The 144,179-nt window shown below is 40.5% G+C and overlaps 4 protein-coding genes across 4 annotated transcripts; 2 read left to right on the plus strand and 2 right to left on the minus strand.

Moving 5' to 3' along the window:
* Positions 1–3,407: 3,407 nt before the first annotated feature.
* On the minus strand, positions 3,408–6,617 carry si:ch211-184m13.4 (uncharacterized protein LOC798560 homolog). Its single transcript, XM_038720983.1, has 4 exons — positions 6,565–6,617; positions 6,091–6,444; positions 5,307–5,821; positions 3,408–5,228 (listed from the first exon to the last, which is right to left on the minus strand). Exons 2-4 carry the CDS (start codon positions 6,437–6,439, stop codon positions 5,067–5,069), a joined length of 1,026 nt encoding a protein of 341 aa, XP_038576911.1. The 5' UTR covers positions 6,440–6,444; positions 6,565–6,617; the 3' UTR covers positions 3,408–5,066.
* A 14,510-nt stretch (positions 6,618–21,127) lies between these two features.
* On the plus strand, positions 21,128–81,674 carry clybl (citrate lyase beta like). Its single transcript, XM_038720984.1, has 8 exons — positions 21,128–21,206; positions 54,291–54,504; positions 67,209–67,397; positions 72,077–72,178; positions 73,579–73,672; positions 74,584–74,751; positions 78,168–78,292; positions 79,679–81,674. Exons 1-8 carry the CDS (start codon positions 21,163–21,165, stop codon positions 79,772–79,774), a joined length of 1,032 nt encoding a protein of 343 aa, XP_038576912.1. The 5' UTR covers positions 21,128–21,162; the 3' UTR covers positions 79,775–81,674.
* Positions 81,675–95,583: 13,909 nt separating this feature from the next.
* Positions 95,584–98,682, minus strand: zic5 (zic family member 5 (odd-paired homolog, Drosophila)). The gene is made up of 2 exons (XM_038720985.1): positions 97,480–98,682; positions 95,584–96,150 (listed from the first exon to the last, which is right to left on the minus strand). Exons 1-2 carry the CDS (start codon positions 98,519–98,521, stop codon positions 95,711–95,713), a joined length of 1,482 nt encoding a protein of 493 aa, XP_038576913.1. The 5' UTR covers positions 98,522–98,682; the 3' UTR covers positions 95,584–95,710.
* A 5,192-nt stretch (positions 98,683–103,874) lies between these two features.
* On the plus strand, positions 103,875–107,364 carry zic2a (zic family member 2 (odd-paired homolog, Drosophila), a). The gene is made up of 3 exons (XM_038720986.1): positions 103,875–104,847; positions 105,975–106,138; positions 106,340–107,364. Exons 1-3 carry the CDS (start codon positions 103,875–103,877, stop codon positions 106,532–106,534), a joined length of 1,332 nt encoding a protein of 443 aa, XP_038576914.1. The 3' UTR covers positions 106,535–107,364.
* The last annotated feature ends 36,815 nt before the right edge of the window (positions 107,365–144,179 follow it).

Here is a 144,179-nt window from a genome sequence, read left to right on the forward strand (position 1 = left end):
GAAGTAAAGTAACTGACAAGAGAGGATAGGTGAGGATTACAAAATAAAATGGGAACTAACTAAACTAAATTCCTAAATCGTGTCTCTAGCATGCCTCTCATTGAAGAGTAGAAGAGCAATGGTTTGGCAGGCAATGCAACGACTACCAGTGAGAAAAGCTGGTAGTGGATGACAGAATGAGAAGCCATAAACTGACACTATCCAGGGTAAGGAAGTGGAAATGTTGCAATCCCTCACAAACAACCAAGAATGGGTGTGCATCAATAACCAGTTGACTCATACCAAACGGCAAAGTGAGGTAAGTTTTATATATTTGTAAAACACAATGTGCTTTGTCGTTCCATGGTCTGGAAATGTTTTGCAGAAAAAAGGCAATCCAGGAGACATTGTTTATATGAATGGAGAAAAAAAGTGTACTGTCCAGGATGCACCAAGGCTCTTAACCTGTGTGGAGACAGGTATGGTGGCTTCAGCAGTGGGGAGTGTCCAGATATTGATTTTTGAGATTCCAATGAGGAGGCTGAAAAAATTTAAATGTAATTTGTAACAAGTGAGTGGAATAATTTTGTCTTTTCAAAATGCTTTCTCCATGATTTATAAAACATAAAAACAGGACTAGGTCAAAACCTGGCTGGACCATGTATGATACCCACTGATGACAACAACAACCCTCCCCTCTTCAGCTCTGTGTGAGAGACTGTTCTCATCTGCAGGAATAATATTCCATCCACACAGGAGGCGATTAACAACAGAAATATTTGAAAATTGAGTTGTTCTTAAAGGCAACTAAAGAGGCTACTGATTGAAGTGGCTGCTATGTCTTTGAAGTGGACAGAGAGCAGGTGTCTACATACCGTGGGGAAGACCGGGGATGCTTGTAACACGGGCCAGTTGTAACACGTCCAATTTCTCTAATAAGGAACAAGTCACAAATCATCTGATTCCCTTTGCACATGCTTAATTTAGTCCTTATTCCACATGGGGAAAAGGAGCGCCATGTGACAGGCACAGCCAATTTTAGAGGGATTTTTTTTTTTTGTTTGAAGTAAGAAAGTATTTTTACTTAATTTATTTTTGTTATAGCTTGGCTATAAACTGATCAAACTTAAATCATGTTGATTGTGTGTCTATGTAGATATATTTGATGAAGTTGTTAGTGCTAATGTTTTAGCTGTAAGGTAAGCTAGTTCATGGCTAAAAGAGTTGGGGTTAGTTGTAACAGCAATGAAAAGGTTTTGTTGTATTTATATGTTTGAAGTAATGTTTACATGTTTTATTATTATGTTCAAATGTTAATGTAAGACCTGTAGGCTTCTCTGTGGGCCCGTGAGGCCTGCACTCCAGGAGTGCATTGTGTCCACTGTGCAATACAAAAAAGCACAAACACACAGAGTTGCAGAGATAACAGTTACAACATTTAATAGCAGACACATGTAACTAGTTTGTGTCACATTCTTGAAAGACCTCTGAGATACAGACATACATGTCAAAAATGTTAAAACCATCCTTCGTCTTCCCTACAATGCTATTTTCAGTATTTTTGTTGTTTTTACAGTTCTGCTAAGTTACAGTGGCACTCAAGGTCATGTTCTTCCTTCCAGTAGGGTTCATACTCATCGTCTCTGATGACAACAATACTAATAATATTAACAATATTAACCATTCACCTTTTTTAAAAGAAATAAGAGACTGAGCACATCTGAGGACCTCAGGGAGGTTAGCATCCAGCATCTAGGAGTATAAAAACTAAAGGCAGCTTCGATTTGACTCTCAGTAAAGCAAGAATATTAGAACGCATGGTTCACAATCTCATAATCTCATTAAGCAGAATGTTTCTGGTGGGAACCTTGCTGCACCAAAGTCTGGTCTCTCTAAAAAGCAAAACTGGTTTGTGGGTGCTTGTCTATTTGTTTTATCTGATGCTTCTTGAAGTTAGGGTTGTTTTGCACGACATGTGCAATTTCCCATACGGCTAGGCGTTTTGTTGATATGGAAATGGACCATTCTGAACTGCCCCACCACCTCTAGTTCAGAGATCTGGTCTCAATCAGTTTCATATACTGTTAGATAATACTGGTAGGTGTGAAGCTGTGGAAACCTTCTTGCTCGACTAGAATGTTGTCATAAGGCAATTCCGCAAATCCCTGAACTACTTTCAATGACCAGATCTTTTTAATGTTCATTGCCACTGTTTTTTTTAAATTCTTTTTTGTACAATAAAGCACATTGCAACTACAGTATAGTTAAGGAGAGAAAGAGAAAGAGAAAGATTCTGGTTATGACATGTAAACAGTGGTGGACAGTACTGTACTTAAGTACAAATTAGAGATATTTGTACTTTATGTCATACTACTTTATAATTCTACTCCATTACAAATTGTCCTTTTTACTAATTACATTTATCTGATCAGTTATTAGTTACTTTACAAATTAAGACACAAAACACAGGAAGAGTTTAAAAAATATGATGTTTTGTTATAAATGAAATAAGTACAGCTGAATCAATGGCAACTATTTTGATGGTCGTTTTTAAAGTCAGTTTGTCATGTCAGCAATCTCTGACTTAAGCATAGCTGTATTAATAGTACTTTTTTACTTTTGATCCTTGAGTATTTTAAAAGCAGGTGCTTTTGTACTTTGACTCAAGTAGAAATATAAATTGAAGACTTTAACTACTACTTTTAGTGGAGTAATATTTAGTAAGCGTATCTGTACTTTTACTCCAGTACAACGTTTTTTATATTTCGACCACTACTCCACATAAACTATTGTTAAGGCATGAATATGGGAGACTGTCTTCACGAGAAAAACAACAATAAAGGTTGTTTGTACAAGTCGTTATTATGAACCATATTTATGTTTATTGTGGCAGGGACTTCTAGTAGCCATGCAACGGTAGCAAAGGAATTGTTACTGACTTCTGTCACTTTACTTTTGTTATTGACTTCTGTGACTTCTGACACATGACTTATGTGATTTACTTACTTAAATCCAAACACAGGCTTTCCTAAACCTAACCAAGTAGTTTTGTTGCCTAAACCTAACCAAACTGTGACCATTTTAGAACGGTAATCACATGTTTAAAGTCATGTGGTACAGGTCACGTGACTTACATAACATAGATAATCCCGTAGTATAATGAAGGGACTAAGCCAATGGTTAATACTCATATGTGTCATTTTGGGAGGCAGTGATAAAGGATCTATGTTGTTGGTTTGGTTGGATGACTTGTTGGGTTAATGTCATTCACAAACATGTATTGAGAACCTTAACACTATTTAAAGGAAACACAACTGTTGTTGTTGTGGCCTAATGAAATGCTGTTTGAACGATGAATGAATGAATGAATAGCATGTTTGGGCACCTCAACAATGGAGTGACAAAACATGTTCCGATTCTGATTTCACACCAGTTCAGTTCATTTATTATTATCCCAAGTGGGAAACTTTACTTCCAGTCACACAATAAAACATTCAAGAATCAGATAAACAACACAAGTACAAAAAAACAAACAAAAATACAAAAATGTGGAGGTCGTTTTTTGCACAATAATATTTTAAACAAAAGGTGTACAGTTTTCCAGAAAGTAACCTAGGGCAGCTTCATACAGGTACTGCAGTCAAGTGTAAGTGAAACTGAATAATACAGGTAGTTAGCCACAACATGATTGCTAATGGTGCTGTGATTACTGTGAATATCAACAACTGCTCCCTTTTTATTAAAGTTTGCAAGCCTGATTTACATTAGCGACCTACTGAGAAGCAATTACAGAACGTAAACACACTGAATGCCAATTGCTTTAAAAAAATACCTGTCAAAATAGCAATAAAAAAATATTATTGAGCTGGAGCTACTTTTACATCCTACTTTTGCAATTGTTTTGGTAGATCTCTCATCTTTTCATCATTTAATTCATTAGATTAATTCACTCTCTTGCTCCTTTGATCTGAGACAAAATTTATCAAACCTCTCTAGAAGAAACCATATACGTTTTGTCTCAAAAATACTTAATTGTGCAACCCAACCTAGTATTAATTCTCACCAAAGGTGAGGAGGTTAAATCAATTACAAAATAAAATCAAAACACATCAATAATCATTCAAATCAGTGTAACACTTCTTCTATGTACAGCTTACTTTATATGCAAATCATAGTGCAGCTTTTCCAAAAACCCAGGAAATGTTTTAGGTTAAATTTAGACATGGGACTTTGCACTATAAACAGACAACGTGCACCTATTTAAATTTGAATACACACATACACACACACGCCAACCCCAATACAAGATGTGGGACCCAGCAGGAATGAGGCCTGTGAGGGGGAGCAGGAAAGGTGGGTGAGGAAGTGGTGAGGGTATTCATCTACGCACTCCTACACAGAACTCAGATGTGGATGTGAAAGAGATATGTGTGACATGTTCTCATTTTGCCATACCAAAAAGTCTTGCATATTGTAAAATATGAAATACTGTGACCATAGGAATGATGTTTTTGATAGTAGGAGAGCAAACATTACGTAATGTGTCCATTAATAAATGAATTACATCCACTCACACACTTTGCAAGATTCAAATTTTTTGCCACTTGACCTGATTCACAAATGTGTTTCTCTATCCAAAGGAAGTGAAAGTTGCTGTTGTGCAATAATGACCCCACTAATTTTTACATTGTTGGAAAAAAAGCTTAGCTATTTTATCTAAGACATTTCTTCAGACTGTATACATACAGGATCAAACAAAGAGCCCTCTAGTATAGAAACTTCTGATTACCCCAAGTTAATTTTGACACTAATGTATGCAACTACTGAAACTATGGCACACGCATGTTAATAAGAAAAGCAACAAGAATGAGACATACCATCATTTAAAAAGAAAAGTGTACATATCTACTGCATATGAACATGCACAGTTGTCACAGCATCTTAACTGAAAGACTTGTTTATCATCTCCAAATAGACCATTAACACAAGAGACTAAAATAGGCCTTTTTGAGTTTAACAGAGTAAACTAGGTCTTCTCTGTGAAACGGGTTTGGGTATACCTCCTGTAAGCACAGCTGTGGTTTCTCTCAGGTGTTGCTGCTGCTGTTCTCAGCTGTCATTTTGGAGGAGGCACCGGATGTATACAGATCTTTAAACAGGCTCAGCACCTGCTTCTTGTAGGTCTTAATGGCAAAGAAGTAGATGACTGGGTCCAAGCAGCAGTTGAAGTTCATTAGTGAAACTGTAATCTGCAGGTAGAAGACAGAATATGAAAAGAACAATTGATGGGGAATGTTTGAAAATAAATGAACAAGCACAGTTCCTACCTGTAAGGACACCTTAAAGGCTCTCAGTTCCTCGCAGGTTGGCTGGTGGTGTATCTTTCTGGACATAAACTGCATAACATTGATGTGGTAAGGGCTGAAGCATATGATGAAGGTGAGGAGGATGAGGAGAATAATGGTGTTGGCCTGGTGATTCCTCCTTGATCGACCAGTTACAGAGTTCTGCTTGGCTGCAGCTCTTAGCTTCAGGTTGATCTTGGCATAGCAACCCATTATGATGATGAGCGGACAGCAGAAGGAGATGGCACAGGCCAGAAGTAGGAAGTAAGGGATGGAGCGGGAGCCTTCAAAGTTGAAGTACTCCATACAGGTTTGTCTTTCCTGGTGCTCACGCAGCATGCTGCGGAACAGCAGTGGAGCTGTCTGCAAAGATACCAGAGCCCACACCAGGCAAGAGACCCTGCGAACCACCCCAACACTCCGTAAACACTGCAGCCGGTGTGGATGCACCATGGCTAGGTATCGGTCCAGACTGATACAGGTCATAAAGCCAATACCTGGTGTAAAAATAATGAAGATGCATTTCTGTTTATACTGAAAACACAGAGCAGAATGGGAAAATGAACTGATCTTGAATTTCGCCCAAATTGGTTTTTCGGCATCTCATTTCTATTCTGATAAATTTTGGTCAACAGGATTGTTTGATGCAAGTTCACTCTTAAGCTCACACTGTTTTGTTGTCCCATGTTGACGTATTTCACATATAGTTTAGAATGGAAAAATAAAGTTACATGAAGTGTATTGGCAACAGAAGCATTAATATTACCTGCATAGGTATTTGCAAAGAAGAGAAGTGTGGTCATTCTGCAGAGAATGTCACCAAAGGGCCAGTCAAAGTGACGGATGTAGTAAGTTATTCTTCCAGGCAGCGTCAGTGTGAACAAGGTATCAGATAGTGCTAAGTTGACCAGATAGATTGAGGTGGAGTTGAACTTCTGCTTCTTCTGGCAGATCACATAGAGTACCAAGCTGTTGCCGCATGCACTGATGATGAAAACCACAGAGTAGAAAATAGGGAAGAGGACGACTGCAGCTCTTTGGTAGACAAACACATCACAGCTGCTCTGGTTTGGAAAGTTTTCGGCTGAGTCCAGGGTGATATTTTTAACATCCATCCCACCTGTCATTTTGAGAAAAGGATCACAAATCATAAATCATTACAGGAGTGAAGTGTGTATAAGCAAAGGGACAAGAAACACCTCAGCCATTGATAAAGGCAATCATAGAATAGGGTACTTACAAGAGACAGGGTTCCAAAGAGTTCCCAATTTACTGTTAAGACTCCTGAGTCTGTTGGTTGTGATTGTAAATTCAGTTGCGATACTCTTTATCTATATCTAAGAAAGGGTTGTATGCAGTGTTCAAATCCCACCTCTCCTTTTTGACATCACATGTCAGTCAAACATTTTCATCCTGTAAGCCCCAGTAGTTGGTTGACAACATTTCATTGACAGTTTTGAAACAAATGTGATTTATAGTCCCCTCAACTTTAAAAGTTTGAAGTATGTTAATTAAATAAGCATAGAAAATACACATTTTAGAAAACACCGTCTTGCATTGTTTTAATGTCTTTGTGCTATTTTATTACATATAATATATATATATATATATATATATATATATATATATATATATATATATATATATATATATATATATATATATATATATATATCATGTTTTTTGTCTTTTTCTTCATGAAGCATTTGCTTCCTTTTGGCTCTGACTAATTATTAACTTGTCACCTGCAAAGGATTTTTGATTGCACTAACCACTGTGAAAGCTCCTATATTTAAATTTATTACATGCACCTTTGTGGTAGTGTGGTGGTGCAGTGGTTAGCACTGCTGCCTCCCAGTAAGAAGGTTGTGGGTTTGAACCCCAGTTGTCCTGACCTTTCTGTGTGGAGTTTGCATGTTCTAGTTTCTGTGGGTTTGCTCTTGTGTACCCTGCCTTTTGCCTGATGTCAGCTGGGATTGGCTCCAGCGACCCTGTACGCAAGATGAACATGTACATTTGCATGTTGTCACATTTGATGCTGTAGCTGACACCATTTTTCATAATAAGCACTGGCTAACATGTAAACCAACACATAGCCATGTAATCCTCTTACTAGCCACAACTCTGCACTAACCAGAAGCCAGCTCTTAACACTAAATATTAACTTTGTGGGGGGGGTTTTCCAAATACATTTTCATTACATTTATTAATTTAGCTGACACCTTAATCCAAAGCAACTTACAATTTCTATACATGTCAGAGGTCACACACCTCTGGAGCAACTAGGGCTTAAGTGTCTTGCTCAGGGACACAATGGTGGACGTCTCACAGTGGGAATCGAACCCAGGTCTCCCACAACAAAGGTAAGCATCGAAGAAGATGAATCCCCATAATGTGGTTAATACTAATGGTCTGTACTTGTATGTCACCGTTCTAGTCTTTCTGACCACTCAAAGCACTGTTACACTACGTCACATTCACCCTTTCACACACATTGAGACTAACTGCTCAGAACAGAAACTACCATTCACACACATATGGAAGATGGAAAAGCCATCGGAGCAATTTGGGGTTCAGTATCTTGCCCAAGGACACTTCGACATGCAGACTGGAAGAGCTGGGTGATCAAACCACCAATCTTCCTAATAATGGGCAAACTGCTCTACCTTCTGAGCCACAGCTGCCCAGGAGAGCTACAAAGTGCTTGTGTGTGTGAGAGAGAAATAGGTACAGAGAGAGAGAGAGCAATAGTGATACTGATTGTATTAATTGCTTCTCTGCATGCATGAAGTATCCATTTCAACGTGTTTGCTGTGTAAAATGTGCACACACATATGGTTATACCTAACTCTTGCTCCCATAGAGGTTAAATGCACAAACTGTATGTCACTTTGGACAAAAGCATCTGTAGTGTGACATGTGATATGTGTGGCTACAGTTTAATTGAACAGTGCATGTATTTGCACTACTACTTGCAGTGGGTGCAGCATGTTTTTGAGAAAGGTTAGATGTGTGAAGTGATAGAGTGTGAGGTTTTATAATTCGTTCCTGCCTCTTGAGGTTTCTCAAGTTTGTGCTCTGTGTAGCTGAGGTGAAGGCAGGCAGGCCTGAGGTGGAGCTGATGGGAGATAGAGAAGGAAGCTCAAGTATTGCTGGTGCTTGTAAAAAACTGTCACAATCCTGTGATGTGTGGATGAATCACTAACAGTTTGAAGAATGTCACATCTACATATATCTCAACCACCAACCCCCCAAAAAGATTAAAAACAAGTGAACAATGTAAACTGAAAAAAAACATGGTGTTAGATTCTGAGAATACTTATGCTGGTATAAATGTGGCAATGTAAGCTTGCTTCAGCAAAGGACAATGCAGCAACTTCACTTCAGCAAACAAAACCGACTCAGTTTGCAAATTCTCACAACTTATAGTAGACAGTGATAGCCACTAACTTAGCCACTAACAGACAAAGAAAAAACTCATCAGCTGATATTTTAAAGAAAAGATTGTTTGCTCAGCACAGTTCACACTGGCATGACCCTTCAAAGTAAAAAAAAAAAAGGCACAACATAATGACCTCAATCGAAATGCAAATATGATACAACACACGTTCAAGTACAGTACAATGACCAAGCTAACAATACAAGTACAGTAGAAGCACACAGGCTACAATATCTCATCTTGCTCACCCACCAAAGCTTTCCAGGTTGGTGTAATTGAAATGGATGGCTACTGGATAGGCAAAAGGTCACTAATTGTCACCAGTCAAATGCGGTTATAATACAGCTCACTTAGGTCACAATAAGCGCTTCATGTAGACAACGTCACCTGCAGGTTAGGAGCCTGCTGCACTTCAGGCCTACATTTCATGCTCCATTAATTTTGTGAGCAGAGTTAAACATCTCGTACCATCTGAACAGTGTGCTGGAAAGGGAAAGGACAGTCGTTTGTTGAGCACTCACTAGGTGTCCTAGGGGTCTCTCACTGTTAAATACTGAAGGAGCACAGGAGGGCATGGAAAGAAGGAGATGATCGCTTCTGCTCATGCATTCCCTTTGCGTTTTCACTGCCCAAAATAGTCAATGTAAACCCATGTCGAGATTTCAACTATAAATATTAAAAAAGAACCGCATCAACAACTTTTACTTCTCTATTCACCTCAAACATATTACATATTGTATTGTATATCTGGTGATCTGATGGTGTTGAAATAAAGCCAAAAGCTGCAGCTGCAACAATGTCAATGTCTTTTTTGGAGTAATTCAACACACTGACATAAATACCTAAACGTAGTCAAATCATAGGGACTGCTTATATATCACAATATATCACATAACAGTATTCTAATATATACATCACCATCACCATGAAAATGGTGCACATAGTAGCGTGTAGTAGTGTGTTTGCCATTTTCTGGGTTGATGGGTGTGTGACATGAAAGGTCTTAGGAAATTGAAAGTGACGACCCAGCATGGAACATGCATGGAAGTCACTTCTCAGAAATGTGACCTTTTTCTGGTTGTTAAGTCAGGGGTGGGCTAAAGAAAGGGGGAGGAAGGGGGAACAAACTGATTCGAAGAGAATTATACAATAGTCAATGGTGCAACCACAGCCCATAAAAGAACACCCCAGAAGGCATATCGTTTTAAAGGCACCCTCATGGTGGAGGGGGACCAGTGGTGTGTTGGTGAGGCAAACTGGGAATGACTTCTGGTGTCCACAGCATGTGTGGAATAGCCAGCATGGTTCCACAAACGGTGCCTAACCAAATTTGGGATGTTTTTTCCTGCCAAAATGAATTGTGTATAAAACTTCCCCCACACGGTTTGGATTTAAGTCTGGTTTATCCAACAAACTTCACTGTACTGCTGTCTACCCATTCAGCAGCCAAACAAAAGAAATATTAGTGTGTAGTAATGGTTATTTTTTACACACAAAACACTGTACATGCGTGTATACAGTTGCAATGCAGGCTTCCAGTGATAACTGCTTTAAAACACAACACCACTAGAGGGGGTGATATCATTACATATCAGAAAAAATAATGGGCGCCATTGACAGTGAAAAAAAAATGAGCAAAAATGTTTCAGATTTTATAAATGTTTTCCTTTTCATTTTACATGTATGTGTTACAATTTTTTATTTAATATTCTTATTATACAAAGTCAGCGTAGTAGTGTTAAAATTGCGTGCTTATGTGCATGCGTGCATTTCTGCATCTGTGTGTGTGTGTGTGTGTGTGTGCGTGCATAAGTCGACTGCTGGACATACCGCAGGGGACTCCTGCATTGTCAGGGGGCCTCATGTGGCTCGTGTCTGTTCTCATCATCACCATCTCCCCGCATGCATCAGCCGCCGCCTGCCCTGCTCAGGCCCTGTCCCCTGCTCCACTATACTCGTGTGAAGACTCTACGTTCACACTTTGCTTCATACTTGTCACCTTTACCATTGATGAGATTTTTGTTGTTGTTTTTTTCAGCCAACACTTTTAAACCCTTTGCTTTACAGAGATCAGTATACTACTCCATTTTACATACCTTATTTGTTGTGAGAGACCAAACTGGCCGCTACCAATACAATGAAGAGAAAAGTGTTCTTGCACTGAATGAGGCCTTGTGAATGTGTGAAGGACCATACTTACATGCTGTCACAGGTGGACATGCATCTTAAAGAATGTCTACAATCCCTTTCATTCAAAGTGAGTCTTAATCTAACATGTCACAGTGTTGACATTAGTGTAGCTGGTTGTAAATAGCACACACCAGCTCATTGTACTCTGTGTTCTTTTGAACTGCTCATGACTTCACACCCACGAACATGCTGTGAATTCCACCTTTCTCCCACATTTAGGAAAGTCTCATGGTACATAAACTCATTAGCTTAATGGGCTCATCACACACATACACCACTCACAAGAGCGCACACAGATGGTAAGCTCTGATTGGCCCATACACATTGAGGGATTCAGTGTTTTCTTGATTGTTAAGAGTTTAAAAAGGATCGAGTTCAATGACTTTTAGTGGTCTGATCATTGGTGCCAGAGGCATCATTTTTAGTACCTCAGAAGTTGCTCCTGGGTTTTGGGCATTTAATCAAAAACATTGTAACAGAAAAAGCTTTGTTGTAGCTTCAGACAAAAAAAAACAACAAACAAAATGTAGCGCAATGAAACACATCAAGATTTGAAGTCCTAGCGCTGAAAAGATAGCATTTAAGGTTACACCACTGCTGGAAACCAAGACATTTTATTATTGTTATTCAATGATGTTGGACTGCAGTATAAAAAATAGATTTAGCAGTGTATAGCAAAAATAGTTATTTCCTAAAGCCTTAAAAGTTTTTTGTACTAATCATGTTGCTTACTTTCTAAGTGCAAGGGCCATAAAATATCACTTTGCTTTTTATCTCTAAGGAAAGATCAACCAGACTCTTATTAACTAATATTCAAAAACACCACTCTTGAATTGACAAATCCCTAAGAGTAGCTTCTATACTCACACTATTTTAAGTGAAGTTATATACTGAGCACTTTTACTTGGTTTACGCAACATAGAGCTACAGTAGCTTGGAATAATTAATGTGAAACGAAAATGTTGATATGGCAAAACAAAATAATTAGAATCCTACATGCACAGTTCATTTACAATATTAAGCAATCAAATGAACAAATGCAGTGTGAACACATGCATATGCAATGGAGTATTTTGAGATGATGAATCCTGAATGAATACAGGGCTGAAATTGTAGTCAACACAAACAAGTCCTGATCTAATCACACTGACAACAAACACTTATGGCAGATGCGGACACATGACATTTTGTAATTTGACTTAATGAGTTTTACATTACTTTTGTATTAAAAATAAGACGATGTATTATTGATCTATATGCCAATTAGCCCACTCCTCTCCATAGGTGAATCAGTCAGCTACAGTACAGCAACCTTGTGGCTGGTAGGGATTTAGATACTTGATATGGGAGTTTTAAGTAGCATGGGTACTTTTCAATACAGTTTGTTTTTGAGTTTACACTTCTTCTAAAATCATTTTTTAAAACCCCAATAAGATGAGAAATGTGGCTGAGCAGCACCATCTTCAGGATCTGATGTAAAACAATCCTTCAAGCTTAAAGCTCTGACCTTTGGCTTCTGCTTTTTCCGCGTCTACCGGTGTTTTTTTTATGTATTTGTTCATTTGTATTGTATTTCATTTTTGTTCATGTTAAATATTTAGGTTTCAGTGTACATATAACTGACCTGGGTTTTGTTGTGTTTTTCTGCCATCTCTGATTTGATTCGGTGTTCAAGGTAATCTTTAAATCTTTCAAAAATTATATGGTAAATATTTAACTTAACTTCAATGTGTGCGATGTGCATGGATCAAAACTCATGAACATAAGGTCAAACAAAAGATGTTCCAACAACTGGTGTATTTTTCACTGATTAGTTACCCTTAACATGTACATACTGTACAACACTTAAACAAAACTTGTATTCATCTGTGGCCAGTGACTCAGGCTGCATTTGTAGATGTGGCCTTGTTCCACAATCCGTGTCTTGGCTGGTTTTCAGGTCATCTGAGGCGATGTGCATATTTTGGATGTCATCTCGGCTGTTGTATTATTGTTTTATTCACAGGGCATGGACTAATTATTTCAACAGCTCTCTTCATCGGGGAGCAGACTGACAGTTGCCGTCATTGGAGTGATCAGTCTGTTTCTTGGGCTCGGCTGAGGCTATTTGATGTATATTAACAATAATTGGTGCCACCGCCACAATGATGTTTAGTAAACCTTTGTGCTATTTTCCAGGAGAATGCCCATGAGGAATTTATGAGTAGCTGCTCGGCCTAAGAAGACGCCTTCAGAGTCAGGACAGATGGGAGGACTGCTGTCCTCTGCAGCTCAGAGACACCATGACCTAATCATCATCATCACATACAGGACATCCAGTCTTTCTCATTGTCTTGTTGTCTCTTCTGATCAACAGAAAAGCTAATATCTACCACATACACTCCATTTCCGTTACTGTAACATTTCATCTACTGAATCATATAGAGTGAGTCAAAACAATGTGGCATGTGTTATCATAAACAAATGTAAGATACCTATGGGCTACCATTTGAGTGAGAATGTACCTGTCATATAATTGTGATATGTGAGAAAGTCATGCTCATGAACAAATTAGGTTGGATGTGGACCATAAAAAAAAAATTTATTAAGAAAATAAATGTGTGTGAAGAAATAGTTTGATTTTGTTGTTTGCAATTTCAAGCAAACACCAAAAAGGCCAGTAATTACAAGTAGAATGTGTCTGCCGAATATAATAGTCATAGCAGTTTGACTTTCACCAGAAGCTAACCAAGACGAACAATATCATGTTGTCATTGTTACAATTGCATATTTAGATAGAAGTGCTGTTCTCCTTTTACTGCTTGTCAACTTTTCTTGTCATGCTTTGTCATTCATGGTGGATGACAAGGCATGACTCAAGCTTTGTCTATGTTGTTGTGTTTGATTCTGTACAAGTTATTTTGTTCTGTACAAGATATTTGTTCCTTTTAATCTGGCAACCAGGTCTGATGCAGTGAGGTGGCTCTGTCTCAAGTTCCAGCATCTAGCAGTGACTCCAGCAGGTTTTGAGTCTGCCAGATTCTACAAGTGAATGAGAGGCAGATGTGTGGTGACAGCACTACGCTCATTAGGCCGAATCAGTGTCACACTGTGACAACTGGCCAACTTGAGGCTTCTCTCGTCACTCGGTACTTACTCCATTCAGCCAAGATCAGTGCGGACTCTCCTAGACCTCATTTCAAACCATCAACTGTTCTGGCTTCTCCCTTTTGCCTAAAACAGAACATTTTAGTTTTGGTTAGGTGTCTGATATGTTGATTAACTAATTTTCTTGTCATCCGTTGAATATAACATCACACCACACTTATCTTTGAGCCCAGTGGTATTCCTGCCTCTGACCACTGGTCTACCCCAACTCCCCAATCCCAGCTGTGTGGTCAGCTATGGCCCCTGAGGGCCTCCGTCCCTGGGCTGAAGTTGTGATATCTATTTCAGTCCACTAGAGACCAGACAGCCGCCACTGTGGCTCCAGAGAATTCCCTGTCCAGCGATTACTGATGGTTGCACTCCGCTCATATGCTTTAGCATCTCCTGTGTCCAAACTGCTTAGCATCTGATGGGTCGCTCTAAGCCATTATGGCCAGTTTGCAATTATAGATGTGTGGCTGCTGGACACAGAAACAGATGTGCTTTGATCTATTTACGGTAGAGTGGACAGGGGGGTCACAACAGCTTACTTCCATGCGTGGGTCAGCTCACGCACCTCTGACATCCCTTGTCTTTCAGTTCACTTGACATGCACTTGTGTTTTTAAATCAGCAAAAAGTTCAGTGATGAATGGGTATTTAGAGAGAAAACAGCGATAGTAGCAGCTTTATGTGTGTGTGTGTGTGTGTGTGTGTGTGTGTCAGCACATGTACATAATCAAGCATGTGTGAATGTACAGCATGAGTGTTTATGCGTTTAATCTGCATGTGCCAAACATAACCAAGCATGTGTGGAGGTGAGAGCTTGTTGAATGGAAATTCGGACAATCCTGTTGCACTAAATAAAAGGGAACCAATTCAAGCCCCATCTGTTTAAGTAGCAAAATTCACCAAGGGGCAAAATAGTTAGTGTTGTGGTACATTTTTAACGCCTTGTCTCCTTTTTCCCCCCTCAGCTTGAAGTGCTTTGGGTGGTGAAAAATGGAAAACAAATGTTCTGTTGACAGCTTTCCTATGCCCAGGGTGTGGGAGTATTTATATCATAAAGGTGCCAACACATCCTGGTTTTACAGGCTGACCATCGCTGGGGGGAGAAAAGAGGGGGACAAAGGGGGGTTATCCTGTAGCTCATTCTGGTAATTACTAGATCAGTGATGAACAGGCCTTGATAAGCCTGTGACAAATTAGCTTACAACTAAGTCTGCTGTGGTGTGAAATTGTTATTCATTTTAAAAGAGTTTAGCTTTATAATCAAAGTAGGACATCTACAAATGGAACCTTCTGATTACATGTTGGGTCTTGGTGTGACTACTGTATACTCTGGACCTGGACTGCATTAAGATTGAGGGCATGGCTGAATGACTGAATGTACTGTTGCGCCTCTACTGCTCAGGGCTCAGTAATAACAAGACTTGGCCCTGAGTTTTTAGCAGAGCATGCCTCAGTAATATTCAGTTCCACAGTAATTTTTCTTTCCTTGTCACTTGTCTTATTGTCACCACTTTGCTTGTATTAAAAATTCACGGGTCACTTGTATGGCATTTAGTGATTGTCTCTGGTGTACTGCATGCCCGTGCTAACTAGTCAATTGTGACCACTTTTCACAGCAGCAGCAACGCCTTGGGTGAACTGTGATTTCATAATGTTTATGGTGTCAGTGGCAAGCCTGACGAGAAAATGGTAATAACTCCACTACCAGTATGAATAATGAATGACCTCATATCATTTCATAAATCAGACAGGATGTACAACATATGGAGATAAGCAGTCATATTTTTGCCACTGCACATCACTGTTAAAAAAAGCACCACATTTAGACTGCTTTTATTGCTGTATCTTGGATATAGCTTGCAGCATGCTATGGGAACACTACTACTGTACCATCACGGAGGTGCACAGGGGGACTCCAACATTGACATTGTGCTGTAAGCAGGTCTGTCCTGAGGTGAACCATGTGTACACAGCTTTAGGTCCTCTCTGATGTAGGTGTTTCTCAGTCCGCCTGTGTCCTGTTGCGATCCCACTGTGTTTGTTCCACGTCAGTGTGCTTAGAGGAGTACTATGGGAACATTCATTCATAAGTTCCCATCTAGCAAATCACTGGCCACAATAGAAGTCATAGATATTAAAAAAGAAAAGCAGCAGTGTTGAAATTTCCATCTTCATCCTAAACGTTCTTACAGCTTATATTTTATCCACTGAAGTCTTTGAAAGTGACATCCATGTAAAGGCAACCACAGTACACATGTTTATTTATTGTAAAATTATGCCCGTAATCACTAAGCAACAAAAACCCAATCCCTCAACAAAATAACGGGTGCCTGAGAAGTTAATATTCTGAGGTCTGGCTGGACCTGCTCATTAATTCAGTTAAATGAAGTGAGAGAGGAGGAATCAGAGTCAACCGAACGAGAAAAAAGCCCTTAAAACCCATTTCCTGTGATTTGGGTAACGTGCAGAAAAGTCAGAGGCACAGTATTTGTCTTTGCCTCTCTTGTTCTCTGCCTTTTCTTTTAATGTGAATTTGTACTCATCTTATTTTCTCAGTTTGGTTTTCCCCAACTTTTTTCCTTCATTTATAGTAGTGCTGCTTCCCTCTCTCTTTCTCTCTTGATTGCTGCGTCAGTAACTAGGCGGTGGATTGGGTCAGGGGGCGCAGTCTGGTTTTGTCCACCAGCTTGGGGCTGTGAAGGCTAATGCCTCTTGACACTCTTAGCTCCATCAGTCCCGGCCGCATCATTCTAGTAATGCAGAAGTTATCAGGGCCTGGGATTGCGTGAGGGCTCTCATCTGGAAACCCAAACAACCTTAACCTCATTGAGTTCCTGTTGAAGAATGCAAAAATTAATGAATGGATTAAGTTGCTTCTTTGTCTCATTGGATTACACCACGTTGTTTGGGATTGATGTGCTTTTGGAGAAAAATCTCTAAAATATTCCCATGTAGTGATATGGTATTGCAAGGAGAGATAAGGAACATTTAAATATTTGCACCATAAACATACACTACTGAAAGTGTAGAGGGGATCTTGTAATTTATGTTCAAAGGCCAAAGTTTAACCCGGATTGTGTGGCCTCTTTAGCTGGTGTGCTGGTCTTTTCCAACCATACTCCACTTCCTTTACAGGCACTCAACTGAATTGTTGCTTAACCTGCGCAGTGACCCTGCCACTTGCTATCTGCACCCTTCTATCCCAGATCCACCACTACACTATTCCCCTTGTGGGCAAGGGTTTTGCTATGTGTCAACCAGAGCCACAGACTCGCAAAGGGAAATCCATAAAGCCTGTGTTAGGGCACAGAAAAAAAGTCAGCACCAGTGCTTACTCATCTGTTAAAAACGGAGTGATCTGCAAAGTTTGTATGAGAGGGTTTTTGACGGTGCCCTGCTGCTTTGTCAGTGCAGCACATGCTGCAGGCACTGGCATCCCCTATTGCCTTCCAGGTCATTGGCCAGGCTCAGCAGGAGGTGGGCTTCTAGCCCCATGACACATCCCTGATTCACAGCTGGATCCGTAACAAGGTATCATAGCAAATGAGTCGGTAAAACATCACTGGTTTGAAGAGCGTGAAAAATTGTCATGATATCATTTGTAATTCCTGATCTGGACTGCCGTTGGTAGGAGAAAGAGAAAGTGAGAGATCTGGTAATGATGGGGTTTTATTCCTCTTCACCATGTCCACCAGTTTCAGCGCACTCTCTTCCCCACCACCCCATAGCCTGACCCCCAAACTGATGCCTGGGGGAGGAGATCCAAGCTAATGTAAGGAGGCAATAATTAAACATCTCGTGCTTCTCAGCCAAGAGTCTTTTAGGTGTCGCACTCTTAACATGAGAGCTTTATGACACATTGTCCTGTTCTTGAATGTGGCTTTTGCTCCTCATTACACATGACTCATGAGCGGTCATGATGTGTCAGATTAGGCCTGCCCTGGTGTGTTGTGGTGATAGGGGTGTTTGCGGAGGTTGTACAGGGTAAGTTAGGAGTTTGGATGGTCTCAAAAATATTGGTGCTGAGCATGCAATTCAGTGCATAATGCATTTTATAAAATAAAATTGCTAAAGTGTTAAAATCTCAGCGTACAGTATAGTGTTAATTGTAATTTCATTTTAAAATTTTACATTTTACATCAAACATAAAAAAAAAAAGATATAAAATGTCAGTTACAAAAAAATCTATTATATTTTGTGTAGTAACATTCACGAAGGAAAACAATGTACCGTCATCAAAATTATATAAAACACACCATGTATTATGCAATAAAATTAGATACATAAACCCTTATGATGTTTAACCTTTCTGTGTTTAGAGTACAGTTGGCTGTGAGGCGATGTGCGGGTTTGATGGATGCAAAGAATGGACAAACATCAGCTCCCTCTAAAACCACAATGGAGACCTTGGATCTAAATGTCATGGTTTCATAAAGGATACACTGACATTTGTGTGATGGGATTTAGCCATGGGTTAATATAGCCATTGCTGGCACACTGCATTGATGTCCATCTCACCCGGGCTGTGAAGTCTATCTCACCATTTTTTTTGGTGCCCTCACAGAAGTTTCTTTCAAAGGGATGAATTGGATTCTATGCTGGTTAAAGCCAATTATTTTATCAGGAAAAAACTGTTTGATATGTAGGTTTGTTTTATATGATGTTAATGTGCCTCAGGAGCTGTTCAGATCATTCTTTTTTGGTGAGTGTTGGGCTGGGGGTGGGGCTGTTGGGGAAGGCAGGCGATCAGCATTGAAATCAGAGCCATGTAAATCTAATCAATTATACAGTTTTTCAGATAAAATGTTGGTAAATCAAAACACATTTTCCAAAAGTCACAGTATAATGAGAAATTTAAATTGGAAACAGAAACCATTTGTTTATTATAAATGCCAGGGTGAGGTGGTGACTTGCCATCCATAAATTTTGTTATCCTTTCATATTCCTTTTATCTATGACTACAGCTTTGGCACTCATTCAAGATTTTAATGAACCCAGACTTCTGAGGCATCAAGGCCTAGTGATGCATTGTCCATTTGGATCAGGGAGTACAGAGGGGGGACAAAGGCAAAAAGCTTGTGCCTTTGACATAATATTTTATATTCTATTGCCTTACAGGGGGGTCATTAGGTGATTGCAACATTTAACAGCATAACAGATTGACAAGAATAAACACATATTCAGCACATATCTTGAATTAACAACCAGACTGATGATCTTGTGTGTGTGTGTGTGTGTGTGCACATGGCAAGGGGTGACTTGAATCAAAAAATAATTTTCGGTGTTTTATGAGGATGCAGAGAACCCCCCTGCTCTGGCGCGACCTGGTGTCGGCTGCTTTCTTGGGCTCAGAGGTTCCTAGGGGAGACCAGAATGGAAGTTGAGCATCTTGCTGTGATCCAAAGAAAGTGTGCCAAATGCTATCAAAACTGGATTAGTAGACAACAATTGTGTTCGATGAATGGAAGGGGGAGGAAAAGAGGTAGTTTCCAAGTAACCCATGGATGGAATTTTCCAACTCCATTGCATTTTTATCCCATGTAGGAATGGATGCGCACATAAGCCCCCTTTGTTTAGGGATAAAAGCTGTATAAAATACTCCAAGTTTTTTTATACCTGATCATGGATGCAAGAAGCAGCAACCACACTGTATTTCTGATTTACTGGGGGAAAAAAAACAATGATCTATGTGTAGGGAATCTGAGATGTTTTGAGCTGGGGGATAACTAATTTTATTTGTATTGAAATGTCTTTCATATGATATCAGCCTTTGGGAGAGAGGGAAAAGCATCTATTGAGAATATCACTTATTGTTGGATAAGTGATATTTTATGCTTCTCCATGAAATGACCTGGATAGTAAATAATGGCAAACAGTCACATCATATCAATGGTTTCCAACATTTTCAAAATGTTTTGGCTTGTGACTGTTAAAAGTGAAGCAGTGTCTACTATTTGCAGGTGACAATATGTCTATGAGTTGCGAGCAGTTCCAAAGACCGATATTTACTTCTCTGAATGTTTAAATTGAATAATTTAAGAGAGAGGCCTCTTAACAATAATTTAAAATAGACAGCATGAAGTAGAGAAATGTCAGAAAGAAAATAAAACGGTTGTGTGTGTGTATATACACACACACAACTGTGGTTTTTTTTTTGTATATACACACACACACACACACACACATACACACACGTAACGTTATATATATATAGTCTGTATAAGAATTCTTTTGCAGGAAATTTCCTACTGAAGAAAGACCATGAAGAAAGACTATGAAATGGGTCATCATGGACTTTTCCTCTTTTTCTACAGAAAGCCAGCCACCAAAAATTACATTTGTCTCTGCAGCCCTCATAAAGTAAAGTTCAGCAGTTTCACATTTAAATACACCCCCAGTCCAATGGCTGTCATCTGAACACTGACATTTGGAGCAAATCCCCTGCTGACTTAATCATGGGAAATATTGCGTGTCATTTGTGCACCACACTTGGACCTGGCTGATGGTAGTGGTAGTAATTCACCACTGCTGTGAGAGAGAACTCATGGGGTGACGTGCCTTGTGCTCAAACCTCTCTTTATTTTCTATCCCTCCCCTGTTTCTGTCTGTCGCAAGCTTCAACCTGTCTCTGTCCCTTCTGTCTCACAGAGCAGAAGGACACCTGAGTTATTGTAGACAGAGACCATCTGTGAGGAAAAGACATCTAGATTGAAGAGAGGTGAGGAGTTAACTAAGCAACCACACAGAATATCACTGATTTACTGTTTACTCTGTTGACTGATGGTATTTTAAGTAATTCCTACTATTTCTTTTGAGTCATCTTGTAAAACAAATCAAATTTTATCTTAACTGTTGCAGTATTTTCCCTCGCATAAAAATGTCTGGTCCTGTGCCGTTCCTCCCTTCTCAGCACCACCCCGCTGCTTGTTCGCTGTTTACCTTCCCATGTGCTAGGAGTCCTCGAGAGCCCGCCCTCTCCTAGCTGTGGCCAATCACACACCTCGGGCTCCAAGAGGTAACCACTTCTGTAGCCAATTGCTGCTCACTGTTTTAGCGCGTCATCGAAAGCAACATGGCGGCGCACATTACCAGAGCTGTGAAAGGACTTGTTCCACAGTAAGTCAGTTTATGTGTGTTATTTATCCTTCTAAATGTACTCTGTCTCTCACCTTAAAACAATTTACGGCGCTACGTTTGACTGACAAGGGTTTCTCCATATCACGGTAGCAGCTGTTGGTCAAATATCGCTTGTTTTGTAGGCTGGGGAGGGGTAAGTTAGGTATACAGCAGTTGGCAACAGTGTTTCCAATGTTATGTTCGTTTGTCATGTGAGCCAAAATGACTATGTGTTAGACTTGCTTGTAGCTACTGGTTTGTTACTTCTTGAATGAGCTGAAACGCTGGAAATGTGCAAAGACCTTGTTTTGAAGACCTCTGCCTCAGAACATAAATACGGCTGTGCCCTGTGCTCCACTGAGCTCCAGTGGCTCTTTGAATGAAGATAATATGCTTAATGTTATTGATACACAAAACACACCGAAGGCAGGTAGCTGTAAGAGCAAAGTACAGGTCTGGCTGCTGGGATAGGTTCCAGTGTAAGAGTTTGGCAGTCTAACAGAGTGTAATAGTTTGCTTTTCTTTCTGGGGGTGTCACCTTGTAGGGTGCAGATTTTGTGGTGACTGTGTTGCTGTTGCTGTCCAGCCAGTGTTTTTGTTACCTCTAGTCCAGTTGTGCAACAATATATCAGTTAAGTAGAAAAGTTAAAACAGTGGCTGCACAGCAACATTTATCTGACGCTTTTATCCAAAGCGGCTTACAATTCCTGCATGTCAGAGGTCGCACACCTCTGGAGCAACTAGGGGTTAAGTGTCTTGCTCAGGGACACAATGGTGTCTCACAGTGGATTTGAACCCAGGTCTCTCACACCAAAGGCATGTGTCTTATCCACTGCTCCATCACCGCCCCCTTTAGTGGTGATAGCAACACAGTCGCCACCGAATCTGCACCCTACAAGGCTTTTCTACTCTTGTGTAGTGTGATGTTAAGGTAGGTGTTTAATTTTGAATTCTGTTGTGTTTCTATCTCACTTTCAGTATAATTGTATTTCACCATGGACCATGTTGCATTTGTCTTTTCAAGTGTCAAATATTACTGATTTGCTAGTGTAAGGCAGCCTGTACTAAACAGGCCTGTGCCTGTGGTAGCAAAGTCAACGCACCACAACTTAAAGGAATAGTTGGAACGTTGTGCATTCTCTCCAAGAGTTAGATGAGATGAACAATCACACTGTCGTGTGTGTCTCTGTTAGGTGGTTAGCCTAGGTTTACCATAAAGACTGGGAGATGGGAGAAACAGCTAGTCTTACTCTCCAGAGCTAAGAAATACCCCACCAGCGCCTCTAAAGCTCAAACTAGATACAACGTATTTTTGTGTTTATACCATACACAGAAAATGGGGGGGACTTCTGTAACTATTTATTTTCCATGAGCCTAGTACCTCTGTGTCTTCAGCTGTAGTGCTGGTTGTCTAGCAATCTCACTGTGATGACAATACTCCAGGAAGTCACTGCACTTGGCTGTTCTTTTTTTCTGACTGCTGATTACGAGTGTTTTCATCAATTGTTAGTATCCACCAGGAACTTATTGCATAGTTAAGTTATACTTATTCAAATTATAAAATCGATATTGATAGGATCCTTAGATTAACATGTTACTTACAGATAAATATACAGTGGTTTGTATCATCATATTTGTTTTTGTGTTTCGTTGCTCTTTCACTGTAGAGCTTTTCTAATTCACTGTGCGCAACCCACAAATTTCCTGCCATCTAAACTGGAAACATGTGATCTCACTCTTTCATATCAAGTGTTTAGGTAACTGCGGCTCCTAAGTGAATGTTTTGTTTCTGTATCAGTTCATTTGACAACACTATTAATAATATAATTATCATAATGAAGGTTATTGGTATTGCTTATATGTGTAACTTTAAGCCAAAGCCAAGATTAAACCAATTTAACAGTGGCCAATTACATGGATTAAATCTGTAACTTGAAGCAAAGGGCAGTGGAGTACTTAAATCATAGGCTGTAGATCATGTGGTTCCACATTATTTTTATATATATATATATATATATATATATATAAAAATGTATATGTTCATATCCATTGTGACAGTCAGTTAATGTTTCAGTCATGTTTTCATCATTGTAGAGCAAATGAAACACCTGTCAATGAACTTCATCACACTGATGCGAAACAGTCATATAACAAGAGTCTAAATAGTTACTATAGGCTGTACTGATGAACAGTGGTGCTTTGAGCTGATGTTCTAGGGCTGAACAATCTAATTACCATTTTTCAGCCAGATATTGCGATTATGATTCAATTTGTGAATTATTTTTTTTTAATTGAAGTTTTGCTAAAGTTCAATATTCAGGCTAAATACTCAATACTGACGCCAGACAAAACTGCGGCACAGCTGCTGCGTGTGTCTGTTTGGCTGGTGCCATTATCCCACAAGTTTCCTCTCATTTTGTTTGTTGTTGTAAAATGTGCACACCCTGTGCCCACTCTGATTGGTGAGTAGGACCGTAACAGGAGGCGCATGGTGCTTGTGACTGGCGAGCAGATCTGTCACAGTAGGATGACAACGGAATGAATTTGTAACTGCATGACTGTTTAAAACGGGTCAGATGCGCTGTATAATTAACCTACATTTTAATCCCGTCTTCATGATTAGCTAATCTTGTTCTTTCAAATTGCAATTTCGATTGGAAAACAATTAATCGTTCAGCCCTAATATGTTCACAATGACAATACTAACAAGCAAATGTTTAGGTATTAGGTTGTTTACTATCTTACTATCTTAGTGCAATGACAACACTCATAACATGATTTAAGGGTCCGTCTTCTGTCTCTTTTTTTAATTGTCATTTATCAGGTGTTATAAACACTGATACCAATTTATCAAATCGGTCGACTCCAATTTATCGGTCAGGCTCTAGCTAGCATGTTAACATTACCAAATTATGACTAAACATAAACTAAAGCTTTCATGATCTAAAGTATTGGAAAATTGAAAATGTTGACCTGATGGTGGCACTGGATTCAAAAGTGATCACACAGGTTATTTCTGTTCATCCACACAGCTAGTGTGGGAAAAAAATTCCAGTATTGCGGTAAGACATGGTACACGATGGCCTAATACAGTCTGCAATTGCAGGTCAGACTCTTTTATGGTAGACACATTTCTAATATCTCATAGTCTACATTGTTGAATGTAGGATCCAGTGTTTATGGAGCTTGAAGTAGAGACTAAAAGTAAGGATATATGCTGCTTTAATTTTGACAATTCTTTTTGATACTAATTCGCCAGTGTACTCCTTTTTAAGTATACCAACACATACAAACACTTTCATCAATATTTGACTTGTGTGCATTTCTGCAAGATACATCATGAGATTCAGTGACAGAGAGTTGACAGTCAAAGTTGCACAGTGCTCTTCTGCCTTTGTAAATTATCATGCAAATCTCATAGGAGGTATACTGAGAAACTCCAGTTTGAATGTCAGTTACAAAGACCTTAAGTGGCTTTAATATTTTAGTAATGTGTCTGTACTGGTCAACTACATTGTGACATGTGGCTCTAATTCAAGGCACATGAATTTCCAGAGGCACAAAGCTGATGATCCTGCCAAATTAGAATGTGAAGTGACTGTCACGCCAGTCTGGTGTGTGTGCCTTTGTGTGTTTGTGCTTGTGGTGATGAACTGCCTGAACAGATTACAAATAAAATATTTATACTTAGCATCTCCCATGTTTTAAATTGATTTATAAAATGACATACCTTTATGGATAAAAAAAAATGATATGACTTCCGTACAGCATAAGCAGATAAAAAGTATACCTTCTTAATAGGATTCATATTGAATTTTAGATGGTGTTTCTGGAGAGCAGTACCTACATGGTTAAATGCAGCACTCTCAGATGGCTGGAACTAGGAGAGGAATGTGTGTGCTTGTTTTATGGACAGCCTAGAGCCCTCGCCCTGGCATTGGCGGCAGACTGCTCTTTGTCACAAACACCCTCATGTCAAAGATGCAACAGCATCCTGGAGGAAGCATTGACTGCCGCTATGAAGTCGACAAGTGATGAAAGTAGCCTAGAGGTTGTCAATTAAGAGAGCTGAGGCCTGGACCTTATAAGTTAATGGGCAGTTTCCCCTCTCAGGGCCTGCAAGAGCTTTATAGCACAGCTTATAAAAACCCCAAGTGTAATGCACCCCTATAACGTTTTCAATTAAGAGAAGGGGCATAAAGCAGTGCAGACACTTGGCAGTCATGCTAGAATGTTTATAAAGTGGCATTTGGCATAAATTGGGAGGGGAATTTTCAATTGCCCAAGTTGTTTTAATGCAGCAGCTACTGTGCAGAATTTTATTTTGATGGCACTTCATGCTGACTGAAAGCATTACTGACCTCCTGGTGTCTTTCCATTAGCAGTTCTTTTAGCTTGGTCATATGGATGCGCAGTCTGAAGTTTAAAAGCCCCATCTTCTCAGTTGTAAAAGATATCAGAGACAAGACAGAATTTTAATATACGCTTGTAATGTTATGCACTCGTAATATTAGCACAAATCGTCATAAATGCATTAGTCATTTCACAGTCAATTGGCAAATTCCCATTTAAACCTGTCCCTTAATGCGAGAAGGATTTAAATGTAATGCAACATGTAAAGTAAGGTAACTGTGCTACTATTTGTAAACATAATTAGTACTTGTACACCACAAACCCTTGTTTGTAATGCTATTAGAAAAAGAGCAATAATTCTAAATGCTCAAAGAAAATCCCTTCAATCATCTGTTGTCTTCTGTGGTTGAGCTAGCTGGTGTCTTCTGTGGTTGTGCTAGAGTGGAAAAATAAATGAGTGTTGAATAAACACTGGTGTGTTGACACCTCATTTCCTCATTGATTGGTGGTGGAAGCTGAGCTTGAGGTGTGTGGCCATAATCCAATCAAGCAAGAAAACAACTCTGGGGACTGTGTAACCAAATTCTTAAGCTCGGGAGGTCGAGGATGTTGGCTAAGTAACCCCAAACCCTATATTCTATGCCTTTTTTGAACTATCGCAATAACAAAGTTTGTCTGAAATCGTTTTTATCTTTTTCTGAAATATATGAGCCACTTCAAAATGCCTTCTCTTTCTCATTTTTATATTATTTACGAGTCAGTCTCAGTCAGGCAGGAGACTGTTTGTTTTTTCAAGCTGAATTAAACACTAACGAAATACACGATGTGGTTCAAGTAAACTAAATCTACACCCCAAAATCACTGCCTGTGGATGTATTCACCAGTGCCTACAGAGGCATTTTTTACATTTTGCCTTTTTTGAGCCAATCAATCAAGTTTCTCTATTACCTGTTGTTGACCCAGCTAGTCTTGCCTTTGAAATTTGTTACAGCGCATTGTTGCAACACAACAATGCTCAACACATGTTGCTGTGTGAAAAAAAATCTGGCATGCGGCTGGCATGGTGACCAGCTGAGTAAACGTGGTTGAGGGAGTAGTGTTGGATGGCAGAGAAGGGGGCCTACACTTGTCCCAGAGCCGGCCAAGGTGGATCCATGCGGTCACCAGATGGATATGTTACAATGTTACCCCCGTAGGAAAAAAAACCCCAACCAAAACAAGTGTCTCTGCTCTGTCACTGAAGCCTTTGATCAACAGCACATCTTTGGCTTCAGAGAAGGACTTCTTTGGACCCCAGAGCGCACACTGAATCGCATCTGTATAAACATGGCCATAGAGGAATGTGTGAACAATGCAACAAAAGAATTTTGTTCTAGAAATGTGGGGTGGACTTGGCTAACGAGTGGTTTATGTGGTTTCGAGTTTCAGCGTGGTGGTCGTATTGAATGAGAAGCTGGGGAAATATTCTCTGTTTTTAATGATAACACAAGGGGGGAAACTTGAGTTTTTTCTTTTTACAAATGTGAGCCAATACAAGTGCTGTGATGAAATGATCCTTTTTAAGATGAGGGCAAGGTCTTAAACACAGCAATTCATAGCCGTAGGTAACTATAGGTATTTTTTGTAATGATATTTGAAGGAATTGTTTTTTAGTCTGCTGTATTTTTTACTCAAACAGCTACAAAAACCATTCTTGTTGTGGTCATAAGTTTGTGCACTGTGGTTATCCAAGCAGCTTTTCCTTCATCTTTTACTTGTTATGATCATGTATTTGGTTGGTGAATAGCCATCTTTTTTAGATATTACACATAGACCTCTTTAGAAAGACCACCCAATTTCTTCCTGATTGCCATGACAAGCTGTAGCCTGTGTTGATCTATTTATTGAATTGTAATAAAGTGTTTACTGTAGGCATGACTAACAATTTCTAAAAGAGTGTGTTGGGCTGGCACAGATTACCTCATGTAGCATTAATTGGGTAGCATTCACTGTGTGTGTGTGTGTGTGTGTGTGTGTGTGTGTGCGCGCGCGTGTGGGCAGGATATTGCTTCCAGATTTAGAGACAGCTCCACTGTCAAAAGGCCAAAGGGGTTCTTTTAGCTATTAAATAGACAAAGATTTGGGTTCAGTTTACATCCCACAACCTGTGGGAGTATGTTCGCATCACTGACATTAGGTTATTTTTTAAAATCAGTTTTTAGGGGAAACCGTGTGCTCCCCCCTTCCCTCTGCCACGATGGTGTTTTGGTCTTCTCACGGCACGGAGGTTGGCTCATTGCCATGGTGATGGTCGGCTAGTTCCAGGGTGATGAGGTGTAATTTACCCAGTATTTCCTGTCTGATACACAGCACCCTAATGAGTAAGAGGCCTGCTTTTATAGCAGAGTGTTTGTTAACCAGGCACAGCAGGGGGGGTTGTGTGTACACGTGTTTGTGTGCGTATGTGTGGCTCTCTGTGCCATTCTGCCTTAACATGTTTGTTTAAGCGTATGTACACCTATAGGTCTGTATTAGTACATGGGTCCATGCTGTGGCCGCAGTTCTTGGACTAACCCCTCGGTGTCAGTATTGACAATATGCTTTGTGATGAGGACTTCGAGAGCAGCTTGTGATATTTGTTCTAGTACCAAGTGGATTTTCATCTCATGATTTCCCCTTATTAAATAGTCCCACACCAAGAAAAAAAGTAGTAGGCTATTAGTAGTATGTCTCTTTAGTGGTAGTAAAACTAGTAGCAATTTTAATAGCAAAATTAGTAGTATTGTTACAGTAAACAAAAATTAACATAACACATCTAAAAACTACTGCTTTACTTTAATTACATGTTTCTTACTTCATATGATTTCATATGTAAATTAAACGTCAAAGTTGTAAGAAATCGCATGGGCATCTGTCAATTTTTGACATTTTACAAACTTGATCAAAATCAATCAAATTGGTATTACTCGGCTGCAGCTCTTATTAGCGTATTGAGCTTAACTTAATAGATACATTCAGTATCTGTAATTATGTAATTACTGCTGTCACAAATATGGTTGTGATTTGATGTGCATTACGTGTTGCTCATTCATGAATTTAATTTAGTAATGTACATGCAATATTCAAGATACCAAAGCAACTGGGTTCTTGTAACCCAAATAATAAGTAGAGCCCGACCGGTTAATTGGCGTGCCGTTTATATCAGCCGAATGATAATGATTAAAAAAAAAAAAGGAGAGTTGGATCCTTCATGAGCGGCAGGGTGATGCAGTGGTTAGCACTGTTGCCTTGCAGCAAGGTCATAGGTTCAAATCTTGGTCGTCCTGGGCGGGGTTTGCATGTTCTCCCCGTGTCTGCGTGGGTTTTCTCTGGGTGCTCTGGCTACCTAATTGGATTGGCTCAGCCAGACAGTTTTTTGCAGCTACTATACAGTAAGAGATCTCCTCTTCTTGACCAGTCCATATTAAACAGCTATATGACCGTTAATACACAAAACTCTCCACTGAAAACAGGACCACTGTGATGTTAAGACAAATCCAATTTATGATATATCTGGGCATGCAGAGAAGAGTTGGCTGGTTTCTTTGGGTACTTTGCCACATATTTGGAGCTGGCTCATAACTTCTCCTCACATCACTGGCACAAGTTACAGACAGGAAGCCTTCTGTTAGCACTGTACTTCATTAGAACCAGGTTTCAGTGGTACCACACACATTCAAACAGCAGGGCCATCTCCCAAGCATCAAAGGAGGTTTTATACAAAGGGTTGTCTCTGTCTTCCCATCAGTGTCTGCTAATGATGCATGCTGTACACGTTTTTAACATTGACACCCTCCTCTCCCTATCACTCATTCACACTCTCAATCTCTGCTCCCATTTCTCTCTCTTTCCCTCTCTCTTTTTCTCTCTCTGTCTCCCTCTGCCTTTGGTGGTGTTTGTTTGGCTGCTGGGTTTTGTTTGTTTATTGTTTCCAGATGGCAGACGCAGACTTCATTTGTGTGGCTTTCAAGTTCCCAGAGAGCTTTTTACTGCCTTGGCTCAAGCGCTTATCCTGTTTCCTCTAGCCGGGCTTTATGATGGGCCCTTTTATACGTAGCAACTGGAAACAACTGTCACTACCAGTCTGCGCCGGGGAAAGCAGGAGAAAGCCCAGTGAAAGTGTCTTTTTCTCTGTGCACTCTCTATCTGAACATCTTCATTAGTGACAGAGCAGTCGAACCACAGATGAGGACGATGTTTCTTTTCCCAGAGGGTGAACTTTACTGGCTTCATAGACTAAGAGAGAATACCCATGATTGTGTTCACTACTCTAAATTTCAGCTGCATCATCAGCAGTCCAACAGAGAAATAGGATACGATATGCAAAACAAATTCTTTAATGACATGATGCTTAGGCAGCGTGCTCAAAGTAGTGAAGAAGCTGGTGGTGTGTTTTTTTTTTTTTGTTTTTTTTCTTGCTGAGTGTAGTCTGGGCATCATTAAACGCTGTGACATCACTTATTTACAGGAACCCAGGAGGGCGACTTGCCCAGTAAATGTGGGGGAGGACCAGTGCATGTCTTTACTCATCGGATGCGGTTTTAAGATGGAGCAGTAATCAAAGCTCTCAGCTATATAAAACCCACCCCTTCTCCTTAAGGAGGCCTTTTCTCCTGGCTACTGCTGAATGAGTGATTACCCTGGCATTCCAACCTGCCTAATCCCATTTTTAGCAGTGATTTAACACACACAGTGGCCACAGTGCTGAATTCACTGACCTCCCCCAAAAAACTGTCCCTTGGAAGGAAATGTCAACCCGATTGGCTTCATATTTCTGTAACGTATTTAAGTTAAAAAGCCGTCATGTGGAGGATTACAGGAAGCCAGCTGTTTCACTGTGCCATTCTCAATGCATTGCAAGTCAGAGCATTTGTCTCAGGTCAGCTGTAATCACAGGAGAATTCTGCACTTGTTTAGGATCAGTCAGGGTCCATGTTGTGTGCAAAGATAGAGGTAGTAATGCCATATATATGTTGGGTATGACACATGGCAGCACAGTCCTCATACTAACCCACTCATGACCCTCAACAAGGGGATCCGAGCTGAAGTGTGAGAGGATCGGACTTTAATGTTCACGTAATCAGTGGTGTTTGTGTTTTACCACCACTGAGCGCCTGGCTGGCCGGCTAATCTCATCAGGGTTTGGGCTCTGGTGCTGGGGTGAGGGAGAGGACAGCCTAGCATGACCCATATCTCTGTGCCAGGACGGCTACAACACTCCGGCACTACTGCGCAGTTCCATCAGAGTTTACTACGAGGCTCTTTGCCAGGGTGTTTACTACTAAACTGTCTGGCACAACAAGATAATGCCTGTACTAATGCCCTCTAAGGACACAGCCACTCTCACTAAGGAGTGTCTGCACTTTTTCATCATGCCAGACTTTAACTACATATTAACATATTAACGTCGTGGAGCAATAATGTGGTGTATAGACTGGGATTACATTGTAACAAGTTAATATTGTCAATAGGTAGTAATAGTCAGCCCCCCTAATACATGTACGTAGGTGTGGACAAAATAAGTACTGTGTGAGAGAAAAAAAGTGAGAGAGAAGCAGGAGAAGGACTTCTGGTTGCTTGTGGACAAGTTTGATTAAATAATTAGTTTTTTTATGTTTCATTCAGAAAACAGTGTGCTTGGTTACTGAATGTTACAGAGCCCCTTAGAAAGCTTCACCTCGTGTTGCATCTCTTCTCTTTAGCCTTCGGCAGTCTATAAAAACATCTGCCTGAATTTTTTCTGTGCAGTCAATAGCACAACAGCTTTTTACCATTTTACTTTTATTTCCATGCAGGGTTCAATGTTAATGGTTTTTTTTGGGTCAGAAATCTACTTGCCTAAAGTCAGTTTTTACTTTCCCTATACAAATTATTGTTTTATTTATTAGCGGTTATCAAATAACAAGAATAAAGTTAATTTTCAAGTTTAATTTTAAAAACAATATAAAAATAAATGCCTCAGTACATGATTATTGTTCATTTTATGATTTTATTAATTCTGCTTCTCTTATCGAAACTCCTTGTCTGGGCGGTTCTTTATGAATATCTTATTGTTTCTTTTTCATTAGTAAATAATTGCTTTTAAAAAATTTACTATTTTAAAAAAGAGCAAATGCCTGCCTCCAGGTACCTCTTGTAGAGAGAGGAGGGGCTGCTTTTCAAGTATTTGGTTGGTTTTTAAGGATTTACAAAAATTTTAAGGTACCTGGCAACCTACGCTAAGTTAGGCTACATACAGACATGTTTTGTTTTAGCTTGTTTGCAACAATTTGCTATTAGCTGAACTAGCATGCTGTGCTTCTGTAAAACATACAGGATGAGAGACTGTGGACAGAGTAGATTAAAATATCGCTTTTTACATGTTTCTGCTTGTTGAACAGGTGTATTGATAAAGTAATGGCTTTTTCTTGCATGTCTTTTTTGTGTGTATGTTTGTGGAGGAGCACAGTGCTGACACAGAAAACAGGGGAGAGGCTGCAGCGTGATAATATATTACACCAAAACTATGCGTTTAATTATTTATTTTTACCATGTACCCGATTGCCACAAGCAATCGAGCAATGTGAACCGAACATTATATGCTTCTCAAAGATAAAAGGGAAGTTGGATTACATTTGTTTCAATGACAGATTTTGTTCAGAGTTTGAATATTTTATTATCTGTTACTTGAACTGGACTTCCTGGATCGTAGTCCCATAGATACCTGTACAGAAGTAAAGGAAGTCTGTTTGATTTTAAACCATTGATGGAAAAATTGTCTATAAAGTTAAGGCTCTGTTCTGACTTTGTCAAATGCCAATGCGTTAGAAGAACCTTACCATGACAACAACTCTGAGAAGTCACCTGTTGCGTTTCAGGATAGTGGGGCAGCAAAGGCACCACCAATAAACGGAAGAACATACATTCTTCAACACCCCTGTCATAAAAAAAAAAAAAAATCTAATTTCACATTACTGCTACACAAAAGTAGGTTCATTTACTGTTAGCAGGTTGTATTAAAGGTTTGTGGTTCTCCACCGTGAAATACCCTATGTTAAACACATTGTTGTTTTAGTGAACACTACACCATTGCACTCACTCTGCTGCACCCATGGGAGGTCAGAAACCTGCTCACTCAGTCCAACCTCTACACGCGCACACACACACACACACACACACACACACACACATACACACACACAGGAAACAAATCAGCAGCTGGCTGTTTGATGGTCTAATTTAAACCAGTGGATATTTTTGAGCCATTTCAATACCCTGACGTTTGTGCGTGTGGACACACGGGCATAATAAAGGAAGTTCCTTTATGCGAGGGATGGATAGTTTTCCTATTTTGCTGTTAAGTTGTATTCTAAATATTTAGTTTTCCATTTTATAACAAGGGTAGTCATTGATATGGATCCCAGGAATGACTGCACCACCCTTTTGAGTACATTTACTGAGGTTACATCTGCCTTGCTGGGCTCCAAGTAAAGCACAGTCTGTATCTGTTCACACCAGAACTCTGATCCACCATAGTCATGAAACCATAAAAGAAAACTTGACCTCCAGTCTATGAATTCTTACAGTTCACCTTTATGGATTGACATGCATAGGTTCCAGATTCTGACACATCTGTTGTTGCATTTTTAGGATGCCATGTAATGTCTGTATTCAGTCGGTGGTGCGGAGACCTGCTTATTAAACCATCAGATCCAGTTTTGCACAGGCTTCATTGGCCTTTAATTTGCAATAATAATTAATGCAGATACTCACACATCCATCTGGGAACACATGTTCAGATCAAACAAACCATTTAAAAGAGTTAAAATTCTCGCCTAGGCCTAATTATCACCTAATAGCTGATGTGGCAACAAACAAGTAATTATTATCTCTTGCTTCTATTAGCCCAACCCATGAATGGAGGCACCTCTGCGTATGGTAATAAAGGGTAGTGATTATGAAAATTGACTCTTGGTGCTAAATGCTTGTGGATTTAATTTGGATTCCAACTTGTTCCTGCCTAACTTCAGAATTTTGGTCTTTAATTTGCTGTTGTTGTATTTTATCTCCCATATTCAGGTGGGTTGTACGTGCCTGCATAGTAAAACACATGATATATCAGACAAATAACTTTAATGTTTGTGTTTTTATGTTAACTATTTATCTAAATGTTGTTTTTCACAGAAAGGTTATCCACTACTGTAAATTCCATTAGCTGTTCCAGGTTTTTAGACTGAAGATGTGTCACCTCACGGCATGTTTAGCCAAGAGCCTTCTACCTAAGCTTATTAAATCAATAGATTGAAAACACACCTTGCTGTGATGTTAAAGACTAGAATACAGACATGCACACATAGACACACAAACACAAGCAGCACGGTAAGTTGGCTTATCTTTGATGTGTCCCGTTGACAAAGCGACTCCCTCCTATCAAAGGATTTCAAATAAACCCCAGTGAAAAGACTGATGCACAAAAGGTGGCCTATGTTCTTTCTGTTTGTTTATTTGAAATAAAGTCTGTTATAAATTATTAGGTTGTGTTTCTGCTTTTGATCTAAACGTACCATGTGATGCCTCGTTCTTTATAGTGGAATTTGTTTTAAAGATGTCCTCCCAGTTTACGCTTGCATTATAAGAGTAGTGTTTGGTATTGGGCTGCATTCACCATGAAAAGTGGTCTATGCGCAGTATAGGCCAGACCACAAGCAAATTGCCATGCCTTTTAGTCCCATCTTCGATGATGCGGTACTTCCTCAGGCTTTTGTCTCCAGTTTGGGGCACAGCTGTCAGGCTAGGTGCTATCCACACTCCCCTCCCAAAAACCTCAGGCCACGCGCTGCTGCACCCCAAACACTAAATAGGAGCATTAGACACACCATGTTAAGGGCTGCTGGTGTTTGAGCTGTGGCTGTGTGTGCGTGTCTTGTCCCATGGCCAAAGACGTACGCATTATCACAAACACACGCACACAGCTGCACACCACCCTGCAAAAGTTATCCTGCTCCATACCCTTCAATAAGACAATAGATTTATTCTTTTGTGTTAAATGTCCCTTTGTCCTAATGCTGACTTCTGTTTTGTCTATTACCCGTTGACCCCTCACTCTGCTTTTAGTTTACACGCCCAGCTACAGATCTGCACTGTGAAAATACCCACAAGGCCTATCTACCCATATGTAGTGTTGCAGATTTTGATTATGCGCCACTGGCATCACACCCCAGCAGGGTATATCCAAACATGAAAATTAATTCACAGCTAAATGCTGCTATATGCAGTCTGAGAGGAAGAGGAGAGGAGAAATCAAACACAGGTTTACACTAGTGAGCAGCCCCAGTATTAAGAAAAGAGAGCCTAAAGGCAGGCAGAGAAGGCAGTGTTCATTAATGTGCAAAGCAAATCTAACAGTTACGTCCCCCCTGCCCCTTCTTACAACACACACAGAAGCATGCACACATAGATGCATTAGTCATTTCAGTAGAAGAAACTGGGGGGGGATTTTAATGGACATAAAAAAACTGACCTAAATGAAATGGATGTAAAATATTCCCAAAGCTGCTGAAAAGTCAAGCTAATGAAAAAATAAGAATAAAATCAGCATAATGAGTTGTAATTGTAAACTGAGCCGAACACTCACTGGAGTACTACATTGATCAGTCTGAAATGAGAAAGTTTGGGTCGAACTGCTCGCTGTGTTTAGAAAGCAAAGTTATTACCTTCAACCACCAGTTAACTTCAACACTGTCAGATTTTCAAGTTCTCTTCTCTTTCTCAAAGTATTTTTTATGAAGGATTTATAATTTATGAAGTTACTGGTGACTGTGTAGCTGCAGCTATAGCGTCCTTTTAGACTGCCTGTTATGAACTTTAGCATGAAAGAACTTGGGCATGACTTTGTCTCAGAGCAATGCAAATGGAATTGCCCCCTGATGGTTTGGTATGCACCCAGCTGGCCTTTAAAAGGTGATAATTGGAAAATACAGGATGAAGCCACAGTCAAAGTGGGAACCTTGTGTTAGACTGAGTTAGCCATAGCAAGGATGGAGGAAGAAAACATTGAGAAGAAGAATCAAATACATGGTCAATGTTATTTGTCTAATTTATAGGTGTATGCTTATAAAATAGACCAGTGGGCTAGGCACCGCAAAGCATTTTTAAATTGCTGTATGGTTGTCTGTGCATGGCCACTGAGGAATATTGCACTTAATAGTGGTTAGATGTGCAAGTGTAGTGTAGAAATATTTTAATCAACTGATGAAAACGTCGGATGTGAACTGTCCTGTGATACTGAAATAGTTTGCAGTCTAGACATACTGACTGAATATGGACAAAGTCAACTGCGAATTTTCAGGTCATACAGTTTGAATTGTGTGTGAATTAATACCTCACCATTCTATTCTATTAAAGTTATAATCTCAAATTTCAGTCCTAGTTCCTAGATTTTATATGTTTACTGGTAGTAGCGGCTAGTGTGTTTTATAATAATAAAGTTCCCTTTACAACATCCATGGATTGACCACTGTGGCCAGCAAAATTATCCTAACCAGTCTCTTTCAAAAAATGTAACAGAAAAAGTGCAATTTCTGTATTTGTTTAGAGCACACCCAAACAACTTGTGGGTTGAGTGGCGTCATCATGTTATGTTTTAAACATAACACTAAGGATACAGTCAAAAGTGTCACCCAATATTGTAATACTTAACTCCTGATCGAAATGTGTGTGCATGCACAAGCTTTTGTTGTCAGTATCCTGTGAATCTCTTGTATTCAAGTAGAGCACAGGAAAAGCAGACCTGTCAACATTTAAATTTACCACCGGTAATTACAGAACACAGATATACTGATTTGTTGTTGCTGAAAAAATAGGGTTTCATATAATGAAAATCTTACAGATTATAACTTTATCCCAAAATAACAACCCGATGTCCAAGTAAACACTTTGATTGGAAAATTTGTTTTAGAATTAGTGAGCTATTGAGAGAAGGCCAAAATGCAGGTCCCCACTAATTTATAAAACCTGACACAGCATTCCTTTCCTTCTCTGAAAGGAAGTGTAGCGGAGAGGTCAGGAGGCCTGTACAGGAGCTCTTCCCTTTACAAGGCAACATTCAAAGCATTGCTTCACGCCTCTGCTTGTGTTAGCCTAGTGTAAGCCTGCGCATCCGGTCTCCATTACTGTGTACTCTTCCGAGAGAATGTGACAGTGATAAGGCTCTTTTGAAGTCCAGCTTTACTACAGAACCTCTAGAGAGGGGCAAAGCCAGCTGCTAAACTGGAGAGAGAGAACTCCAGACAGCTATTTTTCTGAGCTTCAAGTTTGAGTTTTAGTCCACAATTCATTCATGACAAATATTTTTTGATATATTCTGGATATCTTTATCATATCATTCAGAATATTACTCTCTGTTTGCAGTTGGATAAGAATCCCATGGCTAATTTGTCATTTTATAATACAATGAATTTTAAGTTGTAGCCGCCCCATCATGCTACACACACAATACTAAAGTAAATTTAAATAGAATAAAATATAAATGAAGTAAAACAATATAAACGGTTACTTATATATACATATACTTATATGCTTACACGAGGAAAGTATGTACAGTTTGTAGGATGGGTTGAAGGTGAATTGAGTGTCTCCTCAACGTTCCTGATGAAAGAAGCTGCTCTGTAGTTTGGTGGTACAGCAGCAGATAGGCCTACTTCTGTTTTATTTTTGCGTGTATTGGTAAAAAAAATTCCCTATCATAACGTTTCAAAAACATTTTGGTCATTAGGCTACTCTCCAGTCAAAACAGTCAGCTGTCATGCCCTGTGTCAGTCAGCAGACATTTCCATTAAAATGTGCTAACACCCCTTCTGTTCAGGAAACCTTTTACTAACTCCAAATGGAATCTTCTTAATGACTTCCTGTACCTGATGCCTATTATTGCTATCTGGATTCCAGCAACAGATGGAGTTTGACTGTACTCCTGACTCTGACCTTGAAATTGCATTTCTGTTGTTCAGGAATCACCATTGATAATAACGTCAATGCCAAACACTCAGGTATGCTCAGTGCCCTGGTTATAGTACGGCTGAGTGAACCCCCATTCAACCTGCATTTGATTCTTTATACATAGTTCCAGGTGTATAAATACTCACAAACAAATACTCAACAATCACACAAGCATTGGGTCCTTAGCTGTGCTTCCATAGCACATAAAATTACTAAACGGCTAGCTAGGTTAGCCGGCTGTTTGCCCAATAAGTAGATTCCCATGCAGTTTTCTACAATAGCTAATCCAAGGAGCTAAATGCATGTGTTCACTTTAGTTTTGGACTCGGAGAGAAGTGTTTGAAATGATTTATGTAAAATATATGTTGTGTGGAAAGTTTATTCCAGATATTAGTAGTCTCTACAACTGAGGTGGCGAGCGCAAAGTTAGCATGACCCATTAGTCTGAAAGGGCCATAATTATTATGCTATGTTCCTGTGGTGGCGAGTTTACATACATTAGTTAACTATAAATGACCCCATGATAAAATGTCTGACCTGACTTTATGAATAGATTCATCATGTTGAGAATATTACTCAGCAATCAGCTAAACATCTAGGTAGCATCAGGCAATACCATGGATGATAGTTAAAATTAGCATGGCTTAAAGCAATATAGATAAATGAACACAAGATGAATGAATAATTTCATTTATTACAAATGAAGCCATATTAAAAACATCTATTCTGAGGAAAAGTTGCTGTGTATGCAGAGTACATTGTGGGGTAAAATTTATATCACAGTGTAATTTAAAGAATTGCTGGTAATGATCTTTCCTTTTTTCTCTCCATGTATGTGTCTGCTCTGTTAACTTTCTTCGTCTTTAAATTTTTTCCACCAGCAATTCCTTTTTCACAGCAACAGGTGAGCTGCGTATGGAAGAGGCTTGTTGGTAATGACGCAGCCTGACGAAACTAATGTGGTACCAAGTACAACCATCCGATTCTGAAAAGTGAAGTCAATGTGGAAGGGCCTTAAACCTGTATTCTTTTTAATGGCCAGCAGGGGGAAACTCCATTGGTTGCAAAAACAAGGAAGAATGTATAAATTTCTATGACATAATACTGCTGCTACTTCTCCCTTAATTTATTTCATAAGTAAGCACTTTCCTAGTGAGTTTGTTCTTGTAAGTCATAATCATGGCCTTGCAGTGCGTATCCCTCCCAAGCTCCACCCTCATCTAAATATGGTCACTTCTTGTTCCAGATAATCATTTGGCGACGGCCTATAAGCCAAACTCATGGGTTCAAAACTGTAGTCTACAAACCAATGGGTGACGTCATGGTGACTATGTCAACTTCTTTTATACTTCTTTAGTACCGAATGACATCTACTCCAAGGAGGGCTCTTCTGGTTAGCACGTTTATAGTCAAAAATCTCTGTACTTCCTGTGCCAGCTCAGGAAGCTCGACCTGCCTAAGGAACTGCTGATCCATTTCTACACAGCCATTATTCAGTCTGCTCTCTGCATGTCCATCACTGTCTGGTTTGGATCTGCCATCAAACAGGACAGGAACAGACTACAGCCAACAGTCATGACTGCAGAAAAGATCATTGATGCCAACCTGCCCTCCATTCAGGACTTATTTCCAGAATCAGGAAATGGGCAGGAAATGGACACCACCTGTTCCAACTTCTCCCCCTTGGTAGGCGCTACTGTACGCCAAATGAATAGACACAGGGACAGTCTTTACCAACAAGCCATCTCTCTAAACAATTAACTCCAGACATGCAGGATCAGGAACAATGTCTTTACAATAACCCTGTGACTCTTCACTACCTTTAATTATTTAGGCCTACTATTTACTAATTTACTATTTAGTCATCATTGTGGTAATGTGGTAGATGTTAATATTGTATAATGTATATATCATATCCACATAAATCATGTACATAATAGATGCACAGAAATATTTATTCATGCTTTACACTCTGCTTCATTACACTGTTGTCTTGCTGTCTTCAAATGTTGCTTTATTTTTGTATATGTTTGTGTGTATGTGTGTACTGTACACGGTAGCTTGTGTCTGTTTTTACTGAGCTTGTTGACCTGTTTGTTTAGGCTTGTTCTGTGTACGTACTGTACATGGAGAGACTATATATATAGTAAGACTGCAGTCAAATTCCTCATATGTGTAAACATAGGTCTATAATCCAAATACATATTGATAACAGTTTAGTATTTCACAAATTGGATTTTTTTTTATGAGCTTGGGAATTTACTGAATGGGTTTGATTGCAATGAAAAAAAAGCAAAATGACAGTGATCTTTTCAAATGCTAATATGTTCTAGTTGGGAAAACATTTAAAAACATTTGTATGTACCTTTACCTCTTTCACACTGTGAAAAAACCTGTTGACAAGGTGCAAGGGTTTGTAATGGCTTTATTATGAAAGGCTGAGCAGGATGGTAAGATACAGTACTTACATAGTTACTATAACAACCCGCTAGTAGGCATTAGCAGTCAGTCCTAGCCCTTTCAGCCAGACCTTACATTCTCTCAATCACAAATATACAGTGCTTAATGAACTTAATGAAGTTGTTAATCAGACTTTTCAGGCATAAATAACTTAATCTAATGAAGTTACTCTTTTTCCTCACCTTCTGTGTCATGTTGTGAAAAAGCAACATTGCCGTGTGACCAGGTTGAACCTGAGCTCTACATCCCTGTTGTTAGCGTAAAGGGGACATTACTGTTGTAGCATCTGTAGTAACACAGTTATTGTGTTATTGTCATTGTGCAGCTAGTTATATTGTGTGCTTTGATACATGATTTCAATCTGGTCCTGGAATGTGTTAGTGCCAAACAAGTTGAAAATGTGACATTTGAGTTTCCATGATCCTCCCAGTAAGGGAAGGAAGGGGCACTGGTTATTGCACACCTCCACCCACACCACACCCTTAATGGAGAAATAGGCCAAGGTAGGGTCCTGCTCTTCCGTTGTCACTTTCCACAACGTGGTTGGGTCTGTGTTTATGTTTCTGAATGTTTCATCTACTAACACAACATCATTAGGTGTGCTATTTCATCAGCCATTACAGCCAGTATGACAGTATAACACCCTCAGTTCCCCAATAGACCAACATTTATCAACCTTTGTCTTATATAATTGTCTTAAATAATTTTGTAGTCTGTGGTATTCTTGTACTGAATTGTAATATAATGTAACACAAATCTAATGCTTTTTGGACAAAGTGACTAGTATACTGTAACAACTAATGCTCTACACACATGTTTAAGCATCTTTGTAATAGATGAGAGTGACGTTTATGGTTGAGAGGACACTATAAATATGTAACATAGGTGTTATTTCAGTAATTTTATGGTTGGTATCACTGACTAAAGTAACCCTGACTTTGGTGTGGCTCAGGTTTAGAGAAGGGTTTTGTATACATGCACATCAGTGGCAAATGGCTTATTATTTTCCAGCGGAAAAAAAATCTCTTGATGTATGAATGGGTCAGCACACGCTATCTGACCCAGGTCTGATAACACTGCCCAACGCTGTATGGTTTTCATATGTTTGCAAATGCACAACGTACTGAATGGTGGTTGTTGTATGAATCACATTGGAGAAGGTTTGCTTTTGATTTGTCCACCCCAAAGGTAACAACTTGGCAAGTTGGTTGGATATCTCGTCCAGCAGGTCAGAGTCTTTAACTCTAAACTCCTCTCCTCTCAACCGCAACACCTCACTCCTCCCCTTGAACATGTCCAAGTCCTTCAGGTTGTCATTCGGAAGCTCAGTCACACTGTGAAGTCTCAAGGTGGTTTGTCCAAGGCAGGTAGTGTAGTTCCTCCCTCAAACCTTAGACCTACTGATGGTCCAACAAATCAAATGTTTGATCATACAATAGGATTTTACTTACAATAGGATCAACTTCTTGTCAGTTACTAAAAGAAAAGACATGTTGTTTTGCATATGACATACTATAACATACAGTACATTAGCGTCAAACAGTTTTTTCCCTTTGAAATAATGTAACAGCACAAAGGGAAGGCAATGTTTGTGGGGCTGTTGCACTTTCACGGAGCTCACTGACTCATCAGTGGCTGTGTTGCGGGGAAAGTCTGTACAAGAATTCTCTCCATGTGGTGCACAACACCCGCAGCACACAGAGGTCTGACAATGTGACAATCCCAGCTTCCTATTTGCATCACAGCATTTGCTACAGGAAATGTGTTGTTGATTTAATGATGTGGTGGTGTGCAGGCCTGTTGTTGTGGAGATGTTTTGCTGTATTTTTTTCTCCAATGTATTTGACTTAATAGAGCCATAACAAAGTTAAATGTGATCAGTAGGGGGATTAGGAGTTTTCAGAGTTTATTTCATATAATGTGTGTAGCAGTTGCAAAAAAATTTAAATATTCTCGTAGACAAGAGACAAGTCTGATGTTGTAGCTAAGGATTAATAATGCAGAATATGTAGGCATACCTCAATCATGTAAGGGACCGACTAGAGGGGCTTTCAGCTTACAATCCTTTTTATGTGGGGTGTGGGGAGGGGCTTTGGACTGCTGTCAGGGTTGTGGCCTATATAATACTTCCATGGTTTTGGCAGTCAGATTTTCAAGAAACTTCCTGGTGTGTCAGGATCAATCGGGCCTAAGCCAGTCTTAATTAAAGGCTTGGGGCTGGGCAAAAGTCGAGGGCAAAAGGCATCCCTGTTGGTTAAAAGAATGAAGCGAGTCATTAAACACTATAGGGAGCATCAGCTTTATTACTTGAAATTCCTCTTTAAAAAGTCTTACCGTTCAATGACAACACATGCAAACAGTGGTTTAAGTATATATCTTTGATTTTCCCAGTAGAAATTAGTCAGGGGGACAGCACTTTGGTAGTATAAAACAATTACATTGTTTTGTTTTATAACAAAGAAGTGACAAAACAAAACAACAGAATAGAAATATGGTTTCTTTAGAACAAATGCTTAGTAGTTTGTTTCTTCTACATTATTAGCCCACTTATATATAATATAGAAAGGATGATGCTGACATCTTGTAACTGAAAGAACAGTAGCAGATTTCTATGCATTTTTCTATTCACATATTGTTAAGGGCCACTCAGTCTGGAGCACTCAACCATTAAAGAAGAGCTTAATGCTCAATCCTTTGTGAAAATATCCTTTCCATTAGACTTGCAGTATTTTCTAATTATACTTATGTAAAGGTAAATGCTTTTAGTTCCTAATAAAAGTATTTTTAGTACAGTACAACAAGGATAAAATAAATTTTACAGTAAATAAAAAAGTGAGTTTTTTGAATGGTCCTGGTGACTGAAGCAGTTGTTCATCAAGTTTATACCTGATGCTTCTGTTAAGCAGATGCAGTTCTCATTTTCAACCACTTGGGGGCACAGGCAACTTACAGGCAAGAGATGAGTAGCACTGAGCAGGAGTGTGAATGTTGTATGTGAGGTGGGGTTCATTAATTAAATGGAATATGATCCAAAAGACTCATGACACATCATGTCCCACAAGAGAGGAAATAAGACAAATGCCACAGATGTCCTTTTTTCTCTGTTTTTCTGTGGTTGTCGTTTCCCTCCAAATCCGAACGTCAGACAGACAGCGCCTTAGTATGTTTTGGTCTCCTGAGTGGATCTTTCCAGTACACCCATCTGTCAGACTTTTTTCCGAAGTCCGAGGAGGGGTATGGGGGCGTGTTTGTGTCTGGGCCCGGGTGGATGGGTGGGGGCAAGACATCAGTCGCAGTAGATATCACATCGTAGGCCAAATATCCTAATAGTCTGATGTACCATCTGATTTACTGTCCCAGTCATATCCGTATCCAGGGCTCATCAGGGCACACTCCAGCCCAGATTGTCATATCTAGTGCAAGTTAAAGACCTTTTTTAGCGTGCCCATGCAACTATGCTTGCACATTCCTTGCTTTCACTCTGTTTCTCAACCAACGTGTCTGGTTTATACTTTAATAACCCCACTTCATTCTCATCCACCTTCTCCTCCCAGGAATTTTCTTCCCCACCAGAGGACCCTTGACACCTGTAGAGTCAACCAGGCATTGTTACCTCTGCTTCACCTGTAAATCTGAGTCGAGTTGATTTATGCACAACTTAAAGCAACCTCAAAATGGGCTAATACGTTTTATTGCATCGGGTGCATCCCATGAAAGGCAGCTTTGAGGGTGTAGTTTCAGCATTACTGATAATGAACTTTGACATCCAGCAGCGACATAATCTATTATGTAAATATGAAGCTGTACCATTTGTGAGCAGTGAGAAATGTTCTCACCTGCAGAACTAATACTGTTAATGCATTCATATCATGGAGGGTTATGTAACTGTGCTAGCTGAGATGGAAAGTGCAGCCACCTTGCCAGTCTTAATGCATTCAGGCTCCACAGTGTCAGATGGCCCCAGTGATCCAGGGGGCTCAAGATGGCAATGCTGTTTTACCGTCCAGATATGTGTGTCTTTGTGCAGGCCAGAATGTGTGTGTGTGTGTGTGTGTGTGTGTGTGTGTGTGTGAGGTGCAGTGTTTGTTAGATTAGGCAGGGTGTATGTATCCATATGGTTCGGTGGCAACACATTTGAATCGTTCTGGCCTAGTGCCATATCTGTGTAATATACATAGGTGTGTGTGTCTACATTGAACCTTTCCCAACCTTTATGTGTGTTTTTGATGTGGAGTTTATATCCAAATAGGCCTGTTTAGCTCACGTGACCTGTGTATGGTCATGTGACTTTATAGCCAGAGTTTGTATCAAGCAGCGGACCCTATAGGTGGGGTGGGTGGATTAGTTAACCCATGACAGAGTGTCAAGGGAATATAGTACCAGTGCATGCTGGACTCTTCGCGTTGCCATTGGTTGGGAGGCTGCTTAAAAGTAAACAGCAATCAATCTTCCCTGGCTCCCTGGCCCTCTCCCTCGCTTTCTGCCATTATAGACAGACCCGGTGACATGAGTTGTGGAGAAAGCTCCCCACCTCTCCTCTGCCTCTTTTCTCCCATGCACTGTAATCCTGACACTGAAAACCGCCCCTCAGAGAACAAGTGTCAGCCTCAGAATAGAGCGTGCAGTCAGCTCCCCCCCTTTTCCCCCTCTGGTTAGCATGTTTGAGTACTAATGTTGATGGAGGTGACAATTAACTATACAATGATCACAGTGATGGCGCTTGTACCACTGCCTCACAGCCTTGCTAAAGAGATAAGTGATCTCAACATGACTGGGACTGGCCAGATGACAGATAAGCACATAAAGGGACAGTTACTTTTGGTGAACATAATGTAAGCTTGCCTACCAGATGTTCTGCAAGCTTTCTATGCTGCATATTTGACTTGCTAATATCAGCAGCATGTATATAAGATGAATCTCTATGTTATATGTTGCTCTTTGAAAACAAAATTTCAACAGTTTTAGCCAAGAAAGGGCTGATTTTCCATTTGAACCAAGTCAGCGGGAAAATACGACGAGTTGTGTTGGAAGAATAGAGACTGGCTTTTATTTGTGCCACAGACTGGTAAGCACATACGCGCACATATTCACTGCCGCTGCTGCTTCTGTTGCTGACTTCTTTGCTAGGCACCTGTGACTGACTCAGAAAGACTGGGGAAATGTTTTAGAGACACAACCTGAGATATTGACCACCTCTAAGCCCCCACTGTCAGGTTGTGAAACAGCCCAAAGATATTTGCATGAAATAAATGAGAATCTCTCTCACGTCCAGCCCTGCCACGGCCAAAGGTTTACTGTCGCAGATGCATGCTCCATCTGGCCCTGCTCCCCTCATCTCCTGTCTTTAACTGCTCAGATACACTATCAGAGTTGGTGCTAGATTGTGGATGATTTTTGTTAGAAGGCTCAAATGGATTATCTTTTAACTTTAGCATTGTGTGGTAGGTGTTGCGGGGCATATATTCAAATTCATCAGGATGAAGTATGTAGCAGGATACCAAAGTTAAAGAAGTCTGAGCTGTCATAGCATCTCCAAAGTGAGACAAACCCTTTTGTTTGTCCTGCTTAGGATTTCGAGTAATACATGGTTGAAGAGGGTCAAGTGGTCCTCTATCTTGAGCAAACATGGACATGGTGACAGCCATTGGGATAACAAACCTCCACGAGAACCAGGTTTTCCTACCAACATTCTCCCCGCCTCTCCAATACCAGCACCACCCCCTCACCCTTCAGCCCAGGCCTGTGATCCTGCATAGCCAGCATAATGAAGCCATATAAGCCTGTTATTTGCTGCTTTATGGCTTGTTTTATGAAGGTGAGCTGACAAGCAGCTCCCAGAATGGTTCCTGTCACTTTAACAGACAGAATTACCAAGAGAAAAGGAGCACTGGGGAGGGAGGGCAGGGCAGGCTGGGGCCTTTATGTTTGCCTTGCCAGGGCTTTGATGGGTAGAGGTCTGGCTGCAGGCTATCACTGGTACATTTTACGTCTTCCACCTTTTGTCAGGGGGACATTATTGACGTTTGACCTATGTTCTTATTCCCACCTCCTCTTCACTAATCAATTACCACATCGATCCATTAATCAGAGAGGGTGATGGTCAGTGAAAGGGCCCGTGGGTATGTGTGAAGAATTGTGGGAGAGGCCTCAGGCTATCATGGAGGAGGGCCTTCACCTGTGGAGTGCACTGTTCAGTGTTTGACTTACAACAAGTAGTCCTAGCCCTTATTTTAGAGGCATGTGTAGGTTCTTTATCCACAAGAAAGTAAGTTTTTCTCCATATGCAATGCACGATATTTGTATGTGGATATGTGTAAAAACATTATTTATTAATGTTAGCTAAAGAAGCGGCACGATTTTTCTTGGCCGATCCTGATTTTTTTTTAAAGTCTGACCTGTCAATTCCGATTGGCCATTTCCAATTTTGTTTCTTGTGAAGAATACACAAACATTTTTGTAACTTTTTTAAATGGAAAATTATTTTTCTTTCTTCATTTGATATTCTATTTCTATTCTATTCTTTCCTTTCTCTTTCATATCTACACAGAAGCACACACCTACACCCCTGTCTCTTACTGCTTGCCCCGTCTGACCTCTTTCTGTTTCTCTCTCCCTGTACCTGTCTGTTCTGTTGACTTTCTTTGTCAGCAGTAGTAAGTCCCCCAAAAACACAACTAGCCTATCGAAACCAACGTGGTACCAAATGTCATCGACACTGGTGTGTCCACCGTTGCTTTACCTGGTCCGTGCTTGTAAAATATCCACCATGTCCGCGTTTTATAACGTGATACCAGATAAAATTTCTCTCTGTTTCTCTGCAAAGTGCTAAAATGGGTCACCAAATATATTTTGGCAGCCATTTATATACCTAATAAAGTTTATGTGTGGGAAACACTTCTTATTATGGCCTTACAGGTATAACAAACTGCAAGCCTTGCCTCTTCTTCACTCACTGTGTGTCTGTAACTGAATTGCATTTAAGGTATCATAAACACACACATAGCTGTGTGTGTGCTTCCTCATATTGAAAAATATTAATTTCCTTCAATGGCAAATAAAGAAAACACAGTTGTTCCCAGCCTAGAAGCCAGTGCGGCGAAAATCGGCAGGAAGTGTTCTTATTAACGAAGCAGTATTTAGCATTCTGACTTCTGAAACATTCATTGGCTCAAATTTCAGCAGCCATTACGCTGTGTTCCTAAAAAAAAGAAAGGATACTTTTTCAATGAGAGCAAACATGTTTTTGTCCCTCTGACTGTTTCCATGGAGGTTAGGCAGTAGCATAATTGTGTTTAGGACACAAACAGAAACAGATCAGACACACAGACAGCCAACAGATCAAAACGGAAGCTGCGGGAGCGGAACCCACCACGCTTTGATTAGGTTTGGTTTGGGTTTGGTGTGTGCGGACTAAAGCCATCACCCCAGTCCGTCTCTGCCCTTGCCAAGTTGTTTGCCAAAATGGGGAAAGATTTGGGAAAGAAAGTTAGAGAGAGAAAAGCTGTGGGCTGTTACAGTCTACCCCCCTCAGGCTGACCAGGGTCCAGCCGACAGTCACCCAGCTCTTGTGGATTTAGTGAATTGAGAAGACACTTCTTGTGTGGATTTTTCAATTCTTCAACATGTCATTTGGCCGGGAGTGCTATTGTCCCCTGCTCCTTTTCTCCCTGCTCCTTCTGCCGAGACGAGTTGTGTCATCCCCTCGTGATCAGCACTTTTGTTGCCTTTGTTTTTGGCCCTACCTCAGAAGTCCATCTTGTCTTTTATGTCCCTGCCTTTCATGCATAAGGGAACAGTTGTGGCCTGTTGTGGGGCTGTTCCACTGCATTTCCACCAGTGGGGTTTCCTTTCATTCTCTTCAAAGTACTACAATGGGGCTCTGAAGGCCTGAATGGCCAATGCAGAGTGCACAATCCTACAGAGCCCGCTCATTTTGTTTTGCCAGAGTCAATAAAAATGCTAAGTTAAAAGCTAACCCCCTTATGCCCTCCTCGAATGGAGTGACTTGTTTGACCTTTTTAAGCTCCCCTCTCAATTAACTCTTAATGATAAATTCATTGATTTTTTTTTTTATTGTCTGCTAAAGTTTATTATCCTTCACAGACATGTATGTTGCCTTTTATTATTCATTTCTTTTTTTCAAATTAAGCAGATTCTGTATGTACAGTATGAGCTTTATAATGATCAATATTGATTGGAATGGATTTATTGAGTTGTATATGATAGCCAGAGAGAGAGAGACAGACAAGTGCCATCAAAACTGTCATCAAAACCAGCTTGTAACTCTGCAAAAGATAGCTCGAATATTCTTTACGTTCTGACTTTTCCCTGTCCTGAGACCTAGATAGAGATATCTCCGTTTTTCTTAGGAGGAGTGGGATTTAAGTAGTTTTATGTTGAGGGATGAGAAAAGAGAAGAAAAAGTCTTCTGTCGTCTCTGGGCATTACGGCAGAGGCCTTGCATAAAAGCATTGTGTGCCGATTTGTGAGCTGGGAGAAAGCCGGGGACTTTGAGAAGGATTACAGGTAGGCAGACATTGGCTGCTGAAGATAACCGCCATGACTTCATCCTCATTGTGTAGATTAAGGCATAAAACCCAAACTAATGAGACCGGAAAGGGGGAGAAGACATGGATGGGAGGAGGAGTAAGGGGTATTGTTGATGGTGAGGGACATTGTCACTGGAATTAGCTTTTTAAAGCGAGGAAAAGGATGTCGTGGGTGTACTGGTGATATAATCTGAGGAAGGGAGATTTTAAAAAAAATGGATGCTCCCATCTGTGCGTGAAACATGAAATACTAAATGTAGTTAAATGGCGTAAGAGTAGGGTAAATCATGATCTCTTCTGCATGTAGGAGCAGGATATTAACTGCTCAGAGAATATTGAGTTTCTGGTGTTGGTTCTTTTAAATAAATTGTTCATTTGGTAATACAGTACTACAGTACTGCCAATTCAGTCACCGTCAACAAAATGTTAGAAGGTCCAGTATGCATTTGCCTGAGAGACAAGCCCCCAGCTGATCTAATCTGGGGGGGAACGGATTGCTCATCCCGAGCTCCAATTTGCTGCAGGGCAAGTAAAGAAAGCAGGGGGCAGACGAGAGAAAAAGTAGACAAAGGTGTTTGACTCTTTTCTTTCCCTGTCTTGGGTGTCTATGGTTAATTTTTCAGCATTTCTCTTCCATCCAATTGTGTCTCAAGACCTGAGGCAGTGTGGAAAAAAAAAAAAAAACCCTACACATACAGCATCATGCTGGGAGGAGGGCCGTGTGTGAGGAAAGCTTCAGCTCTCTTTTTCATTCTGAAAAACAAAAAAGTGTCAGACAGGCAGGTGGACACGAAGCTAGGTAAATATTGATGACTTTTTGACCATTTTATTTCCCACCCGCAGATAGCTTTCTGCAGACAGAGAGCCTGTTTATGCTTCAGGGACATTGATTTCCTCCCTACTCTTTATTCATCTTCATTTTCAGCAAATTTAATCTGGAATCTTAAGCACCACAGACCTCCAAAATGTAGTTTGCATATTAAGAAGTAGCTGATTATTGTGGGGTAGAAACACAGATCTTTAATTTTGTGCATTTTAGACACAGCTTCTGGCTGCACCACCATGCTGGAAATAATTGTAGAAATCTACATATTGAGAGGGAGGCTGTCGTCAGGGTCTGTTTTGGAGTGGGCCTCTTGTTATCTGCTATAATTCATGTGGTAGGATGAATATTACCACCTGAATTAGGCTATTATTCTGCCAGGTGGAGGCCAGTAGAGTTACAGGAAGTGGTGATCATCACGTCATGATAATGAAGCAATTACTACAGGCTATTCATAATACAATACTGACTACCACATCGCAGTCGACAGTGGCTTGATATTATGTCATAGATCTTATTTCAAGGTAAATAAATATTACGATCTAATATTCTCTTTCAGTGTTTGCTCCAATGACACATTGTTTTTCTTGAGAGGACAGCCTCAAAATGTTCTAAGATCTTTATAGTGAGCTGCTGTTAAGGCAAATTCACAAGTCTTTTTTAAAGTCTGCATCATCTCACTTGCATGTCTAATGTTTGGGGGTTCCTATCCTATCCTCACCCCTGATAGCCAAAACTGGTGAAACTTATGAACTGCCAGAAATTAAGTCAATAGTTCTGCGAAGAACTCTTTTACATTTGATATTTTCACGGAACCCCCAAAGATAGCAATCTAAAACAGGACACACCAGACTTACACAGTTTTGTATAGGTGTGAAATCCCAGGTCCTGGTTTGACACTTCTTATTGACATGCTATTACCTGTTGCCTTGAGAAATATTGGTGCATCTGCCTGGATTACATAATAAGGAACTTCAGAGGTAAGGAGATGAAACTTGGAAAAAACAGCAGCTGAACAATGCAAAAGTGTCAGAACTGTCTGAGGGTGGTAGAGATAAGATGGGTAGTTCAAGGATATGTAGCTCAAGGTGCATTTATTGTAGTTGGACACTACAGAGACCCTTACAGTGAGTGTCAGATCATCAGAAGCTATTCTTTTGGATTGAAGATCAGTTGATAGTTCAATACCAGTGAACTGCTTTGTCCAAGACGCACTCTGTTGTGTTTGGAAGAAGACCGACACAAATCTGCATGTAAAATGCTGCTCAGCCAGCATGGAGAAGTGCCATATACTGTAGAGGAAAATAAGCCTGAATGTTTGTAAGGACAGTGTTTTTTTTGGGGGGCTGTTAATTACTTGTTAGACAGCAGGTTCAAATATGAGATGCTACACTTTTGCGTCTGCAAAACGGATGTACGTGCCTTAGGATGGCCTATGTCTACTCTAACACAGAGCTTACCACCCTCTTACCACATTCCACCGCCCTAGCCTCCCCTCATCCTCCCCCTACAGTGCCATTGGGCCTGGGTCCATTGCTGCCTCTCTGCTAATGAGAACCAGACCCATCCAGCACCATATAAACCCACTAACACACACTTACCTCTGATCTCAGACCAGTAAACATAGTCACTGTGCCCATGTCCCACCACTTTACAGCTGCTAATTTAGCCACACAGCCCTGTGTTATCATAACCTTTCATGTAAAAAAGAAAGGAAAATAAATTGGTAATGCTGGTGTGTATGGTACTATGGGGACTATTAAATATATAGAACACAAGTATGTAGTCATGGAAAATGTCCACCAGATGTGGGATGGTGTAAATAAATAAATAACAAATATCCAGTATGCGTGTAGTATATGAAAGATATGTGTGTTTATGATGACAGTGCCTAGATACCCATTGGTTACAGCTCTGCTCAAAACTATTTACGATGTTCATGAATGCCTTTTTGGGGTTTAAGGGAGAATTCTCTAGCATTTCAGATGTGACAATTGGCTGCTGTTCTTTATTACATGTTATAGTAAATTTAATATGTTTGGGTGGTTAGTGACGGATGATTAATCGATTTGCTGATTAATCTGGCCGATATTTGGTATTTTATGATAATATACAAAAAATGTATGCGGACAGATCTGCAGGCAGCCTTGTCAGTGTGGCTGCTCCCATATTTTTAACCTTTCTAAAAAGATAAATACCCCCTTGGCTGTATTTGATATGTTACATTCCCTAACAATATAGCAGGTGGCAATATGTAGCGCATTAGATGTAGCCTAACATCTAGTGATGGGAAGTCACTCAAATGGCACCTGCTGATAAAACAAGAAGAATGGAATGGAAGGTTTGAATGAAATGGATGAACATGAGAGGGATGGATTACCTTTCAAAAAGGGAAAAATTGATCTCACTGAATGAGAGTAATTTCTCTCACTTACCCTACCTCTCCAATCCATTTTAGTAATCACTGTCCTCTACCAATTGTCTCACTTAACCAGTAACCTCTCAAAATCACAATTTAAGCATAATGTGTAAGTGATGTACAAATACCGGTATCCTCATTCAAGTATTAGTATGCTAGGACCATTTGTAGATCTGAATTTATATGACTTTTATTTTGCCCTTTTATAATGCACTTCTGACAAACTGCACCCTGCTCTCCAAATGTGATTACTTGCCTTATTCGTTCTTCACCCCTTTACCAGTTTACTGTAAAATGAGACCTCCTGCAAGCTATGAAAGAGCAGAAAGAGGTGGCACAGTGGAATTAAGGGGAAGAATAGCTGATTTTGGTCTATGTTATTGACCTCTGCTTCCAGTGTCTTGTCTGTAGTCAACATCAAGGCACCTTCATTCCCTTTCCCCGTTGTCAGTTTTTTCCCTTTGTAGTGAAACCTACTCTAAATTACAGCCACAATCTTTTTGCACTTCACTTATATTAAAATATATTAGCCTTTTTAAGTGGGCTCTAAGTATGGCTCTTTAACATTTCCCCTGGAGCAGTATGCACAGAATAGACTGATTTCATTTAGATCTCAGTAGCCCCCTCTTACCCCCTACCACTCGGCACTCTGACCTCTGTTCTCTTACCCACTATTTTCCTCTCTAATTTCACTGTTTGCTTTTTTCCCCTCTCTTCCCTATCAATTTGGGCCCTGTCGCTTTCTCTGAAATAACTGTGAGCCCTACATATTTCATCGTTAGTCCACTATTTGCATGGCGGTGTACCATAGTCCCCCCCCATCCAACCTTTGCCATATTTTCTCCGTAAGCCTTTTATGATTACTGTTACCAGTCCAAAATAGTATGTACGTGGAAGCCCTAAAATACTGGAAGCAACCTGAATTGTCTTTAACTGCCTGCTACAGCCGCAACGTCTCAGTGTAGATTAGGCCTGATTGGGACTGGAGGGCATGTGGAAGCGTAGTTGACAGGATTAACAGGCTTTTGAAGTGACTTTAGCTTCTTCTTAGAGAGCAAAAGCTAAGAAAAGAGAATAATTCAGCCCCTCTTTCAACAGAAGGAATACCCCCTCCCTCTTTTTCTCTTGTCTTCCTTAGGCAAAGCACACTATGTACCAATATGATCCCTCGCTGGGTTTCTGATACCCAGCAAGAGTTAGTGAAGGAAGAAGCTGTTTCTCGCTGTAATTAGATATATCAGATCCTAAATCATTAGGGTCAATTGTTTCACGCGCCAGATTGATGAAACAAATAATTAAGACGTGTGTGCAATGAGTATGGTTATTGATGTGCACAGTTGTGTGGGTGTGTCTGGATGGGAAAGGGGACACAAGCCAATATCACTGTGTGTGTTTGTGACTACGTTGACACATTGGAAGTGTGCATGTAGAGGTGGGTGATGCGGTGATGAGCATATCAACAAATGGTCAACGTTGTATTTTATTATGTTTCAATCAAAGTATATAATTTACTTTTATGTTACAGTGAAAAAACATGAATAACTGAATGCACATTTTCACCTTCATTTTGCGGCAGTACACAGTCGCTCAGCCAGTGCTGCTTAAAAAATGTAATGATTCTAAAAATTATCCTAAAAAAAGTTTGTGGCATGCTTTTCTGAACTTGCAAGAGACATCCTCTAAAGAGCAGAGGCACTGCAGAAGCTTTATGAGAAGCAACCAAAACACACTTAAATAAAACAAAGGTTTTTGTATATTTAAGTTATTGGTTGTCCTAATGGCAACAGTTTCTTTAACTTGTAATTTTTTTTATCTGTACTGTACTTACCCTTGAATTTTGCAATCTCTTTACGTGACAGTGTAAAGAGAGAGTGTATAGGATTTGCACCTATTGTTTTCATAGTAGTAACAAAGGTACAGAATTTGGCATTCTAAAACATTGATTACAATAACACAGCTACACTGTGTTTCCTAAACTTAAATTCTTCCATAACTCAGCTCCAACCACTACTGACACCCCTACTCATTCACTTTCTACCCTGCCTGGATATTCAGCAGTGTGGCAACATTAGCATATGACTGGCTCAGTGTTTGGGTGAGTTTGTTCTCATACAAAGAGTGCCAAAGCACAAGTCAACGTCTCCCATCCACTTCAATGGATAGCTGAAGGGCAAACAGAACTCCCAAAATGAAACGTTTCCAGACTTCTGCGCTAGTCTGGAGGAAGAGACCTCCTTCTGGATCTCCATGTGTAATATAAACACTGTAGATATTATGAAGATGAATGCAGCAACAACCTTTAATTATTCATTGCCCTTAGCCCTGTATTGATACTGTGTGTGCTCATGAGTAATGTATGCACCAGAGACATGTATTAATGCATTCATCGTACTACTGTCTGAGTATTGTGTATATTTATGTGCACACAAATGCAGGTATATGTCTGTGTGCCTCTTTGTTCTTAGGTATGTATATATTTATGTTGACAGGGAGAGCGGTTGGCTCCTGCCCGCTGCCTGGCAGTTGTGTACCGAAGCATTGCGTCATCACTATCACTCTGCAGGCCCCTCGCTGCGCTACATACCCCGCAGGGCGGTTCTCTACTGCCCTGGCAATGATGAGCGAAAATTGAGGAAACTAGCCTCGCTGGATGTTGACTGTGCTGTCTTGGACTGTGAGGATGGGGTAGCCCTCAGCAAAAAGGTATATAAATCCACTGATGCACATGTGTAAATGAATTACAGCTTCATATGACCAGGTCAGCAAGGAGCATACAAACACTTGCACACAGCTGTGTGATCCTGTATGATTTTAATTCCAGCTCCCTCCTTCAGACAGGTGCTCGGTCTTTATCACTGAAAGGAAAACTACTTAAGTGAGATGTTTAAAACAAGCACATTTCACCCCATTATGATAGTATAAAGGCAGTGGTGCCCCCCCTATCGGAGTCCTTTAAAACAAGGTGACCATGTCCCACTGGGTGAGCAGCGGGAAAGCACCAGATGCAGCAGGTTAAAAGCATTCTCCTTCCGCCCACACGACCTCCCCATTGGCCCTGCTGAACTGCCCATGAAATTGTGATTGGAGAGTAGGATAAAGAAGGGGCCTGGGTAAAAAGTTAACTAACAAAGGTTTTTAAGTCATGATAATAAAGATGATTGATATGGCTGGAGGCCGTTCCTGTAGTAGACAAAGACAATACGCTGATGGCCTGTGTGAGTGACAGGCTAAAACTGTGACCCTGTGATGGAGTTGGTGGCTGTCAGAGCTTCTGTCTTTATTATGTGTTAGAGGGGAAATGTGGCGAGGAATGCAGCACTGAGGCAGCCATTCAGGCTTGAGGAGAATTAAGACTCTTGACTCTTCACACCGTCAGCATGTAATAAGTCCACGTCTCTATCTTATTTCAACAAAAGTATCCTGCTCCAATCCAGTAACCCACAAATTTTCCATAATACTCCATAATAATTAGACTTTGTCTGAGTTTTGAATATGATACAATTCCATTTTTTCCTGTCCCTGTAAAAGACCTTTTCTCTGTTAGCAGTTAGCTGGTATGGCTGCACATGTAGAGAATAGCATTAGATCCGGGTACAAGCTGTTAAAAATAAAGGGTGACATTTCATTAGCTACAGTGCAGTTCCATTCTTCCACTATTAGCAGTCTGAGTAATGCACATCAAAATACCAACAATACTTTCTGGAAAGTAGAATTGTACCTCAATAGCTCCCTACCTAATAATCCCTTTACCTTCTCTTTCTCTGATCTGGCTACATCAGCACTACACGGTACAAAGCATGACATCAGAACCGATTTCAGCCATTTTTTGACACTATAGCTCCATGTTGGGTTTAGAAGAGTCTGACACAGTGTGCAAAATTCCTGTAACCTATTATGTGTTTGCTAGGTCGTACTGTGCAATATAAAAATTAGTTATTTACTCAATAACAAAATGCACCTTTCCTACTGGCACCCTTTCTTTACTTCCCACACTCTCAGCTTGTTCCTCCACTGTGGCAATTGGAAATCCATGGGGGTCGTTGTGTAGTTATTCCCTTAAGATGATATTTTTTTCCTGTTGGATAAACAGAGTTTACGGGTGTGTGTGTGTGTGTGTGTGTACGTGTGTGTTTCTGTTTGTGTGTGTGTGTGTATGTGTAGGCTGGCAGACATATGTTTTGGATATTAATTTCCATGTTTTGAAATCAATTTGGCACAAAATGTTATTTCACTTTTTCACTAGGTGTTTTCTAAAATTACTTTTTTATTTGTCTTATTTATTACATACAAAGAGGAATTATTTTATATATATATTATAAGGATTTGCAGCTCCTCTTTAGGCGCTAATGAGTAAAATTGAATTTGTCCATAATTGCTTGGGCCCCATTGAGGAAATATTCTGTCTTTGCAGTCATGCAGTATGTGTTTTAGGGTGTTAAGGTTAAGGTGGTTGCAAAATGTGGAGTGAGGGAATAGAAATGGATACTAATAGATGCTGTGCCTGATTTAATCATTGTCGAGGAAATTTTTACATCTGATATTTAATATCTGAGAAATTAAAATGTAAAGACTGGGAAGTGTTTCAGCCAAATTTGTAAGTCATCCTTCTCACACCAGTTTGACGGAACAGATACACATTTATTCAAATTTATACAGCTATATACACAAGTAGTGGTTCATTTTCAAGCTTTATGCATGTAACCGCAACCAAAGCGTATTTTTACGTGAAGTTTATTTTGTTAAATGTGACGTGCATCAGGCTTGTAGCACTGCTAAAATGTGAATGACCTACACTGCCGCACTTTGCCTGAATGCTATCCTTAGTAGACAATGATGGGGTACTGAAGCTGTTGCTGCAGCACTGCTAACATGCTCACTGCCCCCCATGTGTATACACGGTGTAAAATGTCATTCTTTAAAAAAGATCCCTAGGGTGGTTGCACTTAAATTTTTGATGGCGTCTGACTCATGTTACTTTTGAGATGTTAAAGATTTAAGATCTTAAATGGCGGCACATCAGATGCACATGTTGCCGGACGCAAAATTTAGAGCCCCTCACAGTCATTTGTTTGTCTTCTACAATGTAAGATTAAGAGCTGTTCTGCGTTCAGCTGAATCATAAATAAATGAGAGATTTAGCTTTGCACGTTGTGAGTGTGTTGGCACAGACAATTTCTACAGTGTACATTGTAGATGCGATTATTTTCACCATGACAACCGCACAGTCGGCGTTGTGTGTTTGCCAAGAGATGCCAGGCCTCAACAATGGTCTTGCATTGCATGTTTTTTTTCTAAGAACAGAGAAAGGGAGCAATGCAGAGACTGATCTTACTTAACGCCATCCTGAACCACTGTTTTAGATGACTGTAACAATGGGTTAGGTGAAATGCAAGGTTAGTTACTGGGTATGCATGGATAGGCCTTAAATGGGGCTACTGCCCACAACCACCCTCCCATTATGTGTTCATTAATGTATTCTTTTCATTATCTTTCACCTTCACCTTAAAACAGAAAGTGATATTCATGACAAAAGGTATGCCATGAAGGTCAGTCCACCCCCTTCCCTTGCAAATTGAAATCCGGGAGTGCCCGCTTTAATTGCCTGCCGCTTTGACTCCAAAAATGTCTGCGCTCCATCTTGGCAGTAATGCTGGCTGCTTAAGAGGCAGGGAGATGAGAAAAGGAGTAAAGGGTAGGAGCCACCCAGAGCTTGCTAACTGTCACCACAGACCCAGAGGGGAGAGAAGGAGGAGGAGAGAGGGGAGGGAAGACAAGGCTGACTGCTCTAACACTCTTACACATATCATCATATCTGTATGATCAGTGGGGTGGAGGAAGAGGGAGGGCAGGTTGAAACCCCGGAGCGGAACTGACGGCTACACCTGTCCTCTCTCCTCCTCTCTCCCTCGCTGTCTTGTTCTTTCATTGTCCCTCTCTCTCGCTCGTCTCCCCCCGCCAGGGTCCGCAGGGTTAAGATTGTTTATCTCTCTCTCTCTCATGTTCTCTCTGTCTGTTAGTGCCCTATGGTCCAGTATTCCTCTTGGTGTTTCTCTCTCTCCCTCTCTTTTCCCCACATGGGTCCCTCCATCCACCCTGACTCCCCCCTGCCTCCCTGCCGTAGAGATTCTCTCCTAATCCCTGGAAGTTTGGAACTAATGAACTAACTGCTGAGCCGCTGCCACGGAGCTTGGTCCCAAACTATACTGTACTTCACACTCGATTTCCTCTCCAGATGGCATGGTGGCGCGGCCGACACGACGGGGAGCACCTCTCACACACCAGCACGCGCCTGCAAGTGCACACAACACAAGTACACAAGACATGCACAACACAAACATGCACACAGGCAAGTGTGCACATGTAGACATATACGGACGGACATTCACACACAAATGCATCCACATGCACACAAGCACATACACAATTTGTTATAGTCGGCAGCCCACTGTACATCAGTCAAGCATGACAAGAGGACCAGTGTCCTGCATTCACTATCAGTACATTACAGAAGCAGGACCACTTTGTTAGTGCTTAAAATTAGTTAATTTCGTATTTAGACTTCTGTAGATGCTGATCAACCCCCTCAGTAGCTTTTATTAGGCCCACATGGAAACCAGAAACCCATCACTCCTGGAGTTTTACAGTTTTATGAGTACATGGATGTGATTTCAACCACCAAACATGCTTGATTCACCATGTTTAATTGATGCAATTTGTGCACTTAATTTGTTTGATGGTTCTTGTTAATAAAATTACAGGAATTGGGTTTTAGAGGAGAGATTAGAGATTGCAGATTTCATATTTACTGTTCTTTTCATTAATATTAGTTTAATTAAATTTACAGTTAGATAACTAACAAAAAGCATGTTTTACTGCAAGATATGATATATCTTACAGAAACAGATACACAGATACAGAAAGTTCTAATAATTATTAATTACCAGTAATCTTCATGTCTTACTTAAAGGGGCACTATAAGACCATAGCACACCATAGGTTATATTGCAATCCTATGCAGCAAGACAAACTACAGGGTAAGCAATTAGTTGAGAGTCAAATCAACACCTTCCAGTCACAATCTTAACAAAGAATGACAATTATACATTTATTCTAGGTCTATTGTATTATAAGGAACAGGTGTCACGCACCCCATTTAATTTAACAGTAACTCTAACTTATTATGCAGGCAAGGCAGTCAAAATCCTAGATTACATCTGGTCTATTGAGTCTAACCAAATTACAAAAGTAAGGTGAATTTGAAAGGTAAAATCACATTTACTTGTCTAGTAATGTTTCCATTTATTTTACTGAAAGACTGTTCTGACACTCTTTGCTTTGAGTTCTTTAATCAGTGACTGATGGTTAATTGTATACAGTAACATGTCAAGGTTTAGGCAGGTGTGGAAAATGCTGTTAAGTAAGAATGTTTTCAAAAAATAGACATCTTAATAGATTATATTTATCAATTAGCAAAATGAAACACGAGTGAGCAAAAGAAAAATCTAAATCAAATTAATATTTGGTGAGACCACCCTTTGCCTTCAAAAAAGCATCAATTCGTTTAGGTACACAAGCATATACTTTTTGAACGAACTCTGTAGGTTGGCCCAAACATCTCTGAGAACTACCCACAGTTTTTCTGTGGATTTAGGCAGCCTCATTTGCTTCTCTCTCTTCATGTAATCCCAGACAGACACGATGATGCTGAAGTCAGTGCTCTGTGGGGGCCATACCATCACTTCCAGGACTCCTTGTTCTTCTTTACGTTTAAGATAGTTCTAAATGACTTTCGTTGTATGTTTGGGGTCAATCAGATGCCTCCCTGATGGATAAGTATCTGTCTGCACTTCTCAGCACTGAGGAGACCATTAATTCTGACCAAAACCCCAACTGCGTTTGAAGAAATGCAGCTACAAACTTGCAAGGAAACTCCACCATGCTTCACTGTTGCCTGCAGACATTCATTCTTGTACAGTTCTCCAGCCCTTTGACAAACAACCTGCCTTCTGCTACAGTGAAATATTTCAAATTTCAAATCAGTCCAGAGCACCTGCTGCCATTTTTCTCTACCCCCCTTCCTGTGTTTCCGTGCACAGTTGAGTCGCTTGGCCTTGTTTCCTTGTCGGAGGTATGGCTTTTTGGCTGCAAGTCTTCCATGGTGGCCACTTCTGATCAGACTTCTCTGGACAGTAGATGGGTGCACCATGGTCCCATTGTTTTCTGCCAGTTCTGAGCTGATGGCACTGCTAGATGTCTTCTGATTGCAAAGGGAAGAAAGCATGATGTGTCTTTCATCTGCTGCAGTAAGTTTCTTTGGCAAACCACTGCATCTACGGCCCTCAGCGTTGCCTTTTTCTTTATGCTTCTTCAAAAGAGCATGGACAACACATCTGGAAACCCCGGTCTGCCTTGAAATCTCTGCCTGGGAGAGACCTTGCTGATGAAGTATAACTACCGTGTGTCTTGTTGTTGTGCTCAGTCTTGACATTGTCTATGGCTTTTGACTGTAAACTGTCTTCAGCAACCTCACCTTGTTAGCTGTGTTCCTCACACAGCTGTATTCCTCCTACACAGCTGTTTCTGTTTAAGTTAAAGATTGTGTTCAACCTACATATTGAATTGGTGATCATTAGCCTGACTTTGTGCAAGTGTAGCTAGAAGAATCCACACCTGCCTAAAACTTTTTCACAGTTCTGTACGTCATAGTGATCAAATCATAAAGTAAACTGTAAACCCTGACTGTAAACCTTATCATGTGAATGTTCAAACTGATAAAAAATGTCTTTCTTGGTTATGTCATTCTCCTTCCCCTGGTAACACTACCTGCCACTGGTCCAGAGACAGACCTTTTGTGGTTGCAGTAAGAGCCTCTGAGGGAAGACTAGATGGCACAGTTAGAATGGATGACATTATTACGCTCTATTACTTTTTTTAGTGGACTCAATATATGAGCTATGGTCTATGCATGAACTGTGTCTGACACCAGAGATTTTCAACTTAACATAAATTATGCAGCCAACTGTCAACTGATACATGACCTCAGTTCAATGCTCACTGTGTTGTTCCAGAGGACACTGAAAGATCTGCTCTCCATTTAAGTCGATTCAAATGACTAAACTCTTGACAGAAAGAGCTCCTGGGAAATAATGTTGGCCAGTTGACTTATGAATACTGAACATTTAGTGTGTGTCAGTATGTGCGCGTATTTACATCCGTGTATATACATGTTCGTGTGTGTGTGTGTGTGTGTGTGTGTGTGTGTGTGTGTGTGTTCGTATACTTGTGCAAACAGTAGAAGACCCAGGAGACTTGAGAGAAACTCCCAGTCAGGCTGCCAGGACTCACAAACGGGATGTGAGCCGCTCAGCCAGAAAATAGACCCTGTCCCTGCCAGACCTTCAATTCCAAACTTACTGTCTGTCACTGTGTGTGTGTGTGTGTGTGTGTGTGTGTTAAGTGTCATGTGTCAGGTATCGATTGGTGTCCTTTGGGAAGGTATGATAGGAGAACGAGAGGTCAGGTTGCCGAGGAGAGTGATGACACTGTGATTAGCATTCGTTGGCTAGGAGTGGAGAGAGCTTGTCTGTTGTTGGAGCACATGGAAAGTGGAGGGATATCAATATAAGTCCTAGATAACACTTTCTCAGGTCTTCATGCAGCACCTCCTGAATCCGTGGGTTAAAGGCGAGGATTGAGGCCGAGCAAGGGATTGGAAAATGCTGAGACATAGAGAACAGAGAGGCCCTCTCTCCCTCCTCTCATTATCCTGTTACACTCTTGTGTTTTCACTGGCAGAGCCGCATCCCGCACTACTCTGTGCTACATGGGCTGCGCAATGCAACACTTGGAGTGTAACCCCAGTAGGAGGAGTGATGATGGAGAAGGCGACGAGGAGAGGAAAACATGAAAGAATGGGAGGAGGTGGAAAGGAATTAGCAGATGTTGGCGCATGAGTGAGGAAAATATAATATACCTCTTATTTTGCAAGAAAATTAAAATTTTCTAAATGGCAGGGATTATTAAAGTAAAGTCCTCGGCTAGCCATTTGAAACCATTTTCAAATCATCTCTTACTACTGTTGCTAAAAAAGTAAGATACACTCTAGGTTAATACATTAGTCCAGGGCAGAACTTCAGTTTAATAAGCCTAAGTCTAGGATAATTATTATTATTTTTTTTTTTGTCAAAATGTCGCTTGGTTCTCCATCATCCCATTGTGCTGTCATTGGCCATTTGTTGCCATCATGCAATTAGCTGCACTTTTCACATGTGGCCTCACGGCACATGTTTGCAGTTTACTTGTTGTGTTTTTACACCTTCTTCAACTTAGCACCTTGGTCAAATTAACTGCTTATGACACCAAGTTGAGAAAAAAATCCATCCTCACAAATATCTGCTAAGACTTCTTTTCCCCCCACATTGTACAGCTTCAGTTGAATTTGCACTATGGTCATGACAACGTCTTTGCATTCTTCATTGTTTTGTTTTTTTTGTTTTTTTACATTACACTAATTTGTTTGTTTTAAAAAAAAAAATGTGGTTCCTTTATTATGCAGCAGACACCCTCATATGGTAGGGCTGAGCAATAATACCTTAATTGACCATCAGTGGAATCATTTTGTGGTGACATTGTTATATTGTTTGTTATATTGCAAATTGTTTACCAGATAATCCCTGCGATTGTTTTCAGTGCCAGTTTAATTTAACCACAGATGGTCTGTAGCATACCTTAATATGCAGCTTTAAGATAAATGGGGAGGTAAGATTATCATATTTATTGACCCTATTATGAGAGGATGTGCTGACTCATAATAGCAGAGAGCACCTGTTCAGTAGCTATACTTAGCCTACATCAGAGTCCTGCTTTAGCACAGAAACCTTAAGTTATCATGTTGAAAACCTGAAGCATGACTAGACCTGAACAGGGACATATTTGTAATGTTGTGCTGTGGTGAAATGATCTATAAAACACAGAATTCACAAAAAACAAATTTGACCTTGCGCATTATATGCTGCAGCTTCACCTCAGCTATAGGTCATGCTGTATTTTTATATTTCTTGCTTAGTATTTATTTCCCAATTGGTTGTTTCCTTCACCCTGATGCACATACTCAGTCAGCCTCTGGCATGGACTCACAGGCCACGAGTTGCATTTTCACCCAGTCCTGCTTAAGATGACTGCATGCTAAACTTTATTTTGTTTACAGTGAAACCATTAATGTTCTGTCTAGATTTAGGATTGGATTCAGCTCATACAAGCTTCAAAGCTCAAAAATAAAGCCAAATGTAAATTGCTTGCTACATACCTTTTAATAATAATCACAGCCTTAATATCAATCATTAATTTAAATAAGCGGTAATAGAGAGACAAGTTAAGCGTAATTAGTACTATGTTAGTTATTGTGAGTAGTCAGGACAAACAGTAAATTGTACTGCTGTACTGGGAGTTGCAAATGAGACATGAATTGTTAGGAAACAGTTCGTAATGCATAATCACTAATGAAGAAAACTCTTTTAATTGTAATTATGTGGAGAATAGATAATATATGTTGTAAAGACACTAAATAATGAGCCGTACCTTCTCCATTTCTCCTACAAAATGGATATGTAGCCTTGGGAATTAATTTCCTCAAAAACAGTGCAGTGCAGCTTTTAATGAACTGTAACCAAGAGCTGTAATGAGATCTTTTCATGGCTAATTAAAGTGAATAAATACTATGTAATAACTAGCTATTTTTCCACCTCAGGCTGTCAGTTTTGACCAACAATGACAAGCAGGTTTCATGATTTTCAAATTCCTCCTCCTCTGTCCTGTTAGTTATGTCTCGTTGTCTGCCCTGACAGGATAACGGATAACACAGTGTGCCTCCAACCGGCTGAGTGAAGGCCTGAATCTCCTTCTGCTACATCTCAGTTAACAGTGTAGCCTGAATTAGTCAGTCATCTCACTCCAGCTTTCTGGAGTGCAGCGTGTCACTTGTCAAAACCCATCCACAATGACTTGAAATCTACACACACACGACACACACACACACACACACACACACACACACACACACACACACACACACACACACACACACACACACACACACACACACACACACAAACTTGACAAAGACAGGCGAACAAATGCGTATACAGTCACACTTCAGGCAGGCAGCCTTCACCTGCGATACTCTACAGCTCATTTTAAATGGCATCGTGAGTTGCACAGCAGGATGCAAAACGCCAGCTCTCAAAAGGTAAAAAAATAAAATAAAAATGGAAAAACAACTCATTGTGACTCGTGATTTCCCACTCTTTTCACATAAAACTATATATATAGAGACCTTCAGAATAAAAACACAGCACTCTGCTGTTTGAAGGCACTATGTCAGTGATAAAGGCTGCGATATACAAGTTGTTTATGAGAATGTATGTGCACAGCCATTTTTTGATAATGTTAATGTTGTAAATGATCCTAGTTTATGCCATTTGTCTTATGTATTTTGCTGTTTATCAGGCTATTGATACTGTACCTACAATTGTTATTTTACTAGAACCTACTGCCGTTTCTCATACACCTTTCATGTCATGCATAACATGTTATTTGTCCCTATTTCCATACTGTAACTACCACTGCATTTAAATTCAAATTGAATGAATGGGCTCAGAGTGTGAGTCTACACCCAGAGTCTGTCCAGAGGCGTTGGTTGACGTTACGTGTTTCAAGCTGCATGACGGCAGGGCTGGGCATCTATGATCTGATGCTAGAGAGGAAGGTGTCCCCGCTGTGGACTGTACACACATCGGTTTGGACGCTCCAGTCTGATGTGGTGTCTACAAGGTAGTAGCCATGCTGTGTCATGTATACACAGCTCTCTGTAGGATCCTGAGCGTCAAGGCTCAGGCTGTGTGTTAAGGAGCTGACCTCGCTCTCTGGAAGGTCAGCCTCTCTGCACTTAAAAAGCTTCTTGTGTGCATCTATGCGTTCGACGGCCCCGCCTGCCTGGCCGACAGCTCGCCCGCCTGCCTGCCTGTGTGTCAGCTTCTAATGATGAGGATGATGGAGGGAATCAAAGAGGAGTTGGAGCTGACGTTGGGGCTAGCTCTCCATGGGACACCAGGTGATTGGGGAGGGAGCTTTGAAGCAACTTGTTGGATGGCTGTCCATTAATGTAAAATATCTCCTTTTCAAAGGGCTTTATTCAAGCTCGGAGTAGCGGAGCCCATAGGGGTCAAGGTGTCTGGCAAAATAATCTCTCTCTCGCTTTAGAGAGAAAGAGAGATAAAAGAAAGAGTAGTGTACAGTGACCTGGCCATCTCCTTAGCCATTCCTTGCGTCATGGTTTCAGAAATACCGTCTCAAAAGGAGAAAAGTGCAGGAGACAGTCCTTGCAATGAGAGTGCTCTGGTTACATTAAAATAATTTTATTCATGCGGGCTGCTAGTATATCAAGTTGGAGACTTGGCCCTTTCCAGTGTATTTGATCTGTGAATGTTATAAACCATGCTTTTTGATCATTTCTGTATCACTGTTTATTTAGTTTGGTCAGGGATCAGTGTGAATCCTGGCATATGAGGCAGCCAGCGGTTCTCACAGATCAATTTTCTCCAGTCACCATGAACTGGGGAGGGACAGACAGAATTTTATCCACCAAGTAGCAGGTTTATGAATGGTGAATTATGGCTGCGTAAATCGCTCCATCCGTTTTAAGTTACCACGATACAGTTATGGGTCTATCTTGGCTTATGAGGGTGACCGTAAGAGAGAGTAACAGAGAGGTTACAGCAAAACTTGAGTAGGAGTCAAAGATCACAGTGCACTCATCATATGGTGTGACAATCCCTCTTGTCTCATTCAATGAGGCAAAAGGGAGACATAGATGACACACGGCAGTCCCACCTGCGCATGACCCCTATTAAATCCGAGCAAATCTTTGATATGTACTTTGATACCATATTTTATTGATACTGGAGGGGTGTTCATAATATCAAGTACAGTTCTGCATTCCAGGAGATCAGAGCGAGGGCTGTTTTGTCTCAGAAGCTGTTCCGTGACCCTTGAGGGTTCCCCATAAGCTCTCATACCTAGGCTGACTCTAGTCCACTTCAGTTTTTACAAGAGATTGTGATGTATGGGCTCTCCGTGTTATATCTGTCTACAGTTTCTCTTTCATGCACACACCCACATTACTTCAGCGATCTGTCTGCTAATGAACGGCCTGTTAGATATTCCACTCAGATGTATTTTGTAGTAAATCCAAAGCATGTGCATCATCAAATTCCCATCAAGTATGAAGTTTCATTGCATGGCATGTCACTTTTGCGACCATCCACAGGTGCTGGATTACAATTATCCACATTTACTTTCAAGAATAAGCTCCAAAACCTTTCTGGTACACACAAGTTGTGAGAGAACCTTCCTTTTGAGGTGATTGTTCAGTATGATAAGTGGAAACTGAGGGCAAAAATCTGAGAATCTCCGCAACACCCACACAAGTACTCAAAGGCTCCAGCCTCTGATCTAACCTGACAACTCCTAAGCTACCGTTTCCTCATGCTGCTTAACTCAGACCACATTTCTCCCAGAGAGCCTCTCTTCTCTCACTAGAGCGACTTCTCTCCCCATTCAATCTCTTGTTCTCTCCATTCCCGAAGCCCAGCATCTGGTTTGAATAGTGGAGTGTGCTACTGTGTTACTGATAGAAGTTGGGACTGTAGGCTTCTCTTTGATTTTTCCATCCTCCTCATCTCTCTTCCTGCTCAGCTCATACAATGCCTGCATTGAAAGAATAAAGTTGAGTGTGCAGCCTCTCTTTTGTTGATTTGTGGCATACTGTATATAGATGAACTGCAGTCAAGGGAGAGTGCACATGTGCTGTGTTATTATCATTTTTTTTTATCTCTATGTACATGTTGATATTATTTATTCCAGACTAATGGAATAAGACTTTATTAATAGCCAATGCTTTATCAGTAGCCCACTTTGATGACACATCATTAGTGTCTGTAATGCAATATTTGCTTTTATGATCATGCTTAATGGTCAGTATAATTTATCTATTTTGAGCATCATTTCCTTGAAGGAAATTTGACTTGTCTTGCAATTTATGTGCAATTTATCGAATGTTTTTTTTTTTTTTTCTGGTGAATGGAATTGATTTTTATCTATGCATTTTTTTGTAAATGTTGACTGAATCTAGAACAAATCAACAGTTTTCTGCCTTTCTTAAGCAGTTATTTGCTATGTCTAGCATTTTGATTGTATATTCTTGGGTAGTCATCTCTCACAGTAACTATGCTTGCTTTTAAAATATTCTGTTTCCAATCTTGAAACTCTTTATTAATGAAGTTCAGTCTGACCAAATACATTACATGAAGTAATAATGGTTTCTGACTGTGTTTTATGCTCTTGTGCTGCAGACAGAGGCCAGGGAGACCATTCCTAGGATCTTGGCGGAACTGGACCTGGGCCGCACAGAGAAGTGTGTCAGGGTGAATTCAGTGTCCAGTGGCTTAGCTGAGGCTGACCTGGAGGTCATCTTGCAGGCTGAGGTTCTCCCTCCTGCCATCATGTTGCCCAAAGTGGAGGACACGCAGGAGGTGCAATGGGTAAGTTACAAATATTGGCCCACCTTTGAAAGATTCCTGTAGTTTTTTCAGCAAGGGCTGAATGGAGTAACAGTGTAACCACTTCCCGAATAAAACAAAACACAAAGTTGCAATAAATGCAACAATTAAACAAGACTAAAAATACCCATGACTCTCTTTCACCTCTAGGTGCCTTTTTAAAAAACACAGTATTGCTTTTATACAAAGTCATGAAGTAAGAGGAAACCACAGGAATCTTCAAAGCAATCATAACAAACTTTTCCATTTCCCAGTAAAAGTGGAATCGATCCCTGTGGCAGGACTCAGGGACAGAGAGTGTTTTTCTTGGCTGCTGCTCAAGAAACGGATGACATTTCTTCGCATTAGCTTCAGAAGCCTGATAGCTTTCTGTAACAACACAATGGTGCCTTCTGCCACTGCTGAACTTACTGGCCACTGCCTTGGACAGTGTCATGTTGTGGCTAAGGATTAATTTAATGAAAAACGTACTTAGCCAGATGTCCCCTTATTCATGCACACCTTTGAATATTCTTTATATTTAAAATGTATTTTAACTGTCTACACATTTTGCAAAGTCATAAGACCATCTTCTCAGTTTCTGAGGTTCATGTGTATAAGAAAGATCAGAAACTGATATGTAGAAGTATAAAGTTAAAAGTAAGTTGGGCAGTTCCACTTGGTACTTGAAGATCTCCTGTTACCTCTGACTAAAAGTCTTCATAGATGTATCACAAACTGATAGACTAGATTTGACTTCAGATATTACAAGCTTATTACAATCCTACATTAGTTATTGATCATTATACAGATTAAATCATTCTTAAACAAACATGTTTTAAATAATTGCCCACTAATATTGTTCCCAATATTTGTTCATATAAATGACTTGTAATTTGTCCATACTAACTGCGTCTGTGCCCTACTTAAGAGGCATTTGTCTAGGCTTGGCAATCCCTCTGGCTTTCTATAAAGGGGCGCTGTACTGATCTCAGGGCCTGAAAGGTCAGGAGACAGTGACATCATTAATGCAGGCCTTTCTGATCAGCTCCATATGGTTCACTTAACCAGGAGCAACCAAGTTACTTTCTGCCTCTTTCACTGTTTGTGTCTGTATACAGTTCAAATTTGCTTTAAAGTCTATCACAGCTTGGGCTATGTTTGTTTTTCTTTTTCTCTCTTTTTACACACACTTTGACATGGGCAAGCAGTTTAACTAAGCATTTTCTTCATGTAGTCAATTTACTTTTTTAAATAAGGCTTTTGTTATTGTGTGAAACTACAAACATTCCGACTGTATTTGGTGATGAAGCAAGAGGAGAAATTGAGAGAGATAGGTTAGGGAAACAAGGGTGTCTAGTTGGGCTTTTCCCTCAGTGTACACACACGCACACACACACACACACACACACACACACACACACACACACACACACACGTATATATATTGTCATACATGGTCTTGGGGCAGGAGCAGGAAGTTTTTAACTAGTGGTTTTAATTAGAACACATCTATTTCCTGCTGCCCTTTCTTTCTTCCAAGTATAATTGCTGACAGGTGTTCACTAATTCTCTCCCTTTGCTACTTTTCCTCACTTTAAAAAAAGTAAATTCTGTTCTGAATATTACATTATTATTATGCTGAAAATCATAGTCAGCATGTTAAGTCTAAATTGTGGATAATAGCTGTCTTGTTTATTTTGTTCTTCTTATACTAAAGCCTTGGTGCAAAATAACATTTTTAAGCGCACTGTAAATGAGTTTGTACATTGCACATACATACAGAGTGTTTTTGCATAAACAGGTGCATGTCTGCTCCTGAAACAGAGTCAAGTCTGCAGCTCTTGTTTCAGCCATGAATACTCACCTAGTCTCATCTTTGTCCCTCCAACTTTTTCTGCCTTCCTCAGCACATGATTTTCTGTGTGTGCATTCATATGACTGTGTTGTGTCAGATTTTCTCCACTCTTGTAAGGCAGCACCGTAAATCCCTCACCTATTTATTTTTCTCCCTTTTTTATTTATATTAGCACAGGAACCTCCAGACTGATTTGTTGCTAAAAGATGGACTTGCTTGTTTCCCTTTGTGTAGAAATCTTTAGCTCTGCCTTCCTCCTCTCCCCTAGCCCTTGTGTGACTGACAGGCCTTATTGGGCTATAACAGGCGTAACTCCCTCCTTTGTCTGAGGACAATTCTCACACAGATTCGGAGCCGTGTGCATTCTTTGCCCACCACATTATTTGGTGTGCACTGGGACCGAAAGAATCGCACCCTGTCCCGCTCCTCCTCCTCTACTCCTCCTCCTGTTCCCTCCCCTTATTCCCTTTCTCCGCTTCCCCTCTGTGAAATGAACACTTCAGCAGGCCGGAAACATTTAATCTGGCCCCCTTTTGAAGAAAATTAATTGAAACTTGTCCCACTATAGCCTCCTTTCTCTAGCTCCATCTCTCCCTCCTTCTCTTTTCATGATTGGGTGGCGAAATTGTCAGAGGGCTTGTTTGTAGCGTGGCTTTGAATGGCAAGAAGAGGTGTTATTTCTTCTTTTTTCTTTTCTTTTTTTTCGATAGTGAATAACATCTTAAAGGACCGTAGTTTTGAGAGCCATTGACAGCTAATGGTTGCTGCATGTGCCAGAGGAACAATGAGCAAGCACTACATTACGTTTTGTCAGGCCCTTAAAGTGTATAATAGCTGAAGAGGAGAATACAGCAGAAGGACAGAAACATGTAATCAGAGAGGCTAGGAGGCTCTTTATCCAGTGGTGCCGCATTGAGCTGTCATTTGTTTTCCTCCATCAAAATCCAAACAGCCCGCATGGCTCGTCACAGCCTTGTTAGGGTTTGCCTGGCACAGTGTCATGGTGGTAATCTCTGTGTGTTATATCAGCTAGGTTTCCCCACAACTGGCCATGTCTATCTAGTTTCCTCTGTCACAGAAATAGGTTTATCTACACCCTCTTTTCACACTCCCTCTCGGACCCCCCGCCCCCCTTCCTGTGTTTGCGAAGGAGGGGGGATATTATGCTAAGCCCCCAGCGTTAGTTTTTATGTTGCCATAGCAGCCTTGCTCCCACAGGGTTGTGACCTCAGATGATTACAGTACAAAGCCTATTGGGTCTTGAAAACCTCTTTGAAGATGAAAAGTCTTTGATGGTTTGTATTTATGCAAATCTCTCAGATATGATTTATCCAACTGAGATTGAATGGAGAGATGATTAAAATTGCCCCTATTTTTTCAAATCCTTCAATGGAGGCCCACTCTTTCAGTTTTGAGAACAAGAGTGGTGAGTGCGAGCACAGGGGTTATTTTGCTCTTCATTTAGAAAAATAGCAGTGCTGTACCTAAGGTTATTTATATCTGTCTTTTTCCTGGTGTGTCAAAGAGGGAGCGAGAAAAAGGAGAGGAAGGGGGGACATGGAGTTAGACATTTCTACTCTGAGCTATTGCGCCCTCTCCCTATTATTATTATTTTTTTTTTTTGGACTGGCTTTGAAAGGAAATATCTGACGGAGGGGGCTTTTGTGTGTTTCCAGATGATAGATTTTGGAATTTGGGCTACCCCACTGGCAGTCCAGGGCTAGCTGTGAACTGGTCTGTTGGAAAAAAATTGAAAAGCTTTGGTCTTCAAAGAATTAAACTTGGTTTTAAAGCCCTACTTAGGTGAGCTTGCATAGTAGCAGGAGTCGTGCAGAATAAAGGCCTCAGCAAAGTGTCACATCACACTCTTGATTGTTGTTCCAGTCTCCCTGTTCCCTGCCATGGAGGGGGATGCAAAACAGAATAATGTAGGAGTAAAACACACTCAAAGACATCCCAAATCTTGTTTCTTCTCCCCTTTTTCTGTATTTTGTTTCTTCTTTGGTTTGCCATGTGTATGCATGTGCTTGTGTGTGCATGTGCACATTTACATGTGCACACACTCTCAGGGGAGCATATGCTGTAGTTGTGCAGAGCCTATGAAAGAAGGTAGAGCAGAAGACTTCAGACGAAGGGGGAACCCTGGTGATAATGTAAAATATTTCATTTCACCCGCTTTTGTTGCTGCTCTCCTGTGCTCGCTCTCTGTTATTTGAACCCTCACAGACGTGTTTCTGAATAAGGACTGAGATGGGAACAGTGCAGGTAATAAAGGTGTCAAGATTCATATCAAAAGTGAGTTTTTGTATGTTAAGATTTATTTTTTCTCTTCTCTGTTTTACCCCCATAGTGGATTTTTGAAAGATATGTCATATCACTTACACTGTATGTATTTTTACTGCTGAACATTTTTTTTCCTACCAGTTTTAAATTCACTCTGAAACAATATTTTTGTATCTCAGTATGAGTTTCCTGTTTTTGTCATTCATTTAACTAATAATGCATATAATATAAAGTCCACTGAGTGTGGCAGCTGCACTTTACCGCAACAGATATTCAGTCCACCAAAACATAATGTTTCCTTGAAGATCTGTGCATATTATAAACAATATCACAAATAGATTCAACCTGAAAATAAGTCTGAAAAGCATTTTTTTAAACAGCAAATACTGCAGAGAATATATCTGCTCCAACATCTAATGAATGTGATTGTACAAAGTAGTGAGAACAAATGAATTTGTCTGTTTGGAGGCTCATTGTTTTTTATTTACAGAAACAGTAGATCTTGTTAATGAGTGGTGCATGAGAATCCCTGTGTGTTTAGTTTGTTGACAGGTTTCAGCACAACTTGAAAGGACAGCCACTGACAGAACCCATTCGCCTAGTCACCTTTGTGGAAACCGCTGTGGGCCTGCTCAATTTTAAGGTAAATTACAAACAACCCCCCCAAAAACTGCATGCGTAAGACATTTAGCTGTTTGTCCATTGTTCACTTTAGATTAAAGACTGCGTCAGTGAGCGGGGCACTCCACGTGTCCAAAATGAAAGGGATTCAAAGCTTTCAGACAGATTCTCAAAATGAGCCTTTAGAGCCTTATTTTTTTTTTTTTTGGTTTCCTTTCTCTTTCTGTCTGCGTGCGTCTCTCTCTATCCCTCCCCAGACACGCTGACATTTTTAATTAGAATTGTTTTAATATCATCATAGTGGAAAAGTTCTTAATGATATTTTGGCAAGCAGTTCCTGTTATAGTACAGCACGACCTTCAGCTACATGGAGAAAAGGACATGCTTTTGGGCATTTGGGGAGAGACAAGCTGTCCTTTCTTTTTATTTGTCTTTTAGCTCTCCATTCTAATTCTGTGACTGTTTGTGGTTGTTAATGTGTATGTGTGTGTCTTGTTGGCAGGGGGTGCCTCTGTGTGCTTTCTTGAGAACACCCTGAATCTTTGCCCAGATTGAACCCCGGGTTACAAGCGCAAAAAAAAGAAATGCTGTGGCACAGCTAGTGGTGAAATTAATTTGAAGGCCAACAAAAGCAGGAGATGTGTTCTTATTATTTCACGCTCTTCACCACAGACAATCACATCCCAGATTGTTTTAAAAATGTTTTATTGCACTTACCTGATTCGACAATAATTGTTGCCAATAGTCCTATCTTAGCAATGACATGTGTCATGCATCTCTTTTAAAAACATAAACAAAGATTCTTGCTAAATCTTTTTGTTTTCATTTAACACAATAAACAAACTTCTCCGTGCATCAACGATTAATGTTGTCTTAATACAAAGTAGCTATACAAGAACTAACCCAAGCAAAAATTTTTATATCAGGAGAAATATAAAGGTAAATATAAAAAATAAAGGAGAAGTCTAAATCCGACTATTCATCCAGTGGCAGTTTAGAATACTCAAAAAGTAAGAGGTTTGATATCCAGCACTACTTAGCTAAGTGTCTTGGGTTGAGTGAAGAGGCATCTCTACTACTCCTTGCTGCAATCATTTGCATTTATGTACAGTATGTACAATATGTGCACCTACAGGTGGCTAGTGCACAAATATCAGTCTTTATGGAAAAGAAGCTGGAATTAAAGTTAGTATTTTCACAATGTGTTGACTAGTATATTCTTTAGAGAATATTTATTCTGATGAAAACTGTTTTGAATGCTTTTTACTGCAAAAGAAACCCAGAAATCTAGATTATTTAAACTACCGTTGGGATGTTGGTGTATATTTAGATTTACTGAGTAGAATTTGTGTCCAACATTTATCCTCCTTCCATCTCATGTCACTTTAGTCAGCCTGTGTTATAATCATATATTCTTTCCAGGCAGTGTGTGAGGAAATCCGTCGACTTGCTCCCAAGGCTGGTCTCCTCCATGATGGCGTGGTGTTTGGCTCTGATGACTTCTGTGCCAGCATAGGTAGCCATCACACCTTCTGCTTACATTCTGACTCTTTGTTGGCCACACAAATGTGCTATTCACTTTTTCTTTTTCTGAATTTGTGGTGGAGAGAGAACGTCAGGTTATACTGCATTGTAAAAATCCAAAAGTTTAATTGCCTGTCTGTAAAAGCATGTCTGACAGGCCACTTCCCTTATGTGGATGTGTGAGTACAAAATGAGCTGTCCCGATATTCACAAATAATGAATGACATGGAAGTGAAGACCCATTTCCTCTACATAGTCCATTATCTTCTGTATCAGGACACCTCAGAGTGTAAGATTACAGGTAGCCTATGGCCACTTACCACAAGTACATCAAAATTAAAACACGTCGCACAGCTCTTCTCCAATACGCCATGCTTTATTCACCAAACATTTTCTTCTGCCTGCGTTTGGCGTCAGTTGAATCCATGGTTAGGTCTGTTTTGAAAGAGAAACTTAACAGGTAATGAAACTCAAGGAACAGTGGTTGAACTGCTGATCCATTCTCTTTTTAATGTGTCCTAACATGAATTAACGTACACCATGCAGCCACTTAAAGAAAGGTATTTCATTTTTATTATGACATACAGTAAACTGGATGTTTGAGCAAAATCTAGAGCAAAAGATTTTAACTCATGTTTAGGAAGGTTTGCTAGTCTGCCGTGAAGGGAAATTCACATTTAACCGTGTAATTAGATATGAAACACTAACTCACTAAAGTAGATCAAGATATTGACATACTGTATATCAGTGTAACTGCTGTCCTGGCTCCTGTCGCTGTCACTCACCTTCACCATCCCACCTCCTCTGCCCATCTGATTTACTTGCTTATCCACCTGCCTCTCTCTGAGATCTTAACTGACGTTTGACCTACATGTATCTGTACCCCTATATTTTGTTCTCTAGGTGCCACACGAACTAAAGACGCCATGGAGCTACTTTACGCGAGGCAGAAGGTGGTTGTGACCACCAAAGCGTTTGGGCTGCAGGCCATCGACCTGGTCTACATTGACTACAAAGATGTGAAGGGGCTGAGGCGACAGGCCAGAGAGGGAGCTCTCATGGGCTTCACAGGTGAAGTTCCTGCTATCTGGACCTTTAATTTACCCCTGTCTCATTAACAAAGGTCACGTCAAGTGACGTGACCTCATCATGTCAGTCCACCCCAGATACGTCTGATTTCTGCAGTTCAGTGGTTGTTCTTTATTTTCATCCTATACATTCTTCGCTCATACCTGTGGCACAGTATCAGACTTCCCTCAAATTCCTGTTGCAAGCAGCATTTCACTTTTCACTCCTCCTTCCCACTGTTACTCTGTCTTGCTCTTGCTGCGTTGTGAGAATAAGATATATGAGTTAGTTGTACTTGTATTGTTCATTGTAATGAACACCATCTCAAAATGACCATTTGTTAGAGTTGCCTGCTTATTTTTTTATTTTTTGCACTTTAGGTTCTGCTGAAGTGAATTGTGAACAACGCTGCCGTCCTTAAATGCTTTTCTGACATTTTTGATGTGCTAACCTTCAATGGCTTTGTGTGTGTGTGTGTGTGTGTGTGTGTGTGTGTGTGTGTGTGTGTGTGTGTGTGTATGCAAGTGTGCATGTATGTGCAAGTATGATTAAAGGGCGTTATTAGCAAAGAGTGGTAACGTCTACTTTAACAGCACTCTGTGTGTGTCTGTAACCAGGCAACGCTCTCAGAATGTGTGTGTGCCCCGCACACTGCATGTAACATATCACAGAAGGCAGGACAGCCTGTTCCAAAGTGGATATTCCAGTCATTCTTCCTTCGCTGCACCAAATATATTTACTGTGGTGGTCCACATAAACTGGGGGGGGGCGCAACTGAATCTCATAATATAATGTTTTATTTCCTATGTAGTGATGTTTAGATTAGTTTGATTGTGAGATTGGTGAATAGAACAGAGCAATGTCAGCAATTAGTCAGTTTTCACTTTTTGAGTGTATGTGTTTGGGAAGGGGGTATGTTTATAGCTATAGCCAAGTGCACATTTCTTTTCTGTTTAGATGAATTAGACCTTTTTACTGAACAATTTAACTTTTGTCTTTTTGCAGGTTACCTATTATGTTTAGCGCAAGGGTCCCTCAAATCTATGCATATATTACAAATATAATCTGTTTTTAATTGTTTGCACATCAGAGTGATTTTCAACTAATCTTTTTTAGCAAATAGAATTTTATAAAAGAAAGCTTAAGGTCTAAACAGTAGGAGAAAAAAGAAATATGTAAAAGATAGTGGTGGAAGCAGCCGGTTGATGAATAAATTGTTAGATTTGATAAGGAACAGAACCATTCAAAGCACTGGATTAGTGGCTTACAAGCCATGGGCACTCCGTATAATCTTAGTTAGTGGCTATTACTGGCCCGAGTGTGCTTAAGCAATAATACGGTGCAGCCAAAAGCCTCTACCTGTGCAGTAATTGACCTTGGCAGTACCTAAGCCGCATACAGCACCCATTAGCACTGAGCACAGAACACACTGGTGAAACACAAATAACCGGTGCTTCTTAATGGAAAACAGGACAGTGTGAAGGCAACATTCTGCAAAACCTTGACATATATCTAATCTGTTGGGTGGGGAGGTCATTCATTTGCGAGATTTAATTGTGCAGCATCTTCACTTTTTAAGCACCTTGTTTTATGTGCCGTAAACTACATGTTGCTGCTAAGACTCGATGATCCTTCTAAAGATCTTTGCCTCCCAGAAATAGAAAACGTTTCCAGCAAATTCTCTGCTTTCAGGGACCACATTTCACTTCCGTCCCCAGGTGCCTGTCCATCATTCGCCTGAGAGCACTTTGCTAAATAGCAATCCTCCAATTAGATGCTAGCACCACATGGCAGGCCGGGATTGGCTGGAGGGCATGAATGATGCATTTTAGGAGAACCAATGGGTTGTAACTGAGGGCACCTTAGTCACCCTGTCTGTTTCTTCGCTCTGTCATTCCACTGTACTACGCAGACACACATGTGCACACACACACACAAAGATACACCCTCTTGAAGTATATTTAAGCCTGCCAATTTCAGTGTGGAAAGAAGGTGGCAGAAGAGGTGACACAAACTCCTTATGCCTCGCTCCTTATAGAACGCAACATACATGCATATACCACACACACACACACACACACACACACGCGCGCGCGCGCAGGTGTTTTCATCTATTCACAATATTCAAAAGGAAAGGTAGGAGAACCAAAATACTACAGAAAAAAGTAATGCACAGGCACACACACAAACACATAAAAGATTGCATGCATACACACACACACACACACACACTCATACACATCTCCAGCATGGCCCTGGAGAGACCTCAGGTTGTTTGTCCAACAGAAAATGTGCTACAGTCCCTCTGCCTCGCACAAACACACAGACACACATGCATTTCCAATGTGTGTGCACACTTCCCTCAAAGGTATCTATTAATCACAAATTGCAATTTAATGAATTATGTTCCCTCATCAGTAATTGTTCAAGCCTTCAAGTACATTGTGTTGATTGTATAACTGCTGTGTGTATCTTTCTGAGATTAACTGGGGTGAACGAAGCAGGATGATGAGAGTGGGTTCTCCTCCCCTTTCCTCTCCTCTCCTCCTCTCTCCCCCTTTTGCCTCTCCTCATGTCTCCTGGGCAAAATTTTTTGCTGCCTGCCCGCTCGGCCACCTTGAAGGATTTGTTGTCGGCGACAGAGCTAAGCCCTAAAGTGTCGAGTTCCTGCTGGCTGCCGCTGAGCCGTCGTTCTCACCAGACGTTTCATAACCTTAACTTATCACTACAAGTTTGATCTGCAAATGTACATGGGATTATGTCTGTGGCGTTAGCCCACATTTAACTGAGAGAGATTGGGGGGTGGGATTGTGTCAGACAGAGTCTTAACTCCATGTTAGGCTTGTGTTTCAGTTGGATATAAGATGACATGGAACATTTATAGAAATGTAAAGCAATATAAAATCTATTCATAGACAAGACAAGAATTTTCTTCACATTTAGTAGTTCAACAACAGAATAATGTTTAGTAAGGATGTATGTATGTCTGTGTGTTGATGCACAGCATCCTCTGGTCCCGTGCTAGCCATCTGACTCTCCTCAGTGCCATAGGACATACTGACACATAAACACACATTATTTAGTCTTCTGTCTCTCAGTGTTGGCTTTCCTCTCCCACAGGAATAGTGCCAGCTGCATTTCCATCTTTTTCCAGTTCCGTACAGCTGTTTGGGCAACAGTTTTCATAAATGTTTTTTAAAAACAATTGTTGTTATAATCAGATAGGGTAATTGGCAATAATTGTGTTGATTGATAGCTGTGTGCCGAAAAGTAAAAGCATTGTTTGAAAGCACAAATGGCTCTTGTATATAATTTTATCTAAAGCCACATCCAGCCCGCTGTTATCATTAGCATATTTCACTCACTCTCTTTTGTGTGTGTGTGTGTGTGTGTGCGTGCGCACGTGTGCATGTGCGCAGGTAAGCAGGTTATCCACCCAGGGCAGATCCAGGCAGTGCAGGAAGAGTTCTCTCCCAGTCAAGACAGAGTCCAGTGGGCAAAAGAGCTCATTGCTGCTTTTGACCAACACCAGAAGGAGGGAAAGGTAATGTTAACTTCCTCTGCCAAAAGTAAAATGACATTATTTTACAGTTTTAAAAAATTATTTTAATCTCTCTTTCATAGTTCAGTGTTTTGGTCTATAGTTGCAAACCACATTCATTGCTGATACAATTTAGGAGTGTAGCCAGACATTTTATACTAGAAAGGAGTTCTATATAAATATGTCTCACTTGAAACATGGTTTATTATTTACCTAGAAATCAATTTTGTATGCAAATGCCTATTACTCTTGCTCCTCCTTATGCTCCTTAAATGTTCTTGCTCTTATCATGTTTGTTCACTGGATATTTCCAGTAATTTTCTCACTCTGTTTCTTAAACCAAACATTTTTTTTCCAAAATCAGTTGAAAGCTTTACTGATTTCAAAAAACATTTTTTTTTATAATTTCTTTCTAGGGCAAACCAAGGGTGTTTTGTTTTTTTATATGAAACTGCTATGAAATGGATGTCTCCAGCATGCCACATTATCTGTGACTGTGTGTCTGCTCTGAGACTCTGACTGATCCTTTGTGTACCCTCTCACACACCTCTGTAGTTCCAGAGAATACATACTGTACACCCCTGGGTGACTCTCAGAGACAACATAGGAGACAGGGGAGGGGGGCTCGGCCAATTAAGTGTACAATATTATTGTTCCTAATTTAGTGCATGGTTGGATCCTGTGTGTTGAGCTCTGTGGGCTATCTGCTGAGGTAATACACAATCTGCCCACACCTCTCTCCCTGCCAGGGCTGCTCCTACTAAGCATTGCCCGAGGGATTCATATCCTACCCATCCCTCTGCCGTGGTGTGTGTGTGTGTGTGTGTGTGTGTGTGTGTGTGTGTGTGTGTGTGTGTGTGTGTGTGTGTGTTTGAGTGAGGGTTTGAACAGCAAGCAGGGTCAGTCCCTTTGTCTTGCAACACGACAGGTGCTTGTTTTTCATAATTCTCACCTTCAGCTATTGACTGCATGTTTCTGACTTGAGGTTTCTTGGAGATCTTTTAAAGTAGTATTTTATACCAAAAGATATAATAAAGTTTATTTTAAATTAGTTTAAATTATAAAGGTATAATTCACAAATGTTCTTTATTGAGTTACATTTTCTGAAACATCCTGTTTGCTGTAATTTATTACTTTGTTTACTATTAATTATTCCAGATTAAAAACAGCCTTAAAAGTCGGGAAAAAAAAAATTTAAGCCACATCTCCATGCACATAAAACACATATTATGATGGCTCTCATAAAGTGGCATGATGTGTTTTTCATACAGTTATCTACTTCCTGCATCTGTAAACGTCATCGGTCATCTGAGATCGTTTAAAGTTTACTGTGTCCATCTGGTCTAATGTTTTACTTTCTGCTCTCGTTTCTGTTGTCAACCTGTTCAGGGTGCGTTCACCTTCTGTGGCAGCATGATTGACATGCCCTCGGTGAAGCAGGCACAGAACATCATAACGCTCTCCGCCGTGGTGCCAGAGAAATAACACTAGTGAGGAGAAATGTGAGGAACCACACGTCTAAACCCTGACAGGAAAGGTCAAAGGAAACTGGACGTGTTGCAGGTTTCAGGACAAAAATAGCTCTTGAAAATCTTAGGAACTGTTGCCTGATAGTGTAAATTGTGGTTTGTTTTAAATGTAAGTTTATTAAAAATTGTTCAAATGTTTTGACTGTCATGGCTTTTGGGGTGAAGTTTTACTTTTGCTGAATAGGTCCAGTTTATGTTTAAATATAACCTCAGATTTTTTCAGCGATATAAAATCTGCACGTGGCAAGGAGCATCAGCAGATATCTGCATCTTAAAAACTGAGTGTCGAGGATTATTGCTCTTTGTGGGCACTTTCTTGGCACACTTCAGTGCGTGCACCATCAGGCCATTCTCCAGTGTGCGTTCCCATGCCTTCCATCTCTCCTAGGTCATGATGAATGCTCTCCTATCTCCACCGTCCAAGCTGCTGGGCAAAAGGGTAAACAAACACAACAAGCCACATTTTTGGATCTTTTCATTAGGCCCCAGTCTTCCAGTCAGGCCTCAGTCCCCTCCCCAGGGCCTGACTGACAAACATCAAAGTCTTGCTCGCTTAAAAAAATCGCAGATGGATGTGCGTAAGCTCACGATTTAGCTTTTTTGTGTCCGTCTCCTTAGTGAAGACACGCAGCTTGCTCTGTGGCAGCTTGTGAGCCTGTGGTCTTGATGGAGAAGGCGTGTGGCGTCAGACACGCCATGACCTGTACGAAAAATAAACACTGCATACATGCACATGCTGCGGCAGTATTCTTCACCTGATCTCTTATTTAACACAGAGTTTAGCTCAGATTTTCAGATATTGTTTCTAGGTGAAGTTCACCTTTTTTTCAGCATCTTCAAAAACGATTTAACTTATCCACAGTTATAAATTGTCACATTTCTAAAAAAAATCCCCCAAACTCCCAAACAAGTTCAGTAAAGTCATTTGTTGTATTGTCACAAATAAAAAGCTGGTGCACATCTGACATCCAGAGACAGTGAAGTGGGTGTGATGTTAGAGTGAGACAGATTAGTGGCCATGTTGCTCCAGCAGACCAGGACCGAGGCTTTGTCTCTCTGACTGTGGATGGGAGGATAATTGGGGGGGAGTTGAATGGTTAATAGTGCCATTGGTGACCATGGTAATGAAAGGCACCATACCCCACCTCATCCACACATCTCTCTCTCTCCCTCTCTCTCTCATACTGTATGAGCTATTGTGTCTGGGGCAGGACTGTGGTCTGTGCCAGGCCAGACAAAAAGATCGAAACCACTCCTGCACCCAGCCAAAGACCCAAACAGTAAGCTGTCTCTTTGGCATTTGGCCACATATTTCTCGCACCGCTGGTTCACTTTTTTTGCCGGGAATTCACATTCAGCTTGTTTGTTTGTTTTCACCCAATCTACTATTATACCATGAGGTTGGTGGACAAAACTGCTATTATGTATGACTTTCATTAAATAAATCCGCACACATGATTTGGGAAGAGCCATTTTGTGAGGCTTTGCAGAGCTTTAAAAAACATGTTGGACAAGATATCTCTTGAACTCGGTCAACTTAAATGGTATAACATATAAAGGAGAAGTTTCTTCTTGTGAGTAGCCTAGTGATCACTGAAATCATAATGTATCTTGCTTTTGTATTATGTCATTAAAATGGGCTATGTGGATCAAACTTAGAGATACTTTTTAAACTTTCTTCAGTTTATCATTTGTTGCAGCCAAGTCTTGTTGCAATCCTATCTGAAATGAATGCAGAAAAAGTTGCAGAATGAAAATCGACTTTGGTTCTTGTATGCTAAGTTAAAGTGCAGGCAAATGTGTCCCTTTACCTGTTAAAACAATAAAATACAAATAAAGATCTGTTCCTAACGGTTTCTCCTTCTTGTTTGATTTATGTATTGTCTCCATCAGTAGATGTTAAAATTAAAGAAAACTGCCAGTGTATAGGTGTTTTTTTTTTCAGGTTAGAACATTTAAAGCTTTACGATCATTTTAATTTTTAACATTCTGTCCTCTCAAATGTAAATGTTCTCGACTAACCCTGTTGAGTCAGAATACAGCAGAGCTGCAAAACAAGCTACAGAAAGTCATAGACACATGGCTGTGAATATCCAGCGCTCAGAGTTCAACAGAGGCTCACCAGGTGACTTTAGTGGTGAAGGAGGCCAGTCTAATGGGACATCTCGGCTTTTCCAAGCTGCTCTGCACCAACAGGTGTCCCCACAGACAGGAAGGGAGATATCTAAGCAGAGGAAGAACCGCAGGGCATCATGCAGGAACAAAGTAAAAAGGGCAACTCTTCTGAGGATGATCAGGAAATGATATGGCCAGTTTATATTTTAACAAAACACAACATCCTCTGAGTGTTTGGATGCCTCACAGGCCTGTACTATTTTTTTCACTCAATCTAATTATCCTTATGTGATATTTCCACTAACACCCAGACTTTCCTCAGCCCTTCCCCTCTCTGATAAAAGGTGAAACAAACAATGTTCTTTAGTCTATATGGAGCTTCTTTTTGCTCTGCTATCAGTGCAATTCAATAACATTTGGGAATGAGAAAGCAAAAGGTTTCACTGACATCTCTGTTGATTAGAGGAATGCATCCCTGTCTGCCTCCGCTGTGTAATTCTACATGACATTTCTATTATGTGTGGAACTGATATAATCTTCTGAGTCCGCTCAGCAGTTTTATTTAAATACATCTCTCCGGTATTCCCCGAGAGAGTAAATTACAATTAACACGATTATAACCTTACAAAATTGTGACGGGAATCAATTAGGCTGCAAGCAGTATTTCATAGGCCAGTAATGTGTTGGTCGAGATTGCTTTCATAAATTATGAGGGACAGCGCAGGCGGGGAAAATGCATGTATGCAAAACACTGTCAGAGGAAAATTAAAACGAAATGTTTTACATATTTTTCCATTAATCTAAATGGGACCCGTGTGGCAACGATGGTTTTATTCTAATTCCCCGCCCGGGGATGCCCAAATAATGACTTGATGTTTTAATAGACTTCTAATGACAATGTATGACAAAGTAATTGCAGCAAAAGATTATTCTAAAGCAATAAAATACCTCGTTATTGTTGCTGCAGCGCAGTTTGAGAAGTGCAAACCTATTAGCTAAAATGGCTTAAAATATCACGTGTGCAGAGCTGATCAACATAAAACATTTAGTTTGAGCTAATTAACTCTGTTTCAATATTTAGAAATATTGTTTAAATAAATTACAACAGTTTTACAGTGGCTACAAAAGGCCATTGTGCCATAACTATTACATCAGTCTCAGACAACAAAATGTTTCCCCCCCCCTTATCAATTAGTGATTTCAAGAATACTGATTAAAAATTAATGTTATTTTACTTGTTTCTTGAATAAGAATTGTGGGACTGCAGAATTTGAAAATATAGATGAAATTATTCAGCTGCAAGAAAACTCATTGCACCTTTTTGAAATGTAATCTAAGAGTAAATACTTTTTTGAACGAACCGGCCAAAAACGGTGCTGTAATTTAAAAGCATGATCTGTTAATGGAAAGCTTCTATAGTTTTCATGTCATTTTATATATTGCACTGACAGGTGAGTATCTATGCTGTGTTTATTTATTATTTAGCTACTTTATTCTGAATGCAAAGTATGTTAGAGAAATATTTCTTTGATATTTCCCTACAGAAACCTCAAAAAACAGTCAGTGGTTTTTGTTCAACTCAGAGCCTTTTATTTCCTCACTGCTGACAGGCGCATGTCCAGCCTCCTTTTTTTCCCCATTGCGTTTGCATGATACGAAATTCACGGCGGCCTGCCTGTGCTGCCTGAATGATCTGGCATATGTGGACCATTACTAACTTCATTTGAGACCTTTTGTCCGAGTGTCCCTGTCAGCAAGACAGTCCGACGGGACGGATTGGCGGCGTGGCACGAATCAGGATCAGAGATGTTAAATCCCAACCCCCACCACTACCACCACCACCTTTATATTGTGACAAATCTTTTTGACGCAGTACACCCTTAGAAGGCAAAACTAAATAATATTACGTTTCTAAACTAAATAAATATCATCTTGTTCATATGAGTGGAGTGGAGTTGGGTGTTTTTTTTTTTTTTTTGGCCACTGCAGGTCAATTTGGACTATATTTCATTCACATCACCAGACAGGTATATTCATTTTGTGGTGCTGTAGCTGCACCCTGCCTACTTTAGGTCTATCCTAAAGGTCATGGGCGGGGAGGCGTCTGTCTCTATTTAATTAATCTACCAAACTTGTAAAGGCCTCTATATTTGAAGGCCCGTCATACTAATAGAGTTTAGTTCTTGGTGTTCCGTTTCCCTTAGCGTCCAGGCTACCCGAGTTGTGTTTACATGGCGGTTCAGATAATCTGCAAATAATGTCGCCTATTAACAGAAATGAAACGGACTTTCAGGCTGGAAACATCTTAACCTAGAGGTGTTGCCTTCTCTGCAAATTAGGAAGTGTGTTGTAGGTAAAAATATTTTTAGGTGACTTTACCTTCCTCCACAGCCCTCCTCTTGGCCTGACTCAACCCAGACTCCCTTCTCCTTAAACGGGCTCAGATCAAAGGCTGACCGGCCCCGGCGGAGACCACTAAAATGCGCCCGCTTTGTCTGCTGTTGCCAGGAGTGAGGAAGGGTGTCGGGGAGGAGGAGCGGGGCAGGAGGGGTGACATGGTAATGAGACTCGACTCGTTACAGAGCCACAAAAAGTCTCTGCAACTTTTTCGTTTTTTACCTCAAGTGTCCATCTGTCGTCAGATCTGACTTTTAGGGTTCCTCTGGCAGCTGACTTCACTGCAGTACAAGTTTATTCTTTTATTCCTAGCCTATTTTTTTTTACAGCAGCATATTTGCATGTAAAGGATTGAGTATAAACCATAATCTGTAATGTTTGTCAGAGTGTTTTTTTTTTTTCACGACTTAAGTGGGATGGTATAAGTATTTTTTATGTCTCAATTTACGCACAACATCCCCACTTTAATTAAACGATGGAGCTGCACCTCATCTAGACCAGGTCGTGTCTCTTGTTTGTTTGTTTGTTATTCTTTGTTGTCCCTGAATGCACCAGACAAGACAGACCAACAGAAAGTTTTACACGACCGACACAGACAGTTCAAGGCAGGAGAAAAAAAGTACCGGCACCTCATAAAATGAGCAGGTCTGCGGCCATATAGACAGGAACGGAGATCAAACCTCACATCTGCCTCTAAAAGCTAATTAGGTAATAAAATGTTACCCCGATGCCAGATGAATGATGGGTTGCATATTTTTCTTCCACTGAACACGTGATTAAACACTCTCCGGGACATATAGGCAGAAACATTCGACTGGGTGACATAACTTTTCCGGCAAATATATCCGGTGCGGGTGCCCCTCTGATCTCGCCCTGCTCTCTGTCTCTTTGTTGTACCGCGTTTACCTGGACGGTATCAATATCCAAAGATCTTCTATAAATGCTTTCACAGTGGCTTCGTCGAGCCTCACATTTATTTTGATTCATAGATACGTTTTTTTTTTTAATTAAATGGTGCGCAACGCCAGACGACTTTCCGGGACACTTTGAACTTTTGAGATGCACTCATCTTCAGGATTCAAAGTTCAACGTTTATAGCCAAATATTCCGTTTGTGCTGTTTCTTTTTAAACGTTTGACCATGTAATGTATTCCCTTTGTTACAAGTATTGCCTTTGCGCATTTAAAGGCTGATAAAACTGATAAGAATTTGGTGATAATTTCCCATTTTTCTACTCAATCGAAAACAGAGCTTTTGATCTGCACCCGTCTCTCCCTCTCTCGCTGCCCCCCTCCCCCGCTTTCAATCTTTTCTTTCCCCTCACTCTCGCTCTCTGTGCAGTTGAGCAGGTGGAGGCCGCGCACCTGCACACACAGCTGCGCGCACCTAGTTATTGCCGCCGCCGCTTGACGCACAGATGAGCGCAGCACACAGCCAACAACACAATCCCGACAATATAAACCTCTCCAGCGCCACAGTTCTCTGCGTGTTTTACTTCTTTTTTTATTGAGGCACACCAAGACAGGCTCTATTTCTATGCATGATTTGGGATATGTTGGGCTATAAGTAATTTTCCATCAAAATAAAATAGCAAATAAACTTTATTTAATATTGTATTTGTTTTATCAAATATTCCCCAAGCGGGACAAAGATATATAAATCCCAGCCGTCTTTGCGTCTATCTCTAGTTTGTCATGCTCCGGACTTCAATATGACACCATCTAATCCAATTAAACACGATAACCTTGGACTCACGTATTATTCTCTTCTTTTTTCCTTCAAGTTGCTGACAAGCACTCTTGGTTTTGTGTGAAAGAGAGAGTCAAGAGCCCTCTCTTAATCCCGGGCACAACTAGGAGTGATTGAAAAGTGAAAGAAACCCCTCATTGGTCCTCGAGCTGGATGGTGTTTTCTTTGTCCAGTACTCATGGCTTCTTGTTTAGTACGGTCATCACGCATAGCAGCCTATTATTTCAGGTCTTAGGAGGGAGATCACGTCTATTGAGCTGGTGACACTTATTAGTTTTTTATCAGAGAAGAATCTTTATTGAAACATAGTACATAAGTATGGTTAGTCTATTCGTCTTGTTAAATAGTTTAAACTTTGTTGTAATCCAAACGTCTTGCTAATTGGGATTTAGGAAATAATTATACAAAATGTTTGGTAATTTAAAGTGTGCCTAATTACTTGTTTGTTTAAATGGCTTAAGCTGATTAGTCCTGCTATAAAAAATGACAGATAACATTGAGTCTTTAGTTTTAATCACACGCCCAACCCCTCTCCCACGGTTTTCATAGCTACTTGACATTTTTCTCATAGTAAACCACATTTCGAGTAAAATAATCGACTGCAGCTCAGAAAACAAGAGATTAATCAAAATTCTTCAAATGGGAGAAATTCAAATAATAACTGGCATTTAAAGTTTTTTTCTGTTCTTTTTTTAAATTGTCGCAAATTCCTTATTTTAAAGTGTTTGTGAGGAATGAGGCGACACGTGATTCCATTGAGCCCGAGCCGACGTAACGTATTGTAGGTGTTGCAAAATGACAGGTAATTGACATTAATCCGCTCTCTCTGAGACTCAGGGGGATCTAAAGTAAATGGGGATACGGTTAATGAAGCACCACTTGCCCTTTGAATCTCGGTCACAGTGTGCGGCGGGGGAAGTTTGGAGAAACTTCATTCGTGCATCATAAAATATGAATAGGAGATCTGTCCCAATGATTGCGCTAGAAAGGTTAAAAGTGGGAAACATTTCGATTTTTTTTTTTAAACTCTCGTTGCAGCAGATACAGTTACAAGTGAAAAAAATGAGCTCAGGGGAGGATTAGCACGGGGATAGACAACTTTTTAAGTGATGACTCCGTTTATTACTCTCAGTTTATGTGACATCTCGGAGGTGTTGTGAAATTGATGCTTGCCTAACTGGCTCTAATAATTCGTCTTTACCAATACCCTTTCACTTTTCCTGCAACCACAGGGTTGTTATTATGCTTATTATAATTCAGATTGGGGGTCTTCCCTATAGGAGCTATGACAGACAGACAGAGGCCAGGTGGGAAAGGTAGACTTTGAGCGTAAGGAATCGCACCTCTCCTCTCCATGTGCACGCCGCTCATTGCTACAGGGGACTGCGTAATGAGGGCGCCTATGGGGCCCTCCTGGATGGAGAGGTGTCCTAACCTCGCCACGGCCGGTCAGAATTGAAGCACCGACACCTGCGCGTCACCCCTCCTCCTCCTGCCTCACCCCCCCGGGCAGCGCCTGCCACAGCCCCCATCACAGAGAGTTCGTACTCCGCGCACAACTTTTGACAACGATAATGATGTGCATCACCATGCTGAAAAGGTAAGGAGGGGCTGTAGTAGGGAAATAAGGACTCTCCGTGACTGTACAGGGGAGGGGCCCTTGCATTTCTCCTCACTTCTGATATAAAAGCACCACTCTGCAGCCTCCCACTGAAGTAATGAATACATAATCTGCTGGCTTATCTTCTCACAACCAAGAGAAAACGGTTTATCCTCAAATATATGTTATAAAATCTAAATACAAACTTAAACAAATAAATAATGTTATAAAAATTAAGCAGATGAAGCACTGGACATGTAATTATAACAAATTATGAGATCAATTCAGCCCTCTTGAAAGTTACATCTTGTGTTTTTAGTTTTGTGGGGACCTATCAGTCATGTTAATAAAATATTGCCACCTCTCAAGGTTTAGTGTCACTAAGATGGATAAGCTTTCATAGATTGTGAGGTATGTTGTCATTTACTATAGCAAGTGTCTGCAAAGGGCCAAAAGGTGGCCATCCCCAATGGAGCTGGCCTAATTATACGATTAGTCTTGTGATTGGGACAGTCCAGAGCTAAGTGTCCTGTGGGACAACCAGACACATTATGGCTGTCATCAGTATCTTCACAGCAAGTAAAAGAGCTCCGTCTAGTAAGTGTGCTGCTTATGTCCTTAGATGAGGTGGACGCTTGTGATTTCTTTGTTTCAACATGTTTCACATTAGTTATTAGAATTAGAATTTCTTGAACGCCATTGAGGGCCAAATGTTATTTCCACAGAACAAAGTAAAGTAAACGTTGGAAAAGTGGATGGAGTGCTGCTTCCTGGACACCATTAAAATCATAGGTCATCTTGGCATTCAATCATTTATGTCTTAAACCTCATCTGAGGCCTCAGCAGACCAACAGCACATCTCTTTGAAGCCATCGGTCAGATGGAGACCCCATATCTCAATCTCATTGCCTATCCAGCCATATATCCGCTCTGGCTTATCCCAGGTCAGTTGGAAACATCAAGACACCACATTTTCTTCTTCCCATCCAGAGCCATATCTGTCATTTCCAATCCCAAGTCTGTTAAAGAGAATGGGTGTGGGGCTTGTGATGTTTGGGATCCACGCAGACACCTCCATGAAGTCAGAGGGAGGTCTTGGCTCTGCATGGTTGAGGAGGCAGTGGTGCCTCTACACTGGATACTTTACTGCTAGTGCACTGGCTTATCACATTGGATTAGAACTCCTACAGTGAGACTGGAAGCTGGGGATGATTGGTAACCAACTTCACCAGTTTGCCCACGATTAACCTATAGTGGCTCAACTTTGTGAAGACTTATTTGTGGGCAGAGCAGGAGTCAACCCCTTTTCTGTTGTTGGCACAGACAACCGCTTGTCTTTTTTTTAATTACTAAGACTGGTTCTTGAGTTCAGTCTGGTCGTGCCAGTCTCTCTCCTTACCTGTCCACAACCTTCTCTCTTTTCCAAGATTGACCCTACTCCCCTCTCCCCAGCTGCGATAGAATGATTTTCCCCACTCTAAATGCTGACCTTTTCTGCAATAAAACCAGATGCATTCAGGGCCAGCCCTCTGATGTTGCAGGCATGATACTTCTGCACAAATCTAGCACAGATACCAATCTTTGCCCACAATGGAGAAAGTGATGGTAAGAAAGGACAGGCAAAGAATGGGGGTGGATTAAAATGGTGGACTGGCACTATGCTTTTGAAATCATTTTGATCAATCATAGATAGGTTTTTTAGATATGTTAAGTTGAAAGGGAATGTAGATACATGGATTTAAATTTGATTAGTGGGCATCCTGGTGGTGAAAATAATCTCTTTATACATACATATATATATTTATATATATATATATATATATATATATATATATATATATATATAAACAGAGAAACCACCAGAGGCCTCAATCTGGTATTTTTGTCCCAGGTCAGTACCAGCATGTCTAAATAACAACCGGTGAAAAGTAGACTGTGTACTTATATTGACTCAAATGCAATGCAGTGTTTATTGTGATCAATATGATAAAGATTTTCATTTGTCTCTGCTTATGTACTTAAAAAAATACAAAATGCTCATTTTAAAATAACCAAAACTGATTTAGAGTCACACAGGATGTTCTTTATATGGCAGAGATGAAACTGTTTATTTTACTCCAGTCTAAAGCACCTTGTAAGCAGTATCATCCCTGGGCACAAATCAAAATATCCTAAACTAAAAAGTCCATCTGGTTCTCTTTGATGGAGTATATAGTTCACTGTTTCCCTCCACCGCGTCAGTTTCCAAGTACGCTGAAGCCTACATCCTGCATTTAGAGGCTTTTAGGAAAGCCCTGTCATTCAGTAAGAGACTACTGGGGCAGCATGCTCACGCTTATCTGCACTTTAGTTTCTACTTTCTGGCCGGTGGACTATATAAGGGCCAGGTAGCAGGGCCTGGCTCATGTGGTTGTCCGTGGACGACCTTGCTCTCCTCACCTACTGCCTTGGAGTGGCTCCCAGTCCTGGGATGGGGCTTTGGACCGGCACCAAATCTCTACCCCCACAGATGTTACTGAGCCACCAGATATTATGTCAGTTTCTGAGTGATGTATCATGCTCTTCTGAATTGCAGTGCATGAATGTAAAGTAGCAGTGATACATGTGACAAGTAGAAAATCAGTTTAGTAACCCGATTCCTAAAAGATTAAATTAAAATAATTATAATTATGGCTCTACTGGTGTTGCACTGATCTGTCATGTCAGATACAGTCAACTCATTAAGGCATTTCTCTTCTGAAAATGTTTCTACTTTTACTATAAAATACAATTACATAATTATTTGAATGTCAGAAATGTACTTGATATTGAAGTCTGTATGTATTTTTTCAATTTATTTAATCTCACACACAAATCATAGCAGTTTTAAAAACTCAGTTTCTTAGGGCTATTGTAAATATGTATAGAGGCCAGCCTTACTGCAAATTTCCAAACAGTTTGTCTTTAATTTCTGTCTGAACAGTAATGTCTGTTCTGTTTTTTACATTAATTTTATTCCTTTTTTTTTTTTTTTACATTGAAAACACAAATTATTTCCAGGATGGTCTCTCAAACAGAAGAACAATGAGAAGCTGTTGTGACTGCTGGCATTCTACCTTAGTGCCACTCAGCTTGAGATGGAAGGTGAGAAACAACACTGTCTAAATGTCAGAGCAAGAATAAACCATTTTCCTTCACAACACAGTGCAGGTTATGATTATATTTAATCCTAGAAGCGCCTAAAGCCCTCATTCTTTCAGGTTGCTCTATAGAATAGGCTAAACATATGAAGGGAAAAAAAACATTTTTGTCATTAAATTACAAAAAAAATCATGATGTGCTCACTGGGTAATTGATTTAATGAAGTTCCTATGAAACTAAAACCAAGTACAGGTCAGTTGAGTAACCCCCCGGCGTGCCCATTGTCAGATGTTTAACTCTCGCACTCCTTTGGGAAAGACATCGGGGCTAATAGGTGAAACCACAACTGCTGAAGTAGGGCTGGAGAGCAGCGACATTCTCCCTGCAGACGTCCGACAGTCCGAGTGTAAACCCGGTCAAAGAATTTAGAGTTTCACCCCCAGCTTCCAAGATCCATAAACCAGAGGGAATGAGTCCTTCTTCAAAAATACAGAAGTTTTGAGTCGCCCCTTGAACTTGCTGCCGAATTGTCCCCTGCAGGCTGTACTGCATACGTACTGTAAAACCTACACTGACTGTTCGCTGCTCTAGCAGAATAAAAGCTGAGTCTGTGCGCCTGCTTCTATTAGAAGAAAAAAAAAAAAAAACAGCTCCGAAGGCAGTCTTGGAGTTGAGACTCTCGAATCAACCGGGAGAGGTGCAACAGCAACGGGACTGCGTTGTTTTCTGACTTGTTCATGAAACAAGACAGTAGCCAGGTAGGGAGTTTGGAAAACGCTGGCAAAATGCCTGGATAGCAAATATGTGGCTGTTAAACCGTGCGTTTGTAAAGAAATGGAGAATGTGAACTACGGAGACTTCACGCTGTGAGAAAGTTTAGACTCGGGCAGAAAACAGGTGTGTAGCATACTTCTGTGCCAAAGACGCATAGGCTAAAGCATTAGAATAGGCCTATCAGTATTTCGACTTTAAATGTGTTTATAGTTCGCAATAATTTTGTAAAACAACACATTTCTTATCATTGCTGAACTTCACAGCAAAGTTTAACAGTGCACAGTTAATATGTTAAAACCCTCTTTTCTTGGGGATTTACAGAACAGGGTGCAGTGAAAAGTGGCAATAAAAATCTGATGGGATTTTCACTATTAGCCCACCCACATTAAGCAACATAAAAATAAATTGAAACCTATTTTCATCTGAAACATGGCCTATATTTGACTAGAATGCTCATCAATTTGGACTGTAGCTTTACTAAATTGGTATAAATACACCGAATACGCTCTACTCCATTTACCCACACACCCTATTTCTTATTTCCAGGGGTCTTTGCTTCCGTGTAACAAGCAATTGGTGTTATTATTCACGTGTCATATTTAGGAACAAGAAAAGTGAGATTTCATTTTGTGACTGGGCTAAAAAACGTGTCAAAACTGTCACAAGGTGCTGCTGTTTGGCTATATATGATTTCTGGGTGGAGGGGAGGGTTGTGGTGGTGGCATGGGTATTTCTTCTCCATACACCTGCTTTCTTGTTTACAAGATCAAACCAAAGTTAAATAATAAAAAAAAAAATCTTTACCTCCCCATTAAAAAAAACAACAACTAAAAAACTGAACACTGTTCTGTTGCCATCAAGGTGAGCCATGCACACTGCCGTTCAAGGCGCAGGTGCTCGGATCAAATGACCTGCGCTTCTAACAGAGCCTCTTAACTTTTGTGACCAAAATGATCACTTCACAAGCCATTTTCGTGCACATTGTGCCAACAGTATTCAGGAGATGGATAATGCTTGTAAAGTCTGACAAGACAGCATTTGTTTTGGTTCTACGCTCGTCAGAGAAATTATCATTCAACCTCTTTAAAGGGCGCAATTGAGAAGCAGCGGCGTTTTCACTGCGACTTTTTGCTTTGTCCTCTCTAAAGTGGCGTCTGCATGTCTGACTCTGCCAGTTACTGATTTGCAGGCAGTATGTTAAGGTGGCCCATGTAAGTGATTTCCACGGGCATCCCACTAAAGGAGAACAAATCGCTGACAAAGGAGTGCCTTTCCCATTCAGCAGCGTCGTTAGGACAACCAAAAAGTATTTCTCAGATAATAAGTTCTACTTCAAAGCGTTTCTCACTGAAGGGTGACTGCTTCACTCCTTTTATTAAGTCTCCCTCCTTTTAATGCCAAAGGAACTGTCTCTGGTTATTTCTCATCGTGTTTATTTTGTAACATTCATTGAGCACTTGTTTCCAAACAGGACCTACAAGAGCAGGCTACTCTTTAGGCCCTTGTCCCCATAAAAGTCCACGGACAAAACAAGAGGAGGCCCACAAGTGCTTATGCATTGAATGAAGCAGCAGATAAAGTGTTTTTAGAAATGCTTAGAGAACAGCTATAAAATTGATAAAGCCCCCACAATGCAACTTAACAAATCTACAGTTGTTGCATTTTATAAAAGCCTCAGAACGCCTGCTGAAGTGACTCTTTTCATGGGCTGTAAAATTTCGTTAGTATTTGAAATTGTTTTCACTCCAGTGCTGATTAAGGGTGTGCATTTTACAGTCCCAACATCCTGCAGGTTGACCTGAGTCAAGTGTCTTAATTGATGCGGCGTGGAAGCTCAGAATATTTTTAAATGTGTGGTGCGTGTGTGTGTGTGTGTGTGTTTTTAACTATTTCAAAAAAATAAAAAAATTTTTTTAAAGGTTTCAATTTGTACTTGTTCCCTTCTGAATTCATTCAGTTCTTTCCAGGCAAATGCAACCAGAGAGTCTACAGCGTGTGTCATCTACCTGCCAACGGTGTATTTGTGGCAACACACATTTCTGTCGAGGGTTCATCCTGAGCTTTGATTATAGTTCATTTAATGGCAGTTAGTGTTTTTCAACCAGACACATTGAAATGTGAGCGTCTCAGTCCCCGATTGCCATAGAAATCCTAACGCACCATGAAGACTGTCAAAGCGGCCAGCCTTCCTCTCAGAAGCTGCAGCCTTTGATGTGGTGCAGGACTCACGTTGGTCAATTTTAATTCTATAGACTGGACAGGCAACTCTTTGAAAGTGAGATTGTGCGTTTTAATGGAGGAAATAAGAGGGGGAACTTGTTTTATACACTCTATACAAGGCCTTGCTTATTGTCAGATCTTTTATCTTTTATTTTTCCCATGAATGATTCATGCCTCGGCTGCTTTGTGCCGTCGCGCCTTTCAGAGGTAGAGCCATCAGGGGGCTATAAGTTTTCCCATTAGCTCAGTGATTAGTTTATACCAGCCTCCCTGGCTAATTCTAAGATAACAGTGGATATTTTATAGAAATGGCGGGATAGGAAATGAACAGAGCTACTGCTACTTTGTCATTTGATGTGATAATGACATTGATGTTGTGTTGCATTTCACATTTAAAGGTAATAAATTGACAATCAATGTACAGCATCTTAAAATACTTTTTACAAAAAGCAGCAATCGAGTCCAGTCGAATTTATGTGTAACCAGTCCATTAATATTCTGTGATTGTCAATTTCCCCAAACTCCAATCAAATTCACTCATAAATCATAATAATTTGACACTTTTACATACTATTTACTGTATATGTCCTGATTTTTTTTATTAATTTTTAGCATGAAATTTATATTGTAAATTTAATTTTGAACATCAAGGGTCTGCACAATCATAGTTGATTTATGTCTTCTTTTTTTGTTCATCCATCATGTCCAACTGCACCATGCACCTCAAAGAGAAAGACAAATCACTACAAAAGGCATGCCAGAAAGGGACTTTTCACATTACACAGCCTATTCAAGTAAATGTTTTGTTCTTTTACAGACCACAATTAATTTTTTTTTAAAAGTGAACAAAAAAATAACACAAAATTGAGAGGAAAAAAAAAAAACATCAGCAGGGTACTATGCATCACCAAAACTGATATTATTATTCTTTGGTGTTCCTGTAATTAAAATACAACATTGATACCAGCAAATAAATTACAATGTACAAAACAACATTTTTTTTTGTAATTAAAACTACACAACATTCACAAGCATCAGTACAGTTACATATATACAAATCCTACAGGGTCAAAGCCTGTCAGTGTAGACATTTAGGGTCTCAAGGGACTTACTCATACTCTTTAACGAGCATAACACTTGTGTATTTTGCATAAAATATAGTCTTAAATAGTTCTTAAATATTACAAAATTCCATCCAAACACATGTATAAATCTGAAAAGGTCAATGAGAACCCTTAAGACACTCAGATGTTTGCCTCTTAATTTTTTTTCCTTGTTGGTTTATCAAAGTTTGTACCACATCTTAAAGAAAGCACGCACATAAAAAAGCCTCATCCTCTATTGTCTCCATTACCATTTGTTGCCATGTGTGGGGTTGAAAGCAGTACCATTTGTTTTCCTTAAATGTCTGGAATATGACAGTGATTGATAGCAGGCACATTATTAAACTGCAAGGGGATGATGGGAGGTCACATGAAAGATGTCATTTCAGCACACCAGTTGAGCCTTAAGCCATGCTGTTAATTAAACCCTACATATTACTGTGGTTTAAAAAAAAATAATAATAATAATAAAAAAAAAATCTTAAAAGTTCTTTTCAGAAATCTAAAATTGTTGGTCCTTTCAAATAACAAACAGGGAATTTTAATTTCAGCTCTAATGTCAGTGTTAAATGTTTCTTTTTGATAGTTTTGATCCACATTTTAAGAAAGGTCAGGGGTCACCTCAGAGAAATTCTTCCTCATGTAACTAGGCCTGCATTGCCTCCAAGATAATAATGAGTGATCTGCATGTAGCACAGTCGTTTAATAATACTACAGTGAAAATAACTGATCAACATCCCAAGCGCACGGGCCCAGCACGACCTACACACTTTAACCGGTCAGGTTTGACAGTCACGTGGTTGTAAACAGGGCATCAAAGCATTGTCCTTGGGTCTGAATGTCTGAAAGAGTCCTCGTCGTCTGAATCTGACGTTGGCACATCGCTGGACGGGGTGTGGAGGTGGTTGGGTCCTCCGCTCCCCTGGCACACATACCACTCGTTGAGGTTGGTGACCTGAGGAGAGAGATTCGCAGAGCGGTTCCTGTGGGGCTCGGAGTTGGGCGTGAGAGGGTCTCCAAGAGGATTTGTGGAGGAAATGTAGGGGACGTTGGTGGAAGGAGGCGGCGGGGACTTGCAGTGCACTTTCATGTGCTTCCGCAGCGAGCTCGGGTGTGTGTACGATTTGTCACAGCCACGGACTTTGCAGTAGTAAGGCTTGTCACTGGTGTGGACATGAGAGTGCTTCTTCCGGTCGCTGCTGTTGGCGAATTTTCTGTCACAGCCGTCAAACTCGCACTTAAAGGGTTTCTCTCCTGGAATAAAATAGAAACAGATGCAGTCAGTGTCATGTGCTGTAATATCACTGCTTTAGAAAACATAGAGAGTAGATACATTTTTACACACTTCAGAAGTGCATACCTGAATAAATACAACACGAGGGTAACTTCTCATGAACTCTGCTGTGTAGCAGCCTGCAGGCCTACCTCTCCACTGGGGCTTCCTCTTCACCAAAGCGTACACACTAAACATCTACTGGAGCCAATGCTCCACACCCACTTATCCAAAGCATGTTCATGTGTGACCACGTGCAACATGGCTTTAGGCCTTCTGGTTACATGTATGTGTGTGGTGGGGGCAGTCAGAAGACCACCAGGAGCCGTTTAAGTATCGTGGTGGTTATAACTCATCTCTCGCGCTCTCTCTCTATCTCTCTCACAGGCACTGTCACCCTTAAATGAAAAACATGCTTCTTCTTCTTCTTTTTTTTTTAAATCATAGCCTGCACAGTGCATGTATGTTTTAAATTGGAATGGTGTGCAGTGCGCGTTGTCATAATGATAATAATACGAAAGTGTAAGATGGACTTTCTGATGACTTCTATTTTTAATAGATTACGTATTATTTATTTCCCTGGGGATTTCACATCATTCAGTAAGAAGGCGGGTGGCATTAGGCCAAAATTTAGCTCTCCCTTAGCCAAAACATGACCCTTAATCTAAGTATCAACAACAAAAACAAATCTCCAAACGGACACTCTTAGATTTTAAATGTTGTGGAAACTTACTCTGCTAAGACTCATGGTCTTTACCTTAAAGCACTAAGCAACAATTCATCACAACGCAGTTGTTTTGGTTGGACAGTATATCAGGATATATTTGATTTCTCCACAGACAGTAGTAGCCCACAGAGGTTATAGCCTATAGCTCATACTCCGGATGGTTAACAATAAACCAATGCTTAAAACTAATACACCTGGCATACGTTAAGATATCGCGTACCATGTGGAGAGACTTGTCGATGTATAAACTGAGCTTCTGCGTAAACGTCCTACGCCTGAGGATAATTACATTTACGCGTGTTCTAGTGCTGTCCTGCATGCACGTAAGCACGTTTTCCAAATGATATGCCATAATCCTCTCACGCCTACATCAGGCGTCTCGGCGAGTAAAAAGGTGTATATTTAAGAAAGGAAATGAAACACGTTTACTCACTGTGCGAGCCTTCACTGAATAAAACTTTTCTGCTGGCTTGCATGCGCAATAGCGCTCGGTCGCACTGACCATCCATTTCGGATGTGAATAACAACACAAGGTCACCCTTTCACATTGCGAGGCAAGTTTTACACAATTAGATGTACTGACCTGTGTGAGTCCTCTTGTGAATCTTTAAATTCTCCGATCGAGCGAACACTTTTCCACAGCCCGGGAAAGGACACGGGAAGGGCTTTTCTCCCGTGTGAACTCGGATGTGATTTATCAGTTTGTACTTCGCTTTGAAAGCTTTTCCTTCCCGTGGACATTCTTCCCAAAAACAGACGTGGCTGCTCTGCTCCGGTCCCCCGACATGCTCCACCGTGACGTGGTTGACCAGCTCGTGCATGGTGCTGTAAGTTTTAGAGCAGGGCTTCTTTTGATTTTGCTCCTGGTCAATCCATTTGCAGATTAGCTCTTGCTTTATGGGCTGCCGCATGTATCTCAAAAACGCCCCCGCCGCTCCGTGAGGAGCAGAAGCGATGTTCACATTGAGGTTCATGGAGTTGTAGCTGTGGAGAGAAGAGGGTCCATAGTGCTCTGGCCTGTGCCCGAAGTGCTCTGGCCTGCCGTAGATGTCCCCCGGTATACCCAGGCGCATTTGCCCATTGAGGGCATGGTGGTGGGCACCTGGGGACGCCTGGTCGTGAAGTCCAGAGAAAAGTGAATGGGCCCCACTTTCCGTGTGCCCATAAGCACCTGTTGGGGAGATGAACATGCCATGGTGATGAGGGGAGGAGGCGGAACTATGCTGGTCGCCAAGTGCATGCATAGCAGAGGCTGAGAGTTCTCTCCTGAGGATGAAGTCCCTGCTGCTTGAGTAGCCTGAGTGGGGGTGAGCCACGGGGAAACCAACTGTGGTCTGAGCAGAAGTGAAAGATGCCGCTGTCTGGGCTTCGGGATGGCTCTGAATGTGCTGAGATGGGCTAAGTTTGAGAGCATTTGTCTGTGCCATGTGCTCTGGTCCAAATGGAGTGAGTGCCACTCCGGGGTCGTTGCCCAGCTCCCCAGGGTGGAGGTGGGCATGGTGGGAGAGAGGGTGATGCCCCCCTAGCCCCGGGAAGCCTGTCATATTCTGATGAGGAAGGGGTTGAGTCGCTGCCAAATCCGCTAATCTTATCGCCGGATTCCTCTTGCTTAAAGGGGGTTCCATAACTACACTGACAAGTCCATCCGCACTCACCGCAATTGTTTTTCCACCACACCACGCTCTCTAAAACATTAGGAAAATATGTATATAAGGGGTCTATAAGTTCTTTTGTCCGGCTTCTAACTCTGCTTGCTCCTTTCCCCACTCTGTCCTCAAGCGATTGGCAGAACATACAACAGTTGGAGGACACAGTGGGGAATACAGTTTAGAAATGGCACTGCGGGTATTGGACGGATTTCGGTGACTGGCAGTTAGGAGAACGAAGCGATTGGCTGTCGTTCAGCGCAGGGGCTCAGCAGGGTTCCGCCCCCTCACTCTCTTTATCGCTGTTGACTCCAAAAAGTTGTACTCACAAAGTTACCAGCAGATCTGTTTGTGCGGCTTTCTATTTACTGGTGCTGGCGCATGTGGAAGACCGAAATGTCAGTTTATGTGACAAACGCAGCCTAGTTTATCTCTGATTTGTCCAAGTGTCTTACTATTGCCATTATGGGGAAAAAAAAGAAAAACGCGGAAAAAAGCCTGCTGCTGTTGGATGGATGTTTGGGACTAGTGGAAAAGATGTGACCAGTGTATAGGCTAGATGTGTAAAAAAGACAACATTAACACAGTTTCAGATATTTTCTTTTAGCTATCAAGAAACATTTTGAAAATGTGCAGCTCCTAAAACGGAACATGATTTGTCAGGAACACTTGTGGAAAGCCATTGCATTGATAAACTATACAAACAATTTAACTGAAAAAACAAAAATACAGGGTGAAAAAGTAATTAAATAAAACAAAATAGATCAGAAAACACCAGAGAAATAGGTTTGCGGCTTGTTTGCAGTTTTTTGTTTAGTTTTTTTGCCATATTTTTAACCTATTCTCCCTAACCGTCATTACCAGTATTGTCTGCATATGATATACGAATATATAAGAACAGTATGACCACTGCACTTAATTAATCTTAATAACTTAATTTAAAAAAAAACTTTAAATAGAGTTTGAGGTAGTGTATAAGCTGTCATTCTGATCATACTATACTAAGTTAGGAAAACCCAAAAAAAAAAAAAAAAGTCAAATTCTTATTTCTTCAGACATTTTTGCCTCAATAATAAAAATCCATAAAAAATATTTTATCTTGGCTTAAATATATTGCAAGTTAAGGCAGACCTGAGTTATAAACGTGCAGCAGTAAACTAAGACTGTTACAGCGTAACCTATAATATTGTTTCAGTGAATGTCTTGGCCTGTAAAAGGTGTCATTTCTTTAATAGTTTTTTAAACTTATTATTCAACTTTTGTAATCTTGGTTGGCAGACACTTGTGAAACTGTATTTATGTTCACTATGACGGATTTGAATAGTCCCTGTTGAAAGCATGACTTGTATCTGTCATTGACATGTCTTCATTCAGACACCTTCCCAATCGATTTATGGGAGCTGGCCTCTCAACTATAAATCATCACGTAATCTAGTTGTGCAAGGCTGGCCTTAAAATGTAAAACTCAAAATATATTAATCAATGCCACATTTTCTCACTCACTAACATGTTTTATAATTGGTTTTCATCGTATTTAGAGAGGGAAGGGTTTACATGTTATGGGTCTGTTGCACGTGCTCCTCTGTTGAAACTGATTTATGAACTTGATAAACACGAAATGAAAGGAAGGCTCGGAATAGAGGTTTTATGCCAAAACCTCTAAAATTGATATATAACGTCTTTTACTCTTCCAAATGAAATGCATGTATACTGCTGTTGTGATCTTCTTTTTTTGCCAGTTTCTCTATCAGTTTATTGCTTATAAACAGCTGCCTATTTTTCAATTTATTTGCATAAGGACTGTGTCATATTTGTATTTTCGTCAGAAATTTGAAAGTTACAAAAACAAATTACCCGTGACCACGTGTGTGTGCCATTGTCTCTGGGGATTGTGTTAAATAAATAAAATATGCTCAGCTCCAGTGAGAGCTTCTGTAAACCCATAAAACACATAAGAGCAGTGGGTTCGTTGTTCATGATTTGTTTAAGGTCCCCTGTTTCATACACATGCAATTAAACTCCACATTAAATGGGGCCTAATCTATACAAAATTACCAACAACAGTGATCATTTCGATGAGAAATGGTAACAGCAGTTCTGGCAGCATCAGTTACTATCCCTGTTGCTCAACCGTGACAATTTGTGAACATCATGCACGTCCAATTTTTGCAAGAGGCCTAAGCTACACATTACACTTCTCAGTCACGGTGTCACACGTTGCCGCCGAATTTTCCACATTTATCATATTTTAACATGTCAAATGAACGGAAAGTGATTTATATCACATAAAGTGTTGAATTATCTAAATTAATAGAGGGTGAGTCGGGTCTGAACTTTCCTGAAGGATTGGGTTAATTTTCATTGACTTATAGCTACCAAACTACCCAATGATGCAGATGCCTCACACGGAAGAAGGGGGGCATCTCTCTCTCTCTCTCTCTCTCTCTCTCTCTCTGTCTCTCTCTCTCCTGGTCGCTCGCTCTCCCTCTCTCTTTAAAACAAAGAAGCTTTGTCATAAACAGGGTTATTTTACCAAAAGGAGTCAAGAGGGCAACATATGTGGTCTTAACGGGTCAGAGGTCAAACATCCATGAAACACAAGGTCACGGGAAGCCACGCTAGTAATCTTCCAGTTTCTCAACATATTGATATTGTCAGATAATTGAGAGGAGAAATATGCATTTGCCCCCCCCCCCCCTTATATAAGACACAGGCAGAGCTACCTTATGTGATCAAGACTACTGACTTTAGTGATAAGCTTTGCTTCATACTCCCAATCTTAACGCTTTTAGTTTCTGTCAACTCTAACTTCAGATCACATTTTGTAGGCCATGTCCACATGTGGGTTGCTGATCCTAAAAGCTGTTAAAATACTGGTCATTGGGGGATTTTCAATAGGCAGGACCCCCTTTGTTCTCCAAGTAGAAGGGAAACCCCAATAGATTTTTTTTTCTTTTAATTTTCTTTCGCTTCCCTATCTGGGGAAGGTTTTTGTGGTTTTCCAGAGAAATAAAGAACTTCTTATAGGGGTCGGCAGACGTGACTTTGAACTTGGATCAGCTCCTGCGTTTCCTGTGGTGCGGGTTGAAATAGACTTGGAAGAATGGCACACAACGCTCAGCCTGTCCCACTCTGAGCTAAGACTCACACAATTTCAAAAAGTTTTTAAAACGTTTCCCTCGCATTCACCATTATTTTGTCGCTTACAGAGCACCAGAGAGCTAAGACAGACACAGAAAGGTGATGTGTAATGGTTCGTGGAATACTTGTGGGATTTCGTTTTGTTGAAAATGTAAGTAAACTTCCTTTGACTACGTGAACGAGCAGCTGTGGTGTATGGCCTGTATATCTTCATTTGTACGCATATTCAGTGCATGTTTGTAATAGAAAGCTGTCAGTAAATGAAGCGAATCTTTGTTTAAAATAACTTCCCTCTAGCAGTTTTATGTTTTTGTGCCTGTACGGAAACCAAAAAAGGATATATTGTGAAAAAAAATATTACGGTTAACAGTTTTAACAAAAATAGTGGGTGTATGTGCTACAGCCTATTGTTTTCTTGTGTGCATAATTTTTGAGGGCTAAAACTAAACATTAAACTGACCCATGCTAACAGAGACCACAATGACATCTTAATTCAATATCAACTGAAAAACATGTATTGCTAAAACTTTCTAATAATGGGCTCCAGCAAGACTCGACCTTATGGGTCACTAATGGTTACATTGAATCTAAGCGCAGTTCACCACCATAACATGTAACCTAATTGCTGTGGTGAATGTGAGAACCACCGAGGAAGCAGAACCAGTAACATATGGAAACATTAAAAGAACCAACAACAACCACTGGCGGTTGCCAGTGTGAACGCTGGAGCACCACTAAAGGCCCAGCTGTGGTTCTACAACCAGTGAAAAACCACTGGACTCCATATGGAGCCACACAAGGTTTTTCAGCTGTGGAGAATTAAGTGGCGAGAATTTCTCAGATTTGAATGATTCTCTTAACTTTATTAACCCTGACCTAAGATATTATTACGATATATCAGCATTTCAGATTTTCTATGTTTAAATAGAAGAATGTATTCTAATTGGTTCTGATACTAGTTTCTATTAAAAAAAAGGGACAGGTGGTACAGCTGTACATTGAGTTCATTATTTAAAAAGCAAGTCTAATGTTTTGCATTAGAACATTAACCTGTTTTGCATTTTTTTTTTTTTTGCCAAATAGTATTTTAGTAGACTTTTGAGGTCAACAAAATTATTTCATATTCAAGCTATAGAAGAGAATATGCCTGGAAATAAAACCAGTCTCGTATCTTCTGCAGTTATACTGCCAGGCGGACTGAACATAGTGCGCTGTCCGTGTTGTTTTTGATATCATGGTAGTTATTTGTTAGCCATACATTTAATATCAGGGCTCTCTCTGTGTAGGTTGATAGGAGCGTGATCATTTCTGCTTTCCAAATTTTAAATTCACAGAGGTTTTGCTTTATATTTAGATTAACAGATTAACTTTTTTTAACTGCCTGCTCTAAACATTTGTATCATCTACAATATTATTTCTCATCAAATGCCTCATTTTTATCTTTTGTTGGTTATCTATCCTACTGCAACTTGGCACGTACGGAATATAAACAACAAAACAGGTTCTCTCCTCTCTCTTGTCGTGATCCTCTCGCTTGTATACCCCCTAAATCTTCTCCTAAAAGTAGGCGGTAATTATTAGTGGAAAATGGCGTTGCACTATTAAGTCGCCAAAGCGCTACCTGCTATTGGAGGGGCACCTGGGATTGATGAGGCGCAGTGGCCAATGAGACTGCGAGGAATGAATGAACGGGCTCCAGTTAAAGGGGGCGGAAGAAGAGGTAGAGCCAGTCCACGGAGAAACAGGGACACTCCGCAATAAACATAGGCGAGCCAGAGAAATAAATACATACCCAATCGCAGCAGCGATTTTTGAGATGCTCCAACTACTCTCGCCCTGTCTACGCAGAGGACACCTAGTAAGATAATTATTTAATTCGTCGTGTGCATTTTAACTCAGCCAACTGTCGCAGTCAGGAGAAGAGGACACAAGGAAACTCCTCACTTCGTTTCATTTGGATTTTTGAAACGCAAGTTAACTAGAAGTAAATTCAGTGTGCGGTAAGCCGAGCTGATTTCCCCCTCATGAGCGGAGCAGCGTTTTAAATCACGCCTGATATGGTGATTCCAAGGTTGGAAGTTGAATCGTTGCTTGCCAGCATCAACATTTGATTTTGTTCTTTAACTTACCCGCTGTAGACCTGCACCCTGCGCTGATTTAAGCAACAAAAAAAAAATCGCTTACTGAAATAATGTTACTGGATGCTGGTCACCAGTTCCCCGGACTGGGAGTGGGGTCATTTGCCAGGCACCACTCTGCGAGCGAGATGCAGGAGAGAGACTTGAGTTTGGCACAAAATAGCTTTGTAGACTCCGCACACATGGGTGCGTTTAAGCTGAACCATGATCTCTCTCCGGGACAGAGCTCTGCCTTCACCACCCAGGCGCCGGGCTACCCCGCTGCGGCGTTGGGGGCTCACGCCGCTCATGTCACGTCGTATGCAAGCTCTCCTTTCAACTCCACCAGGGACTTTCTCTTTCGTAGTCGTGGCTTCGGAGAATCCTCTCCGGCGAGCGGCCAGCATACTATTTTTGGCCCCACGGCGGGATCCCTTCATCACTCCCACACAGACACTCAAGGCCACATTCTGTTCCCCGGGATCCACGACCAACATGGGTCCCACGGATCCCCTAATGTCCTGAACGGGCAAATGAGGCTCGGACTACCCGGAGAAGTTTTCGGACGTTCCGACCAGTACCACCAGGTTTCCAGCCCGAGGACCGACCCTTACTCGGCCGCGCAGCTCCACAACCAGTACGGCTCCATGAATATGAACATGGGGATGAACATGGCAGCCCACCACCACCCCGGTGCCTTTTTCCGCTACATGAGGCAACAGTGCATCAAGCAGGAACTCATCTGCAAATGGATCGACCCCGAGCAGCTCAGCAACCCAAAGAAGTGTTGCAACAAAACTTTTAGCACCATGCATGAGTTGGTCACACACGTCTCGGTGGAGCATGTCGGTGGACCGGAGCAGACCAACCACGTCTGTTTCTGGGAGGATTGCGCCCGGGAGAGCAAACCGTTTAAGGCGAAATACAAACTGGTGAACCACATTCGGGTGCACACCGGGGAGAAGCCCTTTCCTTGCCCCTTCCCCGGCTGCGGGAAGGTTTTCGCACGGTCGGAAAACTTGAAGATACACAAGAGAACACATACAGGTAATTATCCCAATGCCGTGAACGGCTTCTTAAAATAGATTTTTGGTTAATCAGTATGATTGTTTTTATTGTTGTTGAACGTGCATTTGGCTGTTGTGAATATGTGCCCTGTCAAGAGAAAACAATTAAGATCCTGATTATCAGTGGCTATTTTAGACTGCTACAGTAGATAGTATTCGTAGAAACAGTCAAAGTAGATTTAGGAGTAAATCCAGGAGAGATAGAGAGAGGTGAGATGGGATTAGATTAGCGAAATAATGTCTTCATTGTACTAATGACACCAGGCACATTTTAACAATTATTCTGTCGTAAAACATTCTCCAAACGTGTAGAAAAAAATGTGTCTGTCGATGTTTTATTGTTTGGGGTAAACTTTAAAAATGGGTCAGTGGGAGCGTGTTGCCTGCATCGTCATAACACAAGGTTTTAATGTAGTTTGTTCTCGATATTGCGCTTTTTATAGCTCACACTATTCTTATTATTCCCTTTATCACATAGATTTGCCGTAATTTGCCCTTAGATAAATTATTTGTACTGAATTCCTGTTTGTTTAGGATTTGTGGTGTTGTGGTGAAGGTTTAGCCAAGCACAACACCAGTGGTATTAATCATGCTTAAGGATTGCCTTTTGTTTTCCTCATGCGTCCCTTTGATAGGAGCTAAGGTGCTAGACAGGGCCATTACCAGCCTTTCACATTTGGACTTATTTTCTTGGGAAATACATTATGGTGCCGTGCCATGAAATTGGTCAGGTGCTAATTAGATTTTTATTGTCTCCCAGCAAATGGTACGCCTTCTGTAGGCCTACTGAGGACGGCCTTGTACCCCTCTCCCACCCCCTCCAAATCACTATGCGCATTATTTAGGCTAAATAAGATGTAGAAGCTCCCCCATCTCGTTTTAAAATAAGCGTTTAAGCATTCTAGCACAATTGGGATCATGATGTGAGTTGTTTTAAAAATGGTTATTTTTAGGGAACACTTCCATGGCACCATACACTCAACTTTTGCATTTGAATTTTACGCACCCAATAAGCGGCACAGCTCCTTGTAGTTACACACTCAGCCCGAGGCGTTTCTTAGTAAAAGTATATATCTGACAGTGTTTTTCCTTTTTTTCTTCCTGTAGGAGAGAAGCCGTTCCAGTGTGAGTTTGAGGGCTGCGACAGAAGGTTTGCAAACAGCAGCGATCGAAAGAAACACATGCATGTTCACACGTCGGACAAGCCATATCTCTGCAAAATGTGCGACAAGTCCTACACACATCCCAGCTCTCTACGGAAACACATGAAGGTAAATACCTCATGTCAAGAACTGTGTGCTGAATTGTTGCATTTGTATGTATGTCAGGCCTCTGTAATGCACGCAAATGACTACAGTACTGATAGCGTTTTAGAGTGTGCATAATTCATTCCCATCTTCATCCAACAGCTTTTCTTTTTGTAAAGCACATGTTGGATTTGTGAATACTTATTTGTCTTTCTTTTTTCCCAGGTCCACGAAGCCTCCCCACCAGCGTCAGACTCATCACCAGCAGCCAGCTCTGGTTATGAATCCTCCACACCCCCAGGCCTGGTGTCTCCCACCACTGAGACCCAAAGCAACACCACCATGTCTCCAGCCTCAGCTGTGCACAACACCACCAGCCACAGTGGCCTATCCTCCAATTTCAGTGAATGGTATGTTTAGGACTAAGCTGAAATGAAGCAACACACACTCATTTCACAGCACTGGACCATCCAGCAGGAGATTGGGACAAGTGCACACAGGAGGCACACAAACATTTGTTACATTTGTTTATTTTTGATTTCATTATTTTTGATTCACCAGGGATAATGAGGATTACCAACAAAGGAAAATATGTATTATAGTCGAGGTGTATTTCATATTGTAAATAATTACTAAAAGCCCACTTTCCCATTGGTTGTGATAGTTTGTCAGTCTTTGGTGTATAGATGTTCCTTCAATGGTAGCTATTTCTCTAACTGGACTTTTAGTGCACATATTACGATAAAATTGTACTATAATGTTGAATATTGTGATCCTAAGGCAAATTGATTGTACTATACTAAACATCTATAAACTGGAAAGAGTGCCAAAGTTAACATTTAACTCAAACAGACCACAATATTATGCTTGTGAATGTATATTTTAGTTTGCTGGGCTTAACTTGTGATGTTTTGTGCTTTGCAAGTTTGAATTGTGAAATACTATCTGGAAGATTGTGAGGAAAATAAACGTTGTGCCGTTCGATTTTCTGTAACTACACCCTTCCTTTTGTAAATATCAACTGCCATATTTATCCATTTGTAATTAAATTATGGTATTTACTTGCTACAGATGAAACAGTATTTATAAAGAATGTTTCTTTACTATAAATATGTACAATTACGAGCTAAACATGGGCAGTTGTTTCGTTATGTGCTTTTGTTCAAAGTTTTAAGAGGTGTTTTCTTCCTTATTGTGATAAGAATTTTACTGCATACAAATATAATAAAAGGTGTTGCAAGTGCTAAATATTTCCTTTGCTTTCTCATGCTTTCTATTTTGTTGGTTGTTGGTGCAGTTTAGTGAGTTGCATCTTGTTTGGGAAGTTTTTTGTCTGTTTTGGAATGAATCAGGCATTCTCAGGGAAGTTTATTGCGTCTCAGATGGTATAACTTAGTCATGAACTCTCTAAATTCTTCCTGCTCTCAATTCTTGTCCTTAGGCTCAAGAACATTATGGTGTTTTACCTCAAGCTTTGTTTGTTTACAGGCCCTAGACATTGTGGCTGTTATGGTGCTAAAATTAACAAGAGATTTGGGAATTTAAGTGAACTGCGTACATATTCAGAATTGTTCGGAAGAGAAACACAACCCATATAAGAAGGAAGTCAGTACTAACTATTTATAAGCATCTGTATTTGGAGTTTTAACATTTTGAATTTAAATGAAGAAAATAAGCTTATGCAAAGTAAGCATTTTTATTTTGCACACTCAGTGCTTAAGTGTCTGCCAGTCTGTTTGTATAGGAGAAACAGCGTTTCTCTTTTTTATATCATATCTTGTCACTTTATATTCTCCCAGGTCAGTTTATTTGAAAAAACACAGCCCTAAAATGCAACCCCTCCCCCCATGCTGGACACTCCACTGCACAGGAGATGGTGAACTTGAACTTGACTCGACTTAGTCCAGGAGAGCTTCTTCGTGCTCTAGTTGTAAGCTGTTATGGGAGATGGCCATATGTCTCCGCAGTTCTGTTATTAATGTAGATGCTTTTAAGAGGCTTCAGGCGTGTTTGTTTTAATTTGACGTTTTGTAGTGCTGAGTGAAGATAATGGCATAGATTGCCATCAGTGAGCTTGCATTGCTCATACAGATCTGAGGCTCTTTGAAGAATAAATAGTAAGCATAAATTAAGGCTATAGATGAATTAAACCGGCTAGAGAAATTTATTTAGCTGTTTGTTACTTGGTTTGTTGTTTTGCAAGCTGGCCTCCGCTTACTGCGCATGCTTGTGTATGAATAAGTTGCTGTCATTATTGTTGTATGAGTCGTGCTTTATAGATCTTCAGAAACATAGAAAACACTTAGTAGGACCTGTTTGTGATGGCGGAAATGCGCTGCAGGCCGACTCTCCGCTGAGGCAGCAAGTGGCACTGTCCGTGTTGTGGAGCTACAAGACTGCAGGCACCGTTGTCTCCTTTTATAAAAGCTACTCACATTACTTGGCTCACAGAATTATCTAGTAAATAAAAAGCTTGGTAGGATTTCCAGGGAGGCGATGCTGATTACAACCAGGCAATTATATCAACTAAAATCAATCAGAACCTCCTGAAAAAAATGAAGGAAAAGAATTTGTTTTTTTTTCTCCTGAAAAATCCTTTCATAAGTTTCCTATGGCATACCTCACATATTTCTATTTTCAGCCAGTCAAAAGAGGGCAAATTATGTTTTCGCAAAAGGAAAAAAGTGTCTAAACTGGGATGAGTGTCTCTATGTCCCAGGTGTAGATGAGAAAAACAGTGGTTTATACGCAGCTTATTTAGTTATTTGAAATCACCTCCTAACGGTCCTTTCAGTGGCTGGCCCGGTGACCTCTCCGGTGGAGGAAGATGTGACCCGTAGGAAGTGGTAAAGGCCAGCTCCACACAGTGTGTAGATGCCGGTTCCTGTTCGGCTCCAGCTGCGCTGATATTGATCCGTGGAGAAGGAAACGCTCTCCCCCCCGCTTCTCACAGCTCTTTGTACATGGTTGTCTGTACTGTAAGGATACTGTACTGTAAGAGCACACACACAACCTGCCACGCTGGGCCTGTAGGTTTTATAGGGGATGTTTTTCAGGACCCACACTTGGACTCAGGCCAAAGTTCAGGAGGAAATCTTTGAGGTCATTAAGTTAACGAGCAAATTGAACTTTCTTCATTAGTGTATGCCTAGTCACAGTCGCGTTAACAGAGTAACAGAGTTTTCTTAAACTAAAGTGAGTGTCGGTCCTTGTCTCACATAACTCAACCCAGACAGAAGAAGAGTTACAATGGTTAGGCCTACACGCCCAGGCTGCAGGGAGGCAGGACTATAAGTTAAACCTGCTGACCCCGTTTTTTTTATTCAATAAAAGAAAATCAACAGGGACACCTCTGGGTTTTACCTGGATTCATGATGTAGGCTATTTTAAGAAAACAACATTGAATTAACAGTTTAAAGCGAGATGGAGTGTGTATTCGTTGAATACAGCATGAGCAAATAATTTTAGAATGACAAGTATTTATTCAGGCTTTACTGGATGTCTTATTTCACACAACCTTATTTAACACAAGAGGAGTGTTGCGACCCCGCTAGTGTGTGTGTGTGTGTGTGTGTGTGTGTGTGTGTGAGGGAGAGAGGGGTAGAGAGAGAGCCAGTGAGACAGCGAGAGAGGCGGAGACTGCTGTTTTTGGGGAAACATTTTTGATCACCAGTTGACAGAAGCCAGTATGTCGATATTTGGGACAAGACTCTTTCAATGACGCTTCACTGTGGTTGTAGTGGGAGTTCGGTTGACGTTTGAGTAAGAGGGCGAAGCAAGGAGCGGTTGTGATTGTAAGCCTCCAGGGAATGGTTACAGCAAGCAATGCCGCACGCGCGCGCATGTTTATTTGTCCTAGACTGTACTTGCCGGTCTACCACACCTGTCAGTCATTTCAGGTCAGGTCATTTGTGCTGTATACCACCAGTGTGATCAGTGTGTTTTTGGTTGTGTTTTGATAATAATGGATTAATTCTCTCTCTCTTCTCACCTCTCTCTCTCTCTCTCTCTCTCTCTCTCACACACACACACACACACACACACACACACACACAAACTTCACTTATTGTCCACGGTTAACTTTTTTCGTGTACTGTAAATAATTATTGTAACAAATTCTGTGATTTTGTATAAATATATCCAATTTTAAAGTTTAAAATAAAACTAAAGCACCAGCAGGCCCAAGACACCTCCACAGTATAGGTTAATGCTCTTAGTCATTAATACTTCATCATATATATATATATATATATGTGTGTCATTGTTTTTTCTGTTTGTTAGAGGCAAACTTTTTGTTGGTTTTATGTTTATGAAAATGTTTTTTTTTAAATGAAGCTTGGTGACATCTAACTATTCAAGACAGCCATGTCAAGTCTGATAAAACTGCCTTTCTTTTAAATATGACACGTCATAACGCACATTGTGAAGGATGAAGCGTTTAAGGACTAACTAGGTGGATTTAAATATCAAAAGAGAGTGCTGTAAAATAAAATATATGTGTAGGTATAGTTACACACAGTAAGAATTATTACAAGGCAAATTTATAAATAAATAAATAGACTGCCCTAGCGCAATATAAAGGCCAAAATGAATAATAATCATTGCAAGTCAACAAACAATTTACTAAAAATAAAAAAATAAATCCCGTGGAAGAAATTATATAAGGCACATACACAGTGACCTTTTTCTTCTGAACGCGTTTGTTCTTGTGCTATTTAAATAAAATGACACGTGAAGTAGATGTCACATGTTTTAGATGACGTTAAAATGACCTGCTGTTTACAGGCCTTCCTTTTTGCGATTATCATCATTATGAAATCTGTCAGTACCTACATTTTAATTAGGGAGCACACCTTAAATTCGTATCTTTTAAACCAAATTCGTTTCTCAGTGTGTTACTTTCCAAATGGGTCTCCTCAGTAGAAACACTATTAACAGTAGAGACACTATTAAGTTAGGTCGTCGGCAACCATGTTTTGACAGAAAACTTTTAAAACAAAAGCCGTATCCTCTAATTGAATATGAACTGCAAGAAATGAAAGTGTCCTCCGGCCTGTGTTGTTGTCACCTCAAACAGTGGGCCTGCTTCGCCGAAAAAAAAACTATTTTAACATGGTTAATACATTTTACACAACATTCAATGCAATTATTCAACAATAAAAAAGAGTACTTGTTACAGGCATAATGTGGCTTATTTCTTTCCTGTTTTAACTACATAAACTAAAAATAAATGTTAATTTGTGTGGCCTGATATGAATTAAAGTGGCCCAGAAATGTTTTAATGTAATGATTGTGTCAAAAGGAGGCTGTTTGTAATAGGACCTTCATGGTGACCAGAGGTCAGTCTGGAGACCAATATCTTATTACAAAGTCAAATAGATACATAATTAATATCAATCAACATATTAACTTTAGTGTAGTGTAATTATTGCAATGTTTTCTTTCTTATACCCTATTCATTGTTTGCCATTACTGTTTGCTTGTGTTTCTTCAAGAAAGGAATATTTCTTAGTTCCATTTTCTCTCTTTATTTCTGTCCCCCCTAATCTCTCTCTGAATCTGTCTGTGTCTGTCTTTCTGTCTGTCTGTCATTGACATGGCTTATGTTGTGTTTGTACTGAAGTCGATGTACAGTCTGCCTTCCTGTGCAACGCAGCCCCCGTGGCCTTTCATCTGAGTTCAGCGGCCGCCTTTCTCACACAGATGAATGTGTTTCTGTGAAAGAGCCGGAATGGCTGTCACTTCTCCTGGCACGGCGGAGAAACAAACAAAACCCCCTGCTCCTTTAAGGAAGCTGGCGCAGGCACCTCCCATCGGACACAAACACTACAGAGTCAGAAGCACAAATAGCCTCAAAAGCTAAACACTCTCCCTTTCATGCAGAAATCTTGGCATGACTGGTCCTCTCATGCACACAGAGAAACACAAAGTGGAGAGGTGCAGAGTAAATGACATACTCCAGCTTGACTAAGGTGTGCTCATTGTTGTGGTCTCCCCCCAAAAGTGTTAGAATTCAACTAATCCTTCACAAACTCAGAATCCTCCTGTGCTGTTGCACTTGCTTTTGCAGTGAGGTTCTCAATATGTCTCCTACACAACACCTTGCCAATTGTGTTTATTTGTCACAATGGGCAATGTGCTGTTAAATATTAGAGTTTTCAGGTAATTCTTTTCTGCCGCAGCCAAAGCTTTTCAAGACAGGAGCAGGTGTACCATCAAGGACCAATTATCTGCAAGCGGAACACAAAACCAACCAGGCACACAGTGGCTAACACTATCGCTTTGCTTTTGACAAAATGTATTCTCGGTTTATGCACAGTTTTGGTCCATGCACACTGCATGTCGATACACTGTGACATGTGACACACTGATGAGAGTACAGATGCTGAATGTCTAGAAAAAATATACATATAAGCAAACAAACTTCTATGCTGGCCACCCAACACAGACTCCAACACATACATGTGAAGTTAGACTTCCTCTTCCATTCAAAACCACACTCAGCCAAGGAAATTTTCAATTTCCTAACACCTGTAAACATGCTGTTTTACCTCAGCTCCTTTGATCTTCAAACAGACCAGAGCTGTGCCCCGGGGGACACTGTGCAGAAAGGTGACTGGGCTGTGTGTGTTTTCTGTTTTATAGGAATCCTGGCAAGTAATGGAACATACCTTATGGCCATTTTGCATTTCATATTTTAAGCTCATGTTAGTCATCATTTAGACCCCCTCAGATGAAGCTGAAAAGCAGGGCCAATTGCTCAGGATCAGCCCAGAGTTAAATTCAAGAACAAGAGGCCAAATCAGGACCAAAATAATATCGTCTGGCATGAAAATCACTGAAATTGCTGCTTTAGCTACAAAGCCATTATTTCAGCTTTACAGAAAAACTAAAACCATACCATTAAAAAAACATCATAGTAAAAAAAAAAGTTTAAGCACTTTGTATCATTGTTCATACATGTTTCTTAAAGTTGAAAAATGTATATATTAAAGCATGATTGGACAAAACCACATGAAGTGTAAGACAGAGTGTGAGTACTAGGGCTTTATTTTGACACCACATTGGCTCATCCCATCTTGTGTGAAAATATGATCATGGTGAACAGCCCAATTTTATTAATATAATATCTTTATTTAAAAAGACAGCATTGATAACCCATTAAAACAAAAGCAAATTTTTATGATGCGCGTTGCACAAAGTGAACAGCATTTGATTTGTTTTCTCTGACAGTCACAACAAACTCAAAGGTCACAGCTGAAAAGTGTATAAAGATGTGAACATGTAATGTGTAAGTCGGCGCAAATCAGCTCTGCTGGTTGATCTTCCTGTCTGAACATTCATTGTGACACATTAGAAAGTTTCATAGGGATTTTTTTTTGGAAAACAATTCATGCCAGTGAACCTGGGTGTGAGCACGTTCGCGCCTCCCCACCCCCACCCCATTCCACTGTCACTCACTTTCAGTTCGAGAGTGATCAGAAAACAAAAGTCACTGCTCATATTCAAAAAGATTTATATGACATGACACAGGAATGAGTTGAATAAGCTCCCTACTACCCCCCCCCCCCCATACACACCCCCACACTAGCCTCCCAGCCATCTGTCACCTGCTCTATTTTCCCTTCTTTTCAGATATTGTTTATTGATTTTTTTCCCCTCAAATCTTACAAGACAACCCCTTGATATGAGTTTAATCTAAAGGAAAACAGTGAGGAGAGTTTTCACTAAATTTTCCTTCACTTTGAAATGATTTAATTTATGATGTGTTGTGACAGGACCGTGTTGAATGTTTAATGTCTTAAAACACATCAGTGGTAACATCACATCAGTGGCTGTCTGACTTCCACAGGTTTATCTAATGAGACAGAAAATAAGAGGACAGGGATCAAACCAGTTGCAGTCCCCACGATGCAGACTCTTATTCAGTAAGTCATTATCACTCTGATCTTAACAGCATTTTCACTGTCTGCTTCTCTCCAGAGGGTTCCATTCACCAGGGGAGACAAACAAATAACACGCTGGTGTAGGATTCATCACATGCTAATCAGCAGTGCTGAACTTTTTATCTTTTAGACTTTCTATCAAAAGCAGCATTTGGTCACTCGATTGATATTTCTTGATATATTCCTCAATATTCTATGTTACTGGAAATCTGAAGAGGTTGAGTGTTTTTTTCCAGGTTTATCACTGACAAACCTGGAACCTGTCCTTTCTCTGCAGGGTGTCACTCAGATTGCACCCCACAGACATTGTCAGTTCTCCCAGAAGAGGCCCTGGTTGCTAGCCTCCAGTTCTTGAGTTTAGTGGGCTGGAATGAGATAATTTGATTGACTTTTGCTTCCATTTTTTTCTCTCTTTCTCCCTTATACCTCTCAGTCCCCTGACAGTAACACACCTTTCTGGTCAGTGAGTGTATTGACAGGCAGTCAGTTAGCACTTGACATGTCAATGTCAAGTTTGTTTGTGTATATTGATATATTTGCCTGCAATCAAACATCAATATTGTACCACTCTTCCAGGAGCTAAGTAAGTTAAAAATGTATACTTTAGAATTGTGTTCTGTTTTCTTTAATTTAGCAGTCATCTGTTAATGGGCTTATCAACATAATGTGCAGCAGGTTAAATGACAAATAAAAACCCGCATAAGCGTATTTTGTTAAAATTTTATACCCTAGTTGCATATTCTTACACAAAGCTGTTACTTTTTCGGTTTTAATCTCAGAAATTTGGCCATGAAATATAAAACCAAACAAAGTCAACCAACCTCCTCTGTGTCCACAGGAAAACAAAAGGTTGTGTTGATAAAAGTTGTCAGATTCAAAAATTTTTGCAAACGGTCCTGGTACTAAATGTAATGTATTAAATGTAAACATACACCTACAGTAATAAAAAAAAACGTTTTAAGACCTAGTTCATCATTTTTTTCTAGAGAAAGTTGAGTTACTATAGCTAGGGCCACAAAATGAATGGCATCACACTGATGGATGGTAGTGTATGTTCACATGATAAGAAGTGTACAAAGTGTCAGGGTATCACATATTTATCAGTGTGCTTTTATTCTACTCAGTGTCAGGTTTATGCATATATTTTTGAAGGATCCGTATTTGTCTTGCGGAACATGAATATAAACATGACTCTCAAAAACGCCTCACGCGCGGCTCCTTTCAGTGCTCTGCTGCAGAGTGACATCCCCTCCTGTCTTCTGCTGCTCTGCTCACCTGCAAAGGAGGCGTTGATGGGTGTGTGGCGCCCCATTTCAGGAGTGTTGGCTAAGTTTACTTCCCACCTAGAGTCTCTCGATCTGGGGGGAACTGAGGCTTTGCCTGCGCCCTCTCGAACCCCCCCCTCCTGGTCCAGGAGTGCCGTGCGGGAGCCCCTGTCCCACCGACACTTGAGAAATAAATAAGACACACTGTTGACAGCCACTTACAGTGAAGCAGGAGGATGGGGAATTACATGAAAAGAGTGGTATTCATGACAGATATTTTCACGGCTGGTGGAAAAAAAAGCAAGATTTGGTGGAGGTTTTTTTTAAAGGAAAACAGATTGCAGTTTAAACACACTCAGATAGAATGAGAAAGTCCCCCCATGCGTTAAATATTTGGAAAGTGTCATCGCTGGCTGTTGATAAATGACAATCCTATGCTGCATCAGGGAGCAATGTAGATGACACATTGAGAAGCATCCTTGTTTTTGTCAGACGCACAGAGAGCTTCACTGAGAATAACAGCCCCTCTCCCCTCCATGTGCTTTAACACTACACATGCACAACCTCTCTCACTGCCGTAGATGTGCCATTTTTAATGGAAGGGCTATACACAGGGTGGTGTGAAGCTAAGGGTGGAATTACTAAAGCTTTAACAGTGATACCTTTGGGACTTAGGTCATAATCAGGTGGCTGAGGTGGCAGAGCCCAGGGCAAGAGTAGAATTGTGACGATTATGGCATGTTAGCACATGCCTGATTGTGGAGTGGACAGACAGACAGATGAGTTCATCAGTGGCAGGATTAGCTAGCTCCCATGCTGATCAGTAGCTACCACCCGGCACTAGCTATGTCCTCATGCACAGTGGCCTCTCATTAACAGTGAAGGGAGAGTAATGGTCTATGTACATATAGGTTTTCTTGCTGAATAATTTTAAAGGCACCGAAGAGTGGTTAGTGAATACTACCCGACTGGTGCCTGTCTTTGTACATGATGATTGGGCCTTTAGACATTTTTGATGGATTTCTGATCTGAAGTCGTGCAACCTAAACTATAAAATAGGTGTTTAGTCTGTCCTTTAAGGTCACACGTCACTAACATGAACCGAATAGGAATGCCTTTTTTCACCACAATTTGATTTTGACTTTGTAACATGACTTTGTTATTAAAAAGCATAATGCTAACAGATAACCTCTGGGAAGGAGGCTCTTCAACATTGAGCATTTCACTTGTCTTTAAACATGTGTGTGAAAACATTTCATGCTCTCTGACCGTGTGTGACCCTGCATTGTCAGAGAAAAATGCACTGTAAGCTGGTAGGCATGTCAAACCACAGTATGGGGTCCTTACTTGTGCTATAATCCCAGCCATGGCCTTTTAACCCTCTACGGCTCACCATTCTCTCTGCTGCTCTCTCCTCTCTCTGCACCTGACAGTGGAACACGGAAAAACAAATGGAGACCTTGAAAACCATAAGGCACTGCTTGTTTGCCCTCTAAGGTGTGCTTTTATTTTTTTTTTACCCAGATAGCTTCATGGCCTGTGTTTGTTTGTAGATTTACTTGTGTTTTACTAAGAAATGTACTATCTTTGGCAGAGTTGGCCCTTCGAAATTCACATGCAGTCTGGGGATGATATTGATTTGCTGTTTGTGTCTGTCTCATCTCTGATACAAGGGTTGCGGTTTTTATTCAGGTGAATGTTTTCCCACCTGTCAGAAAGTCTGCTCAAGATGAGATCCTGCTTGACATTAAAGTAAGTCTTAAGATACAGACTTGTCTTTTACAGTGTGTCTACTTTGAAAGGTACCCTAGTGCTTATTTGCAAAATTTCTCAACAAAATCTCCATAAAGTCTGTGTTTGAGCTGTGGAATGGATGCCATATTTTCAGTTACTTTTTATTTTCTCATAGAAAGGTTGTATACAATCTTGTTCTGAAACCACCCGTCTATAAGTTTACTTTAGACACTGATATAATAATTCCTTCTGGGATTGAGGTCTGCCATCACACTTTATTGGCCTCCTACATCACAACTACAGTGACTTTGTGAACTTGATTTCACTTTTCTCTCTTACCTTCCACCATCCCCCCTACTTTTACTAATAAAGCCATGCTCCCTGCTGATGGAAAATTGTCGGTTTACCTCGAGCTGCAGGGGGGCTGGCAATCAGTCCTTAGAAAAGCAGTGCCAGGTTAACCTGCTGTGATAGTGGACTCTAGAGACAGTGCCCCACCTTTGCTTGACATGCTCTGTTCACCAATAACAGGCATGCCTAACGCACAATAGAGTTGTTACCAGCCTCTTCAGTTAAACAATATAAAGAACACCCTTCTGGTCAGAAAATTGTTTTATTATTTTTCACATCCTGTCTGAATGACTTTCTGGTATTGATTAGGATAAGGATGATGTATTTGCTTTTACTGAAACTTTTTCTTCTACTTCCTAATTTCATGGAAATGCATAATTGTTTTGATTGCCTTGCTCAGTCTTGTAGTGCCTTCTAGCTAAATCAACAATAGCACCAAGCATTAAAAAAGCTCAGAAGTCTAGGATGGAGATACGCAAGCAAGTTGCATTTCTGCACCTCTCTACTGAAGCATAGGCTGAATATAGGGAATCGCATGACTTGAACAATAGACAAGCAATCCAGAAGTGTTTCTTAGCCGGAGCACTCCAAAGCATTTCTAATGCAGATGCTTTCTGAATCACCAGCTATGCGAAACTGTAAAAGCAGTGGAATTGGACAATTTGCCTGTTGCTGGATTTAAATTCACATCTATGCACAAGAGTATTTACATCACAATACACAGCCATCACTGCGTCCACAATGCAAATTTATTTTCTTGTAGAGCATGGAGATGGGGAGTGTTTTCGAACATGTTGGGTTGTTCTGCTATTGTTCCCGGCTACAGATGGAGCTCTAGTTTACACTCACAGAAGGGGTTATTATCAGTCAGACCCCAGAACATGCGTGTTTGGTCATTTTATCTAGCTACAGCTACTGTGAGGTAGAAGTGTATAGCTGGCATGGTGTCAAGATGTGAGGTGTCATCTGCAAGCTAATCGCATTTTTTCATGCAAACCCCTTTGTATTTACTTGACCATATTTGACTTAATGAAGTGAATTAATTAGACTGAATTGAATTTAGGAACTGTTCAGATAGCAGGAAAATTAGTCAAGCAACCAATTTGCGATGTGTGACATTCTGCTTTGCTTCTTGTTTCTGTCTCCGTCTCTCTCACCCATAGCATACCTTTATATGCTCAATTAAAGGGCATTGGATGGCATTTTAATACAGTTCAGTGAGGATCTTATCTCACATGATGTGATCATTATGTTTATGTTTGCAAGATGTTTGAGAATAGTTTTATTTAAAATGTAATATATATATATATAATATATATTTTTTTATCTTGCTAGCAGCATGGTTCTGGTTGATGCACCACTTTGGTCCACTGACAACTAAAGGATGTTTTTCCATAACATTTTGGACATTCCTTGTCGCTAGAGGATGAAACTGTCCGACTTTGGTGATCCTATGAAGTTTCCACTAGTGCCACCATGAGGTGGACATGATGTATGTTAATGACCTTGGGGACCCGCTGATTTTTCCTGTAACTCCACTAGCAGGTCAGTGTCTTCACTCATTATGCAAAATATCTCAACATCTACCAGATGGATTGACCGACCTTTTTGAACAGATATTCAATGTTTTATTGTTTTTTTTTTTTTTTAAATATCTTTGCACTGAGTGAAAAGACAAGTTGACATCAAGTGGCTCATAAAGCTTCTATACTATAATGCTGCTGTTGTTCTGATGGAGTTGGTGATAGAATTCCCAGAATATGCCTCCCTCGTGTACTGTTATCTGTCACTTAATTAACCTCCAGGTTTAGCACCACATGCTCCTAAGATATATTCGTTTGTGTGCATATGCAGCTGAAAAAGAGTATGCAGGTGCCAATTGTTTTGAAAATTGTAATAGTTGTGTTTATGTTCGTCTATGTAATGCTTGTACCCATGTGTGTGAAAAGCGAGAGAGACTACAGAACGTTGGTTAAATGTTTGTTTCTTATTTAAACATACACTTCGCAATCAAGTCAAACAAATCAAATCATACAAGAATAGATATCATTAACACATACACTGAAACACAGGCCAAGTCCTGAAGGCATTCTTCCGCTCTCCCACTTCAAATAAATTATTGTTTACCCTCTTTGGCCCCTGGCTTTAATTTGTGAGCAAGGCTGACCTGACACTGTGTTGGGATATTCATTGCATCCCTTTTAGTCAATTCACTTAATTATGCCATTCTGTCCAGGGTGCCAGCGCAGAGCAGCATCTGAATGTTGCTTCTTCAATCTGCATGTATAAACAATGTCAGCAGCCAGGAAGAGCCTCACCGACCAATGGACACTTTCTGGAACATTAGATATATACTTGCATGTGTGTTTGTGTGATCCCATGTGCAAGAAGAAGCTGAATGTTGTGGAGAACTAAGTTGATCCACGCATCCTCTGCACCACAAACTCTGTTAATTGGGAGGAAACAGCAGTTGGGATTAGTGTGGAGAGGAGTGTAACCATTAAAAGGCTCCCCTAGATCTTTTTAGATGTTGTAAAACACATTGCTTTCACACTTATCAGTGACAAGATTTTTTTTTGTTAGCATCTTTTGTGACATACTGTATGTGAGATCATACAGTCCTCCTCCTCCTCTCTAGACTGTGTTGCACATCTGTGTGGTCCTGCTGTTCAATTCAGTTCACACGTGTGCATGCCTCCAGCAAATTAAATTCCAGGAAAAGAAATCAAATAGGTATTAAGTCATGACAGTAATTTTCAAATAGATAGCAGCAACCAGAATGCTTGATGTGACGTAAGGTGGCTAAGTGAGTGAAAATAAATGATTTCAAGAGATGGTTTGCTTTTCACTTGAGCTGTTCTTTTTCTGCTCAGAAGTTCACCTCTTGAACTGCAGTGAAACAATAGTTTTGCCAAGGAGCACATCAATGTCAGTAGGCCTGTAGTAGTATATATATAGTTGTAGTTAAAGGGATTGCTCTTTGTGATTCAGACATTGACTTTTATGTTAATATTTCCTTCAACTTTATTCACACATGACAGCGGATTTATGTAAAGAGCTGCACACTCACGCAATATTTCGCACCTGGTGCACCAGAGTGAGGGAGAAGCGGGAAGCAGAGAGAGAGCAATGAGTTCTAAATATTATCATAGCAAAGAAGAACCATGTTGTCTGTTCTTACAGGCACTGAACATATTTTGCTGTTGGAGATTTACCTAAAGACTGTTTTGAATGTGAGAGAAGTTCGCTCCCTCTTCTCACAGTGAATCCACTCATACATTTGCATCAGTTTCACCTGTCAGGGCTATTAGTGAAAGAATTCTGTTGCTCCTTTTATAATATTTGACAGTGCACAAGCTATGAATGACAGGACTTTGTGTTAATCTTAGCATTCAGTTCAGACAGGCCGCGTTGAAAAGAACTGTATCTTGATGTGACCAAGGGGCTTCTACAGATGCGAGGCCAACATGTTAAATTGCCATTAAATTAACATAAAGGGGTGCATGTCTGAAAGGGACTCATGAGTCTTGCCAGTAATGTTAATATTACATTCCCATAGAGCTTTTTTGGCATGCAATCGATAGAATAGACCGAGTCACCATGATGCCACGCTAACACACTCACATCAGTAGATTTTTTGTGGAGATGTTAAAATTCTGCCAATTTGTTTGTTTCTGTTGTCATTTTCAGTCATAACAGTAATGTTTAAATATATAGTTAAACACAGTGGATCTGAATTTAACGCTGTGCTTATTTTGTGTATGTGGTGCTCTGCTATCTTGTTTGATAAACCAGATCTACCCAACAGCAATGTGTCACCGCCAACTTGCTCAGGGTAAGCTCAAGCTTTCATTTTCTGTGGCCCAAAGGGTAAATTAGGTCATGTGTTGAATCATTTTTGATGAATGAGATGTATACACTTTAAAAATTAGTGCAAACATTGTAATTGAGGTGGTGATGACACAGTGGATAAGACGCCTTTGGTGTGAGAGACCCTGGTTCAATTCCCCATTGTAACACATCCACCAATGTGTCCCTGAGCAAGACACTTAACCCCTAGTTGCTCTAGAGGCGTGCAACCTCTGACATATATAGCAATTGGAAGTCGCTTTGGATAAAAGCATCAGCTAAATAAATAAATGTAATGTAATTGGTTTCACACTGGACCATCCTCCTCAAGTAAAATCTCTATTATATGACATTACTCAGTGTTCCTCAAATAAGATTATCTGTGATGGAAACACAAGTACAGTAGCTCTATTTACTGTTATATAGTGTGAAAGGGTTCTGTGGCAAAATGAATTAGCAAAGTAAACCAAATATCATCCTGAATTCTTCAGAACTACATAACTGTAGGCTATTGCCTTTCCAAAGTTATGTGAATGCAATTCTATATATTTATATATTTATTCATTTAGCTGACGCTTTTATCCAAAGCGACTTACAATTGCTATACATGTCAGAGGTCGCATGCCTCTGGAGCAACTACGGGTTAAGTGTCTTGCTCAGGGACACAATGGTGGATGTCTCACAGTGGGAATCAAACCCAGGTCTCCCACAACAAAGGCAAGCATCTTATCTATGCGCCATCACCACCCCATTTCTAAAACAAATCTCTACTTCAGTGAATAAGAATAACATAAAAATACCAATTTTCATAACAAGAATACAGTTTTTATGTTCAACCTCTGCTTTGTGGCACTTGCAACAGCTGCAGGTTTCAATCAAAACAGAATACGAGAAGTCACACTTTTTCGAGTTGCAATACTACTCAATTACTGTTTGACGGACATCACGCTTGATGATTGGGAAAATGGCGGCTATGATTGCTGGGATTGGCCCCCTCCCAAAAACCTGTTGTGGCTGCCACAACATGGCAGCTGAGGAGAAGTAGGAGGCAGTGGAGGCAAAAGGAGGAGTTGGAGGAGGAGTAGAGAGGCAAGCACAAGCTGTGAAAACACGAAAATGGTCACATGGAAATCCTTACCACATAGTCATGCGCCAAGCCTGCCACTGGCACCTACTCATTACAAAAGACTCATGAGCACATTTGCTGTCTTCCTCTTCACTCCTCTGCATACAAAAAGGTATATATTATGACTGAATTTTAAAGGCAGAATAAATTATTTCACAAAACTTAGGGGGATGGTGGGACAACAAAACCACTGCGGGGGGTAATTCAAAGCAAAAAAGAACTGGGGCTGGCTTGTGTTAACTGAGATTATGCTTCGTGGCTAAATACAGTGCAGAAATTCCACTGTCTCTGGCTTTCATGTTGAGGATGAAAATGAGATGTGTTGAACCAAGACTTGCAGTGGTAACATGGTGATAAACAAACAAAACACCACATGAATACCCAATTAGTGCTCTGACTGAAGGCCTAATGGCATGTTTGGGTTTGGGTTTGGAGTAACCAAAACCTCTGCTGTGCCACTCTCCCTGGCCTCATCACAGTTCATCATACACAGTGGCTTATGCACTGCAGAGATTCGACACAGCTGAGCGCTTCACATGGAAATTTAGCAAAGACAGTTTTCTTACAAGCTTGCTGGTATTGTACCAAGACAATGAGATGTGTGTTTTGTCTAATTTGAGATGTGAGATAAAAGACTATTCTCTCTCTGAGGAGGACATATTTGAATTGGTGGATTTGGATTTGTGTGTATTCTTTGGCTTTGTGAATTATCTTTGTTGTGCTGAAATGGTCCCTAAGCTCTTTTTTCCAGTTTGCAGTTTCCTGGTGATGACTCTGAGGAACAAGTTGTGTGTGGCTATGTTTGTGTGTGAGCAAGTGTTCTTAATTCTGCCGCTGACTTAGAGCCAAAATTGTAATAGGGGTCAGACGTCTGTGTTCTTTTGAGTAATTTGAACATTGGAGCACTCCACTTACAGCTGTGGACCTCTTTTAACAACATCTTTTAACAGAAAATGGAGAGAAGAATAAATAAAGAGAACCACGAAACATGAAAAATAGATAAAAGACTGTATTAAGTATTCTTTAATATTTACTGGTAGGCAAGCTCATCCTTGCTGCCTCTCCCATTTAGCCAATTTCTCCATTCATCTGTGTTTGGCCAGCACCATTGTTGTCTTTGTCAGTAGCAGGGAAATTTATGTCAAATTGTCCGTCTTGCTTCTGTGAAGATAACCTGTCTCTCCAGAGGTGTTCTAATATGGCAGATGGTACTAATTATCAAGGGTTACACCCCCCCCCCCCCACACACACACACACACAAAGTGTTTAAGGTTATTCATGGAGTGACAATACCTCTTAATATAGCTTCAAAAATATTATGTGAATATATTACAGATGCCAGAGTTCACACATAACAGAGGATGAAATTAGTTGACGATGCTGTGGAGAGCATGCAAGCAAGTTGTCTTTCATTTTACCGCACAGGATATTTTCTTCTACTACTAACCCTTGATAGATTGAGTTTAATTCTATTTCTGTGCAAAGGCTGTTAAGTTTCATTATATCTCCAAAGGAAAATAATTCTGCTTACACTCACAGTGTGGGGGCATATTCTCGGCCGTGTTTAAATGTCCTCCACTTAACAGTGGCTGCAGTTCCTGGTTCTACGCATTAACCTTTGCAGTGGTATTTAATTAAAGGTCCACACCTGTATCACCGCCTCCTCAACCCCCATCTTACGCCTCCTCCTCCTCCTCCTCAGCAGAATCAGGGCTAACTGAAGGCGTGCTGTACATCCATGGCAATTAGCATGACCTTAAAAACACCACGAGAGCCTTTGCACAGCCCCCCCGCCCCCTTCCCCTTTGCCCTGTGGAGCACTAGCTCTGTCTGTCCTTCTTTCTGACCCTGGTGTGCTGTGGCAATGCTCACACTCAGTGGTGTCCAACTGATTATTGTGACCCCTCTGCTCCACTGGGCCCTGGGGGACCACATCAGGACACAGGTAGAGGTCATAGGTTCCCTAGGTTCCTTTAGGGAGCTTCCTTGTGTCCTAACCTTAAATCATCATTACTCAAATGGGGAACACAGAAAGAGACTGCTGTTGGAATCCTGTTCTAATGTCCCTTAAATTACTTGTTAGCAATTAATGCTTGCAGCTTTCTGTATGCCTTGCCTTCAATGCAGAATAAAAACATTAGCCTTGTGTAACAGAATAATCTAATCTCAAAGCTCTGAAAAGCTTGGGCATAGACTTTTGAACTTTTGTTACACAAAGGTCACAACTCTGTGCTACTAATTTTTTTACAGTATATAAGTTTTGTATGAAGTATAATGCCATCAGTATTACCTTTTCGATCAACTTAATTAGGAAACATTGTTAGATAACCAATTTGTTGATACTGAACATATCAGTAAAATGTTCGCTGACAGCATATTTCATTTGTTTTCACTACACTATCCTCTCTTGCACCTGCGATGGACTGTCCAGGGTGTACCCCGCCTTTCACCCGATGTCAGCTGGGATTGACTCCAGCCCCCCCTGTACACAGGATAAGCGGTTGACGATAGATCGATGCAATCCAATGTCTCATTGTCACTTGCAGCAACTAAAGCATGACACTTTATTTTTTTGGTTAATATTGTTTAAAGGTAATGGTCTTAAATATCAGAAAAGTCATAAGTGACTTGAAGCCCAAAACAAGACATGTTTGCTTCATTAACATTTAACTGAATCTACAATGTTAACCAAAGTGCTTTTGTTGCTTAAGCTCTGCTCTTTGGTGTCACAGTCTTGCGCTTTGTGCATGCAGGACTTTGACGCGTATGTAAGGTACATAAATGCAACACTTCTTACACTACAAAAAAGGGACCATTATCTGGCAAGCAATTACGTTTTCCCACAAAAACAAATTGGTAGTATATAAATGTAATTTCTAGCAGACATGGGTAAAGGTCAAAAATAAACATCTATGCCCAAGTACTAGTCTACTAAGTGACTGCTAAAAATTGTTCAATTGTCAATTTTGATCAGAATCTTTTTGCATTCTTTCTTGCAATAAAGGGTGTTGAAATAACATCCCTGAAGCATATGACAGACATGACACTTTAAAAATCACTAGACTCTCTCATATTATGTTACAGGCAGAAGTTGATCAGTGGTTGTTGCTACATGAGCAAATCTATATTAGAGCCATTTCAGAATTGCTTATAGTGCAGTGCAGGGGCTGCGATCACAGTGATAGCACTTATTGACCAGATAAATGTCTTGAATAGAGTCGCAAGCCCACACATGATTAGCCACTCATATGTGCACCCATGCACAAATGAGTGCACGCATGTGTCCACACACACATACACAGACCTCACTAGCCTCTGTGGACCCCCTGTGAGGTCAGGAGCACCAGTGCCCCTGCGGTTTTCTGCCCTATGGTATCATGCTGGGCAGATATTTCTGTCTGCTTGGATGAGTCCTTGACATGGTGTTTATTTGGATTGGCAACTTGTTTTCATTTGAATCGATATGCAACGCAGAGAAAAGAAGAGGTTGACGAATATAGACACCTGGAAGAGGTGGCGGGAGGAAAGTTCCTCACATTATGAATGTCTTAAAATTTAAAAAAGAATCATCATAATGAAAATACTGTGCCGTATGTGTTTTATTTATTATTAGGGTCCGACCATGAAACGCACAACAACCCTATTGAAATGCAAGGTATTATTATTATTATATTATTATTATTATTATTATTATTATTATTATATTATTATTATTTATTATTATTATTATTATTATTATTATTATTATTATTATCCAAATGAATCACATTTTTGACTTGGATTAAAAACTCACAAAACTTTGTACAAAATTCAAACGTGCTGGAAAATTACATGTCATATGGTTTTCACACATGTGCGTAGAAAAATAGCTTGCAAGCGCCCTATAAAAACCAGCATCCAGGCCATGTTTCATTTGGATTTAAATTCCACTGGCCTTCAACTGGTTGCAAAAACATGAAACTGAACACCCAAAAGAGCCAACCTCCACACCAGGACAGAAGATATTTTTCTCTTGTTTACTGCTATTTGCATCTTTTTGTATTTGGATAGAATGAACAGTACAAATAAGCTGTTTCCTGCGGATCGCTTACCCACCCGCACTGCCAAGGGAAAGCTAATAAAATGTCATCAGAGTGAAATGAGAGTTAAGTGGAGGGGGGAAAGCTGAATATTCACACTCATTTGGCTGACACCTGGGGGACTGCAGTCACTCATGGCTGCATTGATATGCATTGTATTAGATGCTCCTCACCCGTTCACATTGACAATCAACAGCTTTAACACCTTTGCTTTAATTTAATTAAAGCCGTGATTGTCAGATTGAAAACTTGATTTGCACACATACATGCATTCACGTGTGTGCTTGCCCATGCATATGCACAAAACACATGGGTCATTGTACATGGAGGAGGATAAATTATTTCTGTATGGATAATTGGACATCTTAAATGGCTGTCCAAACATAGCCTAGGATCCATTCCCCTTTCCAAGTGCCTCTGAAGAGAAGATGCAAATTTACTAGTGTCCAGAGTAAGAACATTTTCCCATTTAGTCTCACAGTGACAATGGATCAATGTTTTAGTATTAGTGAATGGAGACAATGAAGATATATTGCACTGGACCCTTATAATGTGGTGAAAAACAAGTAAAAAATCACAAATATGAACCAGAATAGAAGTTCTTATGCATATTACACTTTAATGCCAGGGATAATGCCAGTGCAACGTGTCATGAAAAAAATACTTATTTAGTTTAAATTCAGCCATAAACGTATAATTTTTTAACATTCATCATATTTATAGGCTGCTTTCTTCCAGCCAAGAGAGAGCTCACATGCTCAGCCCTGTACACAAATGCAAAACAAATGGAGCAAAGTATCAAACATTTCCAAAGTCCATGGTCATCTTTTAATCTTTGCTTAAAAGATGGTGTTGGTGGCATCTCTGGAACATTAAAGAACCACAGAAAGAAAGAGACAGCGAGGTGATGAAAGTGTAGTCAGGTTTTTCTGAGCCAGGGAGATCACTAAGCTATTTTCATTACCCTCTTTCATTACAGACTGGTCTTCTAGACCTTAATGACCACAGTGTTTTAAACACTGATCTGCTGTCATTTTGCTACATTTCCTCATCATCTCAACTTAGTTCAAATGAAGAAATATATCTCACAGGACATGATTTGCATTGGTATGATAATAATCCCACAGAGGGGTACAAGTTGAAATAATGTGGGGGTTTGGGGTTGAATTTCAGCTTCATTTACACTTCTGCTTTAAGGGGCTGCTGTACCTACAACGGCTACATGCATTTGTGGTGCCATAGACAACATGGAGCATGTTGAAAAAAGGCTCAGTTATCATATCTTTTTCAGTAACTCACACACAGCAAAGTAGCACACACTCACCTTTCTGATCTAAATCCATTTATCGGAAAATGTATGCATGCACCACAATGCTTTAAGTTTGTCTGCATTCGTATTTAACTTGCAGCCTGAGTAAAAACTATGTTAGTTCCAGTTTCCCACCGTGTTTACTCTCTATCAGCAACTTTGATTCCTGGAAATCATTTTTATATACTACTCATTTACAACAGCAAATATGTTGGGGAGAAATGTATTTCCACCTGAAATCTATTTTATCAACATAATGAGAAAACTACTAAACGCACTTGCCAAGTTGCACAATGTCCATGCAGACTGTATCTGAAAAACATTCACTGGCAAACTATCTCACTATTCAATATCCATAGCCTAATTAATGTCTTTGTTGGTTATGTTAAGGCACTCACTGCACTTGGTTAAGGTTACGGAAAAGATAGGGGTCCTAAACACTGAAAAAGTCAAAAATGACTTGAAGTATGGGACACAATGTGTTTACTTTACTGGCATAACCATATTGTCCTAGACTTACCCAAAGTGCTTCTCTTGCTTATGTGTCAGTCACAAATTGTATGCCCATCATTGTATTAGAATTGAAATCTATTTTTTTTGAAGACAGGGTTATTAAGGTCAGAGTTGCCAAAAAGGGATGAAGACTAGCTTTTTAATCGTTAATATCGTGGTCAGGTGACTAGCTTTTCACTTCTGACAGCTCTGGTGCCCACAGCTGATAAACTTTCACTGCTTACGTCACCTCATCTCCATGGAGAATATGAGACAAAGTATGTAACCAGAGAAAGAGTCTGTGACTTAGATTATTACTGTAATATACACAACATATGCATTGTTTATCCTATTAAAATGATTAAAGGAACAGTGCTTTAATTACTTTTTAAATGTTAAAATTGTCCCTCTAATGCTTCCCCAAAAATGAATGTTGTTTTTTTAATTAGAATTAGCAGACAATGCTCTCCACCACCATCTTCCTAAGATCAAATGATATAAAATAAATCCTTCTTCTTCAAATATATTTAGTGATGCTATATGTCTGGCTATGGTTGTTTTTCTTTCAATCTGCTTTACTCAGGTCTCGCAAAGGAGATCTTGATCTCAATGAGATTACCTCATTAAATAAAGGCTGTGGAATGGTGTTCACCCCTCCATATATATATATATATGTATGTATATATATATATATACACACACACTCACACACACACATTCCCCAGGGAAGCCTTCCCCTAGCTTCCCAATTCTCACCTACTTCTGCTTTCTGTCATGTGTGTCTCATTTGTCACAACATCCACATGTTACACTGCTTCAATTTGATGTGTGAGATGCAGTCAAACCTGAACACCAAACAAGCCCCCTGAAAGCCAAAACTATCGTAAACATCTCATCTGCCACTGTACATTTCACCTCCCCCTCAAACTGATAGCCATTCTTTACCAACAACCAAAAAAGCCAAATGAGAGCTTTATATTTTGCTTTTAGCGCTCATCCCACAAGTTTCCTACTGGCAGCATAATGATTACCTTTATGAAAATGGCAGGTTAATCAAAACCCAAGCTTATTTTCTTTCTGTTCTCCTCCTCAATCCCCACCTCTTCTTTTCTCCTCCCTTTCTCTCCACACCAGGTGAGCTGTGCCATTTGCCTACATCTTGTTATTAATCTTTTTTTTAAAACTCAGAGGACTGTTTCCAGGAGGTTTGCAAAAGCAGAAAGGTGTGCATGGAGTGAGGAACAATGCCTCTTCCTCCATGGTCTTCTGTTCCCCCTGAAGGAACCTTATCTTTGGGATTGTAATGTAATGAGTGGCCCCTTGAAACAAAAGGCCTGACAGCTCTAGTAGCTCTGTGGCTCCCCGGGACTGCAACATTGTTATTAGAATCCCCAGGAGTGTTTGTGCACAGGCACACTCTACCCTTCTGCACCATCATATCAACAAGATCCAAGAACAACAAAATGCATCTAGCAAAATATGACAAACTCATAATGGGGCAGAAATACTAGTACATTTGTATTTTACAATATCATTACTGGAAGCATTGTAAAGTCACTTTTACACATTTAGACACATGTAAGTGAATTCATCATAGCACGGGGAGCTGTTGCCCTATTTTAATGTGTCTGCATTGACGGATGACACAAGTCAGCTATGGCTTAAACTTTAGCAGCAGACATCCCAGCGTTGACCTCTCCATCTCCCCCTTGTATTGTCCTTGTCCCTAGTGACAATAGGCCACCAGCGGCTCTGACATTCATCACCAGTTAGCTGCACTCATCCATATGAATATGCCTCTCAGTTTTGTTCGCTGGCCTGCAGGAAGATTTCAGGGCATGGGGGGTGGATTAAAACAATGGTGGCATAACATCCTAAACACTGACAACCAATTGTGAAAGACAACAAACCACTCCACATTTTGATTCGGTTGAAAACTGAAAATGTTTAGTGTTGTGCATTTTTCACCACCAAAACTGAGCTTTACAAGAACTCTCCAAGGGGAATAATTTGGAAGCTGTGAATTGTAGTGTGAACAGAGATAAAAGAGCTTTTTGATGCTTATGGTAGATTGCAAATGTGTCACGGATACAGTCATGTACCTTCAGGTAAAGCTGCAATATTACAAAACAAACTTTGCTAGCTTTGGTTATATAATTTTTTTTCAAGACGGGAAATTACTATTTTACAACATTTTCCTAATAACATAATGATAACATGCAGGACGTAAAAATATCAATAAGGACAACTACATTTGAGATCAAAAGGCAGCGTTCATTGAAAGTAATAGGCAACAAAACTAACTAACATATTTTGTCTCAGTTTTGTACATAGGAGTCATTTCGACTGGGGACGCTGGGGACATGTCCCCACCACTTTTTGAAAAGGCTGATTTTGTCCTCATCACTTTTTAAAGCATAATTTATTAAAAACGTTTTGAAATATAGCTTGCAGTTGAATAACAAATGAAAATGCCTTTAGAAATGTTTATTTGCACATTAAGAAAACATGCAATGCAATTAAAATAAAGAAGAAACAAATGTGCATTGTCCAAAAAGAGGAACTTAAGCTAAAAACAACACAAGCTACTGATTATAAAAATGACCCAGAAACGTGAACTTTAACAATTTCTTGACACAGTTTCTTTTTGGCCAAATTTTCTGTTCTCTCCCTGTGAACATGACAAAAGAGGAGGGAAGACTAAATCAGGCCTACATATGTGTTGCCTTAGCAGGGATGATATTGTATGAGAAAAGTTGATCCACAGGAGAAACAGATCTGAAAGCAACACAGAATGCCTGAGAGCTGCACTGCATTATATTCTGTTATATTTATATATTTTGAAAGTTCACATGCTACATGATTTTTGTGCTTCCTTTTAGCATTTCTACCATAAATGGTGCTGAAACTTTTGTCAGAATGCTGGAAATTAAGTGTTTAGATGATCAAAATTTCCTCGGGGAGGTCCACTAAACCCCCCACGCCTATATCTCAGCATTGAGGATACATTTAAAACACTGTTAAAGGATCTTTTTGTCTCGTTCTCGTGAACCTGAAATCAGCTGCAATAGGATGAAAAAGACCAGTCATTCGTTGTATGTTTAGAAAACTATTTTTTAAAAATGCTTGTCTGGAAACCCCATTGTTGTGCAGAAGGCCATAAAACAACAACGATATGTAACATCCCATAAATACAGCAAACGTGAACTGGTTAAAAAAAAACAATTTTACCACACTATGTTGCCTCACCACAACTGGCAAACGGTATCCAATGACATCCAAGAGGCTATGGAAGAAATGAGTTGTTAAAAGCTGTGTGTTGTGTCACTGCCTCTCCAGTGTGTTAAGTAAATATTTCAAATCTACAAGCTTCTACATTTTGTGAGTGACATTCTTTATGAGCTAGAAAGCCACTCACTAAGACAATTGTGTTTGTGTGTGTTACTGTGTGTGTTGGGGGCTGCTTTGTTTTGCTAGCTGACAGCTCCCCTCCCGGTGTTGGGCCTGGCAGATGTAGAGGTGTCACCATGTTGATTAATTGTTTACGGTCACCTGTCTGCGTGGCTGCCTGTCTGCCATGTCGCCGTGTGCTAGGGGGATTTAGGGTTGTGGGGTCGGAGTGAATGGGGGGGTGGAGGGGGGTGGCAGCTGAAAAGGTGAGGGAAGGGGAGACAACAGAGGGATGGTGTGCGGGAGCTTGTGCTTGTATAAATGATGCCGTGCTATCAACCCGGCGTCTTCAGCCATGTCTGTCTGAACAGCAGTGTCGTCATGTTGAACACAAATCACAGCTAGCCGGGGCCGGGCAGGGCCCTGTGCTCTTATGGTGTTTCCTGCAGTTCATAGTGCTGCTCTGTGCAGAGGGAGAAGAGCAAATTGTAGAAAGAGGGTGAAAGAGATGAGGAATTTTTTGGGCAGAATCTTTTTTTCAAATAGAGTGTATTTAGCACAACTTCTCCTGCTGAGTAAATTAAAACCCCTGATAATTGTGTGTTGTTTATTCAAAAGGAAGTGGAGCCTCTCAAGTGTTGTGAAGAAATTTGTAATTAAGATTTTAAAAGCCATACAAAATAGCCAACCGTCATTGCAGCAATCTAATAAGTTGTAGTAGTGGCATGAGCTCTGTGATACTCACACTGGCTACTGGCTCTGTCCATCAAAATCCCATGTTTAATACATATGACTAACATTTCTGATGTAAAATAATGATTAATATTTTACAAAACTTTAGCTAAGAGGTTTAGTTCATTTAAATAAGATTGAGATTCATTCAGCAAATATTTTTGATCTTTTGGATTTTCTCTTTAGCTGTTCTGTCTCTATTCTGTGCTTTAAAGTTGGAGGATATTAGAGACATGACATGAGGAGGCTTGACAGTACTGTTCAGTTCCATAGTTTACTGTGCCCTCATGTAGAGAGAGAGACGCACTGGACCTCTGCATCATTGAGAACGCATATCCCATTCAGTTTGAATGGCTTTTGATTTAGCCCATATTATCCATTACTTACTTATTCATAGGCCACTAGGTTTTCTTCCCTTCCATCCATTCAAATCAATATTGCAGAACCCAGTTGTGAGTGTGGGTTGGGGTTTTCTTCAAAGTGGCAATTCTTCCAACCATCTGCGCCTCTCTCTCTCTCCCCCTTTTCTCTCTCTCTCTCTGCACGTTTTAAACCCGCCCTTAGTAACAAGCCACGGAGCACCAATCTGTGCCGTGATTCGGCCAAACCCTGCCTGCCGACTGGGAAGGAACATCATCAAAACTATTCTGTGTTGCCATGGAAATAGAGACCTCAATAAGTTCATCTTTTTCATGTGTGTTTTTTCGGGGCTTGCTTGGCATTTGGTTGGTTGGTTGGTTGGTTGGTTGGTTTGGATGAGTGGCAGAGCTGCAAGCTGTTTCTCCTCAGTGTTTTCGCATCCCGCTTCTGTATGTGGTGTGTTTATTTATTTAGTCATCGAACATCAAGAGTAATCTTTTTCTATCATCATTCTTGTCATATACCAGCAATGTGTGATTCTGTCCTGTGTATGTACAGTATGTATGTGCATGTATTGTTGACATATATAGAAGCAGGTTGATCTGGAGTGGGTGCCTGCGTGAGGCTCCTGCTTGTGAATTTGAACAGTTAGAAGAGTAAAAACGCTCAGCTGGATACATGGAAAGAAAATGGGGCAGCAGAATACATTCACTACAAACAATTTGTGCAATAGATGTTTCAACATATAGGTTATGTTGCTCAGGTTTTCACTTGACATGGCATGGCAGCAGCACATGTGTTCAGCATTTATGTCTTATCATTTCAGTAAGTAGTAGTAGTAGTAGTAGTAGTAGTAGTAGTAGTGGAAATGGGTCCTTTGAAGTAACTGGATCTCCCCCTTACACTAGGAGAATATCAATGTATTTTGGGTGTGTTAGTGTATAGAGTATGTGTTAGTGTGTGTGTGTGTGTGTGTGGAAGAGAGAGATGAGAGGAGAGAGAGAGGGGGATGTGTTATAGGCATGTCACAGCCATGTATGATACAGCTTGATCAGATGGTTTCCAAGAAATTCTCTTTGATGTTAATATAATTCATGTGAACTCTGTGAGGTAGTGAACGCCAGCTCTCAGAGGGGGAAACGTGAGAGATGTCTCAGTTATCTCCACCGTTAAGGGCTAATTCACGGAAGAAGAAAAAAAAAATTCACTGCAACAGCCAAACTGAATTTGGGGAGGAGTACCTGGTTCAGGGCGTGCTGGAACATCTATATTCCATGTAATTGGACAATTAAAGTGATATCTTGGCATCTCTTGCTGCCTGCTCTGAGGCAGAGAAAAGAGAGCTCATATTGTATTCTGAACCTCATCTTTACTATGACTCTGGAAAATAATGCTACGTAACTCTATGTTTCTGTGTGTGAGTTTATCTGTGTGTGGTAAAGCAAGCATGTTTTGTGGCCTCTGAACTACCTTGCAGTATCACTAAAATGCAGTTATAGATGAAAGGCAGTGATGGGGTTCTGTGGGTTATTGTCGCAAAGAAATGGGGAACAGTAGATGCCAATTAGATCCTGTAAAATGGCGTGAAATACTGTGAGGAGGGTTTCCTAAATTCATCCTTGCGCTCCCTGATTTTTTATGAAGCGAAGATATACTGTTACTTATTTGTGTGCGTACTTAAAATTTGCAGATTAACCGAGCTTCAATTAATTAAATTCAATCACATTTAGATTGAGTTTTGATTAATTTACAATTAGTGGAAAATATCATACATTATTCTTCTATTAGCTGCTGTTAACAAAAGGAAAGAGACATCAAAATTAAAACCATGTTCAACATCACTTTCAATCCTCGGATACACAGTCCACCCAAGGTGAAGTGAGGGCTGGTGGGCTGCTTGTGAGAGTGTGTTCTTGCTTATCTGCTTGTAATCAGGACTCCACTTCCATTTCCAAAGCTGACCCTAACTAGATGTGGCTGATAGGGCGGGCCACTAGATGCATCTGTATGCCAGGCCTATTGTACTGCAGAGGAGAGGGGAAAAGAGAGAGGGTAGGCAAGAGGAGGGAGAGGGGTGAGTTTGCTTGAATCTCTGAGGGCTGGCTAACCCCCTGCTCTTTTCCTGAAATGGAGATGTTATTACATTAGCAGCTAAAAGGGTTTATTCACAGTTAGTGCAGTTTAGGCATGCAAATGGGGGATTTCAGTGTGCTGTGTTGCCTGGAGGTATAGGACAGAAAGCACAGGAGATTTGCAAGGATTAGTTCCACAGGTTCCTTTTATTATGGAAAGAACCCTTCCTGAATGAAAGGGGGAGAAAAAGGTGAGTTGAGGAGAAAGGATAGAAGAGAGGCAGTGAGAGAATTTAGGAGTTTTTTTTTTTTTTCTCTTCACCACATTAGCGCATTTGTGAGGTACGTGAATGATTTTTGACATCTTGACACTCATATGTTCTGAGGTTATGCACACGGAGCTGCTTTTTTTTTCCGCCTCCGGCTGCCGTAACAGTTGGTAAACAGTATGCAACCCCCTCTCTGCCCTCCTTGAAGGGTGTGTGTTTCTGCACAAACATGTGTACTGTGATATGTCTCACTAAACCCAAATCTGAAGCCCACACTGAAATAAGCAATGGTTATGATGATGAGGCCTTTTGGCAAATTTTACAGTGCACACTGCTCAGTGCACATGAAATGGAGGGTGGCGACCCATTCAGATCACTCATGTTGTGGGCGCGTGTCTGAGGGACTGTGGTGCTGCAATCTGATATGCTTGAGTTGTAAAGTTAAAGCCTTCATTATCTCGGCACGAGGTATAAGGTGTCACCTTCACCGGACCTGACACACGCACGCTCCCCTAACAATGGGAGACCACACACACACATACACAGTGAACATATACAACTCAAACCATGGGAGACAAGGTTGAGAGATGAAGGCTTTGAGGAAGAGATAGACAGAAAGACTCAGAATTAATGGTTGATGGAAAAGCCAAGGTCAGTTTGGAATGGGTTTGCTGCAGTGGTCAAGGTGATGGGTCCTGTTGGAGGTAAAGGGACACACACATACACACACACACATACAGAATGCCAATAGCAAATGACTCAGGTCTGTTGTTCAGCAGGGAGGACAGAGCGATGGCGAAGATGACAGTAGCGATTGATAGGACTGTGTGTTTCAGTCAGACTCTATGTGATATTTTCTCTAACTTTTTTCTGTTTTATTTAGAAAATAATGCTTACTTTGAATTTATTCTTAAAAGATAAAATTTTGAGAACACTAAATAGGCCGTTCACAACCTATAGTTGAAATGTCTTTGACAAGGAATGCGTGTCTGTGTGTGTGTGTCTTCAGTAACTGAGCAACGACCCTCGAGGTGAAGTGGCCTGTTAAATTCTACTTTCAGCTCGAGACATTGCATAAGAAAAGAAAGTGTGAGCTTTTGAATAAAAGCTCTCTTCTCTGTACCAACAGCAGTCATTTGTCTTTTCTAGCATTGTCCGCATTTGGATGCTTTAGCACTTTTGCTGTTAACAGCCGTTAACCATGAGTGTCCTCACACAACTGTGAAGGAGAGACACAGACAACAAGCACACAAACCAGTGATGAGACAAACAAAAACCCAATGGATAATGTTGTCTTGTAGCAATTATATATCTATAAATATGTAGCCCAGGGTTTTCCAATTTGTCAGTATTCAATTTGTTTCTTGAGTGTTTGGTATTGTGTTACCAAACAGTGCATACTCTGTTAAAAAGGTTGTGTTACCCAAATTACGAAACACCTTCATTTTATTTGACTAAGCTTGTCTCAGATTTCTGCGGCCACGCAAAAACGATAGAACTATATCGAATTTTAATTTGTGGTGCTCATGGCATTAAAAAGTTTAAAAAGTCAACTGCCACACTGCAGCTGTTTTTTCAGTAACACTGTCCTCATTACTTTGGACAAATCTTGATGTTTTAAAATTTGTATAGGAAATACTTTCTACTGCAGAAATAATCTCTATGCAAACTGTTAGGTGTCAGCTGAAAACACAGGGACAGATAACTCAAAATCTAAGTAAATAAAACCAAAAGTATGGCCAGATACCCTGACAAAATCTGTTTTTCTTTTGTAATTTTGGTGAACAAATCCTTGAATCCTTGTGTGCCAAATATGAATGTGCATGTTCACATGCATCAATATGTTATGTATAATATGTTTAAATTATTAAACTAGCATTATTTTATTACTATCATCAAATTCCATAAAAAGCAGCACAGAAATTTTCCTTTTGACAAATATTGTTACAAGCAAAGCTGATATATACATGAGCTTATGCTTTCATGCCAAAGAACTTCCCTGTTATCCATAAACTATTATAAACACATAAAAGAGGCATGCGGTTGCTGGGTCACTACAATGAACACAGCCAGTGTAGCTTCTTCCTCTCTGCAGTGTAAACACAGAACTGCATCCCTGAGCATACTCAGTGATGTCTGGCCTGAGAACGAGCTACTTTCGATATCAAAAATGCAGAATAAGCTTCCCTGGATATGTTCATTGTAATGGAGAAATGTTTTTCAAACTATTTTGGGTGACAATGGAGGTCTCCAGACAAGACTACATTGTAGGATAACTTCATTGTCGGTTTAGGTCTTTTTAGGAGATTTGTTGTAAAACATAAAAAGACTTGCTTAAATTTATATACACCAGTCACTCTACTGATTTTAACAGGCATCTCTTTTACCTCTTATAGAAATTGCAATGAAAGAAAATCTCTTTCTATAGGTTTTAAGTTTTAGGATTCTTTGTGTTCTTCTTCCCCACTTGCCAGATGCAAAAAAAAGTGATAAAGAGACAAGGAATAGGCAGGACAGCGAAGGAAACAATATCAGACAATCACTGTGTAGTGTGTTGCTATTTTCTTCCTGCACCCAACTCCTTCCTCCCCTTGCACATACTTACAAGCACCCAAAAAACTTCATGAACACAAACAGCTTTTGAACACGCTCTCCCCAGCCCAGTGCACTGGGCCTGGATCCAGTCAGAACAATAGTGGAGCTGCTCCCCCTGCTGCTACCAGGAGGAAACTGCCTCTGGGTCCTATATCATTCTCTGGCCTTTGTGCGTGTGTGCATGTAAGCAGATTTTTTGCATGCTTGTTTGTGTGTGCATGCGCCAGCCAGCGTGCACATGTTACCCAGCTCTCCATCCCATCACGTTACACAGTAGGTCTATACTGCTGCATCCTGCCACAAATATGTATGTGACCTCACCTTCCATTCTCTCACCCCTGTGCCGTTCTGTACAGCTCCAGCATCTGCTAACGATTGTTTGTGATGACTGACTGTTACTCAGCCTCCCTTCCTTCTTGTCTGCCCGTCCCGCTATAAAAGTCTAATGATCTTGTGTGGGGTTTTTTTTCTCTTTGCATTAGTGTGTGTGTTCTTTGTGTGTTTGTATGCACACACAGTTCTCAGGATGGTTTCCACTATCCACATAAGGGGCAGTTTTGCTAAATTAGAAGAGAATGAAAACAGATTATGAAGAAAAAACAGACATTTTCACTACATAAAATTTAACCTTGGTAACACTTAAGGCATGGAAAATCCAGCACTGTAGAGGATGTTTTCAGGAAAAGTCATTAAAAGGCATCTCTACTTCATTTTCTTTTCCTTTTCTTGTTGCAGTACACTACCAGAGAGTTTGAAGCACTGATTGTCATTTACATTTTATCAGCCATATGGTCACCTGTCATGTTCACATGACCAAGTGATCAAAGGCTGGTCTTTGGTTTAATTGTTCCCCACTGTTAGGCTTCAGCCAGGAAGGACTCTCTCCATCTCTACTTCAGCAGGTGGTGCGTGTGTGTGCATGGATGTGTATGTTTGCAAGCATGCTTGTAGGTGCATAATTGCACAGTGCAGTCTTATGCAGTAAATATTAGTTTTAGTTAGACAGTTTTATTTTAGCTCCATGCTCTATCACGTTGGCTCTAAAATGAGACAATACTACGAGGTTAAAGAGTTGACTTTTAGCGTTATTTTAAAATGCTTACATCCAACTCAGATTAAGATTGAAGGAGAGGTAGCATTTCATTTTTACATGCAGAAGGTTAAAAGGTGCAATGAGTCTTTTCACCCAACATTGTTGTACACACCCTTAAAGCTGACAGTCATCATATTAATATGTTTTATTTTAAATTAAATGTGCTGAAGTACAGGACCAACACACATCAATGTCCTAATACTGTCTGACTGCACTGTATGTGTACATTAAAGGTTTTCCTGCCTGCCTGAACAGTGTCTTTACACTTCCCACCACATGTTTCTACGGATACTAAAAAACCTTTTAAAATATTATAATCATGTTGGTATTTGTATGCTGCTTGTTCGGGGATTAAACCCCACTGTGTTGTAATTCTGAGCTGAGTCTGCTGTAGTTACTTTGCTTGGTGTAGAGTAGATGAATAGAGGCCAGTGCCTGAAGTCAGTGCTCTATAACAGTGGTGGGTGTGTGGGTCAGGGGGAGGGAGTGAGGGGGGGGCATTTGATGGGGTATATGTGTTGGGGGCTGTGGGTGTTACATTGAGGCTGACTGGAAAGGGTGATGAGGAGGGGGGCTCGGGGAAAGGGCTTTAGTTGGAATGGGGCTTTGACCAGGCAGAGAGAGATTCACATTGATTGGGTTTTAATTTGGTGGAGGGCTCTCTTCCACCCCTGCACCAAGCTGCACCCATCCCCCTCCATCCAAATCCCTTCACTCACCCTCCCCCTTCCTGTCCCGATGAGAGTGAGGAGTTGAGAAATCGGGGTGGTCTGCGTGGCTGGTCAGAGCCAACTGATAGAAGTGAACTAAACTCAGCAGGCCTGTTGTTTGTTTACTGTGTGTGTGTGTGTGTGTTTCAGTCAGCTGAACAGAACAACCCTTATGTTGCTTCACATGTTCCAGCACCTTTAAAAGGTTTCTGTAAAAACACAATCAATCAAAGTCTACTTTCACAGGTGGTCTAAGTACTAATCACTCTCTTTGTGCCCCTGCTCCTCTTTCTTTCCTCAAGATGTTGTATTTCATTTATCATTATTCTTATTACCTGTTCCCCTTATCTTCCTTTAGTGGAGTTGGTGGCTGTGAAAACCTGGTGCTGAGAGAGCTCTAAACTATTTAAGGGCATTTAAGTATGTAGTCTCCCCCCAAGTGTTTGCTTTAGCAATCTAATCTCAACCCTAATCTCTGACAAGTTTTCTTTTTCTTTTCTTAATTTGCAGGCTCAAAGAGGACAGAGGTCTAGTCTTAATTAAGTTAGTTATCTCTGCGCCAAAAGGATAAAGTTCTTTCACCAGGACTGTTTCAAATTAACCTAATTGGATTTTTAGCAGAAACTCAGCAAATAGTCAGGGTTAAATAAAGAGTGAGACATAAAGGAGGGAGATCACGTGAACTGTGTTGCGTGAACCCAGAATAAAAGCCCTTTGGAGGGTCATGTTCAAGGTTCTCCTTTCTGCTTTCTCCCAACAAACAGCAGAGAAATACTGCAGGCTTGCTTTGAGGAAAGCTGGTCTGGCCAGGCGTATGTGAAGGCTGAGCTGGGGGCACATAAATCTGAAAAAGCACTTTACAGCATCCACACACATTTTGAACTAAACAAAAACGAAGTCGATCAAAAATGTCTAAATCTCTTCTTCTTCCTCCTCATTTGGATGTCAAACTACAAAATTGTGCATTACCGCCATCAGCTTGAAAAGGGCAGACCTAAAATGGAATTATGACATATTATTCTATTTTTGTTGTGAGACAACTAATTGCTGCCCACATCTGAGACTTAGCAAGGCAAACAATAATTCTTGGTGCATGATTGCTAAAAATTATTTCTTGGGTTGGCAGCACTGAAATTAAATCAATAGTATATGCTTAGTGTGGACAACAACCCTATTTTGGCCAGGGCACTAATGGCCCGTGGATCCAACGGCTGCAAAGGGGAACTACTATTACTTGCTCTTGTTCACCTTCCATTCGAATTAGTGAAACTAGTGAAGTTAGTTAGTGAAGTTGTGTGCGCAGTGTACGGCAGGTAAATCAGTGAATGCTGCTTATATGTGAAAATCATTCCTGTAATTTTTTTTCTCTCCTAATAGAAAATTGCATATCCACACTGAAAAGTCAAACAACAGGAAAACAGCTAAAATATTTTTCTTTTGGTTGGTGAAGAAAAATAAATCTACATTATGTAAAATCTGCTTTCTTTTTATTTTCCACGCCATTCAGGTTTTGTGTTCTTCCAAGTGCTTTTTTAACTGTATGTGAATAACCTTGTTGGAAATTTGATCATCAAAAGTCACAAGAATTATTAATAGACTTTCTCTCCCTATGATATTCAAACGTTATCAAATTAGCACTTCCTAAAGAAGCAAGGGCTGTATTAAGAATCCCAAGTTCCCCACCATGTTGAAGTGTGAAGATATTCCAGGGGGCAGTTTGATTATAACCAGGGCTAGATGATGAAACTATTCCCTTGTTCAAGTCTCTCAGTGTGAATTAATTACGAAGAGGAGCAGTGACACATGTGCAGCCGTCTACATACCTGGTTAACATTAATCACAGGTGAAATGTATTGTATATCATGCACACCTTCTGCAAGATGAGTTGCAATTTGAAAGGAAAGGAAATTAAATGAATCATAATGATTCTGATTAGAGGCAGTAGGAGATTTCCTTTTCAAAATAGCTTGTGGATTGAATGTAACAATTAAAAGTGAACATAGATTATTCATATTATTTTCCTGACTGACTGTGTTCAAAAATTAGAGTCCATTGCGTGCATTAGTGATGTATAGATGAGTTAATCAAGCATATTGATTGCTGCAGCAGTGATGCAGAGTGTGGATTTTTAATTAGCACATGCTTGAGTGTGTTAAAACTCCTGCGCTCTGTCTGAGTGGAACCAAGTGGAACTGAACACGTCAGCCGACAACACAGCTCAATGTCCCCCCAACACGGATCACATCAGCACCATGGCTGCTTCCGCTCCTATTCCAAGCCATGGATTAACTCCCCATGTCTCACTCGCTGCCTTGGAAGTAGGCCGCCATTTTAGGCCTGCCCGGTCCCTCCTGCCCTTCATTTTGAATGGAGAGTTAGGCCCACAGAAACCCCACTGTGTCCCCAAACAGTTGTCCTCCCCTGAAGGTGCCTCTAAGGGGAGTTCCTCTGGAACCCCACAGATACTCATTCTCAGAGCCCATTTCATGTATCACATCTCTTCATAAATATTTCAGTTTTGTGATTAAAGCCCAACTCTGTGAGCCCGGATTGGCTAATTGCTTTGGTTGATGTACAGTGTATTCTACTTAGTGTGTCCTCTACAGCAAGCTAGTTTCGAAGAAACAATATTACAAAAAAATCTGGTTAACCATTATCTGACTGTGTTTTACATTTCATAAGCAGTTATTAGCATGCACAATCATGTATTTAGTTCAATAGAACATACATCAGAAAGAGCAAGTCTTTTCAGCCACACGTGGAAAAGTTTCTTGTGTCTCCCTTAAAAATCATTCTTTTGGACTACACTTCTAGTCCATTAGTGTGTGTGTTTCTGGTCCACATGCTGTCCATCTGTCTCAATAGTTCAATTTGTCCAGCTGCAGATAGCAGAAGACTGCTGTCGAACCACTGCTTATTTTCGCTCTCTGAGGCCCACCCTGGTCTGCATGGGGCGACCTGGAGCTGAACTGGGATGCTCTTTCACACAAACCATCCTCACTCTGCAGGAAAACAGGCCTATAGTGAAGATGGTGATGATGATTTTGGATCACGGTAATCACAGAGTGGTGTTGAGGCTGATGCACAGCAAAAATATGAATATATGAATATGAGTCTTCTTCCATATAGCTCTAGTTTTGCATGGTCTTCCCAATTTGCTGTCTGTCAGTGTCAGTTAGTCAGACGTCATGCCCTCTCTCCCTGCTCCCAATGATTCCTCAGCCTGCAGAGTGATAAAACAGCTGGACCATCTCACCAATGCTTTGCTGCTTTTCATGTTCCCTAAGTGCTTGGCTCTGTTCACTAAACTCTCCAGCACTGTTTGTTTAGAATCACTCATCAACCCAGCCAGGCTTTGTAGAGAAAAAAAAAACAAGCACCATTTATCAATTGCTCAATCTCATTTTTGCATGTTAGGGTGTGTATGTGAAAGATTCTTGCCAGTTTTGGTCCTGCCCTTTTCGTCTCCATCTTCTCACAGCTTCACACCAGTGGATTCCTGTGGTCTAAGGCCTTATGTCAGTTTAACCATCCTTACTGCATATTTTCATCATGCAGATGAGGGAGGGCCAGTAGAGCATTGCACACTGGGCAGGAGAGGATGCATGCTGCTGTTGTGTACCACTCTATTTGGCACCCTTGCAGCTCTCCACACATGCCACCCTCCCTGACACACACTTCCTCACTACAGTCTGTCACATTTCTTTCTACCGAGGACACATGCATGATGAGATCACACACCAGGCCCTGGGGCCGGTGTTTATTATGTATGAGTGGGTTTATCCTCCAGGTGCCTGGTGTCCAGGTTGGGGAAACTAGAGAACCAGGGAGAGGCCCAGCATTTGTCAGTGTCTGATCGAGGGGTGGCAGGGGTAGGTGGGGCCAGGAGCTCCACTGCATGGCAGAGGCCTGGTTCAGACCTGGTTCATGTGCTCTGTGGGCTCCCAGGCTGGTGTGCTAGCTCTCAATCTGGCTCTGCTTCAGACAAGCCTCCTGTGGAGGTCAGCTGTGCTGACAGTGAAACAGAGCAGAGAGGGAAGAAACGTGTTGAACGGAACACCTGTCCTCACCACTGAGCAGGGAGTACGTCCCCTCCAGCACAGCTATGGATAATATGCAAGCCAGGATTCTGACTATTAGTTTTTCTGTCTTTCTTTCGCATGTTTTAAGACCTCTGTTTTAGTAGTAGTTTTACATGCAGTCTCATTTTCATCATTTTCAATGAGCAGAGGAGAGAGAAGTTTTGAGAGATGGAGGATACAGCAGCAGTTTAATAAAATGCCTGTCTCAATAGAGTAGACAGCTGAAGCCCTGGTTTGAACTGGTCTTTGCTCCCCTGCTGGGTGTATTGATAAGCAGCACTGAACCCTGCGGTCAGTGTTTAATTGCATTATTTGGAGTCCTCTAGTCACCCTCCTCTTTCCTCCTTGATGGAAGGGGAGAACAAGTGTTTACTGATATAGAGAAGTGAGGATCAAAAAGATATGCTGAGGGAGGGAGAGCAGGCTAACACTCGGGCGCTCTAAGTATGATACTGATGGATAAGTGAAAGCTTTAAACCTATTGCGCTGGCTAATTCCTGTTTCTATCACAGTCATGTTATTACAACAGAGGGAATAGGGATGGTTGAAGCATGACAGGGGCCTCAGCTTCATTCAGGTCTGACTTCACCAACTTCCCAGAAAATCTGTGG

The sequence above is a fragment of the Micropterus salmoides genome, unplaced genomic scaffold (assembly GCF_014851395.1).
Source record: "Micropterus salmoides isolate LMB-PRFRI ecotype aquatic unplaced genomic scaffold, ASM1485139v1 Ms_hic_scaffold_15, whole genome shotgun sequence".
NCBI classification, from domain to species: Eukaryota; Metazoa; Chordata; class Actinopteri; order Centrarchiformes; family Centrarchidae; genus Micropterus; species Micropterus salmoides.

Excerpts from the sequence above, each read along its gene's own strand:
- si:ch211-184m13.4 (XM_038720983.1), bottom strand. The coding sequence starts at position 6,439 with ATGGATGTTAAAAATATCACCCTGGACTCAGCCGAAAACTTTCCAAAC. Across the intron at positions 5,822-6,090 it reads CTTTGCAAATACCTATGCAG|GTATTGGCTTTATGACCTGT; the intron begins GTAATATTAATG and ends TTTTTACACCAG. Across the intron at positions 5,229-5,306 it reads CCTTTAAGGTGTCCTTACAG|ATTACAGTTTCACTAATGAA; the intron begins GTAGGAACTGTG and ends TTCTACCTGCAG.
- clybl (XM_038720984.1), top strand. The coding sequence starts at position 21,163 with ATGGCGGCGCACATTACCAGAGCTGTGAAAGGACTTGTTCCACA. Across the intron at positions 67,398-72,076 it reads ACACGCAGGAGGTGCAATGG|TTTGTTGACAGGTTTCAGCA; the intron begins GTAAGTTACAAA and ends CTGTGTGTTTAG. Across the intron at positions 73,673-74,583 it reads TGACTTCTGTGCCAGCATAG|GTGCCACACGAACTAAAGAC; the intron begins GTAGCCATCACA and ends TTTGTTCTCTAG.
- zic5 (XM_038720985.1), bottom strand. The coding sequence starts at position 98,521 with ATGGAACCCCCTTTAAGCAAGAGGAATCCGGCGATAAGATTAGCGGAT. Across the intron at positions 96,151-97,479 it reads TCACAAGAGGACTCACACAG|GAGAGAAACCCTTTAAGTGC; the intron begins GTCAGTACATCT and ends ATTTTATTCCAG.
- zic2a (XM_038720986.1), top strand. The coding sequence starts at position 103,875 with ATGTTACTGGATGCTGGTCACCAGTTCCCCGGACTGGGAGTGGGGTCA. Across the intron at positions 104,848-105,974 it reads ACACAAGAGAACACATACAG|GAGAGAAGCCGTTCCAGTGT; the intron begins GTAATTATCCCA and ends TTCTTCCTGTAG. Across the intron at positions 106,139-106,339 it reads CTCTACGGAAACACATGAAG|GTCCACGAAGCCTCCCCACC; the intron begins GTAAATACCTCA and ends CTTTTTTCCCAG.